General features: G+C 44.2%; 15 protein-coding genes and 2 non-coding genes across 25 annotated transcripts in view; 11 read left to right on the plus strand and 6 right to left on the minus strand.

Annotated features, from left to right (window-relative positions):
* Positions 1 to 16,066: 16,066 nt before the first annotated feature.
* On the minus strand, positions 16,067 to 19,688 carry LOC114856144 (zinc finger protein 135-like). Its single transcript, XM_029151856.3, has 2 exons — positions 19,366 to 19,688; positions 16,067 to 18,553 (listed from the first exon to the last, which is right to left on the minus strand). The coding sequence occupies exons 1-2, from the start codon at positions 19,544 to 19,546 to the stop codon at positions 17,631 to 17,633; spliced, it is 1,104 nt and encodes a 367-aa protein (XP_029007689.1). The 5' UTR covers positions 19,547 to 19,688; the 3' UTR covers positions 16,067 to 17,630.
* A 701-nt stretch (positions 19,689 to 20,389) lies between these two features.
* On the plus strand, positions 20,390 to 24,416 carry gnl3 (guanine nucleotide binding protein-like 3 (nucleolar)). Its single transcript, XM_029151094.3, has 15 exons — positions 20,390 to 20,529; positions 20,735 to 20,793; positions 20,904 to 21,044; positions 21,129 to 21,248; positions 21,334 to 21,411; positions 21,491 to 21,626; positions 21,747 to 21,850; positions 22,293 to 22,458; positions 22,571 to 22,658; positions 22,773 to 22,950; positions 23,044 to 23,186; positions 23,402 to 23,538; positions 23,737 to 23,873; positions 24,096 to 24,165; positions 24,257 to 24,416. Exons 1-15 carry the CDS (start codon positions 20,517 to 20,519, stop codon positions 24,355 to 24,357), a joined length of 1,671 nt encoding a protein of 556 aa, XP_029006927.1. The 5' UTR covers positions 20,390 to 20,516; the 3' UTR covers positions 24,358 to 24,416.
* On the plus strand, positions 22,084 to 22,207 carry LOC114856447 (small nucleolar RNA SNORA47). Its single transcript, XR_003786079.1, has one exon. It is a non-coding gene; the product is annotated as a small nucleolar RNA SNORA47 (small nucleolar RNA).
* LOC114856445 (small nucleolar RNA SNORD19) lies at positions 23,244 to 23,316 on the plus strand. Its single transcript, XR_003786077.1, has one exon. It is a non-coding gene; the product is annotated as a small nucleolar RNA SNORD19 (small nucleolar RNA).
* Positions 24,417 to 24,664: 248 nt separating the features above from the next.
* Positions 24,665 to 27,470, minus strand: glt8d1 (glycosyltransferase 8 domain containing 1). The gene is made up of 9 exons (XM_029151095.3): positions 27,119 to 27,470; positions 26,891 to 26,989; positions 26,584 to 26,794; positions 26,318 to 26,435; positions 26,137 to 26,221; positions 25,910 to 26,022; positions 25,662 to 25,828; positions 25,475 to 25,587; positions 24,665 to 25,398 (listed from the first exon to the last, which is right to left on the minus strand). Exons 1-9 carry the CDS (start codon positions 27,132 to 27,134, stop codon positions 25,214 to 25,216), a joined length of 1,107 nt encoding a protein of 368 aa, XP_029006928.1. The 5' UTR covers positions 27,135 to 27,470; the 3' UTR covers positions 24,665 to 25,213.
* Positions 27,471 to 27,706: 236 nt separating this feature from the next.
* Positions 27,707 to 28,939, plus strand: spcs1 (signal peptidase complex subunit 1). The gene is made up of 4 exons (XM_029151097.3): positions 27,707 to 27,866; positions 28,262 to 28,321; positions 28,421 to 28,507; positions 28,711 to 28,939. Exons 1-4 carry the CDS (start codon positions 27,831 to 27,833, stop codon positions 28,834 to 28,836), a joined length of 309 nt encoding a protein of 102 aa, XP_029006930.1. The 5' UTR covers positions 27,707 to 27,830; the 3' UTR covers positions 28,837 to 28,939.
* A 135-nt stretch (positions 28,940 to 29,074) lies between these two features.
* On the minus strand, positions 29,075 to 34,753 carry nek4 (NIMA-related kinase 4). The gene is made up of 16 exons (XM_029151093.3): positions 34,442 to 34,753; positions 33,733 to 33,999; positions 33,452 to 33,649; positions 33,266 to 33,373; positions 32,883 to 33,037; positions 32,573 to 32,717; positions 31,712 to 32,356; positions 31,592 to 31,639; positions 31,382 to 31,519; positions 31,114 to 31,278; positions 30,807 to 30,873; positions 30,597 to 30,712; positions 30,417 to 30,508; positions 30,094 to 30,308; positions 29,876 to 30,012; positions 29,075 to 29,498 (listed from the first exon to the last, which is right to left on the minus strand). The coding sequence occupies exons 1-16, from the start codon at positions 34,529 to 34,531 to the stop codon at positions 29,400 to 29,402; spliced, it is 2,685 nt and encodes an 894-aa protein (XP_029006926.1). The 5' UTR covers positions 34,532 to 34,753; the 3' UTR covers positions 29,075 to 29,399.
* Positions 34,754 to 36,266: 1,513 nt separating this feature from the next.
* On the plus strand, positions 36,267 to 57,671 carry camk1b (calcium/calmodulin-dependent protein kinase Ib). 4 transcript variants are annotated; one of them, XM_029150839.3, is made up of 13 exons: positions 36,302 to 36,424; positions 38,151 to 38,163; positions 40,527 to 40,640; positions 51,675 to 51,806; positions 53,560 to 53,634; positions 54,126 to 54,264; positions 54,404 to 54,530; positions 54,686 to 54,761; positions 54,857 to 54,969; positions 55,502 to 55,580; positions 55,705 to 55,792; positions 55,965 to 56,109; positions 56,213 to 57,671. In XM_029150839.3, coding segments are annotated over exons 2-13 (1,101 nt in total). In that variant the 5' UTR covers positions 36,302 to 36,424; positions 38,151 to 38,152; the 3' UTR covers positions 56,215 to 57,671. The 4 variants fall into 4 exon arrangements, with proteins under 4 accessions (XP_029006671.1, XP_029006672.1, XP_029006673.1 ...); XM_029150840.3 differs by having other exon boundaries at positions 55,965 to 56,103; XM_029150837.3 differs by having other exon boundaries at positions 36,304 to 36,424; positions 55,965 to 56,094.
* Positions 57,672 to 65,229: 7,558 nt separating this feature from the next.
* ccdc3b (coiled-coil domain containing 3b) lies at positions 65,230 to 75,395 on the minus strand. Its single transcript, XM_029152089.2, has 3 exons — positions 74,957 to 75,395; positions 72,867 to 73,041; positions 65,230 to 66,108 (listed from the first exon to the last, which is right to left on the minus strand). The coding sequence occupies exons 1-3, from the start codon at positions 75,310 to 75,312 to the stop codon at positions 65,812 to 65,814; spliced, it is 828 nt and encodes a 275-aa protein (XP_029007922.1). The 5' UTR covers positions 75,313 to 75,395; the 3' UTR covers positions 65,230 to 65,811.
* Positions 75,396 to 79,073: 3,678 nt separating this feature from the next.
* vamp3 (vesicle-associated membrane protein 3 (cellubrevin)) lies at positions 79,074 to 85,132 on the plus strand. The gene is made up of 5 exons (XM_029151429.2): positions 79,074 to 79,231; positions 81,753 to 81,831; positions 82,759 to 82,917; positions 83,145 to 83,196; positions 83,408 to 85,132. Coding segments are annotated over exons 1-5 (309 nt in total). The 5' UTR covers positions 79,074 to 79,229; the 3' UTR covers positions 83,425 to 85,132.
* An 830-nt stretch (positions 85,133 to 85,962) lies between these two features.
* Positions 85,963 to 98,591, plus strand: per3 (period circadian clock 3). 2 transcript variants are annotated; one of them, XM_029150903.3, is made up of 22 exons: positions 85,963 to 86,122; positions 89,711 to 90,124; positions 90,697 to 90,857; positions 90,972 to 91,090; positions 91,417 to 91,615; positions 91,753 to 91,804; positions 92,098 to 92,246; positions 92,488 to 92,566; positions 92,661 to 92,767; positions 92,918 to 93,074; positions 93,268 to 93,376; positions 93,472 to 93,600; positions 93,696 to 93,804; positions 93,893 to 94,004; positions 94,113 to 94,249; positions 94,357 to 94,521; positions 94,651 to 94,902; positions 94,976 to 95,844; positions 96,034 to 96,220; positions 96,339 to 96,525; positions 96,694 to 96,844; positions 96,925 to 98,591. In XM_029150903.3, the coding sequence occupies exons 2-22, from the start codon at positions 89,838 to 89,840 to the stop codon at positions 97,045 to 97,047; spliced, it is 3,840 nt and encodes a 1,279-aa protein (XP_029006736.1). In that variant the 5' UTR covers positions 85,963 to 86,122; positions 89,711 to 89,837; the 3' UTR covers positions 97,048 to 98,591. The 2 variants fall into 2 exon arrangements, with proteins under 2 accessions (XP_029006736.1, XP_029006737.1); XM_029150904.3 differs by having other exon boundaries at positions 90,700 to 90,857.
* On the minus strand, positions 98,389 to 104,354 carry LOC114855612 (matrix remodeling-associated protein 8-like). The gene is made up of 12 exons (XM_029150905.3): positions 104,130 to 104,354; positions 103,587 to 103,613; positions 103,191 to 103,493; positions 102,973 to 103,074; positions 102,753 to 102,886; positions 102,506 to 102,685; positions 101,758 to 101,899; positions 100,106 to 100,264; positions 99,998 to 100,022; positions 99,822 to 99,904; positions 99,677 to 99,748; positions 98,389 to 99,600 (listed from the first exon to the last, which is right to left on the minus strand). Exons 1-12 carry the CDS (start codon positions 104,323 to 104,325, stop codon positions 99,578 to 99,580), a joined length of 1,446 nt encoding a protein of 481 aa, XP_029006738.2. The 5' UTR covers positions 104,326 to 104,354; the 3' UTR covers positions 98,389 to 99,577.
* Positions 104,355 to 105,190: 836 nt separating this feature from the next.
* psma5 (proteasome 20S subunit alpha 5) lies at positions 105,191 to 108,158 on the plus strand. The gene is made up of 10 exons (XM_029151480.3): positions 105,191 to 105,297; positions 105,627 to 105,676; positions 106,034 to 106,100; positions 106,304 to 106,430; positions 106,608 to 106,675; positions 106,763 to 106,870; positions 107,020 to 107,078; positions 107,171 to 107,273; positions 107,456 to 107,542; positions 107,769 to 108,158. Exons 2-10 carry the CDS (start codon positions 105,648 to 105,650, stop codon positions 107,844 to 107,846), a joined length of 726 nt encoding a protein of 241 aa, XP_029007313.1. The 5' UTR covers positions 105,191 to 105,297; positions 105,627 to 105,647; the 3' UTR covers positions 107,847 to 108,158.
* An 819-nt stretch (positions 108,159 to 108,977) lies between these two features.
* On the plus strand, positions 108,978 to 119,899 carry LOC114855942 (sortilin-like). Of its 2 annotated transcripts, none has more exons than XM_029151478.3 (19): positions 108,978 to 109,281; positions 112,953 to 113,015; positions 113,092 to 113,165; positions 113,243 to 113,345; positions 113,431 to 113,592; positions 113,730 to 113,803; positions 114,569 to 114,618; positions 114,690 to 114,817; positions 114,926 to 115,226; positions 115,315 to 115,427; positions 115,544 to 115,646; positions 115,725 to 115,893; positions 115,985 to 116,169; positions 116,235 to 116,424; positions 116,706 to 116,822; positions 117,076 to 117,184; positions 117,325 to 117,437; positions 117,526 to 117,652; positions 117,730 to 119,899. In XM_029151478.3, the coding sequence occupies exons 1-19, from the start codon at positions 109,066 to 109,068 to the stop codon at positions 117,742 to 117,744; spliced, it is 2,412 nt and encodes an 803-aa protein (XP_029007311.1). In that variant the 5' UTR covers positions 108,978 to 109,065; the 3' UTR covers positions 117,745 to 119,899. The 2 variants fall into 2 exon arrangements, with proteins under 2 accessions (XP_029007311.1, XP_055365321.1); XM_055509346.1 differs by lacking the exon at positions 108,978 to 109,281 and adding an exon at positions 110,764 to 110,838.
* A 641-nt stretch (positions 119,900 to 120,540) lies between these two features.
* On the plus strand, positions 120,541 to 126,146 carry mdm4 (MDM4 regulator of p53). 4 transcript variants are annotated; one of them, XM_029151199.3, is made up of 11 exons: positions 120,553 to 120,740; positions 121,195 to 121,279; positions 121,389 to 121,463; positions 121,581 to 121,714; positions 121,793 to 121,842; positions 122,280 to 122,344; positions 123,430 to 123,526; positions 123,610 to 123,770; positions 123,916 to 124,098; positions 124,208 to 124,276; positions 124,362 to 126,146. In XM_029151199.3, the coding sequence occupies exons 2-11, from the start codon at positions 121,208 to 121,210 to the stop codon at positions 124,929 to 124,931; spliced, it is 1,476 nt and encodes a 491-aa protein (XP_029007032.1). In that variant the 5' UTR covers positions 120,553 to 120,740; positions 121,195 to 121,207; the 3' UTR covers positions 124,932 to 126,146. The 4 variants fall into 4 exon arrangements, 3 of the variants coding, with proteins under 3 accessions (XP_029007032.1, XP_029007030.1, XP_029007031.1); XM_029151197.3 differs by having other exon boundaries at positions 120,554 to 120,740; positions 123,901 to 124,098; XM_029151198.3 differs by lacking the exon at positions 120,553 to 120,740 and adding an exon at positions 120,874 to 120,934 and having other exon boundaries at positions 123,901 to 124,098.
* Positions 126,147 to 131,714: 5,568 nt separating this feature from the next.
* On the plus strand, positions 131,715 to 133,798 carry myog (myogenin). The gene is given in 4 exon segments (XM_029150538.3): positions 131,715 to 131,895; positions 131,898 to 132,535; positions 132,835 to 132,934; positions 133,022 to 133,798. Coding segments are annotated over 4 exon segments (939 nt in total). The 5' UTR covers positions 131,715 to 131,804; the 3' UTR covers positions 133,132 to 133,798.
* A 34-nt stretch (positions 133,799 to 133,832) lies between these two features.
* Positions 133,833 to 137,802, minus strand: part of ppfia4 (PTPRF interacting protein alpha 4) — a 35,982-nt gene continuing 32,012 nt past the window's right edge. The window contains 6 exon segments of the mRNA XM_055508895.1: positions 133,833 to 135,404; positions 135,699 to 135,797; positions 135,977 to 136,163; positions 136,251 to 136,319; positions 136,850 to 137,025; positions 137,661 to 137,758. Coding sequence (XP_055364870.1) covers positions 135,739 to 135,797; positions 135,977 to 136,163; positions 136,251 to 136,319; positions 136,850 to 137,025; positions 137,661 to 137,758 — 589 coding nt within the window. The 3' untranslated portion in view covers positions 133,833 to 135,404; positions 135,699 to 135,738.

Here is a 137,802-nt window from a genome sequence, read left to right on the forward strand (position 1 = left end):
CTCTCACCTTATTAAAGCTCTAAACTGTCCAGATGTTTGATTGACATCCTTGTTTTCACGTCTGTATGTTTAAATTGGTAACATGTTAATTACGTGAGTTGATTTCTTTTAGTCAGACAGGTCAGACCTGTGATAGAGCTCCCATCTGCTCCCATCCACTCTCCAAGCCACAGTCGATCTGAAACGGGACTATTGACTGTTAAATGACGGGTGAGGTGCGGGTTAAAAATGTCAGGGTTCCATTAAGTCAATTGGGAAAACGAGGTTGTTCTCAAATGCCCCACCTTCGCTGGACACTGCTGATGGCTCATGGAGGTGATTGAAGAGGATTTGTTGAGGTGAGAAACACAAAAGGCAGAATTTGTGTTTTAACTCCACATTGGCCTGTTGTGGCAATTACTTATAGAGGAGTTGAGCCAAGCTGCGTCTCCATCACCCAACGTTTTGCTTCACCACAGCAGATCAATACATGAAATAAGGTTTATTACAGAGAGCAAGACGCAGAAACGCCTCATGTTTGAGAAGCTATTAAATAAAAACCAAATTTAGTAGCTTCACTCGGCCCTGAGTAAAGAGGCTACGTCGCCCTTCTGCGTGTTTGCGATGGGCTGGTTGAACAGCTCTTTGACAAATGACTCCCCGTGTCTCCCTTTAGTGGCAGATGTGGTTAACAAGCACTGACTCCCACCCTCGGCCCCACCCTCCCCTGACCTTAACCACCGGCAGCTCCTTTACACTGCGAGAGCTCATCGACACACATCCTGGAGCTCCTTTTTCTCCTGCTGCAACAAACAGCACATGGAGTCTGCATGCAAATTAAACTATGGCCCTTCAGACTCACCAGTGTGTGATACAGTACATGCATCAGGACCACACATAAAAAACAACTTCTCCCTCAGTATAAAAACATGAAGTGAGGGATGAAGACGAATGCTCACATGCTTTGTGTTGAGGAACACAGTGGAACAACGCTGGACCTCGGCTCGGCACCAGGGGGAAACCAGCTGGACTCAGCTGCTCGAGCAGAACCCATATAGATGCAAATAGAAGCTGAAGCCTCGCTGCACACACGCGTGTGCGTCCGCTCAGGACGCATGTTGACACCACGTTCGCGAAGCCTGCCGCTACTCAACATGGACACGGTGACGGATGCGGCCTGTTTCTCTCGCTCTGACTACAGTGAACTCCTCCTGGGGAGCACTCGCGTCTCACTGTGGCCTTAATCGTTCACTGTTTGCTTACGTCTGCTCAGTCACGATGCATTAAAAGGTCCCGGTCCGAACTAGAAACACTGGCGTCGCAGCCTCTGAGGGCTGAGTCAACTTTAATGCACTCGCTGATAAGAAAATACAACAATCCATTCCTGAGAATAAAACAAGATGGCAGATAAAGGAAGAATAGTTCTGTTCTACGTCATTCACAATTGTTCCCTGAGATGCTTCCAGCTTGGTGGTGGTTCACTATTCACGACTCAGCTTCACTTTCTTGCTTTAACCTGTTTACTGCATTTGGAGAAAGTATAATTAACATTTTCTTCCTGTGCCTGAGTGGGTTTTCACATACACTGGTACATGTTTGTCTACTTGGTTGTTTGTTTCTCCTCCGTGGAGGCTTAGCCAGGGTTTCTTAACATAAGATAAGATAAGATAGGAAAACCTTTAAAAGTCCCACAATGGGGAAATTTCGTCTCACAACAGCACAGTGTGATACAGAAGAAAAAAGTCCATGAACCTGTCTAAGAGTATTTGCTTGTCAAATGAGCTCCACACCTGCTTTAAGATAATAGATAATAAAATAGTTACTTTTAACCACAAACTGGATCTGTGTTAAAAAATCTCATTTAAAAAGGAATCTATGGAAATAATTTAAAATGAATATGTTATATGTTACTGGTCAGGATTACAGTGATTTCCACCTGACAACAACACCTGTGTTGTTCTGCATGTGTCACTGTGATTATCATTAACTCAGCGTCTGGACACACCTGCTCAGCCGTAACTCGTCTCGTGTGAATGCAAAAATGGGCCTAAATCCACAACAACTTTATCAGTTCAGGAAATCTTCCAACGTTTCCTGCACACAGAGCGATGACGGATTTGTGCTGAACAAAAGCACAGTTTGACATCCAGCCTGCCTCCATCCATCCATCCATCCATCCATCCATCCATCCATCCATCCATCCATCCATCCATCCATCCATCCATCCATCCATCCATCCATCCATCCATCCATCCATCCATCCATCCTGCCTCCATCCACCCATCTATCCATCCTGCCTCCATCCACCCATCTATCCATCCTGCCTTCATCCATCCTGCCTCCATCCATCCATCCTGCCTCCATCCATCCAGCCTGCCTCCATCCATCCGGCCTGCCTCCATCCATCCATCCTGCCTCCATCCATCCAGCCTGCCTCCATCCAGATGTCCTCCCCGGCCTGCGCGGACGCAGACAGCACCAGAGTTGGCTGCCAGACAGTGGCTTAATGCTGCAGAGTTCATCAGGTTGACCACAGTGAGCCACGCTGCCATTTATTCATTCCCTGGGCGTCAAGGAGGTGCATCATTATTTTAAACATCAATAACATGCAATCACTGCTCCCCAGATCCCCAAACAAATAAAAGATCAGCATCACGGCACAGGCTGCATTAAACACAAGGCCACGCCTTTGACCAGCTAAACTACACATAATTTTATTAATTTATGGGGATAAGTACTGAATAAAAAGCATGATAATATTAGCAAAAGGGCAAATTCTCATCTCAGACAGCTGAAATGGCCTCGAGCAGGTCCTGTCTGTATGTATTTACTGTTTTAACTTGTAGCTGTGACATCACACACTGTGGGATGATAAATAGCGTGGAAGCGTTTCTGTTGACTCAATTCTCCTCCCAGTTTGTCTCCGCTGGTTCCGGCTGTCGGCTCCGTGCAGCGGTGCAGGCTTCACTCGGCAGAATCTGTGATCTACAGTGACCCCAGGAGTATCAAACCGTGTCTGGAAGTCGCTTTAATTAAGACAGATCAAGGAGGGGACTATTTTTCACCATGGCCCACTTTAGCTGGAGGCTGTCAGCGCCGGTCCAAATCCCCAGCGCCGAGCCAACAGGTGCAGTTGGCAGCGCGACAGAGCGGGAGCTGAGCTAAAATCACAATGGATCCCAGTGGATTCACGTCTGACTCGAGCACCGACTCTCTGTTCGGAGCGGTCAAACATCCAAAGGCTTCGAATTTGGTTGTTTGATAGAGTCTCTAATGTTTTGTCCTTTCATTCAATATGTTGGTGCAGCAGCAGGTCACTGTCTGCACAGGCCACACATCCTACATGGAATAAACAGACACATAATGTGATGCTAATCATCATATTTCACCAAAGAAACAGCAGATGTGATGCAGACAAAAAGCAGCATTTAAGGTCCATGAGCCCTGGCACGGTTGTGGTCCAGAGGGATCACATGATCCATAGCAGCTGGCCATCAGTGGCACTCCAAAAGCCACATGAAATCGTTAATTAACTTAACTGATCATTGGGCTCATAAAACCCTCAGTGGGAGCAGCAGAGACCAAGGGCGTGACCATTTTACAAACTGGACCTAATGTAGGAGCTGGCGTCGAGCTCTGAATGACGCGGTGCTTTCACTGTACACATGAGAAAACCCTTTGTCTGTGAATGCAAGGAGAACGCCGTCACGCACAGCTTCCCAGCTTCCATTGTGTGGATTCTGGGTGGCGCTCGCTGAAGCACGGCAATTTAGGGGGAGAACGTGCAGCCTGCCATCCATCTCGGCTCCTCCCGGGGCCGAACGGAGGGGGGCGGGGCGCTGCGTTCGCTGACCCGCGGGACGCGACGCGTTAACACCGATCCATCCGAACCCTTCGTACAGCCTGTGCTTCTTCATCTGCCAGACGGTGCTTTAAATGTACTTTAGAGTTAAAATATCTTAGTATTCATGAAGGATAAACATCACACACCAAATTGCTTTTAAAATAACTGTTCGTGTTCCTGGGAGCTTTTCTTGCTTCATTCATAGCAGCTCAGTTTAACAGCTGCTTCCTGAGTTCACAGACATATTTCTCCACCCAACGTACAGTGACAGGATGAGTTCGTCTTTTTGCTCACTGGATCCTTTCTCGTGTCTAAATGAAAACAACCGAACCCACAGCGGGAAAAAGTCACAGAGTATTTTTACTTGTCTTGCTCAGGATTAATGGCCTCGTTGTCGCCACTGCCGCTGTCATAATGACGCCGATAATAACTATAGCAAGAATAAATGTGTTTGGATCAAATACATCAATATCATTAAACATAGTTACACTTAAGTTAAGTGCTAAAAGCCTTTGACATACTCTTATATTGAAAATGTAAATAGTCTTGTACTGCTCATTAATAATACATGTTAAGAACGTTCTCAGCTTGGCTGCAACTGCTATGAATCTGTGCCCTGTGACAAAAATATGAATACAGTCTGGAATTAGATAATACATTTTTTAAAATGCGTGTTTAATATTTCCATATTATATAAATTGATTTCAGCTTCACAGCAAATCAATTTTCTTCTTCTACCCTCCAGCCTTGAACCCGGGTTCAAGGTCAAAGATGAGGCAGCATTTCTACAATAAATCAATCCAAATCAAAACCAAAACAGATGACAACATTCTCTAGGATTCCATTTCTGGGAAGTCCAACAACTCCTTCTATCCATCTGTACAGATTTCCTGCCAGCGTGCTTCTGTTTGCTTTAACGTCCTTCAGGCTACGTGACCTGCGAGCACGAACTGTGCGGGGGCGCTCCTCACGCGGGACGAGGACGGACACCGAGTGTTCCAAAGCCTTCCCTGGAGGCCGGTTCTCACACATCCTCTCACAAAAGCCTCATTAAATACAGATAAGCCAAAAAATGTTTCTATTTGAGACGAGAGTGAAATAAAACCCGGAGGAAATAAACGTGAGCGTGTGACTGTTTAGCGCCGAAGCTAAGAATGAACCGAACGCCTTCCTCTGGGTTTCATTTCACTCTCATCACAGATAGAAAACTCATTTCTACTGTAACAATACTTATTAATTTATGTCTCTGAACAACTGTCCTGGAAGAACAAATGATGGTCATGCATGTAGAGTCATGCAGCAATTTCAGAGGATGTGTCGATTTCACAAGGGGCTGATAATCAAAGCTCCAGGTTTTAGTTTCTCCTCTTCAGACGTCTCCATACATACGTCCATGCGTCTCATTGCAACCTGTAAATGAACCTGGTCATGACAACATATCATACTACACATGTCCCGAGCCTTCGTCCGTTCAGAACCACTACAATGCATCACTCAGTGTTATTTTTAGCCTGTGGCCCGTTTGTCATCATTATAGTGAACAATGAGGATAAACGGGTTAAGGATGACTTGCTTACATCCAGCCTGACTGATGACTGGCATCATTTCTCCTCTCCAGACCATGAAACTAATGCTTCGATCCAGCGGTCTGTGCAAAGGTCCTCTTTAATCCCCCTAAATCTGTTTTTGCTTAGTTAAGGCCTCCTGAGAACATAGGGAATAGAAACTCGGGCTCGTTACGGAGCATCACAGGTTCTCCATGGGTCTGGGCTCCATGTTGTTCCGGTCTGCGCACCAAACCGAGGACGTCCCGCCCTCCTTTTCCCGTCGCTCCCTGTCGAGAGCCGAGCGTTGAGCCGACCCCTCACCTGTCGGCCCGTCTCCCGGGATCCTTTGGGCGTGTGACGCCTTTGTTCTTTGTTGACCACAGAGCGCCTCCTGCAACACATCCGTCAGCCCACGCCGTCTCTGACCCGCGGAGGCGTGCAAACAGCCGGGCAACAAACACGGCGCGGTGACGAGGCGCTGAGCGAGGCGCTGAGCGAGGCTGCAGCCGACGACTCTGGACCCTAACGCAGTGGGACAAATTGTCACTAAGGCGCAGACACTTCACAGGCTGCAGACGCAGCTATCACTGTTAGCATCACTCACGGTGGCGGCGCTGTGTGCTCACAGAGTCCAGACACAACAGTCTATTATTATGTTAAATAGAGATTATATGATGTTATTGATATTACTACAGATAAACCTCTGGGTCGAGACTACGATATGATTATCAGAGACAGCTGTGCAAAGCTACAGTGAGGATCCTGGTTCAGTGCAGCTTTACCTCCTCAGCCGTCGTCCTCCAGAGTCGAGTGGAGTGTCGACCCCACGTGCAAACCATCGGATGCAGCGTTCGTCCTGCGGGAAAATGACTCCCATCCAGAAGAGAGCCCTACAGCTTGTTTCCTTGTGCCCTCTGAACACCTGAACTCATCAGCAGAAGCATTTGCACTCTCCTCGGTTTTACATCTTGATACTTATTTCATGCACTACTTAGTTTTGATAATCATAACTGTCTATGAAGGCTCAGACTTTATTCAATACTTTAATTAACTAAGTTAATTATCAATACATATGAACATGATTTCTTTGTCTTTTCATACCAACAGCAAAGATAAAAGAGCATACAGATCACGCACGACGCTGCTTCTCAAAGTCGTGAGGGCTCACAAGGCTGCAGATTGCTTTTAATCTGGAGAGTCAGTGTGGTGCCACAGCCGTGCAGGGATGTCCACGCTAACCTGCACACAACCACACACACACACACACACACACACACACACTGAAAGCCCAGCTATTATTGTGGCCGTGAGTAGGCCTGATGAATCTGCCGCTCGCCCAGCGTGTCTCTCTGCACCAATTAGGACGACAGAGAGAGAAAACCCACCAGTGCCATAACAATGCTGGTACCCACAGATACCCATTACATCATCCGTGTTTGGCTCGTTGGGAAGGGAAAGTGCCCCTGGCCCGTAGCTGTCCCTGCTGGGCTTTGTACTCCCTGACACCTGCCAGCGTGGCTCTTGTTTGGAGCCGTCTGCTCCTGTGCTATGTCCTGGAAAATTAACAGGTTTCAGCATCTGCTTCAGGTCAATACTGCAGCTGTGGCTGGTCTCCATTTGGATCAGAGTCCACGGCCGTGATTGGGCTGCAACTGGTGAGACACAGAGGATGACTGTTCCTCAAACCGAAAATAAAAATAGTGAAATATATGGATATAAAAAATGTAAACGATGTTTTGTTCTGCATATTTGTTTCTATGTTTATATTTGCTTTTTTAGTTCATAATTTTTTGAAAAGCTTTAAAGTTTAATTTATTTACAACTCAAACACTGACTCGTGGAAGCACACGTTACTGCTGATGGTTTTTCATCCACTGAAATAACCTTTTCCTTTTATTTAATGTAACCATATTGTCTGCTAGGACAAATATAGTGAAATCCTCAATAACAATAATGCATCACTCTTATATTCAAGTAAACAGGCTCATTAAAAATGAAATCTGCCAGTGGATGACGGGCTTTTTTTTCATGCCGTGGCTCCACAGTCATAGGCTCAGGGAGATAAACAGTGTTTTCAGCATCAGGTTATCTGATGCTTTGTTTTTGTTTGTGTCAGGGATTGAAGGATTTGAACCTTCACTCAACACAAGTTCACGGTGAACTTTATATAGGCGTCAGGTCACACAGCACAGTTCCTCCTCTCTGCAAACAGCCTGTCAGCTCACTGGACGCTTGCTTAGTTACAATTTGGATAACATTAATCCCGTCACAGGATAAAGAGGTGAATTCGCTTTAAAGGAGCTTTATCAAACACTACAGCATCCATCTAATCGCAGCATCGACCGTTACATGATGATTCACAGCATCAAAAGCTGGAAAATGATTTCGATTTTGCTTCCGATTTGTCTCAATCATGCAGACTACATCCATCATGTAGTTTTCTGTTGAAAGAGCTTTAATAACAGGAGATAAGAAGATGAGCTTGTCCATTTTATGTTGCTGTTAAATTCAGTTTTTGCTAAAAATAGCGCTTTCCTCCTCGCTAAGCCGGATGGTAACCCTGCTCCTTCCCGGTGGTGCGCTTTTACAGCCAGCACACCTCCTGCAGCTTAGTGTGAAATCCTGCTGCAACCTCTCTCACACGCGTCACCTCTCTCTTTTTCCTCCCTGATACGAAGCATAAAGGCAAGTTTCCCATCTCCCCCGGAGAAATGAGAAATGAGGCTGCTCCGTGTTGCTGGTAAGGTACAACTCGGCGCCGACTGATTGAAAACAAATTCCCTGTCATTTGTGGGCAGGAGGAGTCTCGCGAGGGCCACGGGAACCGGAAGCTCCTCGGCCTCAGAGATCACAAGCAAAAAATGAAGTCTCAAAAGTCTGAGACCACCTTTAACTGCCTGTTACTTGAGTGAATATCGCAGACTTTCCATTTTAATCGCAAATGTATGCAAACACAAGTGTGACGTGAATCCCAATGTCTCCGCTCAGTCACATCTCAGCGTTTTGGATTCATCTCTCCCCAGAAGTGGCCGCGCTGCTTTTATCGCGGAGCTGAACGGAGCAGCAGCTCTTTGCAGCCTTTTCTTAGGCAATCTTCATTTCATTATGTATCACAACAACAACTTGACATTCACTCGACTGAAGATGCAGTCCTCTGTGGGAAACAAACCTTTTAGTGGCTGGAGCTAATAGGAGCCTTCTCTCTCTTTCACTGAATACAAATAGAGGTTTGTGTAGTTCATAGTCTGACATTTTACAAAATGAACATATTCGCTTGTTTTGGTTTGTTCTGCGCTCGGGTTTATGACCTCAGTGATGAGTGTATTGATCTCGGAGCCTGAACGCCTCCTCAAAGACTCACGTGACTCAGATCCATCTCTCCTTCAACAGCTTTTCCACCGGTCATTTTGATCCCAGGGATTACGTCCGTACTTAGAGTCACACTGAGATCAGCCAAAATATTCACAAGTGATGAATTTGTCTTTGTGACAAGAAAATCCAGCAACAGGAAGTGCTCACAACTGTTGTGCTTTGCTTTATGCTTTGTCAATTCATTCATTTGAGCCACACAGTGGAGGAATCGATTACACTAATGCAGGCGCCGACAACAGCAGCGATTTAGCTCAAAGTCAGTTCAATATAAAAAATGCTGACTAAGAGAAAAGCCCACAGAGCATGTTATGGCACTCTGATGTGAGACCCGTGCTTAAACAGCAGGCGGTTTAGATGCTTTGTTAAGGCTGTGCACTAAAACACTTCATCTGACAACTGTCACATAACGGCGTCACGCTCTGACAGCGTTTCTACAAATTAAAAGCGTGAACGTTTTGAGCTCGAGAAGCCAAACTACAGAAAATGCGTCAGCAAAATGTTTTTGCTAGTGAAATTAGTGAAACATCTTTCTAGATTTGATTTGTCTCTGAAGGTTTTTTTTGTTGTTTTTCTGAGAATATTTTATTTTGTAAAATGCTTATTGCAGCTCAGAACATTCTCGAAGCAGGTTCATAAACTAGAACATCCACAACATTAAGCTGCATATTTACCTGCTACCGCCCCTCCCCGCTCAGGCCTCTCAGAGGTTCCAGTCGGTCCTAATCTACCTTTTATTCCCTCCCTGCGTTTCACCTCTGCCCTCGTCTTTTCCATCGCTCTCTTTCCTCTGGCTCAAATATTGGAGGAGACAGAGTGAGAGCTGGTGCTCATTGGAATTCAGCAGGCAGCAGCAGCAGTGCAACGGAGTCGTGCCCCTGCTAACTGAACCCAGGTGAACTGACACCCCCCCCCACCCCCCCGGGCCACGTCACATCAGTGGCGTCTGTGGATGTTATTTAATATTTGGATCCAGTTACTTTAAGTCCGAGCACCTGCTGAGTGGCAAACTTCATTTCCACATAATCGCCTGCTCTTCCTCTGCTCTTACTGGCATCGGTTATGCACCGCATTTCCATAACATAAACACACAGCACTATATGAGCGCCGCTCAGGCCGGGAGCTCATCCAGTCTAAGTGGGTTTTTGGCATGTCTCTAGCATAATGTCTTTTTTTAAGGCTTGACGGTGACGTTGCATCACTCACTGTCAGGAATAGTAAACGCCAGCCTGGCTTCTTCACTGAGAGACGTGTGAGAGGCTCCGCATGCAGACGGCATCATCCACTGTTTCAGTGTTTAGATTGAATTCACTGCTGACTGTTTGCTGCAATGAAAATTAATTGAATTAGAAAATTTAAACTACTAATCTTTCATAAATTCACACCAATACTAAGTATTGGTGTGTAAGTGAATAAATACAAATACAAGTAGTAAGTAAATACTGTATTTATGCTGTAACTGAACTGTTAATCATTCATACAAATTATATTTTAACAGTTTAACAATTATAATACCGACGGTCATTTTGCTGCTGTGTTTTATGATTATTATGCTGTGTCTGTTTATTTTGATCTGTGTCTGTTTATTTTGATCTGTGTGCAGAGCTTTTCACTGTCACATGATTGTAGGTCTGAATAGCACACATAAAATGATGAGACAATCCAGGACATCAGACCATGTGTGTGCATATGATGTGTTAGCTGCAGCCTGAGTCTGCACTCAGGGTTAGACTGCAGGTTGTCGAAGCCTGAGGACAGGGCATGAAAAGTGCGAAGTACAAGTCCATCCATGAACGTGCCCTTTAGATTTGAAAAGGTTGACTGGAAAAGAAATAAAACATATGTCTCCTTATACACAATAGCTGTAAGCTCTAAGAAAAAGCCAGCCTACTTTGGATTTTGTAGACAGCTGTGGGATGATTTACAGAGAAATGTGATAGCTGTGCCTCGTGCATGGTCCTGACCGTCACGCCTTCGACCTTTGACCTCATGTCCAGCGGCTCCAGTCACGGGGAGTGTCTGCAGCACAGAGGTCTGGTTTACACGGCAGCAGAAAGAAAGGCTGAACCTGCTGCGTTTAGAAAGCAGCCACGTCCTACATGCAGAGCTCCAGCATCAACGGGGCTCAGATCGCGACCTGAGCTGAACGCTGATCCATTAGGAGACAGACTGTCTCACATAAAGAGGCAGAAACATGTAAACAAGACGTGACTCGCGGTGAGGAGCCTAAATGTTGGGGATGAGGAGCGACAGGCGTCACAGACACAGAACCTGAAAACCAGAGCCTCCAACCTGCTCCTTGGTTCTCCATCATCACATGCATTCATGTGCTTTTCCCTTTTGAATGGTTACATTTTTGACTTTTAAATAAAATCTTCATGTGTTGTCTCAGTTTTCGGATTCGCCGGGTTTATTTTCTCACAGCTTTAAAGCACCTTCGCCTCGAAGGACGGTCTGATCGTTGAAGCGGAAACGCTCGGCCGCGATTGACTGAGCTGAGGCGTTCGCTGTCTCACGGGCTGTGGTGCCTTTTTTTCAGCTCACGCCTGGTTTTGATCGACGCACCTCAGCGACCGACGGCCCAATAAGCAGAATCACCTCTGGAGAAAGACTGAGAACCAATTTTCATTTATTTTAAGTATATGAAGCCTGATGCATCTGGCCTTGAACCAGAGGGTGATAGAGAGAGATGAGTCCTTCATGCAGCAGTGAACTTATAAGTTCATTTCATAATAAATATTCTCTAAGTGCGTCTCATTAGCAGCAAAGCTGTCGTCTCTAAACACCTGTTTACAACGACTGCAGTTTCTTTTGATGAGTGACTCCACATTTCAAACAGCGAGCACTTCTTTGTTTCTTTTTGTTTTATTTTTCTTCATGGTGGCGAATATTTCTCACTGAGTAACATTTCATGCATTGTCTTCCACCTTCCACCCTGCAGCTTTTTCAGCGTCCTGCAGCAGAGGTGCAGCGGCTCACTTCACTCACTAACATCCTTTCTCCTCTCCTGGACAAAGGCCAGTTCATATGCTGGCTTGGTCTTTCCAGGTTATCGACTTCCAGAGGAACTCTTACATCAGGACAATTTATTTCTAGGAACAGGCCCCTGGACCCGCGTGGGGCTCCCTCTAATCCTAATGCGTTCATCCAAGTCTGGCCTCGCTGAACCTGCTCGGCCCACGAGGGCCAAAGCAGCGGGTCGTTAGTGTGTTATGAAACTCCATCTCTAATGAGGCCCAGTAAACTCGGTGGCCGGTGAACCACAACCCCTCTCCCCCTCTGTCACCCCCCCCTCCCCTCGTCCCACCTCAGTCACTCAGTGCAGCCTCTCTCACAGACGTCGTGATTCCACTCGTTTCTCCGACCGCGGTGACGCATCTTCTTGGCGAATCACTCCAAATGCCTTCAATTAGACTAAACCCCCCTTTTTATATCAGCTCGTGAGAAAACCAAGGCCTGAAAGCACAACATTTAGCGAGAGGAGCGTCACAGCACACAGCGTGTGACTCACGCATCCATACCTCCCTCCATTCCCTGTGCCTCCCTCCACTTTAAACTACCCAGTGAAGCAGAAAGGCCATAAAAAGATCTTGGTAAAAGGACATCATGTTTTGCACTGTGTGAGTGATGGGCAGGAGCCGGATGCGAGCAGGTCCCAGTAATAGTCTCCAGTATGGACCAATAAAACCACCACGATGTTTCTGCTTTTAGATGCTCCTTCTTAAGATGATGCTGCATTGGGTGATGGATGCGAGAGGGGACAAACAAGCAGTGAGTTTGTACTGGGAGTATTATTTTGTAGTAACACATGTCCCGTAGCACAAGCATCAGACCTACCTCATCCTCCAGCACCTAAATCTTACCTTTGTCACTGCCCGTTAATTTGCCGTCGCTCACGGCGTCATAAAGCGCCGGGCGGCGGTGATTTATTCGGCCACTTACAGGTGATCACCGCCGCTGTAGGTGCAAAGTGGCACCAATCTCCCTGTTTGCCCGGATAGCGCATTCAGAAATATGAGCAAGCGTGCGGCCGTAAAGAATAATGGCCTCAGACTGTACCTGTGCGCCGCTGTCAACGATAAGAGACCGCGGTGAAATACGGCGGCGCGCGCGAGAGAGAGAGAGAGAGAGAGGGAGAGAGAGAGAGAGGGGGAGAGAGAGAGAGAGAGAGAGAGAGAGAGAGAGAGGACGGGGGAGGGGGAAAAATGAAACAGGGAGGAGAGTCCGGCCTCGTCTCTAATAACCCTACAAAGAGTCATCCGCGTTTGTTGTTTTTGCAGCAGGGCTGTGATTTCCCGGCTTCTGGTGTGTGTGTTTAGTGGAAATGAAACCAGATACTGCACATTTCTCTTGAATCCTTGGTGACGTAAATACACCAGAACCCGTCACAGGACACATGTTTAAGCACTTTTTAAGCACCGGTAGCATCTCACAGCCCTCAGCTGTTTCCTAAAGGTGCTGGTAGAAGGACTCTGAACACAAGTGGGTCCTGGAGGCTTGTAATCCTATTAAGGGCTAATTAATTTCATGTAATGAAAGATCTTCCATACAGTAATTACTCCACATGGCACCACATTAGTGTAAAGCTTAGGTTTTTCATAGCACGAGGGGCTGGGCCTCGGTGACGGATGAGGTCCGAGCCAAAGTGGGCCATTTTTAAAGCAGCTGCTTTTACGCACTCGTCTAATTCAGAGCAGACAGATCCAGCCTGTTTTCAACGCCGGGAGCAGCGGCGGCCTTTGACTTGTGACCGGTTGCCTTCCACTTGCCTGGGAGCACCTCATTAGTCACTAGCCGCCCGTCTGGCCGGCCCTAAAGTCACTTAAGCTGCTGCCGGCACACAATATATGCTTTCATTTCCACAGTCCTTCAGAGGCAGCGGCGATGGAGATGAAGGGGATCAGGGGGAGGCAGACGTAATCCCAGCGTTTCCCCCCGTCAGACAGGCCAGACGACGCGGGGGACGTGAGGTGTGCGGGAATTATGATACGGTATGACTGGGTTGAGCTCATGCCCAGATGAACTCACGATGAGGCGTTCCTTTCTAGCGAGAGGCCACAGTATGGAAGTGGTTCTGTGTCATTGGGGTTCAGAGCCTCCGTGGGATGGTTCCGTCACCAGGCTGCAGACTTAGAGAGAGCTCTGACTTTCTGGAAGTGGATGCGTCCCGACAGCGCTGAGGCGGTTTTCCGTATCTCCTCCTCCTCTTCCTCCTCTTCCTCCTCCTCCTCCTCCTCCCCGGCCGCCGCAGCCTCAGCAGCTGCTTTGAATGAGCGGCTCAGCGTCGGTGACTGTGAAAACACACAACGCGCCAACGCTCAGTCTGTGCCAGAAACGCGGCGGACTGAACATATTTCCACAGCTGCTGCAAACAAGCCAACATAAATATTTAGGTTATAAATTAACCTCGAGTGTTACACGGCAATCGTCAGGGACAGAACTATTTTATTGTTGTTCAAACTCATCTTTGTCGGCTGATGAATCTCAAGTTTGTCATGACTGGAGCGGATGAACAGTCACCGTGAGCTCTTGTCCACGGTGACTGTTGGATTCTGTTAGATTAGCCATGCAGGGCTGGGTCCTTCTGTGACCTTTGAACTCTGACGTCTGTCTGGAAGTTGATGGGATTTTTTTTTTGCCTTTTCATGGTTTACAGAAACAATCTGGCCTTTGAAGAAGATCAATGTTCCTCTGGTCGGTCCATTAAATATGAAGCTAAAGCACCTTATTAGCTTATTTTTTCTGATGCTGATTCTTGATGTTGGTCCTGTTACATATGAAATTGGTCAAACCACAATTACTCGTCATGCGATCCTCGTGGGCTGCGAGCCGCCACCGGCGCTGAATGCCTAAACTGGACTGTGGGTCCGGTCCCTGGAGAAGTGTCTCTGATCACTCAATCAATCAAAAGCTGTCACACACTGAAGCCCCGCATGGATTCCAAAATATCACGGCTATTTTTAGATCCTAAGAATGTGGTGATTGATCACATTGTTGCCTCCGTGTGACGTGTGCAGCGTCCAGTCCAAGACCAGTCCATTTGTTGCAGTGGATTGCGGCTGTAGATCGTATACATCAGCTGCTGGACAGAATCGCTTTAGTTCCAGTAACTGTACTCTGAGCACTTTACGTGATGCAATAAGTGAAACCATGTGAGTCATTCAGCCTAAAAACTGATAGTTTTAGAAATGTTATAAATGAAGGACAAGCAGTTTGCTGATTCTGCTGTTTTTTTATATTTATAACACATTTTTCATGATGGTTGTTGAAATCCTAAATAAGCTCTAAACTACGTGCTTGACCAGATGCAATTGATGTTTATATACTGTGGATAATAGACACACAGTAATTCTGGTTCTGTCATTCGATGTAGGGAAATTGAGAAAATGAAAAAGCCAGGTTGAAAATATAAAATTTGTGATAGAACAAAACAAAAAGTGTCAGATGTTTAAGGCATCATAACATTTAGAATGCGTTAAAAATTCATATTTTCTACTTCCTCAAATATTTTTTCATGTTTGATGACTGTGTTTCATAGACCACCTTTTATTACTGACAAATGGATGGTTAATGGCTCTGTGTTGCAGACATTGTGGATGTTACTGTAATTAGACAGAATTCCTCCACAGAGTCATTCTCGTGGCTGATTGCGCTCCCTGGTTCAGATTTGATTGCCGGTGACTGGGTAATGTAATCACATAATAACAAAGCAGAAAACTTCTGACGTGCCTCCGTTTAAAAGCTTTGGAAATTAAATTTTAGCAAATGAATTGCAGCATATGAGCCGCATCAGGGCCGGTCCTCTGGCTGCTTCCTGCTGTGTGCATCCACCGTCGCCCGGGTGCACGGTGAGGGAGGCAGCGTCTCCCTGCAGATTAATAGCAGGTGTTTGACTTTCACTGGTTACGTCTTTATTTAGTGATTTGTCTCGGTTCGTGCTGCAGGCAAACACCTTTATCACCTGCATGTAAACAACATCAATTATTGGGCCGGTGATAAATATCTGGAAATGAAGTGAGTTTTTCTGCAAGTCTTGAAAAGCATATTTCACGAAGACGTTCTAAGTGATTATACGCTGCATAACCTCTATTTGAACCTCCTTCCTTGTGCATTAAGCAAAAAAACAGGCCACTAATCACAACTGATACACACATTACCATGCAAGGAATTTACCGAATGTTTTTAACCATAAAGGCCATTCATGTTTCAAATCCTCTTCACACTCAAAACCTTGAAAATGGAAAGCACACCACCAGGTGTTGTACATCTGCTACTACAGAAAAATACTGTAACTCATGCCTGGCTAACAGAAATTACAACACAATGCTACATTTGATACGCAATTACTACTTTATTAAAAATAACATTTAATATGCAATGATACAACACTGTACATTAGAATGTGTGCTGGGAGAGCTAAGGTGTCCCAGAGAAGACTGAGTGGAGGACTGCTGGTCAGCTCAAAGGACGTGCTGTCGCCATCTTATGCTGCATTCATTACATGTAGTGGATCGCCTCACATTCTTAATGCATCACGTTATGCACTTCATCTTTCTGGGGAAAAATCGGTTACAAGTTGTTATTTATTTCTGCAACAAGCAGGGACGAATTCAGTGGAGAATCCCCACAAACCCTGAGCTTTTTTTTCTTTTTTAAAGGCGCGGGTAATGAATGCAGCATTAGTCCTGAGAGGAAAAACGGTAACTAGAGGTTCCGCAGGTTCAGTCCAAGATGGGCAGAGGAAGCACCTGATCCCACAACAAACTAGTGCTGAGGCCACTCTTAAAGATGCCTCACATGTGAAAGACTACTCTGGTGCAAACACTGGTGAACGTTTTTTAGACTGAGACCTGTGAGATAATATATCACACAAAGGTTCAGTTAATACTGTACGGCCCTTTTATAAAGTGAGCTTCTGCATGACGTGGGACAGATGCTACAGTGCATCAATAGAGACACCACAAAATGCATGGCAGATCAAGACTAGTGGTATGTTACAGAATATCACATCATGTATCACAACAGTCTCACTTCAGATTTGTCCATATTTTAATGGAAAACATTGCTGACACCGGCAGTATTTAGCTCTGCAACCAGTTAACGGCACGGTGAACAAACAAAGCCCCTTTCTCACATGCACATGCAATATTTCCCTGAAACAAGAATGCACCTCAAACAGGTGAAGTCCGTGCATGTATGAAAACGAACACGATCCTCTGGAGACAGTCTGGGGTGCACATGTGAAAGAGGCTTGAGTGAAAATAAAGGTAAAAACTAAAAGAGGAACATGCCAGATCAGACACCTCCTTGTTTATAAAATCAGTCCACAGTTCACCGTTTCCCTTTATTCACTATTTTTACATTGGCTGCTAAGTCCGAAAACAAGTTTGTCAACTTACAATCCTAAAATCACAAAAAATGAATTCATTTTAGGTCCTAAAAGAATGGTTAGAAAATAAACGATAAGTCTGTAAGTTTCAAAGTAAGCATGAACTCAAGTGCCTGGGTGAGCTGTGACTGTGCTGCATTTCTTAATGCCTCTCTGACTCAAGGCATGTGTGGAAGACGTCTTCATGCTAATTATATGACCAAGGAAATGCTACATTATTCAAAAAGCTAGCTAATAACTCAAATTGTGTCTCAAGAGATTTAATATTCAGTGGCAATACAAAATTATGTAAATTACATACTAAACTGGCTTATACAAATCCTACAGAGGGACTATGGTACGGAGGAGTATTAGGTTAGTTTAAAAAATCTAACAGTAGCAGAATCCCTAGTTCATGGAAAAAAAGGAAGAGAAAAGCTTGTCCTAGTGGCAGCGACTGCAGCTTTGCTTGTTTCCCCCATCAGTATGACTCCAACTGGGTGTTTTGACAAAAACACCGGCATCATTGCCCTGAGAAATACGTTCCCTCACGGCTGTGGGTCTGTAGATGCCTTTTGATTTTGTCTGAGCGGCTGAAGCACTTCCCGCATACCGGGCAACTGTACGGCTTCTCGCCTGTGTGGATCCTCATGTGTACCTTCAGGTGAGCCATCTGCGTGAAGCCCTTGCCACAAATCTGGCAGCGGAACGGCTTCTCCCCCGTGTGGCTGCGCTGATGCTCCTGGAGCCTGCCAGAAGAGCTGCAGCATTTCCCGCACACGCCACATCGGTAAGGCTTCTCCCGCGTGTGCACTTGCACATGAACGTGCAGGTGGCCTATGTGACTGAACGCCTCGCCACAAACCTTGCAGCAGAAGGACGACATGTGGCCTTGCAGTGGGGACTTTTGATGAGGGCAGTCCACGGCATTGGCTCCTTGGTTGCGCATGTGAGGGGGTTGTGCTCGGTTAGCTCCAGTCCCGTTTCCCTTGCCACCAACCATCTGTCCCCCATTCTCTACCCCAATAATATCAATGTTGTTCTCGTTTGAACAGTTTGGGTTGACAGGCGCGAGAGGCTGAGCACCGCTGTTGGAAGAGGCAGCGCCTCTGTGGCCTCCACCACTCTCTGCCTTCACATGCCTCGCTGCGCCTCGAGATCCAGGATCCCGTTCCCTGTTCTCCACCCCGCCGCCGCTCTGAGGGAGGCTGGACGTATGAGGGCCATCCTGAGGATACTCATTAGCAACACGCGGGGGAGTAAACATGTTCTCTGGTGTGCTGCAAGAGCCATGGCCGCGAAGGTGATCATCTCCTTGACTGGTCCGGAGGTCTCTTTTGTCCTTGATCTGTATGGGAATACGCTCTTCGTGACCCATGCTCGGACTCCATTCACGCCGTGGATGCTCGCCATCCTCTTCCTCCAACAGTGCCATAGACGGGCGATCTGACAAAACAACAGGAGGGAGATGCTGAGCGGACATTGTTTACAACTCAGCAGCAAGCACACACGTGCACCTGGCTCAGACTGCACATCTGCCAAATAGCATTTCATAGGATTACCTTGTTTACTGCTGAAATATGTTCATATCCAATTGCCTTAACTGACGACTTCATTAACTAAAACAAAGTGGTTGCAGTTTTCCTTAAAATTAAAAGCAATGTGACACTTCTGCTCTGACGCTGGAAACTTAACATTTTACTGGATTAAGGACGTACGAACCTATGTGATGTTGCTGCAGGATATTATAATATCAGGGCAAGTTTGCTTACTCAGAGGAAACATTGAGGTAGTTAATATAAAACAACTGAAATATCGGTTTTACACATTCATGAGCCTCATTATTTGAAGCATCCCATGGAGCCGTTTTAGTCCTATACGCGCTGAAGAGATGATTGAAACCTGCAGTAAGCAAACACTGACAGCATGCGAACGATGCGTGTCTCTAATAAACAAACCAAAGGTTTAAAATGCACAGGAGCACCGAAATACAGCTACATGCTAGCCAGGGTTTATCACACTAGTCAGCTAAAGTAGCCGATTGGCTAACGAACAAAGGTTGCTAACGTGTTAGCCGCTCACAATAACAGCTAACGCCAACTAGCTCCCCATCGCCCCAAAGTTAACTTGCTGGGGACTGTGGCGGCATTGGTCCGTGTCTTTGGTGTTTGTCCAGTACGCAGCCCAGCATAAGACCGTCCCATGGGCTCACAACATAAAGGGCAACAGCTGCACCGTTAGCTTTCAGCGGAGCTAACCTGGCCATATTTCAATCCCAGCTTCTCGCAGCCTGCGTCTCAGATGGTCGTTCTCCCGCTCCCTGATCGCTATCTCCTCCTGGTACTCCAAAATCGTGTCCTCGACAGACTTATAAATCTCCTGCGCTGCAAGCATAAGTCGCTCTGTCAAAAAGACGTTCAAGAACTGCAGTTTGGTCATTTTCTTGGGTTGCACGGATCTTCTGCCTCATCCAAAATGGACCAAAAAAAAGATGCTCGACCCAATCACGTGACCCGGAGTAGTAGTAATAGTAGTAGCTCTTCTTCTTCTTCTTCTTCTTCTTCTTCTTCTTCTTCTTCTTCTTCTTCTTCTTCTTCTTCTTCTTCTTCTTCTTCTTCTTCTTCTTCGTTTAAATTCTGATAAAGTCCATGCCGTCCTAAATCCCAAACATGACTGACCTTTTTCCTAATTATTTGAGGTGAAGTAACACAAATAATGATAACAAACTAAGATAAAATACAGACTGACATGGCCCAGCATTTGTTTTACTAATGTTGTCATGATGATAGATCTATGCAAATAATTTATCCCTTATTTTTATTTTGTTGGTGAAGTGCTTATTTTTGACGTTATCACACTACTTCACAGGTCATTAGAAAAATGAAATGATTTCCCCGCAGAATGGTTACATTATTAGTTAGTCGTAATTAGTCATAATTGGTCTTTATTTACCCATAGGGAAACATATAGATTACCAACAGATAATGCAACTACACATTTGTGAGATGTGGGTTAAAACGTTACCATATATATTGCTAATATTATTTTATGGGCTCCATAAAATAATATTATGGATGGACTATGGATATTTTGGTCGCCCCAGTTATTCCTTATTTAGAGAAGTCAATCTGACAAAATGTATTTTAAATTTATTTTTATTTCTATTTACATATTGACCTTCTGTGTAATAACTAGACCTGTTTATATTTAAATTATCAATTATTGAAGACAGAAAAGCAAAACATCAAGAGCATGTACCAAACCTTCCTCCTCCGGTTCAGCAGGTGGCGCAATATAAAATTACGACAGCTACTTCCGCCGCTGAAGCGGAAGTGACATAACGCCACACTTGTGCGCTTCTCCACGTGTGAGAGCATTTCATTCACATTGGCAGATCAGCAGCTTAGTCATGAAACGACCAAGTAAGTAAATTTACATAGCGTTAGCAATTTTATATAACACTATATAAGCTATATTTTGACTTAAGGTAAACAAAATATTCAAGACTGAATTCGATTACATTACTTAACATTATTAAAGCTAATGGCTGCAAATAGCCTATACTTTAGCTTCGTGCTTCGCCAAGCGTTTAGTCAACCTTTAATATATTTTATATTTTTCTTACAGAGTTGAGGAAAGCGAGTAAGCGGTTGTCGTGTTCCAAACGTTTTAAAATACAGAAAAAGGTAAGTTTAACCAACATTAATTAATATGATCGCTGCTCGTGTTTCTAACATGTTTGACACACATTCGTGCGAGCACGAAGGTGAATTACACGCAGTTGTTTTGTGTGTAGGTCCGAGAGCACAACAGAAAGCTCAAAAAGGAGGCAAAGAAGAAAGGACTGAGCAAACGGTCGAAAAAGGATCCCGGAGTGCCCAGCAGTGCCCCCTTTAAAGAGGAGGTGCTCAGGGAGGCAGAGGAGAGGAGGCTACAGGTTGGCTGTCACTCGTGCTTCCTATGCATTTGTATCACGAACGGGTTTGTCCTTTTTTTTAAGTCAAGGAAATTCTTGTCATAGATTTTAGAGGAAAAAGAAAAAATAAAACAGGCTAAAAAAGAGGAGCGAGCGAAGAAGAGGAAGAATGAAAAGGAGGCTGCAAGTAAAGAAACAGAACCGAAGGCCAAAAAAGCCCGTAAAGTAAGAGGCAAACTCCATACGCCACTGTAAAATCGCACAGTAATCACTCTGATGTTGACTAGTGTTTCATGTCGTGTTCGTACAGGAGGAAGGGAAGTCTTCAGATAAACGGGATGCATCAGGCAAAAGCTCAGAACGATTCCTTTGTGCCGAATTAAACAAGGTAAGACAATATTGTCATTCTGTTGCCAGAAATGGTGTTAATCAAAAATGACATAAATTCTCTTTACGCCCCTCTTTAGGTAATTGATGCATCTGATGTAGTAATAGAAGTCCTTGACGCACGGGACCCGCTGGGGTGCAGGTGTCCACAGCTGGAGGAGGCTGTGCTTCAGAGGGAAGGCAACAAGAAACTCCTTTTGGTTTTGAACAAAATAGGTAAATATACAATATTTATCCATTGCATAAACCTGTTGTGTATGAGTTTGTGCAAGGATGTGGAACCATGATTATCATAAATTATATATCTTTGGATTTACTATGTTTGTTTCTATGTAGATCTTGTACCAAAGGCAAATGTGGAGAAGTGGATTAATTGTTTACAAGAAGACTTTCCAGTTGTGGCCTTCAAAGCATCAACACAGATTCGAGACAAAACAGTGGTATGAGTTGCATTTTACATATTCATGATTTAAACAAAGCCTTGACCCTGCAGAATATAGGCGTGCATGTAAAAGCTGAGTTTGTCTGATGTCAAAATCAGACCATACTTGTTTTGATGCACTTTAATTTATGTTTCCAGTTGTGAATTCATTGTTATAAAATGAATGAATAACTATACACAGGTTTTTTTTACTATGATCATACTATGATGAAGAGAGACTGTTTTAATCTAAGGAGGACTGAGAAGGTTGAGCAGCTTGTGTTGTGCTGTTATAACTGGTTATAGCCTCCAACAGTAACAAACAAACCACCTGATCAACTCACTCTGTACTAAACAGAGCTGATAGGTGTGTTTGTGAACAAAATTAATATAGCGCATCTAAATAAATGCTTATATGTGAACACTACTTAAAGGACATTCATTCGTTTCTTTTTCATCAGAAAGAAAAGAAGAAGAGGAGGAGGATAGTGCCCTCCAATGAAATTCTAGACAGTTCTAAAAGAGCAGTCTGCTTTGGGAAGACCTGTCTCACTGAACTGCTTGCAAGTTACGCTTCTGCTAACATCAACACAGACAATCAGCCTTTTCTCAGAGTGGGTGTAGTTGGTAAGTACTTCTATTCAGTTAACTAATTTTTACATGATTTATCTGCTTTTATCTGCTTTCAGTTTGTGTATATGGATCTTCAGATGTGACACCACCCTTTTTCTACCCTCAGGCTTTCCTAATGTGGGGAAGAGCAGTCTCATCAACAGTATGAAGGAGGTTCTGGCCTGCAAAGTTGATGTGAAGAGAGGCAGCACAAGGTGAGTGGAAAAATAAAGAATTTAAAGACTAGCTCTCATTAAATCATTAATTATTTTATTTATTGTTTATTATTGTAACATACCTGCTCATTCCATTTTTACCACTATTTCCAGATCAATGCAGGAGGTGCATATATTGAAGAACGTGAAGTTAATAGACAGCCCAGGAATCGTGGCTTCAGCATCCAACCCAGCAGTCTCTATGGCTCTGAGGAGCCTGCAGGTGGAGGAGGGCAGGGAAAGTGTGCTGGAAGCTGTCAGGAGTCTTCTTAAGCAGTGTGATAAGACCCAGGTAGGGAGTGCTTACACCACTGAAGAGAAATATATTGTAATGTTGGTAGCATGTGGACATTCTCGTTCAGGTTCTCTGCTCTCCCTGTTTCAGATAATGCTCCAGTACAATGTTCCAGACTTCCGAAACTCACTGGAATTCCTGACCCTATTTGCCAAAAGGAGGAATGATCTGCAGAAGGGTGGCGTGCCTAACACTGAGAAGGCAGCCGTTCTTTTCCTTGCTGATTGGACAGGGTGAGTAGTTGTGTTTTCCTAAAGTAAGAAAGGTTAACCAGCTGCTGGATATTTGTGTGGAAATGAGGACAAAATGCAATTCTGGATTCATTATGGAGACTAATAATCCAACTCTGATCCAAACACTGAGCCAGCATAACTGTAAACAGTCAATATGGATATTAGCTAAACAAAATAAAACAATGTCTCATTTGCTTGTTGCGCTGTGTTCTCAGAGCCAAGCTGAGCTACCACATCAAAGCACCAGAGACCATTAGCCGTCCTGCCTACCTGTCTGACGCTGTGGTCACTGAAATGCAGAAAGGGTGGGATCTAAACAAATTGAAAACAGGGAATGAGGATACTCTGAAGGGTGAGTATACAGGATTCAGTATAGGTGATGTCATATCTGTGAAAACATTGATCAGGGAAATGATGAAAATCGGTGTTGTTCAGTTTTTGTCTAGTTCATTCATATTATAGTGTATAGCCAAGCTTAATTGTAGTGGGATTTAAACTCTGGAGGCCAAAAGACACGTTATCTGTAGCTAAGACATGATTTCTCTTGTAGGTGTAAAATTCCCAAACCAAGCCAGCAGTATAGGTTTCATCTCCAAGGGCCCAACTGCAGGCCTGCTGAATGTCAGTGGTGCATCAGAGGACAAACCTGGCACGGCTGCCTCAGAGAGTGAAGCAGTGAAGGATGAGGTAATGTATGTTTTGCTGAGATTTTAGAAAAAGGAGCTGATTCTAATAATAAAATCGGTCCGGCTGCATGGAAATGAGGACAAAAATGCAAGCTGAGTTGTTTATGATGTCTTCTAATCCAACTCTGATCCTGCTGCCTGGACTTTTTTGCGTGACTAAAATAAATCTGTATCTAGAGACTTATTGGAATTTAAATAGCTGAAACATCTGTTGTTCTTGCAGCCTGAACAAACTGGCAATGAGGAAAATACAACAGAAGAACTAGAGATGCCACAAAAGAAATCTCTCAAAGGTAAATCCAATTCAGAGTTTCCCTTCATGTTTCATATTGCTGCAAATCTGCATCAATTTTGTGGTGTTTACATCTTGGCTTGTCTTTGCAGTGAAACCTGGGAAAGTGCAGTTTCATCCTGTCCCCATGGACATCAGCTTATCTACAGTTGTCACTGATGACGCCTATGACTTCAACACAGACTTTAAATGAGCCTACAACAGATGTTTGTCCTGCCAGTTGACTAATTAAACAAAAACTATCGTTTGGTGTGTGGCTTTGACTCGTGGTTGTGTATGTATATACATCTGGATTTCTTCTACATGTTTATCATGAAACATCAGTTTCTGCCCCCAATCAAAAAATACTGTATATAGACAACCTATAAATGTAATAAACACTTTACAAAGATTAAATCAGCTCATTGTGGATCATTCTAAATTACTGAAAAAAGTGCAACTGCTTTGCATGAACATTTTACAATTATTCTTGGGAGACAATCTTAAATAAAAGAAAACTCTAAGGATAAAATTTGGGCTTTTATTTTACAAAAATGACTTTTACACCAGCAAGGAAAATGTAAAAAAAGGTTTAACAAAGGTATAAGAGTATGAAAATTTAGTGTAAAGATTATCTGTGTTGGAATTGACATAAAAGCATTGAAACACAGTTAACCATTAGGCAGAACATAGTGTTCACTTGTGGCATAGTTAGACATCTGGGGCCAATTAACCTGACTGCAAAGAGCTTGGTTTTAACTGTTATCTAGAGCTAATATCCATTTTTCCACAGGAAGTATTGCAGTGAGTTAAAGTAAGACAATTGCATTGCTAAAACATTAGAACCTTAATTGGGGGTTTGATAGTCAAACACCACCATGTGTACCAGGTCAACAACAATGCACAGGGTTAAGGATAAAGGTAATTGTGTGTCATCAAGGGAACAACAGTCTCCAGGGCAGAATGCAAATAGGGTGGCAAGCTAAAGGCCTTATTTAGTTCCTGAGGTAACAAGACGTAGTCCTGCCGGGACAGGGCTGGTCAAAAGGTGCCTGAAATACACTTTAGGTTTAGTTGTCCCCTGCATGTCTTCTCACAGGACTAAATTTTCCTGTGGGGTCTGGAACAAACCACTTGTCCCAAACATCAGAGAAGGCGGACGCTCTCCCCCAAGGCTTATAGTGTCCGTTCCAGTGAAGGAGTTTGGCAGCTTTGATAAACTGTGGTGAGTTACGGTTTCCGGCACCAGTAACACCTGAAAAACATTGTTTGTCACTGTTTTACACTTTACTTAAAATGAATAAATCGAGCTGTTCTGTGGGAGGACTTACCAAGGTGTCTAACATGCCACATGGGGTCGATGGTAGAGTGATGTTTGTAGAAAACAATGAGCAGTGGGGGGGTGGTGATGCTCTCTGCCAGTGTTTTACTGTACAGGTCCTCCCTGCAGAAGGAGACATTACCACAAAATGACACAGCAGTTCAAAAACTAAGGTGTGTTTTTACTTGACCGCTGACCGTGTGTTGAGCTCCATCCAGTGCTCCAGCTGCCAGGTAATGTTTTGGTTCCTCCACTCAGTCAAGTTGGCGATGATGACGCCAGGGTTGAAGGAGCAGGTGTTAGCCCTCATCCCCAGCTTCTTGATGGACTCCTTTTTGAAGTCCAGGAAACCTATATAGTTATTCTATTTAAAAACAAAATTTCAAATACATTTGTTACCATATTATAAGTTTCCATAGCTGAAAGCAGTTGGACACCCGCTCACCTGGTTCCCAGCCCCTCGAACAATGCCCTTGGCAGATGCTGAATCGCAGTCATCTGAAAAGGCAGCTGCGTGTCCTGGTTTGAGGCTGGTGTCATAAAGCTCCTGAATGTCCCCTGAGGTCCAAGAGAACAGACAAAATCTATTGAATAGGTTATTGTACTTACAGCTATACGATTCTTTATTACATTATACATACATGATATGGGGCAAGAAAACACCAAGAATACCTTGTACAATGATATCGTCATCCAAATAGATGGCTTTCTCTGCATCAGGCACGTATGCAGGCAAATAAAACCTAGCAAAGGTTAACTGGAAAACATATCAATAAAATATGGTTAGAATGAGCTGAAGAACTGCATGGACACATTTATTCTGGGAAAGTGACGACATATTGAGTTGTCTCACCGGTTTTGCAGCCTGTAGGGTCTGAGGATCTTTGGATACCTTCCCATTCAAAATCTTAGTGTTGAAAACAACTATTTTGAATTTTATATTTTTCAACTTTGTCCTGCTCAGCCACGTTCTGTTGATAAAACAAAAAAAAATGTTATGTCAAACAAAGCTACATCGCTAAAATCAAATAGGGGAAAGGGAAGTCACCTTCCTTAAAGCACAAAACTATTGTAATGGCAAAATAATGGTGTCAACTCAAGCTTGTTTTACTGCCTTACTTTAGGTGATCCACTGTGTCATTCATGGTCACAATGGTGAAAACCACGTTGGCTTTGCTGTTTTGGTAGACACTGTTCATGACAGCAACCACAGCACCGAGTCTCTCCTCAGCAGCCGTGATGAGGACGGGTATCTCCTCCCCTTTCCTCACCAGCTCTAGTCCCAGGTCTGGAGACAGCTCAGACTCAAATGGCAGAACTGCTGCTGCATCTGGATCAAAGTACATTTGGAAAAATTACAATGAATTTGGGCATAAAATAGACATTTTCACCACGGTTCCAAGTTACTGCACAAGCACAAACACACCTGGATGTTCCTTGTGCAAGAAGTCACTCAAGTTGAGGAGGTTTCGTTGAACTATGATCAAGAAGGCTACAGCCAACAGCACGAGGATTATCACGTTTACTACGAGACAGGATAAAGAGCAGGCGTTAGTCAGTGTCGGCGTGAGCTGTTGAGTCGCTTTGCCCCACGCTGTGTTATCTACACACAATAACAGGCATGTTACAGACATGCATGTACCAGCTGCCTCACCTCTCCTCAGAGTCATGATAGCGGCCTCATCCGTCCGTTCAACAGGTCTGATCAAAGCGAAATTCCAAACAAAATAACCACCGACTGGTTGTATTAGCTGTCGGGCTAAGGTGGACTCAGGTAAACTCTGCTGCGTGGCGACCGCATAAGCTCACAACCACACCGTTTGCAAACCATAGGCTTTAACTCTAAGCTCATACAACAATTAATTAGTTTACACAACGCGGGAGACGGTAAATCAGAAAATAGCAAGCAGACGTAACGGGAGTTGTAGTTTAAGCCTGCAGCCAAACTGCCAACTCAACATCAAGTGTATCTTCCATCACGGCCGCTCTTCGTAAAAGATGGCCACACGTTTGCCTGAATTAAAAAAATCACAGTAGCCTAATTTACGAGTACAAAAATATATTATCGCTACAGTTCATATTATATATTTTACCATGTGTTGATTTATGGAAATATAAACTAAAAATATTATGTTAAAATGCAGCGAAGACTTAAAATTTTTACCAAGGCAGTTGTATAGACAACTAACTTGCTCGATAAGAAAAGAGATTGGAGCGTTTGCTATTTAACTCCTCCGCATTACCGTTAGATCTGCGAAAAGCAAAAGGGTCCTTCATAATACGACGTCTCTTTTAGAAGCCGGAAGTCAAACTGTTTTCAGGGCTCAATTTTCGTCCGTTTATGGTTGGTTGTTTGAAGTGGAAAGATGCTGTCTATATTCAAGTCCATCCCCACACACATGGTAAGAGTAATTAGCTTATTAGATGCAAAAGTATAGTAGTCTTTGTTTCATTCATGCTTTTTTTAAGCTAATGCTAAGCGATAGCACGTTAGCCTGTTGAGCGCTAACAGCTGCCACAGCCAATGAGCTATTTTATCACATTAAGCTAAAACAAATGTATTTTCACATTCACTGTAATTTGTCACCTATTTTATCACGTGGATCCCGGAAGCTGGACATCAGTAAAGTTACTTGGTTTTATTAAACGAGCTACTGAAATTTTAAATTTTACTGCTTTCGAAACACTCCTCACATTTACTTTGATATTATTTCAAGACAGAGCCATCGTCTACGCTCGCTTTACATTGTACTGACTTCATACTTAATAATGCTTTTCTTGTGCACATGTGTTGCAGGATTATAAAGGCCAAAAGCTGGCCGAACAGATATTCCAGGGAATAATACTTGTCTCAGCGGTAACTAACTGTAACACATGCAGACTAGCAATTCAAGACATCCTGTCTGAGTGCTGTTGTATTTTTGGTTCACTGATCCTCTTTTTGTTTTCTTTCCAGGTGATTGGATTCGTGTATGGATTGATCATTGAACAGTTTGGCTGGACAGTGTACATTGTTTTGGCTGGTTTTGCGGTGTCCTGTGTGGTAAGGTTTTTTTGTCCAGTAAGGAACAATACATCATGTACATTTATGCTAGATTAATAGTCATTGACTATTGAAGAGATTGATTCAGTTAGGCACTTGCAGCTTGTTGGTTGTTGTCCGGTTTATAGTTTTGTAAAACCTTCTTCTAATGAGCCCTAACAACAGCTACTAGTCCATAATTGTTGTTTTGTCTTTGCCTTTAGTTGACCCTGCCGCCGTGGCCAATGTACAGAAAAAGTCCTCTGTCCTGGCAGCCAGTTCTACCAGAGCCCAATACAGAGGTGGTGCAAAAACCACAGGAAAGTCTCAAGAAGAAGAAACACAAATAAATTGGCTGTCCCTGCCTGGTTTTAGTACACCTTTTTATGTCAAAGATTATTTAGAACTTTGTTACAGTGTTATGTCAATAATAAACATCTGCTACAGTCTGTATATGAATAGAATGTTTTTATTTGTATTTACATTTGTGGCAGTGCTTTGTTCATGTTGTGCAAACAAAGATTCAGTTGTGTTGTGTTTGTATAGTGCTTGTTTTATTTACGGCTCATTATTATAGAAAACGGGGGGTAAACAAAATCAGAATTTATTAGAAATACTCAATGTTAATATCTACAATGCATCTGCAAGACATTGTGTATCCAAAAGAACAAAGCAGCAAAAAGAGCTGTGTCTAGGTACAGCAAAAGTAAAAGATTAATTAAAATCTAGGTTGCATTATAAACAAGTACTTGGTACAGCAAGTAGAATGACATGACTCAACTCTTTGCATAGGAATCCTGAAAATTGCAGGATTAATTTTGTTGCGCTCTAATAAGTCATTCACGCATGATTGCCTGCTAAATGTCCATTACATGCTGGCAGACCACGCCATACAGTGTATGCATTTTTGTGACTAAACCTTGAAGGCCATATCTTCAAAGAATTTCAGCTGCCTCACCATCACAGCATACGCTTGGTACTTCTCATTCCCCATCTGGTTACGTAGGCACACCTGCAGTGAGACAGTTCATGAAACAGTTTTGCTTTAGAAAACGAATAAGTAAAATAAGAACTTGAGTAAATGTTCATGTTCCAAAAAATAACACCATATATAGACAGGTATATTTACATAACAGAATATCATACATGCTCATTATAAAGCATTAAGTTATTAAACAACAGTCTAACCTACAGTGCAAATTATGCTTAGTCATGTTTACAAATATCTGAGCACAAATAAAAATATTCATATATTGCATTGACCCAAACCAATTGAAGAAAAGGGCTCTCTTATGTAATTTCCATTTCACCCGAAGGTATTAAATTTAGTCACAGTTTTTTCAGCAATATTAATTATTATTTGGTATGACTATTTCTTTAAATGCATACTTCTCGTTGAACATCATCATCCTCCTCATCCATGATCTCTAGCACTCTGTCCAGCAGCTTCACCCCTAGGCCCTTCAACACGTCTGTTCTCAGTCGTTCGATGGCTCTCCTTATCTTGGCTGGTCCAGATGTGGAGGCTTAATAAACAACAAAAAGGTTAACACACTAATTAGCACCAAAATCAACAAAGTTCCAAAATAAAGATCAAAATATCTCACCTATTGGTATCTGACTAAGTGATAACTTCTCTGTTTCCTCTCGAGCCTTCCCATGAAGAACTAGAGTGTCTCTGTACTTTCTGTTCAGTTTAAATTCTGGCATTGCCGTAGAATCCAGGCCCTTGTCCTCCAGCTTCTCATAGTCTCCAACATCCGTTCTTAAAGTCTGGGTCATCATATTGACTAATTCCTGCATGTCACTGGATTCTGTCTTTCTACAAACCATAAATCATAACCATTAATTTCTGAATCATTAATATGTTAACATGAACCCTTCAGAATTGATCATTTTAAAATCGGGTGGAAGGTGTTATAGTTCTAACCTCTCCCCACAGTCTCTCTCTGAATGCTCTGTGGAACTGGTGGATGAGCTGCATTCATCTTCATCTGACTTTTGTTCCAGCAGCTTTTTTCGCTGTAACCAAACATATTTCACTGTTGTAACAATGTACTGTAGACATTAGAAACTGCCTTAATATAATCATATTTAGCTTAGTTAATACCTTGTTGCTGGTGTCAGAGATGGTGTCAGAGTCTGAGACTGAGGTAACTGAGACATCATAGTGCTCAGCTTTGGTACCAGTGACATCATAAGATGCTCTTCTTATAGCTCCAAAACCTGGGGAGAGAAAAATATATAAAAAAGGGAAAAAATGATTTATTATTTTAATATTGACTATTGACTGAATTAAGCAAGATAAGGCAGCAAGTACCTGGTTGACTGGCACTGTCTTGGGATTGCCTCAGCCTCCTCCTCTCTCTAGCAGATAAAGGACGATCCTAAAAAAATGACATTGCTGATTTCATAAGAATGAAACTGTCTAACAAAGCTTTAAATTATCTATTTGTTTTTAAAATTAAATTACACATTAGTTTAATTAGTCGCTGGTTTTGAAATGTTAAAATGAGCTTAGTTTTCAAAAATATGATTAAGTTAATTATTATGTTACACACATTGATCCAAATGCTCTGTAATGCATCTGTATACGGTGTAAACATCAGGTGCATGATTCTACTCACTTGTGCCAGCTGTGACAATCCATCTTTACAGGAACTAACTGATGTAGACGTCGTGACCTCACCAGCTTTCTCGTTTTCATTGCACCTCCTGTTCCTCTTCCTTTCCTCCACAGCTATGTTCTCAACCGGAGCTGGAGGTAAAGGTCTAGATGCAACCAGCTTGGACTATATGAAGGCACAGGAACATACAAATCTCATTAAGCCCAAAGGTGTCTTTTTTTTAACATTATGATCCCATAATAGAACACCGTGACAAAGTTAAATTTACCTTGTTCCTGTCTTGGTATGTCTTTCTTTCATTCTTCCTTTTATGTTGCTGTGACATAGAAGATTCTAATGAAAATTGCAGTTGAGTGCTCAAACCAGGCTTGTTAAATGGAAAGGCTGATTCCTCCTGAACAGGTTCCTGAAGACAAAAGATTTTTCAAAATCCACTGTGTGTTGTAGAAACAATGAGAACAAAAGTTTTAATTCTCACCAGAACTGAAGGAAACGGCTTTAATAGGTCCTCAGTAGACTCTAAGTCCTGCACAGACATAAAATAATTTTAATGCGGAATTAATGTGTAATGAGAGACAGACAGATTATCAATACTTACTTGAACATCTGAGGTATCTGGGTGATGTGTTAGTGCTCTCCTAAGAGGCATGTCGCTTTTATTTCTCAGTGTAATGTCCACAGCCGATCCATTATTTTCTGCGTTAGATCTGTGTACAGATCCTTTCTCTGGGATACAAAAAGTTGCTGCTTTTTCCTCTTCTAGCTTTGGATTCTGCCTTTCAGCTTCTTTAAGTAAGTCCATGGTATCATTCCTTGCCTCCACTGATATCTGGTCGTCCCGAAAGACAGGCCCAGCCTGTGGCAGATTGTCCACGAGCCCATTGGATGCCCTCCTCTTTTCTTCTCCCCTACTGGCAACACCTGATACAGACTTTAGAGGGGCTTTAACAGGAGAGGGAGGGCTGGATAGATCTGGTTTCCTTTCTCCTTTGTCTATCCTGTGTGTCACATGTTCATTGCCTGGCTGTTGAAGTGAGACAATTAATTGGGGCCCCTGCACCTGTCTCTTCAACAGGTCCTCGTCCTTCTGCGGTGGGATATCAATACTAATGTTGCTAACAGTTGCCAGGGATGCACAGCTGCCTTCTAGAGCATCAGGTGAAGAGGCTTTTGGAGATTCAGATGCTTTGACTGAAGTGTTGCCACTGTTCTGCACTTTATGCTGCTGTGACTTCTCATCTTTCTGAGGATGATAAAATAAGAACCACAAATAAATGCTTTGGCCACAGAACTGAAATATAAACAAAAAAGTAAATGAATTGCTAATGTATTAATTTTACAAATACTAAGAATACAACTTTATTATTCCCAATTTTTGGAAAAATACCATAACATCTTTATTAATAGCTATTTGAAAAACATGTATGTAAAACCTGCCTCATTATTTTCAGTCACTCACCCGTTTCACCCTGACCAGAGGATCAGACTGGGGACTTGAAGTATGCCTTTCAGGTTTTTCCTGGCGTGACACCACAGATGAAGAACTGGTTGCTTTACCATCCCCACTGCCACTCACAACTTTTTTTCTTGACTTGGCAGTTTTTCTGATGGAAAGATGCAAAAGTAATTCATTAAAAGTAAAGTAATAAGCAATTAAGAAAATCTGAAAAGATTTTTCCAATATTAAAATCAACCAAAAATGAAAAATAAATAATAATAACAATAAATGAGTTAAACTCCTAAAAGGAAGCAGTTTTGCTGTGACCTACTCCTTGGTGGCCTCGAGGAACATGGCAATTTGTTTTTTGATGTAGGGCTGTCGGAGGATAACTTTCACATCAGGCCTGTCTTCAGGTCTCTTGCACAGCATGCTCTTGATCAAGTCTCCCAACAAGGGATCATATTTGCTGGGCATCTGTGGCAACTGATGAGGAAATTGCAAATCAGTGCAAACCAATAGTCTAGACATCTAAGATAAATTAAGTAATTTTCTTAAAAAAAATAAAAAGAATTTAAGACTCAGAAAACTAAATGGGAAATTATTTTTTCTGAAAAATAACATTCAATGTAAAGAAGAATGTACACATTAAATCTAATCACAGCTCATTCCTGACCTAAATCGGCTAATTAATAACATACACATTAAACCCACCTTTCCTTCTACAATGCGATAGACGAGAGAGTTCATATCTTTGGCATTGAAGGCATGTTTCAGTGTGGACATTTCATACACACAGCAACCTAGAGCCCACACATCTGACTATAGGAAAAAAAGAATAGTAAAGCAGTTACCATAAACCAATAATCTACCAATAATAACAGCAGACAAATTAAATACCTTGTGGTTATAGGGCTTATTGGAGAAGAGCTCCGGGCTCATGTAGTAAGGGGTTCCTATGAGTGTGCTGGCCATATCGTTCTGGTTCTCCAACACTCGTGCAATGCCTAAATCCCCCACTTTGATGATGTTAGTTTGGGTCAGAAAGATGTTCTGTGTTTTAAGGTCTCTGTGAAGAATGTTCTTGTCATGCAAATACTGCAGAGCAAAGAAACACAAATAGTGTTTTAGACATTAATTCCTTGCATAAATGCTTCAGTTTTAATATTGTAATAAACTACCTGGAGTGCCATGGCGATTTGGACGAACCACTCCACTACCTGCCGCTCAGGTAGGAGCTCCCCTTTCTGCTGTTTAAGCCTGTGATACAGGTCCCCGCCCTCACAGAAGCCCATTACAATGTACAACTGACAGTCGTCTCCTTCCCAAGACTCCCTGTAGGTCACAATGTTGGGATGTCGCAGCTGGGACAGAAGCTGAGCCTCCTGCTCCGCTGCTCGTCGCTCCCGCTTAGAGGACGTGGTTAAATTCAGCTTCTTTATAACATACTGAAACAAACACAAAATGCACAGTCACATGGGAAGAAATCAAAACACGCAGATCATTCAAGTATCCAAGTGTGCAAAAAAGCTAAAAAAAACTAATAATAGTAACTAATATCACAATTGAATTGCCACATTATTTATGCTGATTGACGACTAAAGCAAAGAAAAGGAGTTTATTTAATATTTATCGTCTTCTAGATATATTCTTCTTCCTTTACTGTATATACGGGCAATTGATGTTTTGAAATTATTTAGCTTAAAAAATCTCAAACATCACGTATGAGTGATCATCAACTTGGTGAGGTTTTCAGCAACTTATTAATTTGACGCTAACGCTAGCTGATCTTGGTTGCGTCCATCGCCAATAAGCAGCTGACAGCGCAAACTTAATGTAGTTTGACGAGTGCACTGGACTCTTGGAAGCGATATGCTTCTAGTTTCTCACCTGTTTTCGGTCCGTCCTGTTTTTGACCAAGTTCACCTCCCCATAGCTCCCTTTGCCAACCACCCTGATGAAAATATAATTATTCATCATTCTTATCAACTCATCAGCACAGCGGCCTGAAACGCTCAGAAGCTACACGGCACTCGCGGCGCCTTTTCACCCCATGCTCCCGCCGCAACGACGAGTTCACGACCTCAAATTTGGCTGGAAAACGTAGCGCTAGCTCAACGCCAGTCGTGGAGACTTTTTGAAAACGCAGGAAACTGCAGCCGTCGATAGTTTGTCGTCACTAGGCAACTAGCAGCTCAGCGCCGACGAGCACAAGAGCGGCCGACTGGGCCAGAACACGGCTGCGTTTACGGCACAGCGCCACCCAGCGTCTGGGCGACTGACTGCAGGGAAAGGAGTTTGACCCATCACCCACTTATCTCTGCTCCTAATCGGCCTCATGAACACACTTGTATAACCAGTTGGGAACTGCAAACATTTCTGCCGTATATGGGTGCGTCGCTTTTTAATTAGAACTGTGCCTTACTTGGACAAGTACATATAAACAAGAACAATATATATCATGTACTCCAACTGTTACGACATCAACTCTAGCGATGTCAGGCCAAATGTACACCTGTGTTTTCCTTTTTTGTGACATGAACTCGGTGGTTGTAGTAATGTAATCCACTAGATGGAGCACTACACCGCGACAAGCTGACACAGCTGCTAGTTATTAAATACACAGTAATGGACAATTCTTACGGTAAATTGTCATCTAGGCAGTTACAAAACTTTCTTGGGATAAAAATAAATATAACCCTCACTCACTCTCTCACTCACTCACTCACTCACTCACTCACTCACTCACTCACTCACTCATGCAGTCTAGCGAGAGGCAGGTTATAACTCCACGTTACAAATGACTAACCAATCATCAGACCATGGAGAATGTAAATACAAATAACATTATGTAAATATGTGTATTTCTGTGGCTATTGATTTTGGCAGCACAATGACAACTATTTGTTTAACATGTCTATATTATATAGGAAAGATTTTTGTATCACATTTGTATTCTTTATTTTCTGTATTTTTGAAGAAGCAGCATCAAACACATTATTATTGTGTGTATTGTATTCCGAGACATAGGCATATTATGCATAAAAGGTAGAACTTTGCTTTTATCTATAGAACTCAGATGTAGAACAACACACACAATACTGGCAACAGCATATTTGAAGTGTTGAGGATGTGGCAATCTGGTTATATTTAGAAATGTTGTATGGTACATCTAAACAGGAAAATTAGCTAATACATTGCCAAAGCTGAAAAAACAAGGTGGAGACTAACGTAATAGTTACCTAGTTACAGTTGAAAATGAGTCATCAGCCAACCCAGTCCACTGTCAGATGAGAAACAGTAATATGATGACACAGATGACAGAATCTAATCAAACTATATACATATTTTGAACATTGAACATTATTTTGAATATTATCTGACATATCATCAGTTTGATGAAGGGCAGACTTGGGAAGACGTTTAGTTATGCGCCAATTAAATTGTCACTCTGGCTACTATTAATAGCAGCATTGGAATAGCTGCTACTGCTGGAGCTGCTATCACCATGACGTTTAATAGCCCAGTATTAATAACTACTCTTGACTCTCTGACGTGATTATTTATTGTACTCGCTGCCAAAGCTGTACACCAACACCTACTCACGTCCCAGTCGGTTCTCTTAAGCGCAGAACTGGAGTCACTGGCGGAGGGCGGGAGAAAGTGAGGCCACCAATGGCGGAGCAGAAACGTTTACCTGGTCGCCCCAGCTCGAGAGCCGATTGGTCCGTCGGCTGCCCTTCCCTGGCGTGACGTCACGAGGAGCGCTGCTGGTGCGGTTGCCAAGTACAGAATCAGGGGGAGAGCGCACAGTTGGAGAGACGGACGGAGCGTGGACGCGGCTGCTGGACCTCACTGACTCCTGCGTTTCAGGTAGTAACGACCACTTTGCTAACACTGCTGTGACTCAAACTTGCATTTCGGCTCAAACGCCGGGTGGATGTTGGAGCCTGGTTTCGTTCCAGGGTTTTTTTTTTGACAGCTCGGGTTTTGCGGGACACATTTATTCAGGCTGCGGTTGAGGCGCGTTAACGGGAACTCGGCTCCTCGGTCCCGGACTTACCGTTTATCGTTATCAGCAGAAACGCTTTGACGTGAGTTCAAAGCTGCCGAGTTTCACCGTAGCAGAGGCTGCTGAAGTTAAACGAACAGGCGCCGCCAGTTTTCTATCTAGATGTACTTTACTATGTAACGCGAACTGAAGCGGATCACACCCACGTGGCTGATGACAAGAATCCACTCAGACCGATATAATGACTTATTGTGCTGTAGTAAGAGACACGACTGGTCATGCGCTCACAGCTGTAGCCGTGTTACTGGTCATCTCTGAAGCTGAAAATGCACCAAGGCTCTATCAGAAGGCATGAGGTGTAATTTAACACACTGCAGCTTTTCTTCAGCTGAAGTCCTTTAAGTTTTATTAATTATTTTACTATTTAGTCTGTACCTCCTCTCTCATTTCCTCTTCCCCTTTTCTCTTTCTCTAACCAGATCCCTCTCAGCTCTCACTCTCAGCCCCCTCCCCGCCTCCTTTTTATTTTAGTCTTCTTATCAATTAATAAGCTCACATTGAGAGGAGCTCCGTCGTGTGTCATTGACAGGATCTGACCAATCAGACCGCTCTCAGTAAACCGCTCTGTGTTCGTCAGCGGACGGGGTTTAAGTAGTTCTGACCAGGCGCCATCGGGTCAGGCAGTCTGCTCGTTTGCATAGTTTTGTGATTTCTGTGTTAGTATTGTTTTACACGCTTTAATAATAATAATAAATAGTAATAAATGATAATAAAACAATAATAAACGTGATTTCTGGGCTGCTCTCTCCATTCATGCTTTTAAGCAGGCATGACACAGACACAGTCTTTGTCAGTTCAACCATCTGACCTAAATAATGGCTTTATAATAATAATGTAGTAAAGGCGTGAAGTGGCTTTTGTTTTGCATTTTCCTTGTTCGCTCAACACATTCCCAAAAAACCACATAAAGAAAAGTAGAGCAGCAACAAACGTTGGGCATGAGGGAAAAAATGACGTTTCTGTTCCTCGTAAGTGAACATCCTCAACGCAAGCAGGTAGCTCCAGCAAAGACCTGCGAAGAAGTGGAACTAGAAACATTTTACATGACGTAAGTCTGCATACCACGGCAGGTGAATTCCCTCAAGTTTGTAGCAGAGCCACAGATCGCCCGCTGAGATATGAAATAATTATAGTACAACAGAAGAGCCCAAATCAATCTTTGTGTATGTGTAAAGACAATAGATAAACTGCTGCTACTCTCAGTGTAATTCTTTTTCGCTAAAGGTTTTATTAAACGTCAACATAAGCTGCAGAAGTTGGTCTGTGTGTGTGTGTGTGTGTGTGTGTGTGTGTGTGTGTGTGTGTGTGTGTGTGTGTGTGTGTGTGTGTGTGTGTGTGTGTGTGTGTATGTGTGTGTGTGTGTGTTCGTTCCATTCTCTGGAGTGCATACGTGTTTGTGCGCGTGTGTTGCCAATAGCAGTTATGCAGAATTTCACCGTGAACCACGGCGACTCCGTGTTATTTTGTCACGCTTAACTGTGGATGGATGTGTGTTTGTGTGTTTCTTCTGTCCTCTGTGCATCACAGGAATGGGAAACCAGTGAGTATAGAGACTCTCTCTCTCTCTGTGTCTACCTTTTTTTTCGAACCAGGGTGAATGCTGCATGTCGCGCAGGACTGAGGGAATGTGCATCCCCTGACCTCAGCCTCGCCCGCCCCTCTGCTTTTTCGGGTTCTGAGCGGCTTTCCTTCACCTCCCGGCCAAAAGCCATGCCTTCAGTGGACATGGCCTAGCTGTTTTTGGCCTTTAACATGCTCATACCTGCATGTGTTTTTCTTCTACTCTCCAGCATTTTTCAACGTCGCCCCTCTCTGCCCTGTGTGCCCTCGAGCTGCTCTTCATAGCGTTTGCCTGTGTGAAGACCCGACACCCCCCACCCCCCTCCCCATGTTCAGCTTTGACAATGTTCTTAGCCATTCGATTTCTGTTCCGCTTGACCCAGTATGAGGCGCATCTACGCGGGCGACCCCTGTGTTATGAAGCAGACGTAGGTGCATGCTGGTGTTTCTGTTTGTAACAGCAGCTGCCTGTTAGTTTCCAAAAGGGTGATAACTGGTGACAAGGCGAGGATTGAAGCATTCAGGGGTCCAAAACTTTGATGTTTAGGTGACCTTGATGTTCAGAACCATCTATTCACAGCGCATGAATTAACATGAATCTCCATGAATCTCCATATGAGGAAGGTGAGGGGCTACAAGTGGGCAGTATGTGCGAGATGTTTCACAGTTCATGTCCTTTCGTTTCCCCAAAATGTCCAAAATGGCTGCCTCCTTAAACGTTACTCAATGATGTCATCTTTCTCTGTGTCTACCACAGTTTACCAGAGCTTAAAGTCAGCAAATCCTCTGATTTAAGAGGCTAAAACTGCAAAGTAAAATATCACTAATGGCCTGGGACCTTTTTTCGCAGTAATCTGAATCTGAAGCCCCTCAATCAGACGACTAAAACCTGCACGCCAGCATTTAAAAGTACAACAATCACCCCATTCCTTGCACATGAAGTGCAGCGTGTCTTAGTACGTATCCCAGACGTTTTTTCTGTTAAAGCCTGGGTGTCATCGAGTGAAAATCATGCCCGGTAACAGGTTCTTAATTTCAACAGAATGAAACTGGTGTCAAGTTGAAGATGTAGTCAGGAATCGAATTACAGTCCACGACGTATTGTTGCTGTTAGACTCCAGGGGTAGAGGCCGTGATGCAGCACATCGACTGGCAAAGCTTTTATGCACATTTGACTGGACTTCCCCTAACTGCTTTTCATAAGTACATCACTCTGCGTGTTTTTTCATGTCAAATTTAGCGACACTTCCTTTTACTTCAGATGCTTTAAATGTTATTCAAAGTGTCATGTTGCACCATAGAATGACTGTTTGTGCTTTATTCTTAATACCCGAGGTCACATTTTTCTAGAACAATACATCACACATTTATGTTGAATTCATACGTCTGGATGTGAATTGTATTAAAAAAGCACATCTATGGTGTCTCCAAAGCTGAGTTGTGACATAAATGAAGACGGGAAGAGTGTTTTGAATGTGTTTGTCTGCAAAGCCATGTACAGTAGACATACAGTGGAGCCTAGACTCATTTGGAGATGGTTAACTGTGTTATTATGTTGACTTTAACACATCCTCACTCGTACAGTCGCGAACAATATGTTACATCATCTCGTATCGACAGCCAGTGAAGCTGCCAGGGAGAAAGCAGGAACAGAGGAGAGGCATGCTGCTATCAACAGGGCTATTTTAGTCTTCAAGGCCGGACACGTTCTGGGTTTAAACCATGATAGCTGTGACAGCAGGGTCCTCTGCCATCACTTCACTGCATTTACATTTGGGTCTCGTTTCTTTGTAAACAGGTACTGCTCTTAGTGGACCGAGTAGGTTGAAGTAAACACTAGAGGTTCCTATGAGTTTGTCAGCTTTAGCTGAGAGATCTTCCTCCACAGACCTGATCACAACCAGGGATGTATGCAGTTGTGACACCTGAGACAGACCTTGAACCCGTGTATTCTACAGTAACAAGATGCTAAAGTGAAACTGGAGTTTAATTATTAACCTAGATGATATTGGCTGTGACCTTTAGCCCTACCTGCCATAAATTCCACTTCTATTGATCATTAAGACGTGTGGACCTGACTCATGACCCAGCATTTGCCAGACAGTTTACAGTATGGACAGCCTTTTTTTGCTTCTTGTTCTGATCTTAATCACTGTGTGTGAAATCTTTAAAACAGAAGCAGAAGGATTTACTAGAAACACACCACTGTATGTGTAACAAGGTGTCGTAACTGTCTGTTTGTCCACAGCACTAACAGAGATGCTGCAATTTGACTGTGTAGAACATTTAGCTGGTAAACAACTGGTTTCACTGTTTTTTCTTCTCCTCCTCTTGTTCCTCTAGTATTGTTTCTGACCGTAACACCAAGAAGATGCCACTGGGTGATGATTGCCATCCCTTGAAAAAGAAAACCTCAGATGTGAAGGAGAAGTATGACTTCAAAGAGATCCTAGGAACGTAAGTGTCTCAATGTCTGTGTTTCAGCGTCGCATGGCGGCTTTTTCACACTCTGAGAATTTGCGCACAATTCAAATGAAAGCGTGTGCAGTTCTCCTCAGTTCTTCTTTTAGATGAACTAATTGAATATTTGCATCTTTGCTGTTAAATATCTACGGTGTTCATGTCTTTGTTGTTGTTGTTTAAGTTTGTGAAGCCACTTTTGGAAGTATATTTATGCTGGTGACATCCTGTGAAGCAGCAGTTTGATGGTTAATCGAACAGAGTGTGAAATGGCTCGTGTCAGGATTTGGTAACTGTGTCAGTGCAAATCCATTTTCTCAAGCCATTGTTTGGACCTCTTTGCTCAGATTACCTATTGTTGGGATGAGAACAGCTGTTTTTGCACTTTTGTTGAAACCCATAAGCCACCATGCATTAAATGCAGATTAAAGCACTGTCTGTCTAAAGCACTTTAGACAGTTACTTTAGGCTGGTAACATTTTTCTTTTTTAACATGACATTATTTTTGGGGGAAAACACAATTTCTTAGTGTAATAAAAAATGTATTTTCCCATTTAGGTAATATAATTATGTATAAATGTGAAATGTATACAGTCTGATGTAATGCAATACAACAACACTGCAGTAAGTTCTCAGTAACATAATACGGCTGCAATATAAGCAGCGTTGTGCAGGAACATGCTGCCAGACCGCTGTCTTCACATTAGTGGCCTTTCAGCATATATCTGTATCAACGAACAGCTTCAGATGTGAGCTTATTCATTTCATTTGTGTAAACTGAACCGTTGAGTTCAGTGTGACAAATATGCAAATATGAATTGACACTGTGTAATCAGATTTGTGTAATCACAGCTTCAACCCAAGCAACAAACAATCCAACGGAGGCTGATCTTCCATCGCTGAAGCGTCTGTATAGAAAATGCAGATAACTAATCAGTGTTGAGACGACACCTCTGACCTTATCACAGAAAAACAAGACAAAGGACTGTATTAATAAACTGATAATTATCTATGGCAACAGTTCACCAGACCTGACAAATCAATATTTTTACTTATGCACACGTGAATGATGTATTGTTACCTTCTATCGATTCCCAATCTGAGCTCGTCTGTCCCTGTGTGTTAGTGTGTGTGCGTCGGACTCTTTCTTCCTGTGATTTTCTAGGCCAGTTTTGCCTTTGAAGTCAATCTTAACGTTCATCTCTCTCAGCTTAAGGCATTAAGGGGCATCAGCGGTTTTTCCAGTGTGCCGTCCCTTTTAAGCGCCCAGAGCCAAGTGTTTGGTCTTTCCTTTTAAAATGGAAAGTTGATGACAGCGTACGACAGCGCTTGCGTTTCAGCCGACTTCGCCTTCGCGTGTCTCTTCTTATTTGCGCTCTCTCTTACACCTCTCGTGTTGAAGGGGTGTGCGTGCTCGCGTGTCTACATGTGCATCATCCAGTTGTTTGAGAGTGGTTTTGTTTGTGCGTGATGGCAGACCTGCTGCCTGTCATCTGTGTAACCTTCAGTCGTTCCCTGTATATCCCTTACTATCCATGTTTACACAAAAGGGGAAACTCCATTCTGGCAACTATACAATACGCCTGTGTTTGCCTGAGGTTGACTTGGTCGTCCTGTGTGAAGGCTCCTGTTTTCCATCCCTCTCTGAATGTTTGCCCGGCTTTCACACACTGACAAAAGCTATTTTGTCTGCGGTTTGTTGCTCTCATAGCACCCAGCAGGTTGATTCAATTTTGAATCCTACTTCTCTTTGTTTTATGGTCCCTAGTCGTGTCACCAGACAGGATGTTTATCCAAGGTGTCACACCCGAAGAACCCTTTACACACACCAACATCCTTGTTAGTTCAGGATTAAGTTGCCTGAACATGAATCCTTCATTTAACCTAATGCTATTTTTCATAAGCACATTGATAATAATAATGTATTAATACTAATACATCAATAAATATATGGTAGAAAAACATAATAATCAGTGTTTTATTTATTAGCCAGTATTTTCCAGACAGTTTATACAACGTTTATAGCTGCATATACTATAACTAACACAAAACAGTTTTTAATACTAGTTATTTTATTGCTAGTTTAAAACCGTAACAACCGTTGTGCATAAATGACTGTAATAATATGTTCAATTAAAGAAAGGACAATAACACCAAATACAGCAGCTCTGTATACGTGTGAGAACAACCTATGGTGGTCTTTCTTTCCCATTCTGTCTCTGTCATCGTCAAAGCCTCCAGTTCTTCACCTGCCTCTGGTTCGGTGCTGAGCTTGTTTATAGAGCGATCACCAGCTCACTGCATCACTCAGCTGTGTGCCACATTCATTTGCCATTGCTGGATTGTTGTCTTGGTAACAACAGGAGACACTTTCCATAATGGACTCAAACAGTCACTATGGAAACAAAGTTTTTGATTTGCTATTAATAATCCACCACCGGGCGCATATGTGTGCATTGTGCAGGAGATAAACGTGCTCTCTTTTACAGGAAATCAGAAAAAATGGCACAGATTTCTCCAGAAATGAGCTTGTGCTTGCGGAGCCTCTTACAGCGTATGGTATGTTGACCATGATGGGCGTGTACTGGCGCTGTCATCAAGTCAGATGGTCATGTGTTATAGATAGAAATCCACGTACACTCAACTGAAAAGTTCTAATTTATTTTTACTTTAAAAGGAGCAACAGTATTGAGCTGTCGGCCCATTCTATAAACAAAGTAGAGTTGTCTCTCTAGTTTTATTAATAAAATGTCTTCAGTGCCTATTATTGGACGATACGCCATCATACAGAGTCCATTTACTATTAGTAATAAGGGTACTTTAGCTGCATACCAGTGGCCTGTGCGTGTTTGTACTATGAATTCCCAGCTGCAGCCACATGTTTTTGTAATCAAAACAGATGGGGATTAATAATGCAGAAAGGCAGCATCAACTGCAATCAACCCAAATCCGCCCCTGTCTTCCTTTCTGTTGCTTATGTTAATCTCTTCCTTTTTCCACTTGCTTTCTATTTGTTTGGTTTGTCCGAAGTCGCGTCCTTATGCCCAGAAGTCCAGCTCCCTTTTTAGCGTTTGGTGCTCGTCGCCTGCGCTCTAACCGTTTCCTGGTTTCGCACTATGTTTGCTGTGGAACGGGGGGATCCCTGTGCGTCCTGTCGCCCTTTAGTGGAGGCTTTCATTACAGAACGACACGTCGCTAAAGACTCAAGCCCAAAAGAGCCTATTTTATAGCAGAATGCTGCAGGTTTCTTAGTATGTCATCATTCAAACTTCAGTTTCACAGATAGATTCACACGTAACATATGTGGAAAACTATTGATGTTTTCTGCCATGAATGCTGTAACTCTGTTATGTGACAACACAAACTATTTTTAGCTTCGTTTAATTCCACTCGGAACAGCTCACAGGTCTATGACTGGTCACTTTCCATTAATATGTCTGGAATATTTTGGAGAATACACTTTAATAAATATCCGTAGATCTGTATGACAGACGTTCATAAATATGGATCACTTTGTTATGTCTCCACTTGTTTTCCATTCCCGTCGTTTAGATTGAAATTTTTTCTTCATCTCACCAGCTGCAGTCGTTCCCGCACTCGGCCGCTGGCTTCAGGTTATATCTGTCGATGACAAACTCCCCGAATGCCTTGTTTGACTGCACAAGTTCTCGTGCCGTGAGCGGCGAGGGTTAATTCCCTGCGTTTTCAGCCCAGAACATGCTGCAGAACCGCGGGGATGGTGCAACCGGGGGAAAAGCAGAGGAGGCTGACACAATGGTTTAAAATCGTTAGGCCTGATGGCTTTCCCCTGTCCGGCGCGCTGAAAGGTGACCCAGTAGCCTCTGCCAGTGCCGGCTTTATCATCAGCTACTGGCAACAATTGATTTGGGGCTAAAGTAGTGGGCCTGTGAACGCTCACGTGGGCGTTGGAGACATTGACCGGGAAAGCGTTATAACAGCACTTCCCTGCATTGTTGTGCACGTTCCTAAATGCGTCATGAATGTTAGTAATGGACACGCTCTCTGTTTCTGCTCCCAGTGGCCTCGTCCTCCCACCTCTCTGAATGAACACATCTCTCGCATTCTTCACACATCTCCTCTTTCCACACGCTGTTATTCCTGATTTGACAGACTGAAGATCTCCCATTAAATCATTTTTCATGCATTGCAACTTCAAAGTGAGACTGTCTTCATCACCGTCTGCCTATTTACCCACATTCACTGGTTAATCACCAATAGATTTAGCACCTGGTATTTCAAAAAAAGGGCTTGGGATTCGAATGGACATCTTCCTGCTCCACAGGTGTCAGAACTGTACATCCTTCAGATCAATGGAAGCATGGACACTTTAAGAGGATAGTCAGAAGATGAGCTTTTTTTTTACCTGCTCCCTCACATTCAAACCTCTAGGCTGTGTTACACAGTCTGAGGGCTCTCTGCTTTGGAGTGGATAGGTTGAGTAAACCCACACTTTTTAAGTGCTTGTATTGTGTTTTTTAATGGTTGTATAATAAAATTGATTTATGTTGACTGATACCCACTAAATATACCTCATTTGTTTGAATGCGGCATCTCAATTACCCAACTTCATCTGTTCAGGTGCTGTTGTGTCCAGCTTCCTGATCTCAATATACAGAGTAAGCAAAGCAGTCTAACTTTGTTGTTTTGCCTTTTTTTATTATTACTCCAGTTTTTATGTTGAGCCAGAATCAAAGAATTGAAAATTACGATTTAACTAAGTAGTTCAGACAGAAGGAAGCGGCCACCTTTAAGAGCAGATGAGTCTCTCAGCATGAGAGCTGTCCCACTTCATTTATTTTTCATCTCTCTCGCTCTGTGCTTCTCTTTTTGTCTCTGTTGTAACTCTCCCAATAATTTACTACTATATTGTATTTACACCAGCGTTTTCCCACAAAACCACCCATTACATGTCCGTTGTCTTTATCTCTCCTATCTTTTCTCGTCAGGGGTGCTGCGCGCGGGTTTCTCCTGGCTTTGTTTGCCTTGGCTTCTTTTGCCATGCGGTTTCATTACGTGTGTGGTGTGTATGAGGCAACGCTAAGACGTTCCTTTGCTACAGGGCAAAAGGCGCAGACCTCGAAGCACAGGACAACATGTTACTGTGCTACCCTTGTAATTCTGTGTCAGCCACTGATAAGACCACACAGGGGTTGTAAGTAAGGCTTACGGCACGCTGCCCTGTCCCTTTCTCTTCACGTGTCTTCCCTCTCCTCTGTTTGTTCTATTGCACGGCCATTGTTTGTGATCAGAGTTATCAGCTGAGTTATTCTGATACTGAATGACATTCATTTGAAAGTTTAGCTTTCTGCTTTCTAAAATAAAACAACTTGGAACAGTTCCTGAACCCATCCCAATCCTGAAAATCCATCCCTGCTTATGGCACCCTCAGCCCTGACCTAATTCGAACAGAAGCCTGCGTCTCAGCACAGCACAGCTCAGCATGGAACAGGCTGCAGTTCCAGGAATACACACACACACAAATACACATTCATGTCCACTGTCTGGCCCACTTGCATCTCCATCTGCTCACAGCAATGCACCTCTTTTTACAGCTTTAACTACACTTGCAGAGCCGTCCTGTACATGTTCCCACAGTCCGTCTCCATTGTTATTAATCCCTTATTACCCAATTTCTTTTTATGACACGCTATCCACAAATCAGCAAACTGGATGGAAAAGGCTTTATTATCTCCTCTCCCAGGAATCATTTGGGAAATATGTTCCCCGCTTTGCAATGTAATTACAGTCCACTATGTGACTAGGGACGTTTTAAATAAAGTCCATTCAGAAACACTTAAAATGCTATTAATTGTCCTTACAGTACAAGGATGTGGCCTCAGTTTTACTGTTCTCCTTTTGCTCAATTTTCGTGCAGCTCTTAAAAAAAGCGATTGAGTTGCTTATCTCACTGATGAGGACAAAAAGACCTCATGTTGTAAAGTAGCATGTTGTACCTACATTTATTTCTTATCTCTTATCTTATTTTCACTGTGCACCCTCTGCCAGAGTTTACATTTATATCATGATGCTGTAAAACCACGTTGCATGAGGAGCATAATTGCAACTCACATGGCAGCAAAATGCATCTAAATGGTGGATTGAACAGGCCCATTACATGACCAGTGTTTTGGCAGTTAGTCTTTACAGGCCACAGAACAAGCCTGTGCTTCTGTTTATTTGTAGTCGGAGCCACCAGTAAAAAAAACAAAAAACTTTAGGTCTTTTGGTCTCCACCCACATCTAAGTAATATATTTTCTAAGTAAGTAGTATATTTTCTAAGTAACATATTTTCTGTTCTACTCGATAACTAAACTGCAGATATATCTTTTACCATGTGTGGTAATGAAGTCAAAACAACACCTACATTTAGAGTTTTCACTTTTAAATGTCTTTTAGCTCGAATATTAAGTACTGCGGCGTTTTTATTTGTGATCGTTGGATAATAACTAATACCTTAAGGCTGTGCGGAGCAGGGTGGGGTGTAGCAGATGGTGCAGGAGCCTTCCTGGGAGGGAGAGGGAGGAGTGGATGGAGCAGAATGAAGTGATGATCATTCTCAGGTTAGCAGTAGATTAAGTTGCGCATTGCAACTTAAAAAATTTGTACTTAAAAAAAATAAAAGAAAATAAAATACTAAATTTGTTGATATGCCCAAGACATTTTTACAGCTGAGTGAAGTAAGGTCTCCAGTTACTGTCAGTAGGTCAGACTTCGCAACACCATGGCAACACTGATCTCATGGGTTGTAATAATTAGAATGGTATCCATATGTTTGTTATGTGTCACCTATAGAATCTTAAATTAAGATCGGTTGTGACTGAGTTCTGCAGATCTTCAGGTTCAGAGACTTCTTATATGAGAGGTGGTGTTTTTGAAGTTTCAGGACCAATATCACAGTTGGGTGTCTCTCAGCTGTCATTTCAGCAGATGGTCCTTCCCTATGTCTCTCTGACCTTTCCACAGTTACCATTTTGTCATCTGTTTACATTGTGTCTTGACCAACTTCTCAGCAGGACAGATGGCACAATTGGAGTTGGAGAAATGTGAGATTTCTAGTGGGAAAAAAAAACTCTTGCAGAAAGTCTGTGTTCTTCAAACAACACCATGCGAGGAATGCCTTTTATTCTTGTGTGTGTTAAGGAAAGTGAACTTATTTACTTTAAGACTGTACATTTCTGCATTGGCAGAGACACTTACTGTAAATAACACAACAGATGGTAGCAAAAGATAAAAATGTTTCATTATGTCATCAACAACAGGGGACTGAAGGAACCGAGGTTGGATGACTCTGAGCTCAAGTCCATGCATAAAAACACAATCTAAGTTCTTGGTTAAATGTCTTTGATGCTCGTGATGCATTAGATCATAAGCAAGCAAGGAAAAAGTAATGGAGTATGTAACTGGAGAAAGCGAGAGTTGGACTGTGTAAGTAACATGCAAATATTTGATGGTTTTCAGTGAGGAAAGTAGAGGCTGCTTCTTTTTTCTCTGTGTTTGGGCAGGATAAAACATGTTTGTATAAAGATTCTGTGCACAGTATCGATCACTGAAATATGTGCTGTTTCTGTGGCATGTAAATATTTAGCCTGTTTGAGGCTCCAGGAATTGAATTCGGCTTCTGCGTGGCTATATTTGAACTCTTGTGTATAGTATTTGCACTGTGACAGTGACAACGCCTCAGTGTTTGAATAGTTCTATTAAGCGTGTCGTAATTTAATAGCGGTGTAGTTTGTGTTGCTTTGCCGTGAGAACCTTCTTGCCGGTCCTCACGACTTCAGAGAGCGTTTTGAAGGTTAAGCCTTGGTTTTAGCTGTAAGGTTACCATCGAGGTTAACGATGGAGTGGCTGACGGTTCTTTTGGCGATAAGAGGCTAGGGATCGCATTATGTCACAGAGTTTCCCTCTGACTTTGAAAAGTCGTGACTTAAACAACACACACAATCCTGTTCCTCCCATGGCGATGGTAAGAATGTCCTGTTAGGAACAGGACCAGCTCAGTAAACACAGTTGTTTACCTTATGATCCATCTGAAGCCTCTGCTAAGAAAACAGTTTCAGCAAACTCACTCACACACACATACACACGTACACACACACACACACACACACACACACACACACACACACACACACACACACACACACACACACACACACACACTAGACCGTATCACATACTCATCAGAGTTACACCCTTCATCTTTTATCTTTTATGAAAGGAGGCTTTGTTGATGAACTGTGTGTATTCTGAGGGAGGGGAAGCTCTTTTAGTAAAGATATGACACAATATATGTTTAGCAATGATGCAGATTGTGTTACTACAGTAGGATACTGTAGTAATCTGTTGGCAACATTTCCCCTCAACACTACACACACGTGTCTGAGAGTGTGGTAGTACGTACATTCTTCATCAGTAATGTGTTCTCCTTGTTCATAAGTCATTCCTGTATTTATCTGACAGGAAAATGTTATGTTTAGCTTCACTGGCAGCAGATCCAAATAAAATACTGCCAGTAATATTATTATTATTGTACATGCAGAGTAAACACGGTTCTTTTATCAACTATCTTGTCTGTTTTAACAATGGCTGCTGTGTTTCCCTTTTACAATCGTCTGATAGTGACCAAAACCGGTACTTCGTAGTTCTCAAAGATTCAGAAAGAAGGAAGTACCTACAAGGAACTAAACCAAAACAATGTCCACTTCCATTTAAAGTTAAAGGTTTCTCTTTTTTGGAAACACAATTAGCTTTGAACTGAACATGTTTGTGTAACTCAGTCAACAACTTTATCAAACTTTCGACTGGTTACAAGTAAATATTTGAACTAAATTTATTATGAAGTGTTCATATGTGGGAATACTTCTGCTGAATACCATTAAAGCACTTGGCTACAATGTGACATTAGTAGAAGTCGGCTTGCGGAATAATGAAAAGATCTATCGGACTATCCATCGTCAGAGACACATTAGTGTTCTCAGACTTTCCCAGTGTTTGTGTGAACCACTGTTTGACACTTCCCCAGAGCCCTTGCCCTGTCAGTGGGTGCATGGAGAATGTCAGCCACGTCCTCCAGATGCTACAGAGGAATTTGCAGCACTGACAACCTCCTCCACACAACTGGATTCCTGCCAGAGCTAATGGCCTTTCTGTGACAGTTTTACTTTCTGTTGAGTTGTGACAACAAGACCTCACTCCTAGAATAAAACAAAGGTTATTTACACAAGGCTGCTCTTCAGTGTAAGATAGAAAGTTATATAGTGGCATAAACCCAGAATGACCTCATTGATCTGCGTATAGTATATCTGCGTATACTATACTAGACTTAACTGTATTTACTGTATCATTCTCTTACAGTATATCTTCACAGTCACAGCAGCAACAGTTAAGTTTACAGTCACACTGTTCGTTTCTAAATGAGCACTTGAAGCCACAAAATGGAAGTGAAAGCCTGTAAATGAACCTCGAGACACGTCTGCATGTGCATAGGACACACATGCTCTATATTAAAGACAAAAAGTGAGACTAGCATTCACACGTTTCGCCATCGTACCACCCCGGGGGTCTGTGTGAGAAGACGAGACTCTCCCACTTGTTATTGTCAGATTATCAGCAGTCAATCATCTGTGAATCTAAATGTATAATGGATGTAGCGATAGCTGGTCCCTAAGGGTTAACCACGGTTTCCTCCCCTTTGTTACCGCTCTGCTGCAAACTCGCGTTCCTGTTCAGCTCATGCTACTTTTGCTGCTTCTGCCTTTCACTACATTGATCCTCTGTGCTTTGAAATGTTTACCTTATTTTACCTTTATTAGTAATTCAGCAAACGCAAACTCAAACTCTGCTGTTCTCACAACAGTGTGGTTCCCAGTTCACACTGATTCTGCTCATGGCTCACTGCCAGTACTTCCCCTATAAATGAAAGCAGTATTCACTGAACACCCAGGTAAAGCGTATTCATAAGGTGCGTGTTTCTGTGGTTGTGATTCTGCATTAGCACAGAACTCATTCTCCGTTGGAGCAATAAACGCTTCTGCTTTGTCATAAATATTAAAACTCTAATTGCATTCACCAATGCAATTAGATGTGTGATGGAGAAGTTGCTTCACTACACAGTAACGAGTGGCCGGTGACCACAGAAGAGCTGTTGCTTGTGTAGTTTCTTTTTCTGGTGACCCTACTTTTTGTTGTAACTGATAACACACAAGCACGTGTTCTTTATCTAAACAAACTGTTTCAGCTTTGGGCAGTTTTGCAGAACTGCACCTGTAGACTTGTCTTTGCTTCATGTGGACATATATATTGCAGTAACTCCTGTTTCAGGGAGGCATGTCTGAGCGTGGTGATGCTGCTCACACATATTGACAGGCCGTATTCTGCATATTTAAAGAGCTGCTCTTAAGCAGTGAGTATATAGTATATATAGCATTAAGTGAGTATATAATCATGAATATGTACTGAACAATAAAATGTGAGTAGTAGTTACATTGTCCACTTACCAGCCACTTCAAGACCCTCAGGTATAAATCAGTAGCTGTGAATACTTTGGCATGTTATAACCAGTGTTACCTGTAGGCATAAGATCATATAGAGTCCAAGAAGTAGTATCGCTGCTGTCAGTCATACATTGGATCATTATTATTCACCTACGTATAAAAAGCGTGAATCTACATTTGAAAGAGTTTTAGCCTATGAGGAAATGTCCCTAAAATAATCTCAGTATTCAATAGTGACTCTTCCAAATCATCCCACTATGTTGTTACGTCTCCAAAACCTGACTCAGCGGCAACCCAGAGACTTCAGGGGGAGGCTGGAGGTAAAAATAAACTCAATCTGGCATCGACACGCTAGAATTTCTAACAGCACTTCAAAAAAGTTTGTCCATTTTGGTATCCATAGAGGAATTTCCTTTCGTCTATCTAAGTCACTGATGCTAATGATGCTTTCTGCCTGGACGTCCCGTGATGAATGGACGGAGGTCTGACCGACTGACCTGTGTGTTTGTGTTCCAGGGGAGCGTTCTCGGAGGTGGTCCTGGCTGCGGAGAAAAGGACCCAGAAGTTGGTGGCTATCAAGTGTATTCCTAAGAAGGCATTAGAGGGCAAAGTAAACAGCATTGAGAATGAGATAGCAGTCCTACACAAGTAAGTGGGTTTTTGGCTTGAGCGATAATGTTTATTAATATTGCATGATTCATAGTAATATATTAAATGCAGCCTGTGTTTTATCCTGCATACTACTGTAGTTGTGTTTTGTATTAGGGTTCTATATTGCTTTGATATGACTATGAGGCCATATACATTGATTCGTATGTTATAATGAGTGAATTAATGGTTTAACTCCTGGTCACATTTCTGAAGGCTAAATATCTGCATGTCCGCATCTCTCCAAGAATTTTCTTATTCAAAGTAGTTTAAAACAAATTCATTGGCCCAATATTTTAATAGTGCAGTTTCCCAGTAGAGGGAGTCAAAGGGCCAGTTCACCCAGCCCTAAACCGCTTCATGTTGCAGATGCAATACAAGTGGTTTTGGCTGTAACAGAGTCATATCCTGTAAAGTACCCAGAAGCGTTCACACCTACCAAAACTACTGCATATGATTCATCCTCACCTTCAGCTCATGCGTCTTCCATTTGGTCCTCTTTCTGTGAAAGTAACACAATGTTGTATTATTTTAAGACAAAGGCAAGTGAAAATCGTGCCACTGCTATTTGTGGAGCGCTTCAGAAAGGAGGTATACTTCTCTTTAGTTGCGGGAATTGCAGGCCATGGTGAAAATGGCTGATCTACATTGGGTCCTAAGTTATTTTTAGAGCCCTTGTTGCCTGGGTTACAGGAGACACACAACTCCAGCCAATATACAGCTATGATCCCTCCTGAGGTGAGGATGGCGGAATGAGCATGAAGGAGGCTACGTTGGTTAACGCTCTGGTTTAGATTCATGGAGTATAGTACAGTCGGCGTGGACTCACTCATTTGCTGATTCTATTAACAAAGTAATGAAATGTAAGAACTGAAGTTTTACTGCACTATTGTTGTTGACCTCCAGAGATATTTGACGACGACAAATAACTTCATTCATACCTGACGCTCCTTCCTATGACACCACAGCCCAAACTCATCATCTTCAGTTGTCTTTAATGACTCTCGTTATGTCTCACTCTAGATATATTGTTTATTAGGGTTGCAGCTATTTAAAGGACGACTAAAAATGTTTTTATTGGAACTGCTGTGTGTCACACGGGGTCATTTATTAGCAGTTTAGCATCTAATGGCTTCGTTTGTGTTTGGAGAGAGGCCTCGGATTCTCACTGAACACACAAAGTCAATATTTCTCTCTTCTAATTGCTGTTTGTAAGACGGCTGCCCAGCGGAATAACACTAATGTATCATCACACTAGTTGCTGTGCGTCCTCTTCCCACTGTCTCTACACAAAGAAGATTCTGCACAACACGCACACGTGTACGAGACAGATGTTTGTCGTGATGCATTTGTTCAGTTCGGCCGGAGAAATACAGCAATACAGTGTGAATTACAGAAATAATAGCAATTTGTATTTAGTGACTCATCTTCCCGGCCCTGTTACTGCGCCCATGGGTCTCGGGGGGCAGCCGAACACTGAGTTCAGCCAATTAGGGAGCTCCATGCCACCACACACTGAAGTCTCCTCCACAGCCCATGAGCAATGTGTCACTATAGAATGAAGCAGCCTCGTGGGTTCACCGGTGGGTACACGCACTCAAATGTCCCCACAATGTGAAGTAAGGCTTCCACACCCAGACAGATCACTCCAAGCAGAACAGAAGGGAAACTAATGAAGAAGTATGAGTATTATAAAAATAGGATGAAAATTAACATCTTAATTTCTTTTTTTTACTCTTCTCACCATCCTCAGGATTAAACACACCAACATCGTCTCTCTGGAAGAGATATTCGAGAGTAAATCACACCTCTACCTTGTAATGCAACTGTGAGTATTCGCATATGTGTATGTTTGTGTGATGTGGCTCCCAAACACCCTCCTCGTGTTGTCTCCCACGCTTTATATGCCACATGCCATTAATTGCACTCTGTAACTCTTGCAAACACACACACACAAACACACACTGTGCTAGGCCGAGTCACCAGACAGATCAGGAGCTGCAGTGCTATTAGCTGAGCGGTTCCTGGAATTATCAATCATTTAAGCTCTAATCACAGTCAGTGGCAAATTGGAGCATAAAAGATGGTCAGAGAGGGAGGAGAGCACATCTATCAAAGGGAGGGCTGATGGGAAAGCCCTGGGTTCTGTGTGCGTGTGCGTGTGTGTGTGTGTGTGTGTGTGTGTGTGTGTGTGTGTGTGTGTGTGTGTGTGTGTGTGTGTGTGTGTGTGTGTGTGTGTGTTCAGATTACTTTGAAGTCGGTTAAAGGTGTTTGTTTGTGCCGGCCCGGTGCTTAATTCTTCCATCCTTTATGGTGCAGGGTGTCTGGAGGGGAACTCTTCGATCGGATCATAGAGAGAGGCTTCTATACGGAGAAAGATGCCAGTAAGCTCATTCAGCAGATTCTGGACGCTGTCAAATACCTCCACAACATGGGGATTGTGCATCGTGACCTCAAGGTCAGTAAGCATCAGCTGAGGAGGATTTTTTTCCTGAGTTACTGTTGCTAAGAACATCTTTATTTGTCCATGTGCAGAAACGACATGAATAATTAAAATGATGCATCTGTGGCGTACGTTTTGTTTTCCTTTGCTGTAGCCTGAGAATCTGCTTTACTACAGTATGGACGAAGACTCCAAAATCATGATCAGTGACTTTGGTCTGTCTAAAATCGAAGGCTCTGACAGCGTGATGTCGACGGCCTGTGGGACGCCTGGATACGTTGGTAAAACAGCTATTTAGGATCAGCATAACAGCAGTATTTTCCTGCTAACAGTGACACGTTTGTTTCAATCATTAATATACTTTGTTCTACTACTTTATGCGATAAAAGTTTTATCATTTCACTTAGCTGCATATCTTGTGTCCCTCTCATTTCAGCACCTGAGGTGTTGGCTCAGAAGCCCTACAGCAAAGCAGTGGACTGCTGGTCTATCGGGGTCATAGCCTACATTCTGTGAGTATCAGCGTAGACGTGCTTTCACAGCATTTGCATTAATTGTCCTCATGGTTGATGGGGAGACATCTTATTGCCCTCGTGTTTCGCCTCAGGTTGTGCGGGTATCCACCGTTCTACGATGAGAACGATGCCAAACTGTTTGAGCAGATCTTGAAGGCTGAATATGAGTTTGATTCTCCATACTGGGATGATATTTCGGATTCAGGTATCTGTCAGTGTTTTCTAAGTGCCTTCTAAATGACGTAGAGTGAGACGTGTTTGGAGCTGCATTGTAATATAATAATCCTGACTTGATGAGGCAGAAGGGACCTAAATCACCCAAAGTGTTTCAGTGTGTGTCAGTGTTTAGTTCCTCCCACACCACCCGAAGCTGCTTCCTCCTTACAGATACGGATGTTTTTCCAAGGTCTCCGGGCCGATAAATATTTTGTCCCGTATCCACGGCTCGCTCTGCAGGTGTGGAGATGGCACTGCTCCCGTGTTGATGTTTTCTGTCCACAGTATTACGTCTCGGTCCCCTCTCCCCCCTGCTCTTGTGCTCTTGGCGAGCAGACCCACAAGTTAAACAGCGGATGCAGTGGCCAATTTTCCTCTGCATGAGAGTCACCCGGATACGCTTTATCTTGTTTTCAGCAGTTGGAAAACATTAGGAATATAAAACTAATGTTGTAAGCTTTGAATATATATTTTATATATAAAATGTGCAGCTGCTGACTTTTTTATGTTATTCTTTCCAGCCAAAGACTTCATAGTCCACCTGATGGAGAAGGACCCCAATATGCGTTACACCTGTGAGCAGGCACTGCAGCACCCCTGGTAAGTTCATCATGATCAATAACAAAACCACAGGGCTCCAAGTGCTAATGAGAGTTTCTTATTTTTGAAACGATAGCTGTAAAATGACTACTGTAGACGCTCTTTCACTTGCTGCACGTTTCAGGATCGCTGGAGACACCGCTCTGGATAAGAACATCCATGAATCTGTCAGTGCTCAGATTAAGAAGAACTTCGCGAAAAGCAAGTGGAAGGTACTTTCCACTTGATCTTTGCTTTATAGCGTTGCCCCATCAACGTTGATTCACCTTTCAAAATCAACACATAATCCAGTGGTCTTTTCACCATAAAATGACGTTGATTCAACTATGATTCCACGTTGAAATGCCTGCTGGGCTTATACTGGAGTTGTCTTTTCCTCTGCAGCAAGCGTTCAACGCCACAGCAGTGGTTCGTCACATGAGGCGTCTCCAGCTGGGCACCAGCCATGAGGGACCCAACCCCAACCTCCCCAGCCCGTGCCGAACTCACCTGCTGATGCCAGAGGAAGATGCAGGTGCCAGCTGTACTTGTACTTTCTACGTTTCTTAGTTTTTGTGTGTAACCCACTCAAAACACAGCAGAATACGGCTGTTGTCACATTTCATGACGTGCCTTGTCCTTTTCTCTCTCAGAAGCATGTTGTGAGGGAGGCTGCTCCCAGAATGTCGACGGTGGGGCGGAACCTCTGTCCAACTGCACCTACCGCTGCCACCCGACCAGCAGAGTGTGATGCCTGCTCCGGCTCCGCTTACCTGTGTAATCAATCCCAGTGACGTTCCAATTTAACCCCCTCGGTGGAAGCGGAGGCTTCTTCTCCCCCTTTATCTGGTTTGGAATGCAGCGTCATTCCGCCATCTCACCTCCAGGGGGAGCAAGCTTGTCCAGCCTGAGAAGGAAGGCATAAAAATGGGTTAGAAAGGAGGAGGGAGACCTTATGATAATGATGATATTGATGATGAAGCACCAGTGGATCACTTTTACAGACTGGGCTGGCAGTTTGGCTCGGCGGAAAGGAGGGGAACATCCCCCACCAAAGTGTCAGGGGGATTGTTTTCGCTGAAGCAGACAGAGCTTGTTGGACACTGTTTTTAATCAACCTGTCTCTTTGTTTTATTTCGTTTACCATTTTCTATATTTTTGTGTCGTCTTTTCATCCCCCTGCTCTTAGACCCAGGAGTGTGAATCCAGAATCACCATCTTCATGATCAGGGGAGAGTTTTTCCAGATGCATGTTTTGAAGACTTTTGAAGACAGCAAAAGTCAAATGCAACGGCTGAGTGCTGAGCGTAGGTTAGTCACTGCAGAAAGGCTTATTTTGGTACGTGGCAGTAATTAAAGTTAAATCTAGAAATAAAATTTGACAGACGTGCAGCCTTTTACTGCAAATCATGCCTTTAGACAACCAGTGACGGGATAGTTTATGCAATCGAATCTCCATGGATGTATTATGTAGCCTTCTAGTGTTTCCATGCAGCAGTCAGGCTTCTCGCGTCTCTTTTAACCCCAGACTCCTTCAATGAATTGAGTGCAGGGATATATCTTCGTCTACGGTGCCTTCAGGATAGATGGTACGATGGGGGTTCTTTTTGGGTAACTTTCAATATGTTTGACGTGTTGCTCTTGCAGCACAGACTCTTTCTGTAAGTTCATATTTTGTATGTGTAATATTTTCAGTTATGCTTTTGTCTCTGTCATTTTTTAAAATCTCATTAGAGGCCCGCACATCTGCTGATATTAGTCGAGCGTGTTTTGTTTTTCACCACAATCATTTTAAAATTGTGTTAATATTCTTTCGAGTTTGTTGCCACCTCCCTCAGCGAAGCCCCAATCACATCTTTAAACATGAGGTCTTACAGAATATTTTTTGCCCACGACAGCTTTTTTTGCCAATTTGTAAAAGCACTAGTCTGTGAAGCTCTGCTGGTTTAGAAGGATTCAATCTGGTGAACAAATGCAAAAAAAACTCAAATATGTTATGCATCTGTAACTATGTACTGTACCCATAGCGCCATTCCACGTCTCTTCTTCCAGTGTTTTACAGGTAGAGGAAGCCTGTCTGAAATCTGGATTAAAGAATGTAAATATGCATCAGATCGACTCACTTCATCTTTACTATACATCCATGCATTCACATATTCACCTGTTTATCAGTTCATCCCCTCTGCTTTAATTGGTTTCTTTAAATGGAGAAGGAGAGACAATAGCAGCAGTAGTTGTCAGCACTGACTGTTCAGGAGGGTTCACATCTCTAAAGCAGTGGTAGTGACTCTGACACTCTCCATCATCTTCATCCGTACTCTGATCAATTTTCTGTAACTTTGAAAGGATCACAGCTTATTTCTCTGTGAGACATTTGGTTCCATTGTGATTTAGTACTGATTACATGTGTTTGCATGATGTTTATGAAATGTTTGAATCCCATGATTAATATCAAACGCTGCAGCAGCAGAGAGGTTATTGTGAAATGTTTTATTCTTTGACTCCGGGGCATGATGCAGTGTCAACAAATGTAAGCTTTGAGCTTCTGCATTTCTACTGGGCAGGATCTGTATATTTGGACAGTGATATATAGGACACCTCCAAAGTATAAAGCAGTGATTATTTGTGTTCATGATATTGTAAAATGTTAATTATGAATTGGTGACAGTGTGAGGACAACTGTACTAATGTGATGCGTGACAAACACTGATCTCTGTGTGTCATGTTCTCTGACTCATCTGGACTTGATGCTGAATTCAATTATTACTTTACTTTGTTACACAAATTTAAATTTATTATTATAAAGAACACAACTAAACCTAACAAAATCACAAGATTCTAATGAAATGAAACAAGTGCAAAAAGCCACAAGCTGGACGACAGTTAAACTGCACTTTAAAAAAAGGGTCTAAGTAACTAAACTATATTATATCTTTATTGCATCAAAGATTTGTTTTTAGTATATAACGTGTATCGGTGGAAAGGAAAGAAAGAGATGATTGATGTGAAGGTTTCTCTTTGTATCACTCAGTAATCGCTTTAGGGATTTACCATGTGACCAGTGACAGTTTGTACCATTAATACATTTTGATTCCATGTGTGGAGCTACAGTACTTGTTGTATATGCAGATCAGTGCATTGTGGGTTGTTGAACAGTAATTACTGCTCAGTGTGAAAGTCAGTGACTTGTGCTTGGAACAGATTTGTAAGAGATATAGAGATGAGAGAGAGAGAATAGAAGAGAGAGATAGAGAGAGATAGAGAGAGAGATATAGAAGAGAGAGAGAGAGAGAGAGATAGAGATAGATATATATATATTATTAATATATATATATATATATATATATATATATATATATATATATATATATGTGTGTGTGTGTATTAAAAGTCCCGTCTATGCATCATGAACCTGTGTGATTCAGTTTGTAAAAATATCAAATATCCGTCCCTTCATTATCAAAGAAGGTGATTTACTTACTTATACCCCAAAACATTCTGAAGAGGATTCTCTGAAATTCAAACTGTTCATCTCATGAAATAGTTTTGTGGCTTTCGAGGTTTGTGATGAATGTTAATTTCATAGTCTGCTACATGAGGCCTCCCTCGTCCTCTCCAAGGAATGCTGGGTAATGGTGGTTTGTGGTTTGGCTGCTAGCGCATTACACTGGATGAGACTGGAGAGCGGGAGGAGAGCGAGAGTCTGGTGGTCGGTCCCATCCTGGAGACAGTAGGCAGTAAAAATGATGCGGTCGCACCGAGAACATGAAGCTGAATCGGAACAATAGAGGGGAAACTACATCCGTCACAAGGCAGAGGGAGCTAAAATACAGATGTTAAGATCCTGGAGAGTGTAAACGCTGAAGGACACAATGTGTGAAACACTAAATCAGGGATGGGACCACAGATGGCAGTGGCTCTACACATGAGCTAAAAGCTAATGTCTTTATACCTGGCTTTCATTTTCCACCAAAGAGAAACATCTGGAGCAGCAGCGTTTAATCAGCATTCTTTACCCAGCGTGTCGCCCATGCTCACACATATAACACGGACTTTATAGTGTTGATTTATCTGAACTTAAACCTTTAACATGCACAACAGCAAAGTGGATCATTCTGAAGCCTGCAACAATTTATTTCGTGGTAAATTTCGTAAGTTGCTGACAAACCTGCTGTGATGCAAAAAAAGGGTTGCGGGCGAACGGAAAGACTCATAGCGGCAACAGAAGCGGGTCCGAGAGGAGCTGTGACTGTCCTGGCTGGACAAAATGAACATTTGGTCGCACGTATCTAAGCTTTTATTATTGGCAGAGCTCATAATACTGAAGGAAAAAGCCAGTATGAGCCCTATTCTAATGTCTGAGCGTTAAGCTTTAACATGAAATGTGACCTGGAGGAGCGAGCACCTCACATCTGTCAGCAGGAGTCTGTTGTGCTAACATCTGTCCGCACTCTCGGGAGGTTTATGTGCCCGTTTATGAGCGAGTTGTCCTTCACCGGGTGTCAGTGAAGTTGTTTCAGATGTAAACTGTGCAAAAGGATAAATCTTTGATAAACCTGTAACACACTGAGACCAGAGGAAGAAGTAGTACGCTATTTAAAATGTTTGGGAGATTACGTGCATAACTTCTGGATTATGACGGTTTGTACAAGGATTAACTAAACCATATAAATCACAGCAGACCAGGCTCGACCGGACCTGTTTTTACTACTAATTAGCTCTGTTTATCAGAGAAATGGAGCCAGTTCCTGTTCACTGGCAATTTCTGTGTTGCACGCTGCATTCACATGATGTCAAACTGTACATGTCGTGTTGCACATATGTTTGCAATTGCAAAATGCATAATGTAATTGAGGTCTTTAATGTGAATTGTGTTTAATTGTGCAAAGAAGAATAACAAATATGGAATGCGGCGTTAGGATGGGGTCGTGACGGAAACGTTCTTCACACTAGAAGCACAAGCGGTTGACGCGTTCTCTTAGGCCCAAACAGGAACCTGAGCAGAAAGAGACAAATCCACATTTAAATCTAGCATCAAACACAGTCACAAGCCAAGTCTAGTCAATAAATACCAATACGGGATGATGCACAGCGTTGGATGAAGCCTGCTGAACAAATGGTTGCACAATCCCAAACAAACACGGACACGTGTGTTCCCATGTTCAGCTAATCACTGATATCTCAAACATTTTCTTTGGACCAAAGAATATACTTAATGTTAAAATATTTTCCAGTTCCACTGCTGCCCCATGCTGAGTGAAACCAGCTTGTCTGAGTTGTAGTAAGTCAGCGTCCCAGAGGGCAGGAGACTCAAACTACACAGAGAAATCAGCTCTGTGCCCTGGAGATGAGTGACGTGCAGTTTGTGCACAGTTCACTTAGTGCGAATGACTCATTTCAGCCCAATGAAGATGGAGAGAAGAAGAAAAAATCGGTGTTTTTGCTCAAAAGCCGCATCTTAAACCCTGAATCTGTTTAAATCCAAAAGGATGTTCAAAGGTCTTAATACATGGGCTGAATACGGCGCTTTCTTGGAACATCAACACACGGCTCTCCAGCTCCTGAAGCCAAAGCACCACAGTTTATGAAAAGCTGCAGATCCTCAAAGTCCTGCGTGGCGGTGCAAACCGCAGTTGGTAATAATAAACAGGCTGGAGAGCGGGATGAAAAAGAGGGATGGAGAGTATGTGGCAGCATGAGGAGAGCCACTAATTTTCCACTTTTGGGAAAATTCGGCCTACAATTAGAGTAAAACATTGCCAGAAAGCTGATCCCCGTGTTAGTAATACATCAGATACCGGCCTGCGCTGGCAGTTTACCCCAACTCTGGCCGGCACCGGCGGCTTGAAAACATAAAACACTGTCAGGAGCGGAGCATGAAAGCAGCTGAAGAAAAAAAAAATGGCCACGTGTGTTTTTCCACACCTTTGGACGTCTACAGCTGAGTTTGACATACTTTGTGGCTCTTCCTCAGGTCTCCCTCCATCAAATACGCCCACCCCCCCCCCCCACCCCTCAATGTATGAGAAGTAGTAACATCCATCACCCGTACTCGTCCTCGATCCAAAGACTTCACGTCTTCAAGCCCCAGTTTCCTAGCAATTACCCAGAAACGCTGTAAACATCCGGAGTGGAAAGCACAACATCTGCAAGTCCAACCCGTCAGCGAAGGAACCACTTGGTGGGGTTAACAACAAGCACATGAATTCCTTCCACTTGTACCGCTGGGCTCATCACACAAAGAAAGGAATCATGAGGCGTGAAGGGGGAGGGGGAGCAGAAAAGACGCAGAGAAAGGCTCAGGTCGTGGATGGAGGTACAAACAGAACGAGCCAAATGTGGTGAAATGGATGGATGATGATGATCTAGTTAAAAAAAGTCCTGGATTGAACTACAGCACCGTAAATCAGTCCAAGTAATGTGGTCTGGTGCCGTGGTCATTATCGAGGTCAGTATAAAGCACTGAGATCACTCTGCTCCGTGTGACCTGCCAAGATGCTTCAATTCCCTCGCTGGGGTTTGAGGCTGGAGCTCACAGCTACGGGCCGGGACTGGAGGCATCCACAGGGATTCCAGCCACGCTGGAGCAGCCGAGGTCTCCTCAGACAGGCAGACATGGACGTGAAGCTAAGACAAATCACACGGCGCCTGGATCAGGTTAGCGCACGCGAGGCAGATTTCCCATAACCGCTCCATCCATCATATACAAAAATGTCACAGCGTTTACAGAAAACATGCAAATATTTATCTCCATGTCACAAAGAGAGAACATTTGTAGAAACTAAATTTAAGAAAAAGCAGCTAAATACTTGTTAGGACACTATAGAACGAATAGAAAGGAGCTACAACAGATAATTACCCTAATTTATGGAAAGTGGGATCTCCAGCGCACACAACTGCTCAACTAGCATTAGCATTTAGCTCAAAGCACCTTTGTGCGGCCTCACAGAGACTCCCAGTGTTTCTCCGGCCTGTTCGGGACGACTAATTAAAAACACAAAGCGCCGGTCTTGTTTTCTCAAAGGGAAACTCTGGCTCCGCGAGCAGACCTAAGTAATTACCCCCAGTACCGACGGTGCCCGTGGCGGAGTCGACAGACCGCTTGACACGACATGGGCAGAAATGGGGCGAAAGGAGAAAGACGGGTTAGTTTGACCGTTGGCTCCAGAGGCTCCGGGACGATCGGCGCCAAAAAAACAGAGTAGAGGTTAAAGTGGAGCAGCCAGAGAAAACAACAGCATGTGAAGCCGTAACACAAGGCAAGATAAATAAAGCGTGTCCACAGATAGCGGGGTCCTCCGGGCGGGACCACCGCTGGCCAGTTACCGCGTCGCCTCACATCTGCTGCGCAGCTCGCGCGCGCGCGCAGCGCTTCGCGCCGAGCATGCGGCGCGTGCATATCATCTTTGGCACGAGGCCACGGGAGAGTGACGGGCGGCCGCGGGCGAGGCCGCCTGATGCCGGGGCTTCACGGGGAGAAGAAAGGGAGACGTGACGGGCGCGGAGCCGCTGTCTGCGGGGTTAAGCGCCGAGCCAGCTCATAAATGTCCGCCTCGTACTTACGCTGCGCCGCGGAACGATCGTGACGTTTAGCGCGCGCGAGATGTGTCCATTTTTATTTCGCCTCCTCCCACGCAAACTTCCCCTCGGTTTTACGCGGCAGCGCCATATGGATGAAATTTGGCTCGACTCTGCTGGAAACTCCAAAGAATGCTTGTGCACCTGAACTGGTCCCGCGGTCTTTCTGACTAGAGCTATGATATGAATGTTGGGCCCGATTTGACTTTTGCGCCAGTTCTTTGCGGCCTTCTGATTGATTTGCGCCGACTCACGCTAAACACATGAGCGCAGCAGAAGGCATCCATCACTTCCATCACTGACACGGAAAGCAGGAAACGGCGCAGCTGAAGCCTGAAAGTCCATTACCCTCAGTCACGCTGCTCCTCTGCTCGGCCAGACACATTTATTACAGCGGATCAGCTGCAGATGAAAAGGATCCTGGGACATTTATGAATATTAGATGATTGAGCGCATCAGGATCAGGAAATTGTTACATGAAACCGCCTTTTGTTGCAGCTAATTGGACACGTCTGGAAAACTCAGTGGCGCAAAAGCGTCTTTTAATCCTGCACGTCTGTGGACTGGATGGGATTTGTGTTGCTCTTTGTTTGCTCTATGTAGATTCTGTTCTGCAAGTCGTACTTTTCACTGAGCTGGTGGAGTTTAAAGAAGTAGCAGCAAGTTATGAGACAACTGAAACTGAAAAAAAGTAGTTATGTAAAAGTTCATTTATTTGTTAAAAAAAATTTAAAAAAAGAGTTACACAAGTGAATATGCCATAAGCTAAATAATGAGAAAAGCAAATACAGTATAATGGCAAACTTTTTTTTCTGGGTCAGGCCGGGCTCAGCGGCTGGACCTCCTGCGGTACCGTAGGCGCTCAGCACCCTGCTTCAAATATAAAAGTCACGCTTTCATTCACTGCACATTTTCTTGAAGAGAGTTGCAATAAGCAGAACCACTCAACAAATTCAATGGATGAATAGTCTGTTGTAGGTATAAATAGGTCAAGCAGGTGAAGAGCAGGTGTCGTGTTGGGTCTTTGGACGTGTATAAGATCAGTCCATCTTCTTCCTACACACAGGTTCTTTATAGTTTGGTGAGAAACGTATCTTGGATATTTAAACGATACATCGTGTGTCCAGCACAGAAGAAACAAGTGATTGATGCTTTGACTCTTTCCATGCACTGGTCCGACAGCGGAGGTTCTGAGTGTGCTGCCACTAAATCGAACGCTGGGGGTTTAAAACAGGAGAGAGCGACAGGGCTTCTGACTAAGTATTGGACTAATGGGCGGGAAATAAGAGGATTTAAATGAAGATCTCTTTCTCCTGTGAAAGCTTTTAAAGTCTTTATCTCAGGGGCAGTTAAACCTTCGCTCAGCACATCTGGGGACACAAAATAGGTCAAGTGACAGCTTCTCACACACACACACACACACACACACACACACACACACACACACACACACACACACTTTAAAAACCCAGGGAATAAAACCATATGTCTTTGGACGACTGTGACTGTGCAAGTGAAAATTCTTGAAATGTTGAAATGTTCCTTTTTAAAACTAGCTTACTCGCGTTGAAGGCACAGAGAGTGACACTGCACTGTGTCATGATCTGTGCTTTTGTTCTTGTCATGATCTGTGTTTTTGTTCTAGTTGATTCCTTGTCTTATTTTGGTTCCAGGTTCCGTTTCCTGTTTTATTTTGGTAGCCTCCCGGTCTCTGTTTTGTGTTCTAGCTTCACTTCCGGGTTATGTCACGTCACAGCTGTTCCCGCTCCACCTGATCGTTATCCTCACCTGCACTGCATCAGTAATCACTCACCCGTGTATTTAGTCACCTCCTGTTCCCGTAGTCACTTGCCAGATTGTTAGTTGAGCGTCCCGTGTTTCTTGTGAATCCCTGAGTTGAGCGTCCCTAGTTTCCTGAGTCCCCGTGTTTCGTGTTTCTCGTGTTTTGTTCCTGCTTGCACCGTGTATCCTGCCCGACCCTGGATTATCTACCGACCGTGAGTTTTTGCCTGTTCCCTGCCTGTACTTTTACCGAGCCTGCCCGAGTCCCTGACAGATCTGTCCCTGACAGATCTGCCCGAGTCCCTGACAGATCTGTCAGGGACTCGGGCAGGCGGCGGACCCACATGCACAGCACGGAGGCGAGGTTATAATCAACAAAAGGTTTATTTCTCAAAGGCACGGTCAGACGGTCCAGGTCATACACAAAAAAGGCTCGGTAAAAGTACAGGCAGGGAACAGGCAAAAACTCACGGTCGGTAGATAATCCAGGGTCGGGCAGGATACACGGTGCAAGCAGGAACAAAACACGAGAAACACGAAACACGGGGACTCAGGAAACTAGGGACGCTCAACTCAGGGATTCACAAGAAACACGGGACGCTCAACTAACAATCTGGCAAGTGACTACGGGAACAGGAGGTGACTAAATACACGGGTGAGTGATTACTGATGCAGTGCAGGTGAGGATAACGATCAGGTGGAGCGGGAACAGCTGTGACGTGACATAACCCGGAAGTGAAGCTAGAACACAAAACAGAGACCGGGAGGCTACCAAAATAAAACAGGAAACGGAACCTGGAACCAAAATAAGACAAGGAATCAACTAGAACAAAAACACAGATCATGACAAGAACAAAAACACAGATCATGACACACTGTCCCCGTGTCGCTCTCAGTCCTTCAGCTTCTTGGCGGGAACCTTCTTGAGCGGCGGCTTCTTCTGGTCCTGGGCGGTGTCCTGGTCGGGGTGGGCCGGGCCGGCCTGGGGCCCGTAGAGCCGCTTGAGGCTGGGGCTGCGCTGCTCTTTGCTCGCGGCCTCCCGCTGGGCTTGGCGCAGCTCGCGCTTCATGCTCTTCACCCTCTCCCTCAGGTGGCCGTTGGCTTTCTCCAGGGAGCGCACCTTCTGGGAGAGCGTTCGCACCCGCTCCTCCTCCTCAAACAGGGCCTTCTGCACCGTGGAGCACAGCAGCTGTGAGGAGAAGCACGAAGAGGTCTTTATCGGTTGCAGCCACTCAATCCTTCTGCCTGTTGTAGGAGAGAACTACCACCTAATGAGGCTTAAAAAAGAGGAAGCAATTTTTAAGATTATATGTATTTGCTTTGGAACAGTCTAAGGAAATACAGTATATATATATATATATCTATTCTCACCCTCCGCGGGCGGTCTCATCCCCTTTCCAAGCTCGGGTCCTCTACCAGAGGCCAGGGAGCTTGAGGGTTCTGCGCAGTATCTTTGCTGTTCCTAGGACTGCACTTTTCTGGACTGAGATTTCGGATGTTTTTCCAGGGATCTGTCGTAGCCACTCCTCCAGTTTGGGGGTCACAGCCCCTAGTGCTCCGATCACCACAGGCACCACTGTGGCCTTCACCTTCCAAGCCTTCTCCAGTTCTTCTCTGAGCCCTTGGTATTTCTCTAGTTTCTCATGTTCCTTTTTCCTGATGTTGCCATCGCTTGGTATTGCCACATCCATCACTACGGCTTTCCTCTGCTCTTTGTCCACCACCACAATGTCTGGTTGGTTCGCCATTACCATTCTGTCAGTCTGGATCTGGAAGTCCCACAGGATCTTGGCTCGCTCGTTCTCTACCACCTTGGGAGGTGTTTCCCACTTTGACCTTGGGGTTTCCAGTCCATACTTCGCGCAGATGTTCCTGTATACTATGCCAGCCACTTGGTTATGGCGTTCCATGTATGCTTTGCCTGCCAGCATCTTACACCCTGCAGTTATGTGCTGGACCGTCTCTGGGGCCTCTTTGCACAGTCTACACCTTGGGTCTTGTCTGGTGTGGTAGATGTGGGCCTCTATGGCTCTGGTGCTCAGGGCCTGCTCCTGTGCGGCCAGGATGAGTGCCTCTGTGCTGTCCTTCAGCCCAGCCCTTTCAAGCCATTGGTAGGATTTGTTGAGATCAGCCACTTCAGTTATGTTCCGGTGGTACATCCCGTGCAAGGGCTTGTCCTCCCATGATGGTCCCTCTTCCAGCATCTCATCCTCTGTTCTCCACTGCCTGAGACATTCACTCAGCACGTCATCTGTCGGGGCCTTATCCTTGATGTACTTATGGATCTTGGATGTTTCATCCTGGATAGTGGCTCTCACGCTCACTAGTCCTCGGCCTCCTTCCTTGCGGCTAGCGTACAGTCTCAGGGTGCTGGATTTGGGGTGGAACCCTCCGTGCATGGTGAGGAGCTTTCATGTCTTAACATCTGTGGTCTGTATCTCTTCCTTTGGCCACCTTATTATTCCCGCAGGGTATCTGATCACTGGCAGAGCGTAACTGTTTATTGCCCGGGATTTGTTCTTGCCATTGAGCTGGCTTCTTAGGACTTGCCTTACTCGTTGGAGGTATTTGGCTGTTGCCGCATTCCTTGTTGCCTGTTCAAGGTTGCCGTTTGCCTGTGGTATTCCAAGGTACTTGTAATTGTCCTCAATGTTTGCTATTGTTCCTTCTGGGAGTGAGACCCCTTCTGTGTGGGTTACCTTGCCTCTCTTTGTCACCATCCTCCCACATTTCTCGAGTCCGAATGACATCCCGATGTCCGAGCTGTAGATCCTGGTGGTGTGGATCAGCGAGTCGATGTCTCGCTCACTCTTGGCGTACCAGCTTGATGTCATCCATGTAGAGGAGGTGACTTATGGTGGGCCCCGTTCCGGAGTCGGTATCCATAGCCAGTCTTATTTATTATTTGGCTGAGGGGGTTCAGACCTATGCAGAACAGCAGTGGGGACAGTGCATCTCCTTGGATATGCCACATTTGATGGATACTTGGCAAGTGCTTCCCATTGGCTTCAAGGGTGGTTCTCCACAACCTCATCGAGTTTGCAATGAAGGCCCTTAGAGTTCTGTTGATGTTGTACAGCTCCAAGCATTCAGTGATCCATGTGTGTGGCATTGAGTCATAGGCTTTCTTGTAGTCGATCCAGGCTGTGCACAGGTTGGTGTGTCGCATTCTGCAGTCTTGGGCGACTGTTCTGTCTACCAGGAGTTGGTGTTTGGCTCCTCTGGTATCCTTACCAATGCCCTTCTGTGCTTCGCTCATATATTGACTCATGTGCCCACTTATCTTAGCTGCGATGATGCCTGACATGAGCTCTCCATGTTGTGGAGAGACAGGTTATTGGCCGGTAGTTGGATGGGACTGTGCCCTTTGAGGGATCCTTCATTATCAGGATCGTTCGCCCTTCAGTTAGCCATCAGGGTGAGTCCCATCCCTTAGCAGCTGGTTCATTTGTGCTGCCAGGCGCTCATGGATTGCAGTGAGCTTCTTTAGCCAGTAGGGTGGATCATGTCAGGGCCAGGTGCTGTCCAGTTTTTCATACCTGAGACTCTATGTTGGATGTCTGCCACTGTGATAGTCACTGGATTCTGTTCAGGGAGGTTGCTGTGGTCTTCCCTCAGATCACCAGCACTGTGCATCACTGTTGTGTGATGCCTCCCTTTCCCATATACCCTTCCAGTACTGTTCAGTTTCCAGCCTTGGTGGGTTGCTCTGTTGTTATTACCCTGCCATTGAGAGTACACTTTCGCAGGTTGTGTTGCGAACAGCCAGTTTATTCGTCTGGCTTCGTTATCTCTGGTGTATCTCTTTAGGCGGCTGGCCAAGGCTTGTAGCCTTTGCTTGGCAGTTTCGAGTGCTTCAGGTATGGTCATCTGACTGTACCTCTTAGGCATTGGTCTTTTCATTGCACCTCTCTGGGCCTCTGTCATTTGGCTCACTTCCCTCCGAGCTGCCTTGATTTTTGCCTCCAACCTTCGTTTCCATGGTGGGTATTGTTTCTCATGGCTCCCATGGTTGCTCTTATAGCCAAGCATCTCTAGGATCACTGATGCTGAAGCGTATATCAGCTCATTGGTTTCTGTGATTGTTGTGGTAGGGATCGCTCTCAATGCTGCATTCACATCTTCCATGAGACTTTCTGATGGTACTTCACTTAGCCGTTGTAGTGGGGTTCGGGGTTGCCTGTTCAATCTCGCCATGATCTTATTTTTCAGGTCAGTCGCTGCCTCGCTCAGCGTATCTGTGCTTAAGAAAGCTCATCATTATAAAACCCTATAACAGTAACAAAACACATCTGAGAACATCCTAAAGCTCAATCTCTCTTGGCTTAGTGACACAGATTCCTCATACGTGATACAATACTCATCCCTTAGGTTTCAAAGCTGACAAATCAAAGACGACGTAAACACAGCGAAACATTAAAATAAAATAAAAAAATAAAAAAAGATAAGAGATCCCTGCATTTAATTCAAACCTGAATTATCTTTAAGTATCTTTATCTTTAAGACATGAAAGCTCCTCACCATGCATGGAGGGTTCCACCCCAAATCCAGCACCCTGAGACTGTACGCTAGCCGCAAGGAAGGAGGCCGAGGACTAGTGAGCGTGAGAGCCACTATCCAGGATGAAACATCCAAGATCCATAAGTACATCAAGGATAAGGCCCCGACAGATAACGTGCTGAGTGAATGTCTCAGGCAGTGGAGAACAGAGGATGAGATGCTGGAAGAGGGACCATCATGGGAGGACAAGCCCTTGCACGGGATGTACCACCGGAACATAACTGAAGTGGCTGATCTCAACAAATCCTACCAATGGCTTGAAAGGGCTGGGCTGAAGGACAGCACAGAGGCACTCATCCTGGCCGCACAGGAGCAGGCCCTGAGCACCAGAGCCATAGAGGCCCACATCTACCACACCAGACAAGACCCAAGGTGTAGACTGTGCAAAGAGGCCCCAGAGACGGTCCAGCACATAACTGCAGGGTGTAAGATGCTGGCAGGCAAAGCATACATGGAACGCCATAACCAAGTGGCTGGCATAGTATACAGGAACATCTGCGCGGAGTATGGACTGGAAACCCCAAGGTCAAAGTGGGAAACACCTCCCAAGGTGGTAGAGAACGAGCGAGCCAAGATCCTGTGGGACTTCCAGATCCAGACTGACAGAATGGTAATGGCGAACCAACCAGACATTGTGGTGGTGGACAAAGAGCAGAGGAAAGCCGTAGTGGTGGATGTAGCAATACCAAGCGAGGGCAACATCAGGAAAAAGGAACATGAGAAACTAGAGAAATATCAATGGCTCAGAGAAGAACTGGAGAAGGCTTGGAAGGTGAAGGCCACAGTGGTGCCTGTGGTGATCGGAGCACTAGGGGCTGTGACCCCCAAACTGGAGGAGTGGCTACGACAGATCCCTGGAAAAACATCCGAAATCTCAGTCCAGAAAAGTACAGTCCTAGGAACAGCAAAGATACTGCGCAGAACCCTCAAGCTCCCTGGCCTCTGGTAGAGGACCCGAGCTTGGAAAGTGGATGAGACCACCCACGGAGGGTGAGAATAGTGTGTGTGTGTGTGTGTGTATATATATATATATCCCTGCCAACATACAGCATTTAAGCCAAAGTCAACACACACTGTTGTTCCAGGTAGGGTCTATCACAAATTAGAGGTCCCACAGTATAGTCTCATTTCAGCTGGACACCACCCATGACCAATGATCCCAAGGCCACCTTTTCCTAGCGAAGCAATGATCTCCAGATGCCTGTGAGCCGCACTGTGGATTTCCTCTGCAGATCCTAACGCTTCCACGCGGACCAGCGTGGAGCCCCGATGTAAATTCTCCACCATCTGATAACAACCGCCGAGGGTTTTGAGGAAATGTTAAAAATGTGCTGCCGGGCCGGCTGCTCGGCGCATTACTGGCTGTAACGTTAGCAGCGAGCGTTTCCCATGCGCTGCTCTCTGCGTCCCGCGGGGGTCCGAGGGGGGGGTTGGGGTTGTGAAACTGTATAACGCAACTGGTGAAGTTTAGGGGGGCTGAACAATCACGTTACGAAAAGCAGAACAAGAGAACGTGAGCGAAGCCAAAGTCAGCACGGCCCACGCCATTAGGCTCATCTTTGAAATATATTATACAAGTGTTTTCACAGGGTCTGGATTTTCCTTATGACTCTACTACTGGACTCTTACATAGCTGAAGAAAAATGTTGGTTTTGGTTCGATCTTTATACAGCCACTGGGGTCAGGCACCTAAAGGACTGGATTCTGCATTAACCCTGGTGGAAGTTTGTGAACAGATGCACTGTGCTTCATCCGGGGTCGCCCCATAAAAGCGATGCCACCAGTCTGGCTTCAAAAGGCCCGACTCAGTAACAGCAGTGACTACGACAGGGACGTTTTAACATTTAATGCTGAGGATTTCACATTGGAAAAGGCCACGGATATTCTTCCAAGTTCCCAGAACAGATCCATGTGTCCCACCCTGACAACTGTCAACTCTAATGTCAAGTTAACGGCAACATGGACAAAGAACAAAGGTTAATGCAAAACTGAAGTTTAAACTTTAAAGCAGCATTACATCTCAGTCGTGCCGGGTCCCTGCAGTGTTTAGGAGCTAATGTGTCTGCACTAATGTGGAAACATGAAGCAGTCGGAAAAGACGGCATCTTTTATTACCGATTACTTAGTGGTGAATCTAAAGACGACTGCAAAGCATCTGTTTTACTTTGGCTGACGCTGGATTACGCGTTGCTCGTGTCATGATCGGTTGCGAGTTCAGGTCTGTTGTTCAAACAGCGGTTGCTCGGTACCAGAAAAAGAAAAAAACAAAGTCTGTCTCTATTTTGCTATGAAGAAATTCAATCACAGGCATGACGTAAGACAGCGGCGCTGATATCTAAATGTCACTGTGTGATTATAATCACAGGCCTGAACCAAAAGTTTATTGTTAATAGAAATACAAGCCTTGCTTTACGTTCCCTCCAAGCAGCTGGCAGAGTTCTGCCTTTATGAGTCGTGATTGGAAACAGAGAGAGGACGACTGACCTAAATCAGAGGGATTACGCCGAAGGGTTAGATTCATCAAAGGAGATAAAGCAGCGATGAGTCACTAGAAACCATTTATAAACCGACGCACGGGTGCTGAGCCGCGCTCACGCAGTGAAGCAGCGAAAGGTGTCGGGCACCTGGCGTTCCCGCGCTAACGAGCTTTGATCCGTTAACCCGTGGCACCGAAGTGTGGGCCGGAGCTGAAAGTTATTAGTTAAAGGGCTCTTTACATCTGACATCCATCAGTTTGACCTTCACATACACTCGCACAGCTCTGTGAAAGAGGTGCAATTTGCTTTTATGATGTATTCATTTTTCCTGGTTTTAGGTTAGTTGGTGATTTTCTAGCGACACATGAGGCCTCTGGAAGGAACCGCTGCCTATACAAACAGGTGAAGAGTTACAGTTTTTCCAGTCCATTAAATCAAAGCTTTTTTTCATATTCATTGTGTTTTTTGGCTGCACTTGCTCTCTGGTGCGCTTACGTTACAGACTTCTTCGTGATGAATTTCATTTCGAGACAGCAACTAATGAATATTTTTATTATTGTGTATTATTCTGATTTACAGTTTAGACTTTTAAATGTTGGAAAATATTAAAACCTATGATATATCTTCTCTTATGCCTTAACCGTAAATAATAAACATGCATAGGATTATTCATACAGATAAAGCAGAGCTGGTGTGTCGTCACCTCACCCACCTCTAACTAGAGCTCTGGTTCAAATTGCATTGTGGGTAATGCTTTCACCAGTTTGTGATATAATGGAAAGTTTGTGAAATGAGCAAGATGATATCACTGGTTTGATTTGCGTATTTTAGCTGTGTGTGAATATTTTAGGGAAGTCTTTAGTGTTGTATCACCACTATGATGTCTTGGTGGGTGTGAATGGATAAATACCCTGCTGTCCTCCTGAGCCTCCCACTCCGGGGAGAAGCTGTGGACCTGAGTGCCGGGCGTGCAGTTGGAGAACTGGAAGAGGCTGGCGAACATGCGGTGGTTGTCCGCGGTGTCGCTGAAGATGGCGTCCTGGAAGTTGACCCCGTGGGGGATGATGTTGTAGTTCTCATCCATCCTGTGTGACGGAGAAGCCAAGATGCCCAATCACCCAGAGTTTATGTGAAAAAAATAAACACAAGCACAGGCTCTTTGTGATATTTCTTTTCCTAGAGTCTGTTTCGTGTTTTAGGGAAACAAAAACAGAAGAAAAAAATCACAGCAGTAAAAATACAGAGCCTCTAAAATGTTTTACATATGCAGACACTGGTCTGTATTATGCAAATGCAGACATTACGTAAATGACTCCAGCCAGTGAAGTACAAGCCAAGGAGTTTTGCTAGACATGTTTCATATCTTCTCCAACAATGTGAAGCGTGTGAAGGGGGGGGGGGGGGTCTTGCAGCTTGTGCGTTTTCCATACATCTGGATTCCATCTTGTGACCCGCGAGGGACTTCAAACGTCTGCGCTGTCCCCGCCAGCGACCGAGTGCACGTTGTGCATGCGCGAGAAGAGGGCTGATGTTCTGCTTTAACCGGGGGGAGGTCAAAGGTCCACAGTGAGCGCCGTAAGCAGGCAGCCAGGAGAAGTGTGGAGAGCTGAATGCTGTTTTTACAGGGCGCGTACAGAAGAAGTCGTCCTACTCCCATGATGGATTGGGGTGGGGGGGGGTGTAGCCGGGGCTTTTAAATGAAAGCAAAATGGACGCGCACTGGATGTTTTCCACTTCGGCTTCTGTTTTGCGGAAGCTGCCACCAGCACCAAGCTGGTCCGTATCTGTCTGGAGATGACACACCTACCAGCATCTCTTTAATCGCTAGTGGACGTGTTACGTCGTGTTCGGCCTGTGAGTTGCAGTGGGAAGCAGCAACTCGCATTAAACAAACAAGTTGTAACATAGAAGAATAGAAGACGGGAGAAGGAGAGGGAGGATAATGTTTCCTCTGAAGTGATCCGGACCCCCCCTTTGTTTCCAGTCTGTATGTTAAACTAAGCTAAACAACAGACAGCACAGTGGTATCAGTGGTATCGGTCTTGGCAGGAAAGCGAAGACCTCATTTTTCATAGCGGCCGGCTACTGCTCTGTGTGTAAATCGCTGAGTTTAGCTTTCTAGCCAGAACTGACTTTGGAAGCGAAGTAGAATCATCTAATTAGAAAGTAATGAGAGCAGCCAGCGGATAATAAAGCTCATAAATCGTTATTGCATCATTAAATGTCCATTTGAACCACAGACAAACAGTAAATCCTTTGGTTGTGAGTCTTCTGTCTATCAAATCCTACTCCACTGGTTCCCTGCAGTGATAATTGTGTCTGATCAGGTCTATGTAAGTTTGTTCTATGCATGTGATTCATAACATGCTCCGCTGCACACGACTCTTCACTAAAAATGAATGTGGACAAAGTATCTGAGCAGCTTGTCAGCACACGATCTGCAACCTGATGCATCCTCGCAGGACGGGAGGAAGGTGGAGGAAGGAAATCACCGAGTGACGGCCTTGTTTCTGCACGCACGCAGACATATGCATCACCGCGGGAGCAGCAGCGCACAACGGGCCTGGAATCAGCGCGTCAAACGGACACATTCACATTAAAACACAGAGCTTTTCAATGCAACACTTTTCCTAAGTGGCCAGGACTTGATTGAGTCCTCAGAGTCGTTGGTTCTTTTCAGGACAGGAGGTTTTTGACCAGTTGCCAGGTTCCTCTGGCCAAATCAAGCAGACGTGGACACAAGGTGATGTTCAATCTGCAGATTTTATGGTAAACCGAAACACTGCAGTACGTGAACACTGCGGAATCTGCTCCAACCTAAAATTAAAGGCTACTAGTTCAGTACTACAGTTTAAGAGTTTAAGATTTAAGAGACACCTGTCTGCAATTCATGCATGAAGCCCAAAGGATTTCTGAAACTAAGATGCTTTTAAATGATTCAAGTCGACAGTCGCCATCCTCTCGCGCACCGTCTCATCCGCTTTAAACCATTCCTCTCACCTCAAAAAGAAGTAGTAGTTGTTGTTCTTGACGACGCTGTAGGAGAAGCAGGGGAAGTAGCCCAGGCCGCTCACATTGAACCTGGAGCCGGCGGGGACCTCCAGCATGCTGCCCCACGCCTGGTCGCACAGCAGCTCGATCTCAGCGGAGAAGAACAGGTCGGTGTCGTGCTGCCACGGCAGGTAGTTGTGCACGCTGTAGGACTCCCTGTGCAGCGCCAGCACCTTGGCGAACACTATGATCTCCGCCAGCTCGGCGCGGCACGACTCCGTCTGCGGTCTCCAGTCGTGGGGCAGCTGACACCCCAGACCTGCGCCCGGACACGCCGCCAGAGCAAACGCCAGGATAATCCACATGGTCGCGCGATGCTGCTGATGGATGCAAGTGAAGGGTGCGCGGGTTTCACACAGTGGACATCCTTCCAGGGGACAGCAAATAAAACCAGTCCTGAGGAGAATGAAACTTCTCTGCGCTCCGTGGTCCCGGATCCCTTGTTCTGCAACAATACCTGGGATCAGCCCATCCACACCGGGGTCCCATACAAAGGCTGACTCCAACCTTTGAAATCAATTAACAAACAGCGAGCTTATATTTGAAACTAAACCTTACTGCGCGATTCCAACAAACCTTCCAGCGTCAGGTTAGTGCGATTAGACGGCATTTAACGCTGCAAGAAGCTCTGCAGACACAAAAAACTGTCCTTAGAAATAAAAACTTTAAAAGACCAGTGCCGCCCCCTAGCGGGAGGATACGCAGACGCATCATAAGTAACGGAGATCGTAATTTTATTACCTTGAGATGTTAAAAGATGCTATTGTCTTTCTGTTTCTCTTTATGCTTCAATAATAGCTATAAACTCACTCACACATAGAAATGTCAAAGAAATACTTGCAGAGTGGAGACAACGGCGCATGCGCAACAAGTGGTTACGTTTAGATGACATGGAAGGTAATAGTCGATATTTAGATTTGAATTATCTTAAGAATATTCAAATATGAACAGATCTCACAGGACTCACTGCTCCAATGATACTACACCCTCAATGAAACACAGTCAGCATCATTTACCTGCTCCGGTGGTATAATGTCGTCTTCAAATTTTTTCTCACGTTGAAATACAGATTTTACGCTTTAAAATGCATTTATAGCACAAAAATATTGCTTGTATCACTATAGGGACAAAATAATACGTAGGTAAAATTACGTTCATGTACTCATGTTAAATTGAACAATAAATCAGATGTCACTCCCTGCACAGCCGCCAGATGGAGCCAGACGTCTCTTCTGTTTCCCATCGTTCACCTGTCCTCAGTGAGGCTTTCAGTCTGGATGTTGTCAGCAACCATTTGCCAGATGTTGGTGTCTGCCTGCTTAGGACTGTACAAAAATAAACAGCATGTCAAGAAAATGGGGGCTGATGATTATTGATGACTCGAGCTGCCCCACCATGAAGTCTCCCCTGCACTGGAACACAGGAAAGTGCTTAGATCCCTTGGTGATGCTGTGGAACATCTCAGGTCCAGGTCTAAGAGTCAGAAGAGCAGCTACAGCCTTTTTGAGCTGCCTTTTTACAAACATATGCACAAAACGCGCTTGAAGCTTAGCAGGTTAAGCTGTAACTGCTCAGCTTTTGACACTGGTAGGCTGTTGTTTTTGATGAGAGGGTGTGACTGTCCTTCATCTTTAACATGTCAAAAAATGACCAAGGAGAGTTCTTTTTCAAAGAGTTAGTCTGCGCGCATTAAAAGCTTTGATGGTACTGATACAGTGGTCACAAACTCCACGTTCACACCACACATTTGTTTCCTCCTTACAGCTCTGTCCACGAGTGTTGCAGGGACAGTTGTGGGCGTGGGGATTTTTTTCGGGTGAAAAACACATAGAGCTCGAAGCTAAAAGGGGGCACAACACTTGTGTGTCAGTGTGTGACAGGTGAAGAGTCGTCTGCACGGGGACATGGCTGCGACGCTGCTCACTGCGATGCTCATGATCGCATCCGCCTGTGAGGGAGGTGAGACTGGCTTTCTCAGAAATAACCCGGCAGTCGTTTATTCATACTGCAGCCCAATCTGATTTTTGTGCGTGTGGCATGTGTTTGCGCAATAGTGCTGCTGAGAAAATCGACAGCATCAGACTTCCTGCAGAAAGCGAGGGAGAAGCGGGCGTCAGAGTGTTTTCCTGGAGGCTGCAGCACAGAGGTCAACGAGATTGAAGAGCTAGACATGGATTTAGGACATGTAAGTTTTGATAATAATTAAATTGTTCCAAATTGCAAAAAATGCACAAGGATACTGATATTTGTACTAGTTATTACTAATAATATCTTTGTTTTCCCTGCACTAATTGTAAATGTCAGTAACTGCTTACAGTGTCAACACAAGGATGTCAGTGAGCCATCACTTTGTCCTTGCACAGGCATCGATGCCATGTGAAACTAGACATCATGAATAAAGACCATGTCCAGAACCTGGACTCCAAAGTTGAGAGGCACTCTTCTGTTCGACAGGGATAAAGTGTAACTCAATCAAGCAAGTCACTCAGGCGTTTACCATTACTGTTCCCTTGCAATCTGAAGGGAGATTGAAGGCCAATAACATAGACTTTGTTACTTAGAGCACCTGCTGCACATATCAGATGACGAGCATGAAAGCCAGCAGAGAGGTGGAATGCGGGATTTCTGTCCTGGTGCAGCACATTTAGGAGCATTTGTCCTGTGATGCATGAAGCCAAATCTTCACATGCACATGCACACGACTTAAAAGCCGCATTGCTGCTACTAATAAATTGATTCATTTACAGGAAGACAGCTCCAGGCTGCTGAATATTGCTGGTGCTATTCAGACAGAGACAAATGATGTAAGTTGATGCTTGATGCATTTTGGTGCTGAATATGAACTTTTTCATGTTGCTGTTAACAAATAAGACTTGCAGAAACATTTTGATGTTCTGCAGCAGAGCCGTGGAGCAGACGCTGTGGACGATGGAGGATCTGGGATGTAGCCAGGAGGGACAGTGCAGCACGATGCTGTTGTGAAACCGAAAACTTTTCCCCCAAATCGTAAAGTTGAAGGCAGGTTTGCATGCAAATCAACCTAAACCAACAAAATTAAAACTATATAAATTTATATGCATAATCAAAGAGACAAACTGCTGCTCTTCAACAAAACATTTATAAAATAAAGAGAATGAATCATTTATTTTTCCCATTTTGTTGAACATCACAACAGTTGATTGTCAGTGTTTAACCACACAAATATATTCTAATCTTTGGGGGAGCTGGAAAATGACAGTTTAATTTTGTAGTATATACAACCATCATATATTATCTATGATCTCCTATAAGTCTTGTGTATACGTTGAAAAAAACTAACAAATCAACAACTGTATATAAATAATTTAATAAAGACCTATTATATTCATGTTTGCATATTTGGTATTGAATGACCCTTGAATGAGCCCTTGGAATCCCCTTTTTCCTTAGCCAGGGTATTCCACTTGTAGATTAGCTTCTTAATTGAAGGTGGCAAATACTTTCACAAAGCTTTGAGACAGAGCGCAAGTTTTAGTTCTGTGTCACATGCTGATCACGGGGCCTCAGTCGCTTTCTCCTGCACATCCAGTGGACAGATGACCAATGAAACAGATTAGAAGTGAAAACACACAGATTTGTGACCGTGCTCATCCATTGCAGCTACCAACCCATTGTCATTTCCAAGTATGTGGATCTCTTTAATGTTATGCTAATATTAAATAAGGCGCTAATCGTTGTACATAAACGGAAAGCGCCGCAGGCCACGCTGTAACGCCAATGTTGCGTTGAAGCATTCCTCGTAAAACGGCCTATTACACTTTAAGCTTAAAAATGTATTGTTTTAAAGGTCTAAGCAGTTTAAATAAACGGTTCACGGTTTTGTACTTTGAAATATATCAGCCCTTAGCTAGCTTGGACACTATTACCCAAGATGGAATTTATATTTAAACGGGTTTAGTATACAGAATTTTAACAGATAATCGTGTTTAATTTGATTCTGATGACTTTGTTCTGCATTAGTATTAATTGTCGCCATATTTTATCAACCTGTGCCAGGAATTAATTAATTTCTGGTTTTGTTCACTTGTCTGCTTCTTAGTTCACTGTTGTCCGGGTTTATAACTCCTTCTTCCGAAAGCACATGAAGGCAGCACAACGACCGACGGCAGTAACAGTTACGGCTTGACACTTCGGCTTTTATAAGTATCAGCGGCGGCGTCGTTCAGAGAAGTTTCATTTCAAAATGTAAGTGTTTCGTGTTCCTGACAATAAGTTTCAAAAATGGATCATTTGCTCGTAATTCGAGTTTCGCATAACATACAGGCCTTCCGGGTGGTTTGGTGAAAGAGGATCGTTGAAAAAAAGCAACGCCCAGACTTCGCTACTAGTTAGCGGTTAGCATGCAACAAGTGCTAACCACTAGTTTGTCACAGAGATGCTAAGCTAGGTTTAGCATTCCATCCATCACAACCCACATAAAATTTACTTTTTTAGGTCGACATTCGCATTTTAGGGACATATAGCCTTCTCAACTGCGTAAATATCTACGTTTGAGAGAAACCCCGGTCTCCGTTTACGTCAGAGGATCGCTTTTCCTGCTAGTGTTGAGTTTAGCCAAGTTGGCTTCTAGCGACGTGCGTGTTTGTTAAACATACAAAAGTCAGTTGGTAATTTGGTTACGCAGTCAACTTGAAACAGGAACTGCGTTTCTTGCATTGACGACTAGCCTTTAAACTTAATTGTAGGTCATGTAAACCTGACTGGTTAAACGAGTGTAGCTGGAACGAACTAATGTTTCATTTGTCACATCAGTTTTTATTCTTTAAGATATATTATAAATATAAAATAAGACATCTTCTTATTTATGATAAGCCCCCCCCATCCAACCATCCCTATGCTCCTCCTTAGTACTACTGTACCGCACTATACAGGAAATTCGTCCAAACAACAGAGATAACTCATAATTCAAAATCTTCGAGTGGAAACCAAGAACAACGACTCTCTAATATTATTCTGCTTTTTTTATGTGCATGTAGTATATCTGTTAAATATCTCGAGTGGCCTCATCTGATTTTTCTTTTTTACAATTTGGAGCTACATCGAATTTTGTTACCGCTGATGCAGTTATATATAAATTGACTTGCATTTACATAATACATTTTAAGATGCCTAATTTAAATGAGTGAAAATAAACATTGTGTTATTGTGAGGAGTTTGATACATACTCATCTACTATATGAGGTAGAAGCAGAAATAATAAATGTGTTGCTTTCTTTAACAGTTTAGCACCTTTGCTTTAGTAAATCTTGAATCTTTGTCAGTTCAAATGTATTGTCATGGATGTGTGACATTCATGGGGGTAAGCCTATAGCTATTTGTGGTTTGTATGTATTACACATGGACAATGAAGCAGAAACAAAGGTAAAACAAGCCCCTGCAATACAGTTTGTGTACATTTTGATGCCTTCTAAAATAAAACATTATGTGTTAGTGTTATTTAATGCTTATTTGTAAAATTTTTGGGTATTCAAAATGTTTCTCAGCTTAAGTAGGGCTGAGAATTGTACAGTTTGTGAGGTTGTAATGGGTAGAATATGCAGAAATGTGTCCTTTGTATATGTATTTGATAAAAATATATTTGGCACAAGTCAAGCAGTGCAGCTATTACCTTTGGATTACTTTCATTTGTGATGCTATTTCTCACAAGGGATATCAAGTCATGTTTTTAGCAGTCGGACCTTCCTGTTTCCTATGCAGTTACTGTTTTTGCATGTAAAGGAAAAGGAGTGGTCTTTTACCACAGTTTGTTTTTCATTGTGCGAGTCTTCTAGGTGCATTCTATAAAAAGCCACAGTCCTCTATTTGACAGTCATAATTATCTTGTGTAATTTTCTTGTGGAAACCTTGCAGTCTCATTTAATTTAGTCTTTCTGTTTTGTGAGGAGTAATCAGTCACTATGACAATGGCTCACTATTGGAAAGATGGTCTGCTGGGACAGCTAATGTATAGCAGTTCCAGGAATCCTATATAAATGATTAATCATAAATAGTAAATGATAAAATGTATATAAAATCTTGTAGTTTATATTGTGTATATTTGTGCAATCATATTGTGATCTTGGGCGCAAACTTTGTAAAAATTTCAAAATATACTTTTTAACCCTGTTGCAAATCTACAGGATTCCTGCTTCACATCACCACCCAATCCATCATGCCTGCCTCTACAATTAATGACTTAGTCACAGTTAGTTAGGATTTGTATTTGGAATGCAGTAGATTTCATCCAATAGAGTCAAACATACAGTGACATATGAAGAAAGCTATAGTAAAAACATGAAGGTTGGTTTATATCAGGGCGGTTATGTGCTTAGTAATGAACTACAGCATGAATGCAATGTCCACACACATCTCAACAAGACACCCCTCATCCTATCCCAAAGTAAAACCAAGAACTTCTCTCCTTTTGGTGTCCAGCCATTCTATACATTTGTTTATGTTCACTCAATGACTGTTTTTGTTTTTAATAATTATGTAATTATAGTGATGGCACTCCTTCAAATTAGAGGTTGTGGTGTGTCGCAGACATTTACCCCTGACAATGAGCCCACCCTTCTTCAAACAACCAAGATGTCTTTTTTTTTAAGTGTTCTTACAAAATCAGCTTTATTTTAGGCAGTAATTTAATATACTGTGAATTTGTCAAATGTTTTTTTACTTATTTATTTTTTTCAAAATAATTATTGTCAGTTTTTTGCCATTTTACCAGGTCGAACATTGGTCCAGACGGTTCTGATGCAGCGTCTAGTAACCGGCGCCTGCAGCAGACACAAGCACAAGTGGATGAGGTATGATGAAGTTGAATAGTTTCACACTGCTGTACCCATACTTCATTACATTTATAATAATCTAAACTTACATTTATTATCATTAAAAATACACAAATACTAATTACAAAAGTATTAATTAGCTTAATTGTCTCAATGTAAATCACTTTTTAAACTTCTGTTGTTACCTTGTTTCTTGGTATGTGTCTTTAAAAACAGACTTGCATAACTCTTGGCAGCCGTTTTCTATGAATCATAATAATGTGGAAACAGTAGCTCACTAATGCTAAATCTCTGTGTTTTAACTATTTAGTGGAAGCCTGTTCTTATCCAGTGAATTAATGTTCAAAACCATGCCAGTGATGCCATCATGACTATCGTGGCTTTACTCTTAATCCCCTTTACTGTCTACTTTCTCAGACGCAGCCTTTTGAGATTAGCCCCTCCTACACAGAACTTTAAACTTGGCATGCTGCGCGGAGCCTCCTATTGGCTGCCTGACACTTATATAATCATTGTATCCCAGGTTATGTAATGGCTGCATGGCCTACAGACTCCTCTCCTCCCTGTCACTCAGCGTGAGAGGTGGGGCAGCAGCAGGGTTTGTGGATCAGTGGAGCATGTGGGCTTTCTGTATGCCGTAACGCTGTGTATCCATATGCATGCCTGACCGAGTCTAGGTGAATTCATACTGGGTGATGGAGTCAGTAATGTCAGGGGGTGTTTTTAACAATTTGACTGCCATAATTATATAAAACAGTAGGGACATACCAACTCTTACTATTATTATATATTTGTCACTGGCTATGAGCTCAAAATAAAACATTGTAGAATTATTAGTTCAGTGAAATTCATGGCATTGAATTGCATTAAATGCTTTCTCAGCATTTAAATCACTGATTTCTTCATGCAAACTGTTTTACTTATGTGCCTTTTGTTTATGAATAGGTTGTGGATATTATGCGTGTTAATGTGGACAAAGTGCTTGAACGTGACCAGAAACTGTCTGACCTGGATGACCGAGCAGATGCACTGCAGGCTGGAGCCTCCCAATTTGAGACCAGTGCTGCTAAACTTAAAAGGAAGTACTGGTGGAAGAACTGCAAGGTGCCCAAAACACACTTTATCATTCTGTATATGAATCTTAATGTAAATCTTAATACATTGATTTGATATGACACCATTGGTAACATTTCTAATTTTATTTGTTTACTACATATTGTGCAGTATATGTTAAGTCATATGTGTAATATGTATTTGCTCCTAATTAACAAACGTCTTTTGTTAATGCTGATTGTGTAGATCTAAATGAACTGTGCCTTTATCCCTTGCAGATGTGGGCCATCCTGATAGCTGTTATAGTGATCATCGTCGTCATCATTATTAGTAAGTATCACAACAGTGGTAGTAAAGGTGTTTATTGACTGAGTTTTTGTTTAGGACATGTGAAGCATCCTTAGGTTTTACAGTGAATGGTGCTTCAAAGACCTTTTGTACAGAGACTTATAGATTATACTGTTTTATAAAATGTTTAATTTAAATTTCTATTAGATGTTATACTTATGGATTTATGTAAATATTTTTACTTCATTTACAGTTTGGAGTACCTCATAAAACAGCAATGATGCAGGGGAGCGGAGTGTAGGAGCAATAAAGGAGAGGAGTAATGTGCATAATTAATATCTCAGAGCAAAAGGTCATGTGATTACTGACTACTGAGCTCCACAACATTTTCTCCCACCTGCAGGGGTCTTCATTCCTTGTCCTGCCTTTGTGTGTGTGTGTGTGTGTGTTTAATGAATTGTTACTTTGCATTACTTCCATCATACCAGAAGTGCTTTATTTTAATGCCATGTCATAAAGAAACCAAAGAAACCAAAAGAAAACAAGTTGCCTTAAAGTAAAATCTTAACTCTCTTAACATCCTTTTATCATTTAAAAAATGATGAATGTGAATGAATTGCCCCCAACTAACAACATAACTAACCACACACACACACCATCTGAAACTCAGGACCTGAAGTGAAGATATCTGTTGTAAATTCTCCTCAACTTACATTTGCTTTTTATGTTTCACTGTATAACAGCCATTGATTTGTGTGCAAGGCTAAGATAAGTTTTTTTGAAAGTAGGATGTTCAGTGTTAGATTGTGGTAGTAATTCTGTATCTTGGAAGGAAGACCTCCTTCAGACATACACACTTGTACTTTTCAGAGTGAGAGGCCAATAGTTTCTTATTTTAATAACATGAATTGTGAGATAAATTTGGTTGAGTGCTGATTGAGTTATTTGTATAATATAACAATACAGATGAATTTCATTGGTAACCCAGCAACAAATGTTTGACCAGGACCAGATGCAATAGTGCCTACCCTTGACACAGTTGTAGCCTAACAAAGGTTATGAGAAAACTGACACATTGGGTCCCAACTGTGCTGAATTGCCTCAGTTAGATGCGCTAAAATATGTGCCTAAAGGTTTGCTTTGCAAAATATCCAAAAACAACGAACATGCAGCTTTATACAAACGTATTACTAGGCTTCTCCGATGGAGAACAGCCATAAATGCAGCCACAGAGCAGCCTCTTTTAAAGCCTTCTAAATGCTCTGACCAAGCCAGTGCTGTGCTGCTTCCATCAATCACCTGAGCTTATTAACCTTTAACATAAATCTACTGGTGAATCACTGGCATTTATCTCACCCAGTCAATACAAAATGCTTTACATGATAGTTTATTTTTATTATCCTACTAGCAATAGGGTGTTTGCAATTCTTTTCAGTATGTTGAACTAATATTTGGGCTCATTTGGTTTGAGTGTGGAAGAGAAACTCGGGCAATGACAAAATGCCGTATGTGACAGTATGGTATAGCTATACGAATACCAGATTTGTTTCGTTAGTTTGCCTTCCCTTCTTTTGTACCAGCTTATTGAAATAAATTTATTTAAGTGAAAACTGTTTTGGGGTTACTTCTCACATTTACCTGGAATTTCATACATGTACTGTTTAACATTTTCAGTAGTTGTTGGACAGCTAACAATCTTTTTTTATTTTGACCATTATACATAGTGTATATATAATAAAAGGATAATGAGAATAAACACTAACACAAGTGTGGGCTCCTCAGACATTTTGTAGAGTATAGAAGCAGCCAAACTGTATAAGCTGTTCTACAGAGATGATGTTATCACAATTCACAGAACTTTTGTTCTTGTTTTTACCACAAATTTGAAATGTAACTTCCAAACAAGTGCAATTCTACTCTTTTGCCATAAAGTTTTTTTTGTTTTGCTTGAATAAACAGATTTAACTTAAATCTTAAACCTTTGCCTGAGTTTTTTAATCATTTTTTTTTCAACGTCATTATAATCAATAGTCTTTCATTGATTTCTACTTACTTATTCTATCTTTCAACACCATCTGTTTAGTGGTAGCTTTCTGTCTTAAACCTTTGCACCCCAACCAGCTTCTTACCAAGTTGACCCCCTTTTACTATTAATCCTAACTAAGACAAAATGACCAAACTACAGTTGTATTCCTATCAATTGGTAATCTAGTTTTGCCTGCTTTAAAATAATCTGAAAGTTGATTCAAGATTACGTCTTTCTTATTAGGGCAAAACATTTCATTATTCATCCAAATTACATCATTGGTATTAGAAGAGTTTAGTCAGAGTCTAAAACGTGTTGGTCTTGTCAAGAGAGAAGTAAAACCGCACTGGAACGTTCATTTTCTGAGAACCTTCACGAGGTTAAAAAAGCTGATAGACTTCCACACAACCATACCCAGAAGACTGATGATGTCCACAGATACTCTGCAAAATTACAAGATATGTGCAATAAATATACAAAAAAGCGTATTGTTGTATAAAATGTGACAGCAATGCCAAAACACCTGAGTCAGCCATCATGCTATATAAGGTACGCTAGTCCTAAGTCTGTTCATTCATTTAGTAGTAAAGGTGTGGATGATGCACAAGGCTGTGAGTCGATACATGCGCAGTCCGTCGTAGGGTTGTTGTCTCTCTGTTGTGTAACACGGAGATCCACGTGAATCGCCAGCAAACACTGACAAACCGCGGCGTGTGGACAAGATCCCTAGCCAATCAAACGAAAGAGCCAAAATCCGTGTGTCCAATCAGCACTGGAGGGCGGGGCAATATTGCGCCGGCCTCACGTTGCACCAATGTGTCAAGCGCTCCGGAGTGGGTGACGTTTAGCTTCGTGACTAGGGCATAAGTGGGAAAAAAACGGCTTATACGGTTAATTTTGATTTTCGGACATTGAAGCCGGGATATACGTGGAGTGAATAAGGTAAATATTTAGTTAGAAGAGTAATAATTTTGACTTATTGTTAGCATGGTGGCCGACTAGCTAAACTAGCTAACCACATCGACCACCGCACCAACCCTGAAAAACTGAGTGTAAACAAAGAAGTTTTAATCTGAGTACTGCGTTCTTCAGGCTGCTCTGTATACAGAGACACTGGGAGTATCTTGTGTGCAGTAACATAAGGGAATTGTGTAGCTACTATTGACTTGTGCTCTGCCTACGTGCTGCTATGGCTCCATTTGACGTATCCTATCATATTAGTGTAGTGCTCTTCTAACAATACGTTGGTCTGTGAAATTCACCAGCAAAATATACATCATCAGCTAAATAGTAACCGGAGCCAGCATTAACAGCGTGCAAGTTTAGTCTGATTGTACAGACTGGGGTGTGTGCTCATGTCCATGCTCAGACCTTAATCAACTGACACAGACCATGTTCCTCTTACGTTACAAGAGGACAAGTGTCCATATTGGCAATATTTGTACTGTACCAACACGCTCTCTAAAAACAAACACGTGTGCTACTGAACAACTACATTACATTGAAAATATCGCACTGCTGAGCGTTTTTCATCAAACAGGAATAATATAGATTTTTCAAATCTGAGCCTTAGATCATATTTTTGAGTCCACGTTGCGACGCTGCGTTGATCAATGTGTCCTTGTCAATTATATGCATTTCAGGCGTCACTTGATTGTAATTGGAAAGCCCGAACTTTATTATTTTCCCCACAGCAACTCAAACTTTATGCAAATGACATTTTTTGAACCAGTCGTACTAATAATGAAAACCTTTGAGGTAATGTTTAACATCCAATTTTTGGCTGTTGCAATTCGTTTACAAACAGTAAGGTTTGACGGCTTTGAAACTTTTATCCTTAAAGGCCTTTTAACGGACTTTAGACTTCATGACTGACAGATGCATGAGGGGTTTTGTAAAGGGCTGTTTACAAAGCATCATCGCTAAGTTCACATGATCACCACAAGGGTGCGTCCCTTCAGCTCATTCTTTAATGTCTGTACAGATGAGTGCAGAAGTAATCTGGGAGATCCATCTAGTCAGATTCACCCATGCCACTGCGTTGCTATCAGTAGGAAGTTGAGTGAAGCTACAAAACATTGTTAGGTGCATTCAGGTAGTTAAGGAATAAGACAACCAGCCTGTGTACACTTAAGTAGTAAAAGGCGATACAATGTAAACCACATTGATAAACCTGGTCCCTACGGTGAAGTCATAGTAATGCAATTTGAAGGTAGTCAAATATTTGGCACAGTTGTCCTTTAAAGTAGTTTTATGTGGAGAGTAGTTGCTGCTTTTTCTTTAAGCTGTGTGTGTGTGTGTGTGTGTGTGTGTGTGTGTGTGTGTGTGTGTGTGTGTGTGTGTGTGTGTGTGTGTGTGTGTGTGTGTGTGTGTGTGTGTGTGTGTGTGTGTGGTGACTAAGTAGATAGAGTTCACTGGGTTTATGTGGAGAGGGTGTAGTTATCTGACTAACGAGGTCAAGTTTGGTTTGTGTGGAAACAGGTTGTGGTTAAGTTGAAGCTCATTTTTTAATGAATGAAAAGAAACAACAGTTTTATTCCCTAATAGTTTTGTCTGCATTGGTAGCATTATGTTTTTTTTATTAAGCAGGTTTTTATTCAACGAGAGACCAAACTCATAATTGTTGCTCACTTGGTAGAACTCATCTGCCAGAAGGAAGGGCAGTTGTCCTAAGACACTTTAGTCTCTTGCTTGCGGGTAGTTTTGCACTGTAGAATCAGATGCCTAAATTTAAATGGAAAATATTTCAGTGTGAAACTCTGACAGGAGAGGTCTTATTTACTTTCATCAAAGTTTCTGCAATAATCCCCAACCAAGTATTAAAGAGGAAATGGAAAGACATTTAACAAATGTGTGGAAACTCATAGAGCTGGACGTTCAGGAAACACAGTTCAGTTCACTTGAGTACAAACATGTGTGTTTTGACTGAATGCACAGTGTGGTGGTCTTTAACCTTCTTCACCACCTTTATGTATTATTTGCTATACACATGGTAAAGCTTCTTAATGTAAATCTGTGATACTTATTATTATAAAGTTTAGTTTAGTTTAAAGATTTTTGTGTGTGTGTGTGTGTGAGCTCCAATTGTGAAATACCTTTGGTTACTGGAAATGTGTCATGTTAATATTGTACATTTGAACGGTGTTTCATTTATTTGTGATTTTGCATGTTCTGTATTCATCATGCTCTGTCCTGTACTACCAGGATACAGTTCAACACTACTTTTGGTTTTGTTTCAGTGTGTGTGTGTGTTAATTTAAATATGTTGTGACTTTTAAATATCCTTGAGTCACGTGCATGTCAACAGTTTATCCTTAAAAAGGGAATTATTAGTATAGTACGGATTAGTGTAAAAATAAAGCAACAAACGCACTCTATGGGTGCAACGTCTCCAGTAATAGGAAGACGGTCCATACACTCTGAATTGAGCAAGCTGGTTATGTAATCCTGCAGTGACAGGCTGATGAAAGACGCAGGATATTTTCATTGGCTGCTGTTTTTGCCTCTCGGTGTGTCTCCGTCTGTCTCCCTCTCCAGTGTCTCATCTCAGTGCCATGTGTACGTAGTAGGGGCTGCAGTTTTATGTTTGTTTATTAGCACTGTTAACAATGCTGAACAAAAGGCATCTAATTAGGTAAAACAAATTACAAGCATTTTCCTAATAATTTTTTGTAAGGGTTAAGGAAAATACTCCATACAAGCAAGAGTGATTTTTAAAAAGAACGACTGGGTCACCTCCAGCATGGAACTAAGTGTCACTTTATAGTTGTCGGTGTTGTGTAATGGATGCCGTTTGGCATAGACGCGCTGGGTCTTGGCAGTATTGGTGGATAAAATGTTTAAAACATTTGAGTCAGTTTGACAAATAACAGTGTAATTCAAAATGACATTAAAACATGTTGGGGCACAGAACATTTTATTTGTATGTATGGAAAGAATGAGCCTAGTATCTCCACAAGAAGACATAAACAATTTAGATTATTAAAATCTTTGTTTATCTTATAAGTTAGTTTTTTTCCACGTAGCTGGCACAAATCTCAGGGCTTTACCCACGTCATAGCACTAAAGCTTGTGTGTAATTAACATATTACTATGTCACTGCACCTGGAGATTCAACAGTAAATAATGTTATCAGTTACACTTTTGCTTTGTGTAGTTCCAAACCTGTAGTCATCCCCCAAAACAACCAGTATTTACCACAGTAATCCCTATCAATCTTTCACGTTTGTGGGATGCTTCTGTATAACTAAGGTAGATTAGAAGTTCTTTATGTACTGTATGTTAAATACTATTATGATGTGCAAATTTAGTGGTACAGCACAAGCAGCTTTCCACATCCCAACTGGTCTGGACGTTTCTGCTTTGAATGAAGCACAACCTCACTTGTTTCATTTGGGACAACATAGAGGACAGTGTTGCTTACACTGCACACTTCATCATCATGGAATCATGTTCCACCAGTTAACCATTTGTTCAAGTTGCATTTTCAGATTGTTCTGATAAAGATTTGTGTGTCTCTCTCTCTTATAGTGTGGACCCTCATATCCACTCTGAACTTTGAATGAACACAGCTCAATTGTCACTACATGGAACCTATTCCTCACCTTGAACATACAAACACCCTGACTGTCCACTTTTGTTGGGCAAATTTCTATTGATGTGCGACCAAAGTGTGGAGATGCCTGGAGGTGACAGTGGTCCAGATGGGGAGGAGCCTGCATTACCATCACCCCCAGAAAAAGGTGGAGGGGAGGAGAGTGTGGTGTCAGGGCACGGCGATGGAGGGCCACAGTCCGTGCACCTTGGGGGGGAGGAGAGCGGTGGTTCAGTTGGGGAGGTAGGGAGGGAAGATGAAGAGATGACCAGCAGTTCACATGACCTCTCTTCCTCGGCCAATCACAGCCCTGGTAGTGCCACTGGCTCCACCTCGCCTTCAACTAAAAGGTATGTGTTTTCTGATTAGTGGGACCTTTTTAACTGTGAGTTTCCACAGAGTGTCATAGCAGTAGCTTTGTCCGAATATGAGCTTGCAGCTTTTTGAACACAGGTAAGTTATCTCTCTCAACATTGATTCAGCTTTTAAATAGCACCAGCAAACAACACAGGTCATCAGGTAGTAAATAAATGAGCAATTCAGCCAAATTGTCAAATAATGAGCAACAAATTGGTCACTCACAAAGAAAGCACAGATATCCTTGTCTTGTTTACCCAGTGCTGCTCATAAATGTTATAATTCAGCAGCTGATGCTTAATACAGTATGTTGATCTCGCAGAGGAAGTGTTTCAAAATCCCCTTTCACAACAGTGATTACATAATGCCAAACAAAAGCACCAACCATAAAAGAAAGCAGTGGAGAGGATGGCTGTAAAATCCAGCAGGAGTGTTTCTCCAGAGCTTGCAAACCTTTACACCAGTCATTCACCAGTATGTGCAGTGGAAACGGGTCTGTCTGTGACTCGCCATTGCTTGTCAGCTTTCATGTGATCTAAGTATGAACATTTTTTTGACTGTGTAGCAGTGAGCATACAGGTGGCGGCAGAGGACACGCCCACAGAGAGGTGATGAACGCGGTGGCGGAGATGAAGAAGAGGCTTCCATCAGACAAGCGCAGTCGCAGCAAAGTGAGCACCGTGGAGGCCTTAAATTATGCACTCCACTGTGTCAAACAAGTCCAAGGTATCCGACTGGAAGTGTTTCAGTTTGGTACACTGTGCCGTCCAGAGTATCGGAGTACCTGATGTTGATGGAGTTGTTTTACAGCACTGTGTGTGTTTGTGTTGTCCTCTGTAGCCAATAGCGAATACTACAAGCTGCTGATGCAAAATGGCCAGGATGAGAGGCGAGATGCCACTGTGTGCACCCTAGAGGAACTGGAGCGGGTCACCTCTGAACACACCCTTAAAAACACGGTAAACACACAAATCATACAGGAACTAATGCAAACATCTATTGTTTTTTGTGCATTTCCACCTGAACCCTTGTTTTCTAAACCTTTGGAAAGAAATTACTTAGCCAATGTTTTTATTTTGATTTCATTTGACAAGGCTTCATCACAGTTGACCAGTCTTACACAGCAGCACACATACGCGCACATGTGCGTTCATTTTGCCTCATGCCTGGCCGGGTGTGTGAGCGTATGCATGTTTAATGTTTTGGCGCGTGTGTGACTTGGCCGGCTCGTGTGCTTGTGTCTTCCTACATGTGCGTGCGTACGTCTCTCTGTGCTGGTGTGCAGGACTCCTTCCTGGTGGTCTTCTCCCTGGCGAGCGGCCGCGTGCTGTACGCGTCCGAGCAGGCTCCCAGCATCCTGTGCTGCAAGCGGAAGTTCCTGGAGTCAGCCAAGTTCGTGGAACTGCTCTTTCACCAAGACGTTAATGTCTTCTACTCGCACACAGCACAGCCACACCTCCCACCTTGGAGCAATTCACATACAGGTTTGCAGCACATTTTGGTTATTTGCTCAAATAAAATATGTTTTAATTATTGGTATTATCTAATGATTACTAACAAGTACAATAATCTTAATTGTTTTTACTTGTAATTGTAATTAATCTGTTGCTTTTGTTTACAGTTGGGGTTCTGTTTGACTCTGCCCAGGTCAAGTCCTTCTTCTGCAGAATCAGGTCAGTGTCTTACTGTAATTGCATTACAAGATTTGCCTACACTAGGCTCCTACGAATCTGCAATTTAACCATCATCAAATCATTCTGTGATAAACACAGAAGATATTGCACACTGTTTACTGTAATACAGATATGTTAATATTAAATAATATATTACTATTCATTATTTTACATCATCTTTCTAATCTTATTCTATTGAAATGTCAACGTGCAAAACAGCACTAGCATCAGCATTTGTTCACATCATTTCCTGTAAGCCACAAGGGGAACTTTCTCTTTGGAAAATGTTTTAGGGGCGGGAAGGACCGTGATGGTGAGCTGCGGTACAACCCGTTCAGGATCACACCTTACCTGCTGAAGGTGCAGGGAACAGGAAGTAATGGGGAGGAGGAGGAGCCGTGCTGCCTGGCACTATCTGAACGCATTATATCTGGATATGAAGGTAGAATTGTTGTGATCAATAAATCAATAAAATCAAGCAGATTTAATTTTTCAGTAAATTTTTTAGTAAAATAAAGAAGAAGATAATAAATCACTATAACCAACATAATTTGACAAACCTTATCTCTTAATATTTGGTCTGTCTACTTTAGTGTTCTGTATTAGTATAGTTAATAAACATATAGAATCTCATACAAAGAATATCTTTGTCATGGCTCTAACACTGCTGTTTGTTCATGCAGCTCCTCGGATCCCTATGGACAAGCGCATCTTCACCACCACACACTCCCCTGGCTGTGTGTTTTTAGAAGTAGATGACAGGTCACTGCACACACACACATACAATTAGAGTTCACATTAAGCGTTTAAAGTGACAACATGCTGATGACCCTAATTTACCAATTACTGTCCACAGGGCTGTGCCATTGCTAGGATACCTTCCTCAGGATCTGATTGGCACTTCATTGTTGACTTGCATTCACCCAGAGGACCGGCCCCTCCTGCTTTCTATTCACAGAAAGAGTAAGTGTCCAAGAAGTATGGTGTTTCTGAACTAAGAGGACTGTTTTATGTCATTGAATTGAGTGCAGCCCTTATGGTTCTACCCAGTGTTGTCCCTAATGAACATTAAGTCACTCAGCTTTGCTGTTTTCCCTGTAAATTCTGGTGTAGTTCTGAAGTATGCAGGCCAGCCCCCATTCGAGCACTCTCCGGTGCGCCTGCGCTGTCAGAATGGTGACTACATCACCTTGGACACCAGCTGGTCGAGCTTCATCAACCCATGGAGCCGCAAGGTGGCTTTTATCATTGGACGGCATAAAGTCAGGACGTAAGGAGCAACAACAAACACACAATGCAGGAGCTTATATACAAGTGTATTATTCACAAATATTGTATTTTTTATGTTCTCTAGTTAAAGGTTTGATATTTTTGTATAACTTACTCTCTAAAACTTAAATATTTTCCTATGACATAATATACAGTATAAATATAGTCTGTGTTGTCACATTTCATCACTCTAGGAGTCCTCTGAATGAGGATGTGTTTGCTGCTCAGACTAAGGAAGTCATTCCAGTCACTCACGAGGAAATTAAAGATCTGCAAGCAAAAATCTATAAGCTTTTCTTGCAGGTATTACTTCAGTCCTTCCATCCAGATTTAAAGAATGTTAAAGAAAATGAGACATTTCTTCACCGTTTTCACTTGTCTGTGTTTTATTTCTACAGCCAGTCCACAACAATGGTTCCAGTGGTTATGGTAGTTTGGGAAGTAATGGGTCCCATGAGCATTACATCAGCGTAGCTTCTTCAAGTGACAGCAATGGCAACCTGTGGGAAGACACACACCGTGAACCGGTGAGACCTCCTTTGTCAAGAAGCCAGTGTTCCCACAGTTTTCCCACTAAAGTTAATCATACATGTACACTCTGTGTGTGTGTGTGCTGTTGCAGATGACCTTGCAGCAGATATGTGCTGATGTAAACAGAGTGAAGACTTGGGGCCAGCAGGCATATCTGGATTCCAGCCACAAAATTTCTTTCCTCAACAAACCTGTCACAGGTAAGGCAACGCGTAAAACACTTAAAAGATCCACACTTTTCAAAATGTATATTTTCACATTAAATGTGCCCCCACCTCCTCCCACCAGCACATCCAGCTCCTGCAGCCACCAACCCTGATATGAGAGATCGTGAAGAGAGTAGAAAGCAAACACACATTCCCTCCTATCAACAGATCAACTGTGTTGACAACATCATCAGGTGGGTTGTTACAGTGTCATCAGATCAGCATTAAAGCATTTAATATTTTTAGTGTGCAAATTCTATCTAATTTTTAACACACTAAATATATCTGAACATGTGTTGTAGATATCTGGAGAGTTGTACAGGTTCAGCTCTTAAGCGGAAGAGCGGCTCTCATTCCCTGGCTACTTCTTCCTCATCATCGACCACAGACGAAGACAAGCCTGCTGGCACTACAGACACAGCTCAAGCCAGCTCAGATGGTATAAACAAACACAATCACACTGCGAGTTAGGCCCTGCTTAATCATTGGGGTCACATTGCTTTTCAAAAGCAACACTAACAGAACTTTTGTCTTCTCCCTCTCCAGTGGTGGTTCTGGACAGTGAGGTTTCGGTGGGCCCTACCGCTGCAGCTGTTGTAGGACCGCCTCTGACAGACATTGCAATGTCCACTAAGGCAATGAGTGTGGTGTCAGTCACCAGTCAGTGTTCATACAGCAGCACCATTGTGCATGTTCCACAGCCTGAGTCAGGTAACTAAATAATTGCTCTTCTGGTACTGTTTAGTAGATTCATTTTAAAATTCAAATCTTAATTTATAAAAGTATATAATACTTTAGCTTAAACTAGTTCTTTTCATTTTCCTTTATGTTCTCACACAGAGGCCACAGCTTTGGAGGATGCACCGATGGGCAGTGAGCCTGCTGATGCGACTCCGACCCAAGTCCGGCCCGCACCGAGTCCTGCCACGGAGGAGCGAAGGTTTGTAGGCCTCACCAAGGAAGTGCTGTCAGCTCACACCCAGAAGGAAGAGCAAGAGTATGTGGATCGCTTCCGCCATCGAATCCTCCAGAGCCCCTACAGCTCTTATCTGCAGTTGGACAACAGCTCCATGGCTCACTCCCACCACCCAGGTATGTAGCGTAGCCTGATCATCAGGTTTGCTAGGAAAGGCTTATTCTGCAGCATGTGTTCATTTCACCTCAGGTGACTACCTCCGCCCTTTGAGTGCCGGTGGGTGGAATCGCTCTCGGAGAGGAAAGCCCAGGCACAAACGTCCCAAACCCCAGGGATCCTCCGATAGCTACGCCTCCCCACCTGGCCCACCTTGCCGTGTCCCTGAATCCTCATGGCCCTCTTCAGAGTCCTCCCAACCGCAGATGGGGGTGCCCCGCAGTCAAACATCCCCTCTCCAGGCAACATTATTTCCCATGACGGCGACCAAGGCTGGTTCAGAGCAGCCACCCAGGCAACAGGAAACACCTGAAACGACTCCTGTAGTCCTGCAGCCACCAGACCAAACCCAACTCGGCTACAACTTCAACATCATGCAGCCTGTTCAGAGCATTTCAGGCATGCAGCCAATGCAGATGGAGCCCCTTCAGGATCTGCAAAATGTCCAGAGCTTTCCTAACATGCAGCCCATGGCTCCAGTTCACAGCATTAACCCTTATATGACTCCAGTCATGGCTGTCATCTTGCCCAACTACCCAACATTCACTACAGGTTATCCATCTATTTACCCGCCTGCTGCAGCACCTATGCTGCCGCAGGCACCCTTCACCATGGCAGGCTTTGCCTCTGGTGCTACCCCCTTCCAACAACCGCAGTTCCAAGTCCACCCTAGCTTCCCAACTCACACCGCCCCAAGCCCCCTGCTTTGCTCACCTAGAGCCAGCTCCTCTGTTGGAGAGGAGGAGGAGGCAGCTGGACCCCCAGCTTTGTTCTCCAGCTCCCGCTCCAGTTCTCCACTGCAGCTGAACTTGCTGCAGGAGGAGCTGCCTAAGCCAAGTGAAGTGCAGAGCAACACTGGTCACAACCATCCTGAAAGCCTCAATGAACAACGCGCAAATGAGGTGAGTTTTCTGTTTGCCTTCACCATGTTTTCGACACAAAAACTATTCTTTTGGCCTAGTTTAAGACAGATTCAGCTTTGCGCCTGTTAATGCATGGTTCTTTTTTATGTGACCTACATATATCGATGTAACTCCAGGGGGTTGTTCAGTGAAGATACTGGGTTTAGGTCACAGTTTTTTCCTCTCTAGGGGGACGCACCCAGTGAGTCAGGAAACCATGATGCCCAGTCTACATCTAGCGAACTGCTTGACATGCTTCTGCAGGAGGATGCCAGGTCTGGGACTGGCTCCAACGCCTCCGGGTCTGGGTCTGGGGAGTCTGGAGGCTCCCTTGGATCTGGATCTGGATCAAACGGGACCTCCACCTCTCACACTGGTAAGAAGGATAACACACATTCTTATGGCAGTGTGGCCACGTTGACTTTTAATAGTTCTACTGTGCATATGGGTCTTAAAATGTCCAGTTACTGACGCAGATGTCATGACGGTTTCAGGCAGCAGCAACAGCAGCAAATACTTTGCCAGCAATGATTCCTCAGACACCTCACGCAAAGCTCGCAAGAGCCAGGAGACTCCGGCAGAACACCAACACACCTTTGACACTCGGGTGGAAAATTCGCTGTGGAGCATGATTCAGCACACCCCTGAGCGTGTGATGATGACCTACCAGATCTCCACCAGGTACACGCACACACATGGCAAACAGTTTAAGAAAGTTATTTTCTGTGCAGTGACTGTTTTGCCCAGACTTTTTTGAGGGAGGAGCTGATTAAAATCAAAGGAATCTTTCATTATCAGCAATCATGTCATAATTTTATTTTATAATGACATGATCCTTGATCCTTTCAGGGACCAGAATGAAGTTTTGGCAGAAGACAGAGAGAAGCTTCAGGCACTTCAGCCACTTCAGCCATGGTTCACCAAGGAGCAGAGAGAGGAGCTGGCAGAGGTTCATCCCTGGATCCAGCAGCGCACTATCCCACAGGAAATAGACACTCAGGTTGGGATTTTCACAGAAATTCTTACATTTATCTCTCCTTTCACCTGGACAAATGTGTAAGATCTCTTTATATTCCTCAGGGTTGTGTGAGCTGCAGCACAGGAGCAAGAATAGCCCACTCCCCTCATCCTCCTGCCCCAGATAGCTCATCCCATCTGGAGAGCCCTCAGCTGGATTCCGCTGGACCTGAGTTGGACACCTGAGAGCCATAGGACCCAACCATCACACCCATCAAACCAGCCCTGACAGAAACACACCCAGAAAGTCCAATCTCGTATCTCGTCTGACCAATCTGCAGGCGTGACTCTCTGTGATTAAGATTGTTAAGTAATGTAAAGGTTTCGCTCTGCTGAGTCGGCCCCGTAGAACGGGGAGGTGGGAGACACGAGTATTTGACTGGCCTTTATTGGACCATGGGATATTATATATTCAAGACTGACCAGATCCTCTGGCACCATGAGCCACATGCTGTGCACCATAGACAGAGGGTCTCTTGGTTGCTGCCCCTGAACATGAGCACTGTGCACACGCACTCTAAGCAGGCGGGTGTGATCGATGGACAGGAGAACAGCGCTGGCCCAGTTTGAACCAGAACACACACCACTCTTCTACAGCGTGGGTTGTACAGTATGTTCATTGTTATTGGATTGTATTCTCTTATTCCATACTGTTTTTTTTTGTACAGAGCATCAGGTTTAATGTTGTTCTGACTCGTGAACAACATCAAACATGTTGATCGTAACTTGAATTTAGTGCAACAACACAAGTCTAAACTTCCTGTAGTGAGTTCTCTTTCCACCCAGTATCCTAAGTGATCTGACGACAGTCGTAGCTTACCTCTAATTGTAAACGGACACAGCATTGGCCCAAATCTCCCCTGAACGCGGGTTTGCTTACTGAATGATTTTCCTCTCTGACTGTGTAGATGTGTGACTGGCAGGTTTTGTGTGAGAGACAAGGGTCAGGCTAACTAACCCAGCGTATTTCTGTGAATGTGGCCATTCTTTTTCTTGTACTGGATTTTACAAATGGGACATGGGCTAATGGCATTTCATTTGCTTCTGGTGTAAAGATCTAACACCTATGTGGTAATGGCGGCGGTACGACTATCGAAGGTTTGAGAAAATTAAAAACTCCAAAGAAAGCTTTTAAAGTTTCTACTGTAGTCCTCAGTGTGAACTGTTCTAGATGTTTATACAGTTGTGGATTTGACACATTTTACTGTAAAATGTTAATTTGTTTCACTGTCTAGTTAATTCTGAATGAAATGGCACATCTGTGCATTTAAAGGTTGCCTATACATATATTTATGTCATCTGGCCAACACTAATAGTTTTTCCTGTGTCTGATTGTTTTTATTTTAGTCTAATTTATAGAATGTTTTCCAGACTGTACACGTTCGTGGGGAAAATAAATTTTTGATATTATCTTGAGCCCACCAGAAAACACTTTTGGCCCATGTCCCTTCAGTGGATGCAGGATACAGATTGCAGGTCAGCTTGTTGTCTATGTGTGTGTGAGTTACACTGTCCCATCGATTGTGAGCTGCTTCCTTAGACACAGCCCAACAGCGCAACACAGACCAGGGTTTTCTACTGTTTTTAGATGGAAAATATATTCAAGTACTATGTATTTTTTAAAAATGTACAAAATACAATCTTCACAAAGTGTAAAAAGCCATTTGTCTTGAATTCAGGGACTGTTTATTTGTGACACAAAAGAATGAATAAATGAATTATGATCTAAATTACGTGTGGCTTTTGAGGACAACATACAGAGCAGGTGTACCGATCCTGACTATCATGTGTTGTACAAGGCATAGCAGCACAAACATTACAAGAAATGGCCATGAGCAGCAAAGTGTCCAAGCCTCGTTTCCACAAAACGCTACCATGCATTGCTGGTTAGGGGTGAATGTACCTGAGCCCAACGCTGCATAGTCATCTGTGAGTATAAGAGCAGTGACCCAGCCACAGCACATGCAAATCTAATGGTGGAGGATGTCATCTGCAGAAGACAATAGGAAGAACATAATGATGTTTTCCTACTGCTTATTAACAGCAACGCACTGATATGGGAATGAAGGCAGCAGCTTGTGATTAAGTAAAGTACAAGTAAGTAAAAAATGTACATACTGTACACACACACACACACACACACACAACTAAGGCAAGAGAAGAAGACACCTATGTTCTATTCTGACTATTTGTGTGGCAAGCTCCTGATGCATGGAAATTTGTGAGATTCTAGTAGACGTACATCTATGTCTGTTAGGCTCTGTAACATATTGAGGTGAAACATGAAAAAAACTGTTTACCAAGGAACTGCAAAATTATTTGGAGCATTCTACACTAAAACAAACTTTTTCTAGTCACGGACTTTGCGTGCAATTAATCAAAGCTTAGAGGAAGCAATAAGACAGTGAAAACAGAGGCATCAGTACAACATTTGTTGTCTTGGGACGCGTTCACTGAGGCTCCACATACACATAAACACATAAATCTTTGGTTTGGCTGAAGTTCCCCTCTAGGTGGTGCTGGGATGCTACGCTCAGTGGCTTCAGTCCAGCCTGCCGTAGATCAAGTAGGCGCGGATGAAACGGTTTGTGTTCTTATTAAACAAAGCCTGGGCTGCGTCGTGCCTCCTGCCAGGACAGGCGGCGGTTTGGTTTCTAGAGCTGTTTCTGGACCAGCCAGTGACTCCAGTGTCGCCTTTTTAATCCTTAGTTCCTCCTCACTTAGAAAACTTCTGCATCTCTGCAAGAAGCCAAGGCAAAATGGAAGTGATGTTACGGAAAATGACCAATAAACAATATTCAAAGCTGTTAGTCACCTTTGTCAAGATCGATGACTTTAGGCTGAGCGTTCATGTGGACTTTCTCTCTCAGCAGGTTGTTCTTAAAATCTAAAAATCCCACGGGAGAACGTCAGACATGACGACAGCAGACGTTTACATGTCAGTCCTTCTTCCAACTCACCAAACCTGTCGACCTGAACGCACACGTTCACATCGGCCACGTCCATCTCGAGCTCCTCCGAGCTGCTGGGACTTCTGCTTGACCTGCAACGGCCCGGCAGAGGGAGGTGAGCGTGTGTTTGCGTGCACATTAGTCCAGTGGCTGCGCGTCGGCCTTCGTGTCTGTGAAGCACTCACCTCGCGGACGCCTGAGGGTGAAACTCTGCAAACACAGGACAATGAGACGAGACGCAGACAGTCAGCGTACAGTAAATCACCCGCGCTTCAAAGACACCGGGGTTTTACCTTTGGTCCTTCGTCGGCACGTGATGAGGATGATGATGAGGGTGATGAATGCCAGGAGCAGGCAGGATGTGAGGATGTAGCCCAGAGGCAGGAGAAAGTAGTGCCTCTGGTCGGGCACAATAACATTGATGACTCGCGGTGACTCGGCCTTAGTGGTGTCTGAGTGAAACACAGGTCACAGATCAGCGCTCATTTCATTTAATTCCTCATCATGACTCTGTGTCATCAATGAGATCAGGCCTGATGGCTGGAAGTGTGGCTGCGCATCTGCTTGATGCCACGTCGACTCTAACACCTCGCACAGTGTCTCTCCACGGCAGTAAAAATATACTGAACACGTTTTTCATTAGCCACTCGCTGTAGGTGATATGTTAACTTCTGCTGAGTGTAGCAAAGAGGAGGAGGAGGAGTGTGTGTGTGGGGGGGGGGTCATTTTCCCCGTCTGAAACAAAAAAAGAGACGAAGCAAGAAACAGCTGTGGAGCTCAGCTCAGTCTCGACGTATCTGAGCCAAGATGAGGTCCAGACAGAAAGTCGAGCTGTGATTTACTTTGCCTGGCAGTTCAACACAGAAAGTTGAGGAGAGGAGGGGGAATGAAGGAAGAGGAGAGGGTGGAACAGGGGGAGCGAGCCAAGGCACAGGAAGGGGACGGAGAGATGCCTCTCCAGACGCCTGTCTCTCAAAGGGCAGAGCAGAAAGGACTCGCCTAGCGACCTCTAAAACAAACCTCCAGCACAAACGCAGACGAGAAGAGATGCTGACAAAAACATGTGTTTGTGTTTAGAGTGAGAGCTCGACCACTTTCTGTCCAAGCTGGATGGAGGACGCTCTAGTGGGACGGAGCGATGACCCACATCAGCTCCTCGTCCGTGAATCCCCTTTTTTCCTAAAACAAATAAATGTGAATGTGTAAATCAGCGATGCCTCTGGTTTGTAACAAACAGCTCCCACGGTTCATCCCACTGTTATTACAGCTCAGGGAGCGAGGGGTTAATCGTGTGGGCAGAGCTTGATTCCCGTCCAAAGACGGTTTCCACCAAACTGAGACGGGTGTTAGTGGATCCAGCTGCAGGCCTTTCTCGTTTCCAAACCTCTGGCGATGATTTTCCCCCCACATTGATGCATCTGCTATTACTGGCACCTACTGGGATGCAGACACGCAGCAGAAACGCTCTCGCTGTGCAGGAATTCGACGTAGGCAGCTTAAATGTACCAACAGGCCCAACGCCTCGCTTCTCCCCGGTCACAGAAGGCTTTTTGGGCCGGTTCATGCAACTGTGGTTGTCGGTGTTGGTAGGGAGTGTGTGCGGTTTCCGGGGTCTGGCGTCAGATAAGCTGACGATCGCAAGAACAAATCTCCCCCCGAACCAGAAATGGGGATTTCTTCTCTCTCTGCTCCTCTAATATCCTCCTCCTCCGCTGCCGCTTGTCTCAGGGTGATACAAAACGCTGCAAACGCTGAATGAGGTCAAACCGGAGAAGGAGTGAGAGAACAGATGTGAGTTTGTTTTTTTTTTTCTGACCGTGCACATGAAAGCTGCTCCGTGTTATAAACCAATCTGTCTGCGGAGGCGCTCATGCAGAACCTCAGCATAACTCGAACTGGAAGAAGGAGCTGCGCGTGTGTATTTGCGCGCGCGTCTGTTTGTTACCTCTGTCTCCGCCGGGCGCCGCCTGGGCCGTCTGGGTGGTCGGGTTCACTGGCGGCTCCACTGTGACCTGGAACTGCCTTCTCTCGTGCAGCCCGCAGTAATGATGGTGGAGGTGGCAGGAATACATGCCCCGGTCCGAGGGCTGTGAGGTCGACGCAGACACGCAAAGCACGGAGACGATGGGAAAACAAGCATTACGATGTGACCCCATCGTAGAACTAGATGAGCTAGAGAGGATTATCCCCCGGCACCGTCAGCGCCGGTGACAGTTCATTGTTTCATGCTGCTACTGTAGGAACCCTGAACGTGAGCTCTAATTTAAACCAGCTGAAACCCTGCTTGTAAACTGTCCTGATCCACAGTGTGGTTGTTGAGCCTGTGTTCACCATAAATGCTCTGATTCATCTTTTGGGAGATTCCTTCAATCGGGTCTCGAGGCTTCTCTTCTCTTCTCTTCTCTTCTGCTGGCTCGGAGCGGTCTTGTGTTGTCGTGGCGCTGTTGGATGTGATGGCTTGTTTTACCCAATAGGTCCCAACAGGCTCATTCATCGCAACCTGACAGCTGCGTTACTAATGAAAGTTCCATGTGCTCAGGAAACACTGTATAAACAGATCACTCTCTTTAACCTGCTCTAGTGTGTCTGTGTCTGTGTCTGTGTCTGTGTCTGTGTCTGTGTCTGTGTCTGTGTCTGTGTCTGTGTCTGTGTCTGTGTCTGTGTCTGTGTCGACAGCCTCGACTCGTACCCACCTGCAGGTCCGATATGGTCAGAGAGAAGTCTCCCTCCGCGAAGGCCCGGCTGCTGATGTTCATCTTGCGCTGCAGGAACGAGGGCCCGTAGCTGCGCTGCTCCCCGGACGCGTACAGATCCACCAGGCGGTCGGCGCGGTCGTGGCGAACGCCCGGCGGCTGACGGTCCCAGTGAACCACCTGGATGAGGTGTCATGTTATGGTCACCTGCTGCCTGACCGGGAGGGCTTGTAGGACACGCACGCACCTGCTGGTCCCCCTCCTCGTTGCTCCAGTCCGTCCACACACTGCGGCGGTTGAAGCACGGCAGCACCACGCTGCTGCCCAGCAGCACCACGAACACGGCCTTCTGTCCGTCCCAGAAGCGCTGCTCTTTGCGGCCTTTGTGATGATTAAGACAACAGCGCACACGGTCACACCGCGTCGGCTCGGAGCACGGAGACGCGCGCGTGTGTTACTGTACATACGTGATTTAGTGACGTTGAGCTGCACCCTGTGTGTCTCGTAGAGGTGGCAGTAGAGGTGGTGGAAGTTACAGGAGTACAGACCTCCGTCATTCATGGTCACGTCTGCAATAAAAATAAAAACACAGTCCAGTCAATTTGGCCTGATTGGTTTAGTTTAGTCAATTTGACTGGAAACCAGTACTCAGTCACCAAACTAAGTAACTGGTAGCGAGCATGACCTTTGATGACCAGGGAGAAGTTTCCATCCCTGAATGCGGTGGGTGTGATCCCAACCCGGCCGAGGTTGTAGGAGCTGTAGACCCTCTGGTCTCCCGCAGAGAACATGTCCACCACCCGCTCCATGGCGTAGCCGGGTCGGGCCCGGTACACGTCCCAGTGGACCACCCGCTGCCTGTCCCTCACTCTGTCTCTGGTCCACACCATGCGCCCGCTCACGCACTGCAGCACCACCCGGGACCCAGTGGGAGCGCTCACGTTGTAAGCAGCCACTACGACACTGCTGCTGTCGGACTGAGCAGACGCTGCGGGAAAAAGATTGCGAGGAGTTTTAATGGGCAGGTATTAAATCTTTGAAAGGGATAAAGTGAAATAAAGATCAAGCGAGAGGGACAAACCTGCGCTGAAGAGGCAGATCACAGGGACTGAAACGGAAAAAGATTGCTTTGGTTGTTAATCAATCAAACAGTTCCATCAAGAGGTTTTGTGTGTTGTGTAAAAATGTGAAAGTCAGTCATGTATGTAGGAAACTATAAAGAAAAGTTTGACTAATATTTGTAGAGTTCAGGGATCCGTCTCAGTGAAACTCATCCAAAAGGAATGTGTGAAGCGGAAGTCAAGTCTGAATGACTTGACTTCTACATAGCACAGAAACATCTGTCTTTAAGTGCAGAAAATTTTAATTTTAATTTTAAGTTTTGAGCCTGTAAGATTAATCCAGGGAATAGAAAATACTACTAAACTCAAAATATTTGCAAAGCAGCACAATTCATATTGACATTGGCTTCATTCAGGAGTGGAATGCAACTCGACATGCATGGTACTGTATTTCAAGATAATTTTACAGTCATTTTACAGTAAGCATGCTATTTCTAATTTACTTTCACAAGACTGTAAGACCTTTCACCAAAGCAGCCCTGGAAAACAGTCAGTCTACTTACTGTGGATGAAGAGCAGCACCTGAAAAAGGGAGATGTCACACTTCATGCTGTTAGTTAAAATACACCTGGCAGAGAAACGGAGTAGGAAAAAATATATTATCCACCTACAACGACAGCAGAACACAGAAGCAAAACTGGACCTGTAATGAAACGATCCCACCCTATAAATGTAACCAGACACCCCCAGGCTGCACATCCCTCCTCTCCCCCAAACCCAAGCTTTCTTTTGTTATTGTTCAGAATTCAGAGATCAACAAAACGGTGGGCTTACATTTATAGAAATGTGCAATCAAAAGGATTTGTGTTTGAAAATAATCAGATAAATCTTGAAATTATATTTCTAGCAATGATCATTACACTGTGGTAAACATGAGCAGCATCTATTGTAAAACAGCATTGTGGTGCCTCCCTCTAGTGTTTGTTGTAAGAAGTTCAATGTTGCCCCCTCAATCATCATTTAATCTACAGTAACATAATTGGTGTTGTATCCCAAAGAGCTTTCTTTAGGTTGTGTGTTTACGCCATTAGTCGTCTGTTGTTAGAGCTACAGAACACATTCTGAAGCTGCAACAAGTCACTTTGACCTGTCCTGGTCTCTGTTAATCAAAAAATAAATCTGATACATATTGTAATTTCAGGGTGTAACATAAATTAATGTTTGGATTGTTTTAATCTTTTACTCAGTACAGGTGAAATCAATATTATTTTCTCTTTGTAGATGATAAAACTGCATTTGATTATTTATGCACCTTCTCTAAACCATTTTAATTCACTCTTGAGGCCATTGGACCCAGAAAGAAAGGAGACTAATTGAAATATTAAACACATTAACTTAATAGGCTTCCATTATGAAATACTCCATTCACATGTTTGGACATACATTCTCATTCGGTGATTTTCCACACCATCCTATAACTGTTCTGTTATAGTCAACAAAACGTGTTACACAATATATCCAGATATCCAGAATATGTTTTCTGTATTTGATTATTCACAGCATTTTTATTTATTTATGTTTTTCCAACTTTTCTCTGTTAGCCTAAGGCAAGAGGACCTGACTGCTTGCACACGATGCACACCCGGAACTTTCGTTTACATTTGTTGATACCGACTTTTTTATGTGTGACACTTGAAACGGTTTCCCTGAAACAAGCGAACTCATTCAAGGGTTTGTAGCTGATTTACCTTAATCTATCGACTAGAGATATTTGGCATAACTTGTCGACGTCGTTTATATTTTAACATTTTTAATAGATTTATAATGCAGGAAACTTCAAAATAACACGTATTTTAGTCTTTTCTGTGCGCTTGTTTCAGTGACTGCTAGTTGCGTTTAGCTAGCACGCTTGCTCGGTAACGCTATGGCAGCTAACTTGGCCATAGCCGGCTAATCATCCGGATACATTGAAAGCAAATACTTATATTTATTTTTGTATGATGATCTAAGTTAATGGTGTATTTTAGCACTTTTCAGAAGTCACTCTTTTTATGTTACAGGCCCTGTTCTAAGCCTTAAAAATGTTTTTGACCAGATCAGAATATGACAGGTAAGAGCAACTCAAAGTGCTTTGTCATTTATTGTGCGTTTCATAGTATTCATAATAAACACACGAGTACATAAATACAAGAATCTGGTTCTTCCACGCGAGATGTAGTCTTACTCCTGGATAACATCTGCATTTGTTGTTTTTGTACAACCCCAGATGTTATTGACTGCTGTTGAGTCCTGCAGTAAGTTAGCAACCAGCTAACTGTACAGTCTGGTTTACAAATTCGCTTTCACTTTCGTTGTCGCCATTTTTTTATTAATCCATAATCTCGCTAGAGATACTGTTATGTTAAAAATTCTGTTATTTGAGGCAACAATATTTTCGTCTTTTTAAAACAGTAAATTTTTTTTGCAGAGGTGTGAACACATTCTCCCCTGAAGGACGATTGTTCCAGGTTGAATATGCCATAGAGGCTATTAAAGTGAGTAATAAAAACACTGTTACCCAAAGTTAAACCTTTTAAACGATTGTTGCTGTTTGGGATTTTAACAATAAATGTTTTGCTATGTAAAGTTTGTAGTGTTTATAACATTACATATAACAACTGTGTTTAATAATGCTTTCTAAGATTAGACTTAGTCTTAAACTCTACTCAAACATCTTGGCTTTTCCCTGCTCTGTCAGTTGGGCTCCACAGCCATCGGCATCCAGACAGCAGAGGGGGTGTGTCTGGCTGTGGAGAAGAGGATCACCTCTCCCCTGATGGAGCCCAACAGCATTGAGAAAATAGTGGAGATTGACAGTCATATTGGTAAAGAACATTAAAAAAATACATTGTTAGTTGTCAATGGGAAAAGTACCTCAAGCATGCATGTAGTAACATATTTTAGGTATGAGCAAATCCACCTTATACACAATTTATTCCTTTGCGTGGGTCTGTGCTGCAGTATGTGATGAGTTAACAGTTTTGTTTCTTTTACTACTAAAGGTTGTGCGATGAGTGGCTTGATAGCTGATGCCAAGACTCTAATTGACAAAGCAAGAGTGGAAACACAGGTATGGGTCATGAGCACAGTTTAAAATATTATTGACAGTTTGCTAGCTTTGTTTTATCCGAGATGACTTGTTTCATGTCCTCCTCAGAACCACTGGTTTACATACAATGAGACAATGACCGTGGAGAGTGTGACTCAGGCTGTGTCCAACCTGGCACTGCAGTTTGGAGAGGAGGATGCTGATCCTGGTGCCATGGTCAGTGTATTCCAAATGTAAAATGTTTACTCATTCAAACCTCAGGCTAATCACTTGTGAATTAGCAGGCGAACAGTAATGTATCTGTAAACTGGCACAATTTGTGTTCTTCTGCCTCTGTTCATTTCTCCATGGTGTTTTCTGTACAGAGTCGACCATTTGGCGTAGCACTTTTGTTTGGAGGAGTTGATGAAAAAGGACCACAGCTGTATGTAAACATTACTGTTTGAACATCATTAAATATGCATTTGTAATGACAGCTGTCACCCATAGAGTTAAACCTTTGGTGTATAAATGTAGGTACCACATGGATCCATCTGGAACGTTTGTGCAGTGCGATGCCAGAGCTATTGGCTCAGCATCTGAGGGGGCACAGAGCTCTCTGCAAGAGGTCTACCACAAGGTACCTGCCTGTTTTTATTCTCAACATGAAAAGTAGCTAAGCAAATTTTGTTGTTTAAAGCTGCCACCTTGCATGTTAGGTGGTTTACTGTAGCTGCACTTTCTTTTATTTCCAAATCACAGGTTGTCAATAACCATCATTAAATAGTACAACTTTTTTTGTTTCTTGTTCTACCTGGAAAGTCAATGTCACTAAAGGACGCCATCAAATCATCTCTCACCATTCTGAAGCAAGTGATGGAGGAGAAGCTCAATGCCACCAACATTGAGGTTTGTTTCTCAATTCTTAAGATTTCTCAAAATACTCAGACTTATTAAAATGAAGAACTTTCACAGATATTTCAGGTTTAAATTGAGACATTCAAATATCGAGTTATACCAACAGCTGCAAAGTTGTTGACTTTTGCTTGACTAAATATGTTGCAGCGCTATTAGCATTGAAATGGTGGGGATCTTGCAGTCTTTATAAATCTTTTTTTTAATGTTTTTTCTCTAGCTGGCCACAGTAGAGCCTGGGAAAACCTTTCACATGTATTCCAAAGAAGAGCTGGAAGATGTAATCAAGGATATCTAGAGCAGCAAAGACTTAAAGGTCTTGGTTTGAGCTCTATGCAGAAGAGGTGAGGATGCAAAAGAACACCTGGGCTGAATGTTGCAACACAACCACAACTTTCCTTCAGCACATTCTCCCTCGTTCTGCATTCAGATTTTTTTTACATGCACAGAGGCTTCTCTTTGTAATGTACTAAATTACTTCTTGTCTCTCAGTATCTGAAAAGCTCTGTAAAATAGTCTGACCAGCGCGTTTAACTGAGTGGCAGAAGGAAGGGGGATATTTTTTGTTACGAATCATTACCGCAATTAAACTGTTGTATTCAGAAAGTGATTTGTCTGTGCTTGCGTTATTTCTTTTGGTATTTTTGGTTATTTTCTTTTTAACAGTACAAGCCACAGTTAGTACTGTTAGAAAAAAATAGTTTAGTTTAGAGGCAGTGTAAGGTTAATTGAAAATAACATTGTTACTAAAAGTTGCTTTATCTAGTGGTGAAGAAATGCATATGATATAGTCAGATTCTGTAGATTACAGTTTATGTTCTGTCTTTAACCCTAAACCTTTAACTTAAAGGTGCATATATATATATATATTATGAGTGCCTCTTAAGTTTGGGTATCCACAATAAAATAAACAGCTCAATCAGCAATAGTTGATTAAATGACAAATGGTAAATGAATCATTTTTATGTTTTTTTACATTATTTACATTTGTAACTATATTCATTTCAAATGAGGCAAGTATGGTAGAATAAGGAAAGACTTTCCATCACTGAAATAACAAAGTTTTCGTGATAAATGCGCATAATAAACTAAACTGTTAAATCTGCTTTTACTTCCACTGAATTATGTTTTTTACCAACGTGTCCGTCAAAGTGTTTCCAATACTTTGAGTCTGTTTATCCCTTTTTTGTTCTTTTTTGTTACTATGAATCATGACACATTTCCTTCGGACTGTTCTGCTTCTAAGAATCATTAACCAGTTAGAAGAATAAAAAAACCTTGCTGGTCTATGCGCGGTGTTTCCACCAGGGGGCGATTTAGCGCCACAAAGAAATCTCACGTCCCCCGATTCCCGCTGACCAATCAGGCGGCGGGATATTCTGGCGCTGACCAATCGGGTGTCGGGGTGAGTGGGCCGTTATTCAAGATGCACTCCGCGATGAGGGGGGCATGTGGAGCCGACTGTTGTTGGGACAGATGAGTTTCTCGGAGCCTGAACTTCGGCAGTTCTTGTAAACATGATCTCGCTCTCTTGCGTTTTGGCGCTCGGCTTGTTTTCCTCCGCGCTGGGCAGAGACTTCCAAGTGGGGGGAAACACGCCAGGTGAGAAGAGGCTGCAGTTTGGCAGGGATGGGGTGCGACGGAGTCCGGGGAAACGCAGCGCAGGACTGAATGAACAGACGTGTGCGAGTCTGGCTGACGCGGAGGCAACGCTGCGCGACAGCAGCCACAGCGTAAGTGTCCTCCGCACGTGCGCTCTCCGCCGGGACGGTGTCCGCCTTGCGTTAACGCGCCCCCGTTTGTTAGCGACAGTCGAGCGTGACTCCCCCCCGGTCTGTCCGCGACCAGCCGCCACGCGGAGCTGCGCGGGGTCCGCACCGCAAACGGGGTTCAAACTGAAACCAGCCTGGAAGATGCGAAACATGCGGCAAGACGATTAGTCACGCGCTAAACAGTAGCTTGAAGCCTTTCAGATCTCTGCCTTTTCGGGAATAAAGTTTTTTTTTTCCCGTTAATCGTAATATCATCGTAACATTCATGTTTCTGGACAGTTTATAACTTAAAAAGTTACTTCTAGACTAAAACTGAATCAATAATACATTTTTGCATGTCTAATAAACTTTAGTAATACAAGACTAGAACTGTCAAAAATAATGAAAATGTTCAATTATTGTGTATTATATTGTTAAAAAATTCCTGTCTGACAGGCAAATCAAGACTTTGGGGCTACAACCTTTAACCTTCTTGTACCTGTCATTTTAAACTACGTCACATAGTTTTAGCATAGAGTCACTGATTACAGGCCCAGATTCCCATTCATACGGCTCCTTCATATTCACAGAAATAGACCAACTGCACTGTGTTCCTGCAGGCTGCTCAAAGCCGAGGTTCTCGGCCCGTCGAACAGCCGTCTTGTTTTTTTAATACACTTTCCACCTTTTTAATGTCATGAAAGACCCCAAAACACCTCGTTTCACTTCGGAACAACATGAAGTTCGACTGGACCAACTCTGATGTCCAGAGGAATTTTTAAGAATAACAAGTTGGTCCTAAGCTGCACAGCTCCGCAGGGAAGTCCTCTTGTTGTGTGTGTGTGTGTGTGTGTGTGTGTGTGTGTGTGTGTGTGTGTGTGTGTGTGTGTGTGTGTGTGAGAGAGAGAGAGAGAGAGAGAGAGTGATCGAAGAAGTGGACGTTACATAATTTTTGTGGCTCCGACACCTGGACTAGCTTTTGAGCACGAGAGCGGCTCCGCGACCTCACAGAGAGCAGACTCATCCCGTCTCCTCCGGGTCTCGCTCTCTCTCACATCGGCACATTTTTTCTGCTCGACTTACGCCTGAGCTTTACATTATCACAGCTGCAGGGTTCGCGCAGGGGTCATTGTCTGCATATATAGATGTTCTTTTTCCATGTGCTCCACATTTGATCAGGGTTCTCGGTGTGAACAGCCAGGTTGGAAGCATTCCTGTGCTATTTGAGGACTAATGGACACAGGATGTTCCTCATCAACCAGACTTTGTCTCATTTTCCCTTTTTTTGCGTGTTTGTGTGAAGCCTGGTTTGCAAATAGTTTGGATTATTTTTGTCCTGACTCCATCCTGTAGTCCACCGTTTTCTGTTTTCACTGTAGACTGAAAGTGGGTTGCAGCAGAGCTGGCGTTCCACACAGTGCGAGGGAGAGGCTGAGCGGGTGGGACAGGGGAAGGAGGCAGACGGAGGGAGATTAATGGAAACTTTGCGGCTGTCAAAAGGAAATCCATGACATCAACAAACTAGAGAAAACATTGGAGGTAGGCTCGAAATGCTTCTCACCTTCGCTCATAGGAAATGGAGAGTTACACGTGGAAACTAAGCGCAGCAACAGCATCTCAAGCAGGCACTAGTGGTTCGTGTTCTACCTGCGGCTAATCAGTCAAACCAAGTATTAGCTTGACATCCTCTGGAGACCATGAATGTACCAGGCTTTCCAGCATTCCTCATCAAATGTTTCTTTTTCTGTACGTTTTCAATTAGTACTTTTTCACGCTATTCAACACTTTAAAGACTTTTAATTAAAAATCAAAACAACCGTCTCCGCCCTGCGAAGCCCATCATCAGAGTCCTTCAAGTGTAGGAGCAGAGCCAAAGCGTTTGACCTCCTCCACTGAAGTCTGCCGTGAGTAAACACTGCTGAAGCACAAAGGTTGAAGCCCAGAGCTGAGGGAATAAGGAGCTCGTTGTGCTGACGTCCACATGCCTCCGCCCCCGGGCCCTGTGTCTTACTGCCCGCATTCGCGTCTGTGGACATCTGACTGTACGATGCTTAAGCATACGGTGTTGCTGTTTACTGTAAAAACTAAATGGCTGAGCTGCAGAGGTCAAAGGTCACTGTTGAGAGCTGACGTCGATCCGTAAATAGCACGAGGCCTCGTCTGCATCGAGAGGTCACATAATATTTAGCTTTGCGTGAGCATTGATATTGTTATACAGTATTCAACCCCTCCGTTTTAGTAAAACTGCTTTTCACTTGTTTTGCTCCATCTGACTTTCATTAGAACGCAGTTGATCATTCGGTGACTTGCACTCAGTCCATTCAGCCTTTGTCCAGTCGAGGTTTCAGAGGAACAGATGTTAAATGGTTGGTTAAATTTAACACAGGTGCATGACTAAATCTTGAGGTGCGCTTGAAATGAATCACTCAGTGCTAAGTCAAGTATTTTTGGCAAAGTTCACAAACCTGTTGCTGTTTTCAACGACACCGGACAATTAAACTAGCTCCACACAACTAATGTTACGGTTGGTTCCTCTACAAACCTGGATGATGAACCCATCTGACTCCAGCTCATTTCTCTACTTCTTCTGTAGACACTGTTTTTTTCCCACCTGCCTCAGAAATGTGGTTGGAGCTTGATAGGGTTGTTTTTCTGCCACTTGTTGAAGCCGCTGCTGTTTGAGCTTCGAGTGAGAGATCATGTAGATCAAACTTCAATGCTGCACCATCATTTGTGACTTATAACTTGTTTTACGCTTCATTTGTGAGCAGATATTCACCGTTTACGCTCATTAGCCAATTAGTGTTGTGGTGTTGTTCACCATTGTTGGGTGTTGTGAGTTAGACAAATCATTCAGCTCAGCAGGATGTTTTTTTGTTCATATTGGAAACTGGTGTCCAGCTGTTATAAAACCGAAGCCTAGCTGTAACGGTTTATGCTGGGGAGAGGCAGTGTTGTGTTGCTGCCTCGGACGGCAGGCCACGTTCCACTGGGCTTATTTAGCGGGAGCCTTCCAGCAGGCAGACCCGGACACCTCCTGTGGCTTTATAGAGTGGCACTCAGACCGGCCCGGGTGGAGCTTAGCTCGTGAACAGCCTCTCGCTTGCCAGATGAGAAGAGGTGAGAAACTTGCAGCAACCCCCAAACAAACATGTTTTGCCACTCTGAATGAAGGTCCCGGACGTTGTGTGCAGTCGGACCACTTAATGCAAAGTAAATGTTCGGTTCAGAGGTTCTTTTACTCACTACAAAACTGACCTTTTTACTCCTAGTTTGGCGAATAATAGTCAACGAACGTGCCTCCTCAAACTGTGTGTGCGTTCTCACTGTTGTCTGGATGTCAGAAATTGTCTCTGGCCCCAACTTTGTTATTTAGGCAGGAATGTAGGTCACGCACAGAGTGCATCCAAATGGCCGAGTTACCTTGGACAGTAAGGACAATTCATTCTGTCCCATCGGCCGCTCACACAGACTAAACTGTGTGTGTGTGTCTGTGTGTACGTGTGTGTGTGCATGTGTGTGTCTGTGTGTGTGCGTGTGTGTGTGTGTGCGCGCGTGATTTTAATCAAGCCATAATCCTAAATACCTTAATCCTCAGTCTGCCACGAAACATTTTTTGAATTAACACTATAATTATGTTTGTTCCTTTCTAGTTCTCATTCAAAGTGAGAACCATGGGTTCGCTGTCGCTGGCCTGGGTGGGAGACGGAACAGGGGTGAGTTTGTTACGGTGGCTGAAGGTTTTGCATATCGCTGAGTATCATCGACAGCCACGTCTCCCTCCTTCTCCAGGTGCTGCTGGTCCTGACCACGTTTCAGCTCCCGCGCTTTATGATCCGCTTTGGCCAGTCTAACCTCTACAGGAGGTGAGGAACTGCACTGGATGCTTAATGGGGGAATAAGTGATGTGCTGTTATTAAGTCCAACTGTGCGTGTGCACCAGTGAGGACTACGGGAAGACGTTCACAGATGTGACTCACCTGATCAACCACACCTTCATCCTGACTGAGTTTGGCATTGCCATCAGTCCTGACCACTCGGGCAAGGTCATGCCTCTCACACGTCAACACTAATGACTAATACCCCTACTCTATCTATGCATGATGGTAACCATGGTAATCATCTGTTCAGGTGATCCTGACCGGCGACGTGTCGGACGTTGGGGGATTTCAACTGTTTCGCTCCCAGGACTTCGGCAGCACCTTTGTTCCAGGCATTCTGCCTTTCGAGCCCCTCATTCAGATGCTGTACAACCCGGCAGACTCCAATGTGCTTCTGACGCTCAGCCTGAAGGTAGCAGAGCGGCAATGCGGCCGCACAGGAATCTCAGAGAGTGTGAACTAGACAAACATTGATCCTTTAATGAGATCGGATTGCTTCCTAAAGCACAACTAATACTCATCCGTTCTGTTCATACTTTTTTCTCCAAGTTGGACCTTTGGCTGTCTGAGGACTTTGGCGCCACCTGGAGGAAGCTCCATGACCGTGCGTGCTTGGTCAGATGGTGAGCATTGCCATCTTCTCAAACATATAGTTTTTACAGATGCTGTAATAAACATGTGACACTGTCAGAGTTCTTGGAGGTCTGAGATTTGCAAACAGCAGAGGGATGAGGTAAAATGACGCTACGACATGAAAGCTGAAAGATCAATGACAACATAAATCCACCTCTAACCCGTAAGACGCGGATCCGCTTCGTCCATGTTGTGCCTTCACGTGCAGTGCGTGCCGTTCGTCCCTCGCTGCTGTTCCAGCTGTCTCTCTCTCTCTCGCTGCAGTCCGATCCGAGGATCAAGTCTCCCGACGCGGGTTTGATCGGAGCTCCTCGGTTCACATGAGGCTGCGGCGGCCGTCTGCCGCTGTTAGCGCTGCGTTGTGGTGGCTCCGCGTGACCACGGCTGTCATTTAAAGGCCCCGGCCTACATGGACTGGCCGAGTGAGCGAGCAGAGACTGCTGTCAGGGTGAATCATGAGTCAGCAGCAGCATTCTCATTCCGCCCACAGTCCTTGAACCAGCAGAATGTTTGCCGTGTGAAAACATTCGTCCACTTTGGCAGCGAGCAAAGCTTAGAGCACAGCTGGGGGGGGCGGGGTCAGCGTGTGTCCCGCTCACACAGCACTTAGAAGGAACCACAACCTTGATCTGTGATCTCTACAAATTCCTAAAGTGGATTTAATTCACTCAGAGACAACTTTCACATGCTGAAAGCACAATTGGCTCCTTTGCTTTCGATTTCACGCCTGGTTGTTTTTCTTCTTCCATCCGCAGGGGTCCAAACAACAGCATCTACTTCACAGCAGCCTACAATAATTCATGCAGTGAGTACAGACGGCGCGGTCGCGCGTGCACTCGCAAAACACATATAGTAACCTCACTTTGTCCCTTTCAGACGATAAAGGAACGCTGGAGTTAATAAAGACGAGCGACTACGGTCGAAGCTTCTCGACCATCGCGAAAAGTGTCTTCTCCTTCGTGCTGGGAGGGAAGTTCGTCTTTGCCTCCATCATGACTGGCACGGTGTGTGCGTCTGTCCAGTTGAAGCTACAGGATGTGTGTATGTGTCCGTATGAATGAAATCAATTTTCTAATCAATTTTTCCTCTTCGTCCGCGCGTCTGTGTCTTAGGGCACGGAGCGCATGATCCACGTGTCCGTGGACGGAGGTGAGGTGTGGAACATCGCTCAGGTGCCCACCGTCAACCACGAGCAGTTCTACTCCATCCTGGCAGCCACGCAGGACATGATATTCATGCACGTGGACGACGCCGGCGACTCCGGCGTCGGAACCGTCTACGTGTCCGACGACAGGGGGACCGTGTTCTCCAAGTCCCTGGAGCGACACCTCTACACGCTCACAGGAAGTGACACGGACTTCTCCGCCGTCTCCTCCCTCAGGGGCGTCTACATGACCAGCGTGCTCACGGAGGGTCAGGCAGCAGCTAGTCTCAGATTCACACAGGCTGAGTGGCCTTAAATGCTCTTTGCTGCTGTACAGAGTAACTGTGTGCTTTGTAGACGGTGCAGTGGAATCGGTCATCACCTTCGACCAAGGAGCAAAGTGGCAGGCGCTGCGCAGACCTGAGAACAGCCACTGTGACACCGAGACCTCTGCTAACAGGCCCACCAGAGTAGGAAACACACACACACACACACACACACTGCTGACATATGAATAATCATAGGAGCTGCACGTGTCTCTGCCGTGTGGACGTTGTGACCATTTGCCGTGGATGTGTCCTCACAGTGCACACTTCACATCCACGGCTCCTACAGCACCAGCATGAAGATGAACGTCCCCATGCTGCCTCTGTCCCAGCCCAGCGCTCTGGGCCTCATCCTGGCGCACGGTATGAACACACAGACGCACACACACACACACACTCGAGTGAACGTGCGTTAACGCCGCCTCCGGCCCTTTTCTGCAGGCAGCGTTGGCGACGCTGAGTCGACGGTGTGGCCGGACGTGTACGTGTCCGATGACGGCGGCTACACGTGGCTCCTGGCTCTCAGGGGCCCTCATCACTACGCCATCCTAGACTCGGGGGGCCTGCTGGTGGCTGTGGAGCACACCAATTCACCCGTCAACCAGATCAAGTAGGAATAACAGATCGGACCATTTCTTATCGTTGTCGTGTGCGTTGCACCAATTCAACCAAACTCTGTTCCTATTCCCTTCATCCGTCAGGTTTTCAACTGACGAGGGGCAGTGCTGGCATACGTACAACTTCACCAATGACCCAATCCACTTCAGTGGGCTGGACAGCGAGCCCGGGTCCCGCTCCATGAACGTCAGCCTGTGGGGCTACAGGAACGACTTCAACAAATGGGTGGTGATCACCGTGGACTTCCAAAAACTCCTCACCAGAGACTGTGAGTGCGTGGGAGAGGACGGGTGGGATTCAGCAACTGCTGCCTTTTAATGTGCGTATGTGCAGGCACGGAAGCCGACTACGTGGAGTGGCTGGCCCACTCTGCGGACCCCGCCGGGTCCAGCGATGGCTGCGTGCTGGGCTACAAGGAGACCTTCCTGCGTCTGAGGAAAGACTCCGTGTGCTGGAAGGGGAGAGACTACGCCATGACCCAGAGAGCGTCTGCCTGCCCGTGCACACTGGGGGATTATCACTGGTATGTCTTTGTTCCGCCCGTGGCCCCTTTGGATTCACTGGTGTTGATGGTAGTTAAACCGTGTTTGCTACAGTTAAGAAACTTGATCAATTTTGAGATTTTTTCAAAGCCACAAAGTAAATTTAAAGCTTGAGCCTCACATTAACACACAAGTTGCTTTTATTTTTCACACGGGAAAATGAATATGGGGAATGCATGATTGTTAACTTTTCTGCTAGCATCTGACCTACATGCGCCTCATGCCAAGTAGCTGTATATGCTAACACTGTATTGCCTTTCAGTGACTTTGGCTACTACCGACCAGACAACAGCTCCGAGTGTGTGGAGCAGGAGGAGATGAAGGGGCGTCCCCTGGAGTTCTGTTTGAACGGAACCACTGAACAGCTGCAGACCAGTGGGTGAGGATGGTTTTACCTTCTAGCTTCACTCACTTTAAGCCACATGTTAGTTTTTATGGGAATGTGGAGAAATTAAGGAGTTGAAGTTAAAGCCTTTTAAGTCAGATTTTTAATTTGACTACACAGTTGAAGCAAAAGGGGGAACAAGCGTTTTCTCTGTAGCTCTCGTGTCCATATTTCTTCTGCTTGTGTCGTTTTCTTTGGAGTTTGTGATGTCACCATTTACAGCCTTTTCGCATCCTCTGCCTTTAAGTTACCGAAAGATTCCAGGAGACCAGTGTGAAGGAGGTTTCCAGCCGGAGAGGAAGGAAACCAACCTGTGGAGGATGTGCATCAGCAGTGCCCTTTATCCAGATTCTCTGGTTCGTCTGGCTGTTTGAGAGTCTTACTGGACTGTCTGCACAGTAGAACTATGTCTCCCTGATCATCTCCATACAGTAACATCCTGATGCTCTCTACAGATCCACTTAATCTCTTCCTCTCTCTATTTCTGTGACAACAGAGCGAATCCACTCCTCCAAACACGGCTGTCGTGGTGCTGGTTGTCATAGCGATCCTTCTGACGAGCGCTGTCGTGGGAGTTTGGCTGATTAAGAAATACGTCTGTGGAGGCCGGTCAGTAAATCAAACGTCACCTTTACTCAACCACCCCAGGAAACTCTGCACACACTGTATGCTGTTGTTTTCCACGTGTCCTCTTTAGGTTTCTTGTCCACCGATACTCTGTCATGAGGGAAAATGTCGAGGCCAACAAAATAGAAGGTGTTGACGATGTTGACACCCACTACATGGAGACAGGAAAAGCTCAGTACAATGAGGATTCAGATCAGGTATGCTGTGTAAAGAGCACTGCATTGTGTTAGTACGTCCATCTGTGACCTCGTTTATTGTTTGTGTGTTTTCATAGGACCTGCTAGAATAAGTCTCAGCACGCTCTGTAACGATGCCTCAGCACCTACTGCTTCCACATGCTGATTAACAGCTGCTTCCCACGTCTCGCTTTCCCCTGGTGGCTGGAGGACTCGGCAGCAGCGGGGCCATTTCTCCCATTGCTTCCTTATATCAGTTGAGGCCCCACAAAAAAAGGCAGATCGCTGGTTTGGGGAGGGGAAACAAATCTTCTCCATTCCCTGGAGAGCTTGTGTGCGTTCTGTCGGAGCGAGTTCTGTCAAGTTGGTTGAGATTGAATATGTTTCCGCGCTGACCAGAGAAGAAATGGCCTTTCCTGATGCGACGCACTGCAAAAGCTCAATACTGAGGCTGTCATATATAAGCCTGATATTCTTTTAGGAGGAAGTCAAGCAACAGAACGCAGGAAATTATCTGTAGGTTTTAGCTCAGAGATTTTGTCTGCTGTCAAGATTAGTTTTTTCTGTTCTGTAAATATAAACTTAAACAGGCTCCTTCCTTCATCCGTTGTCACTTCCCATTTAAATAGCAGATATAGTTTATTAGTTTATACTGTATCAGAACCAATATGTGTTTAGATACAAAATGTCACCTGACACCAATGAAAGCAGAAAATTGTCACTATTTAATTAGGAAGATAAATTTAATAATCATACCAGATAATGTTAACAATCATTATTAAATAGTTTAAATTGGTAGATGAGACAAACAGTAATGAAGTAGCAACCAAAGTATCAAATGGTATATAAAGGTTGCTAGTAAATAAAAAAACTGATTAGAAAGCATGTAATAATTATTCCTAAAACGTCTTAGCACCCAGTGAAACTAACATCTTTATAATTAGTCATAGAAGCAGTTTTTACAGTGTACCTTCTAACAACCAATTTCTTCTGCTCCCCTGTTTGTGTGTGTGTGTGTGTGTGTGTGTGTGTGTGTGTGTGTGTGTGTGTGTGTGTGTGTGTGTGTGTGTGTGTGTGTGTGTGTGTGTGTGTACTTGTTCTAGTACTCGTACTTGCGTCAAAGTGAGAACAATAAAACGTATTTTCCTACCAAATGGAGGACATTTTAACAAAGTGAGGACATTTTGGACGCTAGTCCTTTAAAGGCCTGTTTGAGGGTTTAGATGTGATTTTAGGGCTAAGGTTAGAATTGAGTTTTTGTTCGGATTAGAGCAAAGGTTAGAGGTCTGCCTTTACTGTAGGTGTGATGGTTAGGGTTACGGGCTAGAAAAGGCAATGGAGGTCCTCACTTCTATGTAAGTACAAGTGTGTGTGTGTGTGTGTGTGTGTGTGTGTTTGGTGGAAATGAAAGACTTGAATTGTTTGCCAAAGCACTTTTGCTGTTTAATTTTCTAGCTGAAACTGAACTCATTTTAAAACAGACCCTTTACTTGAACTTTTAGATATTTCTGTGAAGGCTCATTGTGTTACTGTTGCGTTATTGTGTTTTGCATTTGCTTTTGTGTGGTGTTTTCCATATACAGTATAGCCAATACCAATATGCATTTGTCTGTAGATCTTAATGTGGGTGCAGCCAAAATTATCCGAATAATCATTTTTAAAGAGCACACTACAAATTTGGCAACAGAAGAACTGTCACAGTGTCAGTCAATCTATAGTCTGTGACATATTACCATAAAACTATTAGGATACTACTGTATAAATCTTCTTTTGTTTAGCAATGTCCAAACTAATTCTCAGAGGTTGCATGATATTTACAGTAATAATAAAACAAAAGTTTAATGTGAGACCATTTTTACAAGTATGACAGGTCCCTTAATATTTTGCTGGCTATCATTTTTGGGCTGCATTCTAAAACCTGTCAAATTAAAAACAAGCAGGGCTTTGGTCCGCTGTTTGTATTCTCCAGCAGAGGCAATAATACCCCAGCGAATAAGCTAAAATGGCCTAATGTAGAGGCATATTCTCAAGGTTTGTTGGATGGTTGCTTGCTGTTCCATTATTTACGCATGTGTTAGAACAAAGCCAGCTATTTACTGGATCCAATGATGTGTTTTGCACTGTAAATACAGATCTGTGAAAATGTTGCATTTGTGACTCCTTGTACATGTAAAGTTTAAAACACGAGGGCCGTGAATTGTGATCTTCCATTCAGTTTTCTTTGCTGATATCGTAGCGCGTTTTTAAATTAAACCACCTTGTAGCATAGATGATGAGTAACTTTGATGCCTTTATTGAATTAGTCAAGACAAACTCTTGTAGATCGTTTCAGTTAGGTTTGGGTTATGTCAATAAAATATACAATCCAATTCTGGCAATAAGATTATGTAAAAATATGAATGTAAAGAATTGCATCTGCTACTAGCATGTGACACCTGTAACAGTATTATGAAATTATGATTATAATGAATATTGTTTTTAATATGCTGCTGATGCTGAAATGAACATGACAACTGTCTTCCTGAATTTAAAATATACAAATATACATATATATTTAAAATATATAAAAATACAGGTTATAAAGCTATATCAAGATAATAAACAAGCACAGTCCTTAAAATCAAGCAGATTTAAACTATTTGCATTATTCAGTACTGCATATACTAAGTTATATGGAGTTGGATGAACTATTGTATATAAATTTACAATGACCTATAATTTATAGTAGGCATTTCTAAGTATATTGTTTGAGCTGTCAGCTTATGAAAAATCACTGTTTGTCTAATTCTATATTCACCTGTTGAACATAAAACATTACAATATATATTGAGAGAAGACAAATACGCCGGCCTTGTTGCAGGTGTCAGTGACCAACATCTGGCGGTAGGGGGCGACACGTCGGCCTCTTGTGTAACTGTCACCGGAAGTTATTTAGATCAATTCATCGTTTGAATCTGTAGTTCAGTTAGTTGCTAGTTGGGGATAAGCAATGGGGAAAACTTAAATTGGACTATCTGAGTGTATACGTTCTACGATGTCGTGCAAATGCAAAAGCCAGCGTTGTGTGTGGAGCAATGTCGAAGCTGTGAAGTAATGACAACTCATCACGGTGAGGAGGCGTTTAACGGCCGTGTCTTTGAGACGTTAGCCCGCCTGCTAAGCTAGCAGCTAACGTTAGCGCTGCCGTTGCGATAGTGGGCTAACCAGCTAAGGCATTAGCTAATAACGATAGCACATTCGCCACCTGCCACAGATAAGCAGATGTCCCGGGTAGTGTGCCATGGGAATTCCTCGTGCATTCTGGTATTTTCCCGTACATTTTTGCGAATCTAGCTACCTTTTCTAGTGTAGTGCACGAAAATGAGGCGTATCCATACAGGCCTCGCTATTTGTACGTAATAACAGTAGTTGCAAAAGGAAAAGTAAAAACGCTCGTAGCATATTGATCTTGAAGTTGCTGTCGTGTAGTTTTTTTGCATACAAGTTGACCAAACTATTTTGTGTTCATTGAGTTGTTTCTTGTAATTTTATTTTAAAGGTTTTATTTTTGTTTATAATTCCAGACGTTCGTTTACTATGAGCTCTCTATCAGCCCACTCTCCGACATCAAGTTCGTCATGCAGGACACTGCCTGGAGAGGGAAATCAGGTACGACAGGATATGATTAGACAGCTGCTCCGCACTAATGGTGGATAAACATATGTATGATTTATGTTTGATGCTAAAAAGTGCTACTCCACCCGCCGCTAAATATTAGGTGCAGCCCAAAGCCCCTCTCCTACAGATTCTGCGTGTGGCCGGAGCCCAGGAAGATGTCTTCACACTGAAGGAGGTTGGCTTGTGTAGTGATTTTAGTTTCTCAGCGCGCAAACCTGTTGAACTGGCTCACCGATAGCTGGTAAGATGAGCCCTGTATGTGGTTTGTGCTAAAATCCAGTGTCTTGTCTAGGTGATGCACTATTTGGGACAGTATATCATGGGGAAGCAACTGTATGACAAACAGAGGCAGCACATTGTCCACTGTCAAGATGACCCTTTGGGAGAGCTGCTGGAAGTGGAGAGCTTCTCCGTCAAGAACCCGAGGTATGAGATATATATACTGTGCAAATCTACATATTTTAAAGGTGTCTACTATAAGCTATTTTTTATTTTTTAAAACAGCCCGGTGTATGACATGCTGAAGAAATATGTGGTTGTTCTTGGTAACAGTGGTAAGTGACCTTTTCATTTAATGTTTTCGTACATTTTAATGTGAAATTAAGTTTATGTCAACAGGTATAAAAAAAGATCTGGGCAATATTTATACACAATTTGTAGAATTATGCCATGGTATAACTGTGGTGAGTGTACAATATATTGTCTTTTTAATTTAAATCTTATCCATAGTATGTTTCAAAATCCCCGGGAAGATGATTGCCCTGCCACTATATTCCCTCTATGGAGACAAACATGTTTCTTGTTGTTTACATTGTGACTGTGATAGTACAACTAATGTGGGGATTCTGGATAGGACCAGAAGAACCTATTTTTCTGTCTAGTTCACAAAACCACAGAAGAAGAAGCGGGAGACCTTGAGAGAGTTTGTTGTGCTATAATAAAGGGTGGGGGTGTCTGTTTTTTTTGTTACTGTGTCTTATCTGAAATGCAGACGCTGCAGAGAATCTTTCTGTGGGCCGTGAATGTGTTGAGGGCGGAGTGGAGGATCGTGGTCAGGTAAAGCTGAAGCATGGTGCTCAGAAGAAACGGAGTCCCCCAGCCATTCTCACCTCACAGCACTTGTAAAAACAAAAAGACAGGACTAACAGGCTCATTAGCATAGTTTAAGAATAAATATTTAAAAATGCTGTTTTTATGACAAAGGGTTCCATATACTCTTCCTACAGCAATTGTAACACTAGACTTAGTGTAACACTCTTTTACTAAGTCTGTGAAGATGAGCCTCTGTTTGCCTGTGTGTAGTGAGCAGAGAGGCCAAGGGCTGCTGTCTTCGTTGGTGTGCATTTGTACAGAGTGGCACCGTCTCTGTACAACTCCATCCCTGGTTTGGTCTGGTGGCTTTGTTTTTGCTAGCAGATTGTTGCAGCCCACCAGCTCCACCCAGTGGATGGGGGGCAGAGTCATTGTCTCTGTCTGTCTCAGAGTTCTCTTCTCTGCTAATAACTGGAGGATCACAGCTCCTGATCAGGCACAGGGCCTAACAATGTCCCTAAACCTCTCCACCCATCCCCCTCGTTCCTTTACCCGTCTTTCCTACCCCCCTATCAAAACTTTACTTTGTAGACTTTGTTGTATGCTCACTTATGTCGTTCTAGTAAATTTGGAACTACAGCGTGTTCATATGAATCAAATTAATTGCTACATTCCTCTTTGCTGCATGTACTAAATCTGCTCCAGAGAGCTGACAAAGTGCAGCACTGATTATACTCGTTTGATCAAATGTTGTTGTTTTTTTCTCATCTCTCTTTCGTAATAAGACTAAGACTCTTAGTTATCAAGAAGTATATATGTATTGCTTTTTATAATAAGTAATTATTAACTTCCACTATTTAGATTGCTCAATTTAAACATATTTTTTGTGGTCTGTTTTTCTTTGGCTTTGTGCCCTTCAGTGCCACAGTTCCCCCCCTAAATTTGTTCTGACCTCCTTTCCCTATGATGCCCTCCAATTGACCCAACCCCTTGCTCCCTGAACCACCATCCACTCCCAGAGGCCTCTTGAAAAGGAGCTGTGAGTCCTCCAAGTGCCCAGTCATGGTCCTGTCTTCTAAATTTTGTCTTTCTAATTTTTTACATTGTAGATCTGTGGAGGAGTGGTCAAAGCAGGACTAGAGGCTTGTAGTGGTGGGCCTCTCCTGCAGACCCCCTCTCAGAGGCGACCTCGTGAGCCAGATGAAGGTAAATTTTGTTAATTGCTCAGGAATATGTTTGTCACCAAAATTGTTAAAAATGTGTTATAAAACTGTTCAAAAACTTGCCAGACTCTCTCGAAGGAATGCCGCGGTCAGCCTGCAAACGACCCAAATTGGATGTTACTTTAGAAGAGTGGGACCTCTCTGGCCTCCCTTGGTGGTTTTTGGGTAACCTCCGTAGTAACTACAGCTGCAGGAGCAATGGGTCCACAGACATTCACACAAACCAAGTAAGAAGCCTCGTTTGTTGTTTGGTTTTATAGCACTGCAGTAAACAGAATCTGAGTCGAATCAAGTTGTCACTACTTGTCCAGCGAAACAAATTGAACGGTAACAATGGTGGTCTGACTGATGTGTCAGCTGTCGCCCGCACAGGAGGAAGACACTGCTATTGTGTCGGACACTACCGATGACCTCTGGTTCCTGACTGAAGGTGAGAGTGAACAGGTCAGTGTGGAGATGAAAGAGGCTGCACTGGAGGAAGGCAGCAGAGGAGAAGGGGAGGCCCCACCTGAGGATGATGATGGAGGCGGTAAAGAGGAAAAGGCAGATCGAGAGGTGAGTTGTTGTATTTTAATATATGAACATTCTATAAATATGATTTATTAAAAAAATTGAAGGAGCGTGGCTGATATAATTAATCAAAATTATCTATATATTTGTGCAGATGCAGGAGGAGCCAGATGACGACTCTCAGTGCCTGAGCGATGATACGGATACAGAGGTTTCCACACAGGTCTGTGGATTTTTATTTCCCTTTTTGCATTTTGTATTTGTGGATTTCAGTCTAAAGGTGTCTTACTTTTGTGTTTTCCTCTTAGGATGCATGGCAGTGCACAGAGTGTAAGAAGTATAATACACCTCTCCAGAGGTATTGTGTTCGCTGCTGGGCTCTACAGAAGAACTGGTACAAAGATGTTCCTCGACTCGTCCATTCCCTTTCTGTTCCTGACATCGCAGCATGTAGCTCTCTTATCGCCCAAGATGAGGATGATGACAGCGAGGCAGGCTTCGATGTCCCAGACTGCACCCGAACAGTGTCTGACCCTGTTATCCTGCCCTCCCATTCCACTGCAGACCGACCATTGCCCCCTATGGCCATGGGAAAAGACAAGCGGCCGCGGCCCGCCAGCTTCCACAAGGATGAGGTGCTGTCGGGAGGGGAGAGTCAGGAAAATCTAGGCATGGAGGTTGAGGAAGTCAGGCCTGAGGCTCTGCTGGAACCCTGCAAGCTCTGCCGAGTGCGACCGCGTAATGGAAACATAATACACGGTCGTACAGCTCATCTGCTTACGTGCTTCCCCTGTGCGAGGAGGCTGCACAAGTTCCAGGCTCCTTGTCCAGGATGTGGAAAGATCATTCAGAAGGTTATTAAGATATTTATTCTCTAAAATTCACAGCAGTTCTAATTTAAGAGTTGTATTTGAAAACCATTTGATCATACATGCATGCACAATGCTCTGCTCGTCGACTGGCACACAAGTTGTGCACCTTAACGTACCTAAAAATAAGAGCACCTGGTGAAACTTGTTTTTGCCTGTATGGGTTACTCTGCATTATTATTGGTGATACAAACCTGGACTGGAACGTTCCTCATACCAAATGCTTGTATTGGTGCCACAATTATTTAAGAGACAAGCAAATTATATATTTATTAGATGCCATCAGGTGCTTCTTTCCTTTGCGTTTAAGTTGTGCTGTTTGAGAGATGATAGTGCTTGTTTTGTTGTCTTTTAAATGTTTTGCCTCCTAGATTCACAAATTCCATTTTCCTGACAAAGCTGCATTATGGCTTTTTTTAAGTAATATATCCTGTAGTACATAAAGCATTTTTTTTATCTTGCCTAGACTCTTAAGATTCGAGTTAGAAAGACAAGACTAAAGATGAGCAGTTCCTAAAACAATTTATCCACATTTAAATATAAATATTCTTAAATGTTCTATTCTCACAAAATGAATGTACTATGATATATGTGGTCACTAAAGTTCCATTTCTCTCAACCCCATACTGTAGAACTGAACTAAACCTGTTTGAGAAGAGTTTCAGCTGGTAAAATGCTTTGTTGTGCATGCAGTTGCCGTCGTACTTACCGGGTTAATTCCGTGTGCTCGTTCTGACTTTAGAATTTTTTTGTATGTTGTTTTTGTATTTAATTTATTTATAATTGTTTTCTTTAGATGACCAACATAAATGAAGCAGAAAAGGCAGCACTTGTTACAGAGTTGTATTGTTGATTTTCCAGCAGCGTGTTTTCTGAAAACTGTGCCATCGCTGAAAATGTCCGTGCCGTAGTCGTGGGGGGTCGGAGGACTGATTGATGCATTACACTGCCAAGTAATGACTTTAATTTGTATATAACAGATTTTATTTTACTGCTAATGCATTTTGTGAAAGTTCTATTGCTGGCCTATGTATAAACTACCTTATTTCAGTAAATGTGTGATCTATCTATAGATGCGGTATGCGCTTTATTCAAGCCTAATCTTTCTGCCAGCAGGTGGAGATATGTCTCCATTACTGTGTCTGATGCCCACAGAAGCTGTACAGTGTTTAGCACCAGCACTAAGCTGTGTGAAAGCTATATTAGCTTAATAAAACCTTTAAAGAAATAGCGAAGTCTGTATTTATCGACATCATTGTGCACTCTGAGATACGAACCTCCTCTAGATATCGAGCTCAAAGGTGATTTAGTCCTTATTAAACTGCCCGTGATGGTCCACGACGATGAAACAAAGACATTGGGTGGCATTAACTGAAAATACAAATGTAATGTGTTCACACATGGTACAGCCAATATACCTGTTCTTTCCTATTAGCCGCTAAATAAAGTCACTTGTTTTGTGGAGCAGTAATAGGGGGGGGGTTAATAGTGTGATTTATTTGACTTTCTCTCCAAAGGGCTTGTACCTGCAGTGTTTGTGTGCTTTGACTAAAGACTAAGTCATTGAATGACCGGCCAGCTGTCAGAGTGTCCTCTCGTTGGCTCCAGCACCTGCAATCCCCCCTTTGCTTACTCACTGTGTGTGTATAGATTTAAAGTCCGCACTAATTGATTAAATGACTTCAGACCTCATTCGATACACTGTTATTCAAAGGTTTATATGTTTCATATTTTAAAGGCTCACTACGTAACAAATGACAGCTCTTATTGAATGCGGAGGGGCAGAAACGCAGTACGTCATAAAACGCAGTGAGCGTTCTGCTTGATTAAAGGCATTATTGCCCCTACTAACAAACGGCTTATTAGAGAGTCGAGGGCTTGGCCGTCCTCCCTGTGACTTGCATAAAGCACTCACCGCTCTCAGCTGCTGCACCAGAATGGTTGCGCGCTCGCTCTGTGGCGTCTGGCGTGACTCAGAGCGTGGAGGCATCACACCGCTGGTGACATGGCACCGGAGGCTTGGCAGCTCTACACTGGCGCAGCCCAGAGAGTTATGAGGGACCTGGATGTTTCCATCCCGACATCCCAGAATAACTTAACACAATATCTGTTTATCCCCTATAGCATATGGAAAACTTCCTGGAGGCAGAGCAGGACGGAGCTAAACACCGGCGTTGGTCACCTTTGTAAACATACACCGTACTTCACTCTCCTCTTCCTGTGTCGTGGACCTGCATTCCTCCAGCATGCCGCGCTTCACCCTGTTTACTTTCTTCTGGCTGTGTGTAGATACTGGTAACAGTATCTGTGTGTCCAGGACCCTCGGTTCCTCCTCAGCACTGACACACACACACACGCACGCACATTCCTACTGTTGTGTCCGGCCATTCGGTCGCTGCAGAAACGGGGCCTTCTAAATCCGTCCCGGCGCTGACACGGGAGAAGGTCAGCGAAGCCCGACGAGAAAAACAGAGCGGGAAGAATGGACGGAGACAATATGAGACGGAACAAGGTGGGGACAGAGTGAGAGACACGCGACACTCGGGCATGAGATCCGAGAAGAAGCCGAGCGGAGCTTGTCTCTTTTTTTGCACTCACAGCAGGAAGTCAGATATGAAAGATGAACCCGAGAAGCTGCTCCGAGGGGAATCGGCCTCGTCTGCACACTCACACATAGTGATGGGCCGCTTTGTGTTGTCCTGCGTGTGTCTGTGCGTCCATCGGCATGTCTGGAACACACTGTATGTCATGTAAATAAACTGGACGGTCGCAGCAGAAGGTATTCACAGTGAATAACTCCAGGGCGACCATGTGCCGCAAAGCATGTTAGTGGGAAGTGGGTTATGTACGCGCGCATGAGCGCGGACGTGCGTCCGAGCCTGGCAGCGAGCGGGATGCCAGCGAAGGGAAGGGCAGTGGACGGATCAGGGGCTCGGTCCATTCCTGCGACTTAACATGACACCACTTGCACTAAGACGGCGACAGCTGCGAATGCGCATGCCGGCCGCTCTGTTTGTTGTAGGGGATTACTGCGCGATAAAAGCCCCCAGTGAGCGGCAGCGCGGCCGGGCTGCGGGACTACTGCCCCCCCCCCCCCCCCCCCCGGCTTCGAAAGCCTCCCTCCAGGGCAAACACAGGTGGGCCGCCTCGCCCCCCAGCGCCGCTGAATGAATGGGAGCATTCACGTCACGTCGCCGCCGGACGTCAATCGAGCGGAGCAGCGCCGCGCCTCCGGTGCGTTACGCAACAGAAATAGTGGAGCGCGTGCACAGAGAATCAGCCGTGACTGCCCCCGTTCGACTGTTTCATAGGAGTCGGGCTGGGTGTTAATCATCGGGGAGGAGAGCAGCGCTTTGTGATCTCTCCCCATCAGTGTTGTGTAAGTCGGTGTGATATCTCCATTATCTGAGACGGGCGAGCTCAGCGAAAGACGCCTACCACGCGCTTCACAAACCGAGCCGCAGTTATCGCGGTGACAGCACAGAAAGTGAAGCGTACGCAGGCATCTGTTGCTGTAACTATGGCAACTGTGTCCTCGCCCAGAGGCACTTACCACATCATTTTGTTGGATGAGGCCAGAGTTAAGAAAGAGCTCTGCAGTTTATAGGGTGATCACAAACCATCTCATTTAAACCCTGAGAAGATCACACACACACACGCACGCACGCACGCACGCACGCACGCACGCACGCACGCACACACACACACACACACACACACACACACACACACACACACACACACACACACACACACACATATCTTCTAGCTTATTCTGCATAAACTGTACTGCTGCTACTGTGTTTCTTGATTTTGTTAATATATGAGAACATTTCCAGCCACGGTGTTGAGCTTTAGAGTGTGCTCTCAGTGAAGCCAAGCCTCCGTCAAATAAATTAGTCAAATAAAACTACCATGAATGAGAATGCTATAAAATATACAGCTCAGCAGAAAGATGCACTTTCTCACGCTGAAAATCAAAACGCAGAAGAAGGGGCGTCCTGTCCTCAGACTGTGGAGCAGCTGTGTCCAGAAGGAAATTATTTAACTTGCAAAACCACAAGAAAAACATGATATAAATCAAACTCCGAAATTTTGTATATTTGTAAAATCTGTTTAGTTGACACAAACTTTAATAATGTACCTAAATGCCAATAAACGTCAGTTTATATTTGCGTTAATTATTTTATTAATGAGTCATGTTTTTCATAAATTACAACTTCTGAAATTACAGAAATGTTTGTAACGAAAACATGTAAATGAAAACATGAAAACATGAAATGTTTGCTTTTATGTAAATAAATTGTGTTTTATTACTGTTTATGTGTATTAAATTAGGCAACTATTTAAACCCAATTTCCTCTGGAATGATTTCGATTTAAAATTCTTTGGTTCTTTCATACACCAGAACTGTGAAACAAAGCACGTAGAATCACACACACACTCTGTTTGTGTTTGTAGCTGAAGCATCTTCAGTCAACCCTCAGCCTCCGTTGTTGTGTTTTCCTCCGCTCACATGTCTGACATTTGTGACTGTGCTCAGATGACAGTTCTCCAGGTCAGTGAAGATCTCGAGGCTAACCTGGGGTGAAGAGGACTGAGACCCCCCCCCCCCCTCGGCTCAGCTGTCTCGCAATGTGCTGCTGCTTGTCACCGAGGAGAAGTGGAGCAGTGTTGCCCCAGTGACGGGGCGATCACTGCTCTGCACACACGCAGTCAGACGTGCCGCCACATGTACAATCCGTGCACACGTGCATCCCTGAACATCATCTGAGCTGAGGATACAGAATAAACAGTCTATCGATCCCATAAACATACAGTCCTCCATGGTGTAGTGTACAGTGACGCCTTCAAAATGCTGACCTGTTACTCAGAAAAGACACACACACACACACACACACACACACACACACACACACACACACACACACACACACACGTTCTCCAGTTCTGCTGACAATGGGTTAAGATGACAGAGGGGTGTGAGTGACTCTGACACACTGCGCCCCCCTCCCCGTCGTACCCCTGGGCCCAACACAGGCGTCTTTGTGCTCGCTCCACCATCAGTGACTATCCATCACAGACTAACCTGACAGCCCAACGCAGCCCCGTGCCAAACGACGACTCGGCCTCAACCCCGAGCCTGCACCGGGGCTCGGGACTCGACCCCCCCCCCCCCCCCCCCCCCCCCCCACACACCCACACACCCACCACGCCTCTTCCACAGTATTTCATCAAGCATGTTTGTTATCACTATGTTCATAAACCTACTTCCTGCTAAGTCTTAAACACTCCACAACACACTTTATCTTGCTATTCTAATTACAGGAGTGTAGATTTAAATTTGAACTATAGAAAAAACAACAATAACAACAATGCTCCATGAGTTTTTGCAAAGTATTAACTTATAATGTGACTGTCCCGGCTATACTAATAATACTAGTAGCAACAATGATGGTGCTGTAATTTAACCTGAACACATATGGTACAAAATATAATTGCTAGGCAACAGAAGGCACAATCATTTTGTTATCGTTCAACTGGGAAAGATTTTTAGTTTGGTTTAAAGTTTCCATTTAAGCCAGTGGAGTTAAACCCAGTACCGCAGGCTGGACGGACTGGTTAGTGTGAAATGCTTTTTAAACATGTAAGCTAGAGAAGAAAACTCAAGGGTCCCATGCACGAGAAATGACTGAAGTCAATGAATTATATGTTGTCATGTTAATAATTTCCTTCCTGAAAGTGGTTCTGTTAGAACGTGCTGTGTCCAGGTTTGGCCTGGTGCGTCTTCAGCCCTGGTGCCGAGCAGAGCGATCTCCCCGGTTACAGCAAACATTTCCTGACAGATATGTTTATTACTGGTGTCATAGGTGTCATAAGACACAAGGACATTAACACATCTCGCGCTATGATAATCGCCGCGGGCTCCTCTCTCCGCTGACAGAACCGCCCGTTTTGGCCGCTCGTCCGCGCTGCCGGAAGCCGTCCGAATTAGCCGCTAAGCTACGAGGTGAGACACGTCCTGGAAGGATTAGCGCTTGGTCGCTGGACGAGAGGAGGTCAGGGCGACGAAGGCCGCGCTTCTTGCTTTCTGGGCGGTAACAGGAGCCCGAGTCGGGCCCGGCCCGGCCCGGCCCGCCGCTCGCCCCACCCCTCCCTTCATGCACGGGCCTGTCCCGCTCTGTCCGCGGAGGCCCAAGGTCGCTTGCATCACGCAGTGCGATCGTTCCAGAAAAAGTCAGCGGATACGCCACGAATCGGCCAACACCCCGCAAAGGCACGAGGGTTCATCCCGTCTTATCCACGCGCGCTCCACATATTCATACTATACGCACAGACTCGATGGAGATGATGGTTCTGACAAATCTGTGACCTACTTCTGTGTAAACAACAATCTTTGGCCTAATTTCCTTCCCACCAAGAACTAAGAGTCAAACGGCTTCTTGTCATTGCGTATCATTGCCTCAGAGCCGCTGTGACAGCTGTCTCCAGAATGTCCCCGCGCCCGGTCCTCCCCTCCTCCCCTCCTCCCCCGTGGTCGGGGGACTTCACGTACGGTGTCACGGAGGGAGACGCGAGTCTGGGATTAGCTCATTAAGACGGACATCTTTGATCTGAGGTTATCTCTTCCATTTCCACCGCAACTTGATCATCTCCTGGCGGTCAGGACACACACACACACACACACACGGGCACACAGACCTCCACAAGAACACACGCACGCACCTACGCACACACAAATGGGCTTTAAAGCTCTAAAACAGCGAGACCCCACAAAGATGTGAAGCGTAGATGTGCAGCAACAGCTAAACGTCGTGTCGGGTTTCTGGGGGCTCGTGCTAAATTTAACCCTATGATCCTGCAGCAGGCAGAGGGGTTTAAATGCCAGCCTACAGTTGCTCCACACCAGTTGTTCTCCACACATCTTCCACTCATCACAAACGCGAGCCAGGCCAGAAGACAGGCTCCCCCAGTACACTCCGACACACTTGCTCCCGGCGCCGGACCGACGACCACTTACAGTAGAGCAGCTCCGACGGACGCCAGGATTTCTGTCCCCGTTCACCCAGACCACCAGCATGGAGCTTTTCGAGACCAACCCCTATTTCTTCCCCGACCAGCGCTTCTATGAGGGAGGGGAGAACTACTTCCCCTCTCGCCTGCCCGGGGCTTACGACCAAACCGGCTACCAGGATAGGAGCTCCATGATGGGCCTGTGTGGGAGTCTGTCGGGGGGCGTCGGCGCCGGGGTGGCGGCGGCCGAGGACAAGGCGTCTCCATCCGGCCTGTCGCCTCACTCCGAGCCCCACTGCCCGGGCCAGTGCCTGCCCTGGGCCTGCAAGCTGTGCAAGAGGAAGACGGTGACCATGGACCGGCGGCGGGCGGCCACGCTGAGGGAGAAGCGGCGCCTGAAGAAGGTGAACGAGGCCTTCGACGCGCTGAAGAGGAGCACCCTGATGAACCCCAACCAGCGGCTGCCCAAGGTGGAGATCCTGCGGAGCGCCATCCAGTACATCGAACGGCTGCAGGCCCTGGTGTCCTCCCTCAACCAGCAGGACACTGAGACGGGGCAGCAGGGACTGCACTACCGGCCCAGCCAGGCCCAGCCCAGAGTGAGTAGGACAGGAGGCGCCGGATGTTTAAAATACGGGCATCAGAGCAGGAAGATGATAAAAATGTGCGAATGTTCAGTAAAGTAATGTTCATGGCGATTGCTGTGGAGCCGTATCGTTTGAGAAATCACACCGATTTTGAATGTCTGATGGTTTGCTATAAATACTGCGATATACACTGTAAGTTCCATTTGGATGGAATCAGCTTTTGTGCCACTAAACGGGTGCGTTACTGCGCCGCCGCGTCGCCACACGCAGTGACTGACAGCCGCGTCTGTGTGTCGTCCCCATGGCAACAGGTGTCGTCGTCCAGCGAGCCCAGCTCGGGCAGCACCTGCTGCAGCAGCCCCGAGTGGAGCAGCACGCCGGAGCAGTGCACGCAGGGCTACGGCGGCGAGGGTGAGTACGGCGCGCACGCAGCCCGGCCCGGCCCGGCCCGGTCCGGTCCCGCGTGCTGATCACGTGCCCGGGGCTTTCTCTCCGCAGATCTGCTGGGCGCCGACTCCCCGGAGCAGGGCAACATGCGCGCGCTGACCTCCATCGTGGACAGCATCTCCGAAGCAGACGGAGCCTTTGCTGTGGACATTCCCAAGTAGAACCCGCCACGCGCACGGGACTCATAGATGACCAGAGATCCACAGGCAGTTGGCGGTATCGCAATTAGGGATGGCGGGTGCAACTCGAGTGTGGTTCCTTTTCCGATCTCAGTGTTCTGTAATAGATTCAGTCCAGCTTGTGATCGATCTCTGTAACTCTGCTGATCCGTGGGTTTGTCAAGCGATTCCTTTCGTTCACCGTGAGGCCTTATTCCCCGTCTTATGTCGTGGTCCAGACCTGTCAGGTCCACAAGGTCTGGGTCTAACTACAGAAGCTTTACTGCATGAACCCAGTTGCTAGAATCAGTCTAGTTAGGCCAGAGCCACAAAAGAGTGACACCTTGTTTTAATCCTTACTTAATTGACCGTTTCCCGTGACTTTCCTTCTATTTGTGTGTGTTTTGTGTTTTTTATGCTTAAAAACATGAGTTTATTTGTGGGGCCAATATGTACCATGGCAGTTTTGACCAAGATCTGCTTAATTTAAAGTGATTATCAATGCTAGTGATGTAAATACGTTCCCTTTTTCTACAGAGTGGTTTTGCCATTTTATTTTTTATTTTGTGCTAACTTATTTTTGACTTTTATAACTAAGATTGTTGTGTACTTGTAGATGTTCCAAAAGGTGACATTTGTCCAGTTCTAGCAATAAAGACCATTTTCAATACACTGCCTCTTGTTCAAATACAACGTCCACAATCTTTAGAAAACACCTTTACTTATGTCTACATAGTGTCATAAATACAGTACACTTTTTAAATGGCCAAATAATAAAATCTTGATTTGTCAGCATTGTTTCACACCTGGAATAAAGACACAGTACTCATAGCTGCCACATAGCACGTTACACCTTTTAAATACCTTGGAAAACAATAGAAACCAAATAAAAACTAAAAGATCGTACACTCAGTCAACACTTCACTGGTTCATATGCTGTGTTCTTATTGGATGAGGAGGCAGTCAGACAAAAGTACCGACCGCTCACTGGCACGTCTCCAAGGAACCTAAAAGGGAGGTGATGGGACAGGATTCGATGAATCTGTCATGGTGAACAGGTCATTGTTGATATCATTGGCTGATGTCAAGCAGCAGTTTACAGTATGGTTGGAGACCGAAGTAAGGAATCAACAGAGAAGAGCTACAGTGTTCACACTAATCATCCACAGACAGAGGTCATGGTCACACGACTGGGGTTGGCCCTTCACACTAAACCCCTCTACGAGTCTCAACTTCACAGACCCATTTGCTCCCACACGTTTGCATTCACGCTCACACGCGCACCTCATGTTAAAGAATTTTTTCGTAATCTAGGCTACATAGTGTTGTACAGAAGGCGAGAGAGGCGGAGAAAAGAGATGTAACAGCTACATAGTGTCATAGAGAGGAGGAGAAGGGGGAAAAGGAAAGAACAGGAGATCAGGCAGAGAGAGAGAGAGAGAGAGAAGTCTGAAATTGGACCCGTGAACCTGTGAAGAGTCCTTGTAGAAACGCACCCTCTCCGTAGTGAGTCCCTGCCACTAACGATTCACACACCTACAGCATACAGCATAAGACACACAAAGGTCCAACAAGAGAGGAATAGAAAGAAAGAGAGCGAGAACAGTCACTATCGAATACACGGCATTGGGTTTCATACAGCAATGATATATTTTTGACCATATATATGTCCAATATATATATATATATATTTATATATATAATATTTCTATAAAAAACATAAGTCATTCATTTTATGTACATTGACAATAATTGATGTAATACCTTGCATAACCGTTAGAGGGGCAATGTGCGGTGGGGTCTGTCACTTACAAGTATTCATCATTTCCAAGTCCAAACCAGCAACTGGTCAGCGTTGGTAAAATCTGCTGCATTTTTTCAGACTGAACACTGCAATGTGTTTGAACTTGGCCATGGTGAGGCTATTGGACCAGGACAGAGACCCACAGCTGAGACCAGAGGGGCGGGAGCACAACACCACGACAACAAGGCTACCGGGAGCACTGGGGTAAACTGGGAGAGACCGGGGTCGGCCTCCTTTACAGCAGCGAGCGCAGCCAATGAGCACTCTCGAGAGTTCAAAGGTCAGAGTTGGCCTCTGTATTGCACGTGTCCGGAGGAGAGGTGAGAGATGAAAGGTGGGAGGTGAGGCCGGGGGGCGACAGAAGGGATGAAGACCGCTCATCCCCCAGTGGCACACGGGTCTCCCTCGCCAGATTTGGCATATCACTCTCAAAAGGCCGCAAGCATGTGTCCATATAAGTAATGAGAATGCACTGAGGGGAGAGAAGACACAGGAAAGTGTTTGCTGGTTGGCTTCACACAGGCAGAGGTTTAAACGATCAAATATCACAGTGGAAGACTGAAATTTAAAATGTATTAACACGTACTCTGTGAAGTACTTTTCTTATGTATATACTCAAACAGTTCAAACTGAACGTATTCAGGGACTATTTTTCTGTTGTGAAGTGATACACATGTGCAGAGAGTCATGAATCATGCCACACAGCTGAGCAACGCTGGTCGAAAGCACACTGACCTGTACGTTCACCCGGGCCAGGTCAGCTTACCTGTGTTAGCATTAGCGCTCCTGTTAGTAAGCAGTAGTAGTTAGCATGAATAAGTCCGCACGGCCGAGGGGTCAAGTCTCGGGGGCGCCAGGGGAGGAGCTTGACGGGATGTGGCAGGACGGAGGGGGGGTGGGGGTGGACACAGCGGGACAGAGAGGACACAGCGTGCAGTTAGTCAGTCAGGACACGCAGATAGAATGGCGAGCACATCGATACGCACGGAAAAAATAAATAAAGCTGAAGTGCAGTCGGCTGCACTGGTCGTGCGGGGGACACACCTTCAGGCTGGAGCTGCTTCTTGGGCATCAGGTTCATGGAGGGCGGCATGGACATGGAGGGCATGCGGAAGCCGGCGGGCAGGGTCTCCATGGAGCCCGCCATCATCCCCAGCCCCGCCCCCCCCTCGCGCGCTCGGAACCGCTTGCGCCACGACGGGGAGCGTCGAAAGGACTTGTCGTCGCCGCCCTGCGTGGGAGAAGACAAGGTCAGAGCGTTGACCCCACCGCCTCAAACATGCCGTATTTGATGAAAGACGCAGCGTTTAGAGGCCACCTCCTCCAGCCGCCGGTCGGTCCCCAAGGCTAGGAGGTTGTTGAACTCCCTCTCCAGAACCTGTCGTGCCTGAAAACCAGCACACACACACACACGCACACACACACACACACACACAGAGTCTGTGAAATCAACAGGAGCTGAGTGCAACACGTCCATAAAAGCTCTTAAATTTTAATGTCCTCTGATGAGTAGCAATGACCTTCGTGTGTTTATTTTCATAAAACCGCCAGAAAAATTCCCATTCACAATGTGAGAATGTGGCCAAGAATCCGGTACCAGTGAGGCCAGCGAGTTCTGGCTGAGGACAACTGAGCACTTTGATTCTGCAGGCTGCTATGCTGCTCTAAGTGTTGGCACCGCGCTGACTGCACACAAGCCACAGTGGTAACAAACACTAAATCAGCCTCTCCCATAAAAATCTCAAGTGTGACCATTAGAAGATGGACGAGTTGCAGGAATGGCCTCGTCTGAACCTGGGGCTCTGGTAAAGAAGTGCTGAATGTGTGAATGTTATATATGTAAAACAGACCTTATAGCCTCCAAACCGCCCTTAAAACTCAGATCATACACTGGACCGGGTTTCCGTCTATAGCCACCTGTGTGTTCTGCATAGGGATTTGCAGGATAAGTGCGAGGCTGCTGTAGTCGAAGGTCTCGTCCAGAGAAACCAGTGCGCCGTGAACGCCGCTCTCCAGCAGGTTGCTGCTGTACTCCCTCAGGCCGATGGACTGGACCCAGTGGATCACCTGCTCGTTGGTCCAGACCAGCACATCTGAGGGAACAGAGAGAAGCAGTTCAGGTTGCTGTGGGGCGTAGAGTGGTGTCACATCTCACGCCGTGGACGCATGGAGTAAGTAACTGTTCGGAGAAGATCAGCTAGAGAGAAAAGCAGATAAAGAGATAATGTGAGCGTGCCACATAGTGTCAACTCACTGGCACACTCCCTTTGTTCATTTGAAGCACAGCTGTCAGCCGGCTCTCCAAGTTGGAACAGGCGGCGTGTGTGTGTGTGTGTGTGTGTGTGTGTGTGTGTGTGTGTGTGTGTGTGTGTGTGTGTGTGTGTGTGTGTGTGTGTGTGTAAACAGGGCAGGACTCTGATTTGACACGACAGCTGAGTCAAGTTCATATGCAGAACTCAAGGTCAAAAGGGCGAGAGCAAGACTAGCTAGAGCTAAGTGTGTGTGTGTGTGTGTGTGTGCGTGCGTGCGTGCGTGCGTGTGTGTTTGAGGGGCTTTGTGTTGCAGGACTGAAGCCTGCCTCTGTTGGCTGTTTGACAGTGTAATGTGCAGCTGTTTCAAACTAACAGCATTGAATGAGGCGAAACCACTGGGATGTTAGCATGTGTGCGTGTGTGTGTGTGTGTTTGGGTGTGTGTGTGTATGTGTGTGTGTATGTGTGTGCGCGCACCTTTCATGTCGTGCTGGCTGTCCTCTCGCCGCCGATCCAGGTCTTTCCTGTCATAATTGAGTCTCTTCAAGCACATAATCCCATACTGCAGACTAGCCCTGACGCAGAGACGCACACACAGGACCATCAGGCACTCGCCGCC

This window comes from Betta splendens, chromosome 5 (assembly GCF_900634795.4).
Source record: "Betta splendens chromosome 5, fBetSpl5.4, whole genome shotgun sequence".
In the NCBI taxonomy this organism is placed as follows: Eukaryota; Metazoa; Chordata; class Actinopteri; order Anabantiformes; family Osphronemidae; genus Betta; species Betta splendens.

Bases quoted from the DNA above. Each gene is read 5' to 3' on its own strand.
- per3 (XM_029150903.3), top strand. From the start codon at position 89,838: ATGTGCGACCAAAGTGTGGAGATGCCTGGAGGTGACAGTGGTCCAGAT. The intron at 93,075-93,267 runs GTAAGGAGCAAC...TCATCACTCTAG, and splicing joins GGACGGCATAAAGTCAGGAC to GAGTCCTCTGAATGAGGATG. The intron at 96,845-96,924 runs GTTGGGATTTTC...TATATTCCTCAG, and splicing joins CACAGGAAATAGACACTCAG to GGTTGTGTGAGCTGCAGCAC.
- psma5 (XM_029151480.3), top strand. From the start codon at position 105,648: ATGTTTTTGACCAGATCAGAATATGACAG. The intron at 106,431-106,607 runs GTAAAGAACATT...TTACTACTAAAG, and splicing joins GGAGATTGACAGTCATATTG to GTTGTGCGATGAGTGGCTTG. The intron at 107,079-107,170 runs GTATGTAAACAT...GTATAAATGTAG, and splicing joins GATGAAAAAGGACCACAGCT to GTACCACATGGATCCATCTG.
- LOC114855612 (XM_029150905.3), bottom strand. From the start codon at position 104,325: ATGTGCAGCCTGGGGGTGTCTGGTTACATTTATAGGGTGGGATCGTTT. The intron at 100,265-101,757 runs GTAACAAACAGA...TGTTTCACTCAG, and splicing joins GGCGCCCGGCGGAGACAGAG to ACACCACTAAGGCCGAGTCA. The intron at 99,749-99,821 runs GTGAGTTGGAAG...TGGGATTTTTAG, and splicing joins CGTTCAGGTCGACAGGTTTG to ATTTTAAGAACAACCTGCTG.
- ccdc3b (XM_029152089.2), bottom strand. From the start codon at position 75,312: ATGTGGATTATCCTGGCGTTTGCTCTGGCGGCGTGTCCGGGCGCAGGT. The intron at 73,042-74,956 runs GTGAGAGGAATG...TCCGTCACACAG, and splicing joins AACTACTACTTCTTTTTGAG to GATGGATGAGAACTACAACA. The intron at 66,109-72,866 runs GTATTTATCCAT...TTCTCCTCACAG, and splicing joins AGGCTCAGGAGGACAGCAGG to CTGCTGTGCTCCACGGTGCA.
- vamp3 (XM_029151429.2), top strand. The intron at 81,832-82,758 runs GTATGATGAAGT...GTTTATGAATAG, and splicing joins CACAAGCACAAGTGGATGAG to GTTGTGGATATTATGCGTGT. The intron at 82,918-83,144 runs GTGCCCAAAACA...TATCCCTTGCAG, and splicing joins ACTGGTGGAAGAACTGCAAG to ATGTGGGCCATCCTGATAGC.
- nek4 (XM_029151093.3), bottom strand. From the start codon at position 34,531: ATGATGAATAATTATATTTTCATCAGGGTGGTTGGCAAAGGGAGCTAT. The intron at 32,718-32,882 runs GTAGGTCACAGC...TCTTTCCATCAG, and splicing joins TTCCTCGAGGCCACCAAGGA to AAAAACTGCCAAGTCAAGAA. The intron at 30,713-30,806 runs GTACTTGCTGCC...TTCTCTCCCCAG, and splicing joins AGACAGTGCCAGTCAACCAG to GTTTTGGAGCTATAAGAAGA.
- glt8d1 (XM_029151095.3), bottom strand. The intron at 26,023-26,136 runs GTATTCTTGGTG...CTTGGACCTCAG, and splicing joins TGACGATATCATTGTACAAG to GGGACATTCAGGAGCTTTAT. The intron at 25,829-25,909 runs GTGAGCGGGTGT...GTTTTTAAATAG, and splicing joins TTCGAGGGGCTGGGAACCAG to AATAACTATATAGGTTTCCT.
- gnl3 (XM_029151094.3), top strand. The intron at 22,659-22,772 runs GTGAGTGGAAAA...CACTATTTCCAG, and splicing joins GTGAAGAGAGGCAGCACAAG to ATCAATGCAGGAGGTGCATA. The intron at 22,951-23,043 runs GTAGGGAGTGCT...TCCCTGTTTCAG, and splicing joins AGCAGTGTGATAAGACCCAG to ATAATGCTCCAGTACAATGT.
- mdm4 (XM_029151197.3), top strand. From the start codon at position 121,208: ATGAGCTCTCTATCAGCCCACTCTCCGACATCAAGTTCGTCATGCAGG. The intron at 123,771-123,900 runs GTAAGAAGCCTC...CTGATGTGTCAG, and splicing joins CAGACATTCACACAAACCAA to CTGTCGCCCGCACAGGAGGA. The intron at 124,277-124,361 runs GTCTGTGGATTT...TTTTCCTCTTAG, and splicing joins ATACAGAGGTTTCCACACAG to GATGCATGGCAGTGCACAGA.
- LOC114856144 (XM_029151856.3), bottom strand. From the start codon at position 19,546: ATGACCAAACTGCAGTTCTTGAACGTCTTTTTGACAGAGCGACTTATG. The intron at 18,554-19,365 runs GTTAGCTCCGCT...TTGTTTTGTCAG, and splicing joins TGGGATTGAAATATGGCCAG to ATCGCCCGTCTATGGCACTG.
- LOC114855942 (XM_029151478.3), top strand. From the start codon at position 109,066: ATGATCTCGCTCTCTTGCGTTTTGGCGCTCGGCTTGTTTTCCTCCGCG. The intron at 109,282-112,952 runs GTAAGTGTCCTC...GTTCCTTTCTAG, and splicing joins TGCGCGACAGCAGCCACAGC to TTCTCATTCAAAGTGAGAAC. The intron at 114,619-114,689 runs GTGAGTACAGAC...TGTCCCTTTCAG, and splicing joins AGCCTACAATAATTCATGCA to ACGATAAAGGAACGCTGGAG.
- spcs1 (XM_029151097.3), top strand. From the start codon at position 27,831: ATGCTGTCTATATTCAAGTCCATCCCCACACACATG. The intron at 27,867-28,261 runs GTAAGAGTAATT...CATGTGTTGCAG, and splicing joins AGTCCATCCCCACACACATG to GATTATAAAGGCCAAAAGCT. The intron at 28,322-28,420 runs GTAACTAACTGT...TTTTCTTTCCAG, and splicing joins GAATAATACTTGTCTCAGCG to GTGATTGGATTCGTGTATGG.
- camk1b (XM_029150837.3), top strand. The intron at 54,265-54,403 runs GTCAGTAAGCAT...CCTTTGCTGTAG, and splicing joins TTGTGCATCGTGACCTCAAG to CCTGAGAATCTGCTTTACTA. The intron at 54,531-54,685 runs GTAAAACAGCTA...CTCTCATTTCAG, and splicing joins TGGGACGCCTGGATACGTTG to CACCTGAGGTGTTGGCTCAG.